The sequence below is a fragment of the Struthio camelus genome, chromosome 5 (assembly GCF_040807025.1).
Source record: "Struthio camelus isolate bStrCam1 chromosome 5, bStrCam1.hap1, whole genome shotgun sequence".
NCBI lineage: Eukaryota > Metazoa > Chordata > Aves > Struthioniformes > Struthionidae > Struthio > Struthio camelus.
Genome location: NC_090946.1, coordinates 72237750 through 72344013, shown reverse-complemented (window position 1 = coordinate 72344013; position 106264 = coordinate 72237750). Strand labels below are relative to the sequence as shown.

Here is a 106264-nt window from a genome sequence, read left to right as displayed (position 1 = left end):
AACTGTGTGCATTGAGAAACTGGAGATATTGGGAAATAAACACTTAAGTGAAGAGCTGCCTGTGACAACATGTACTGTGAAATAATGTCGCAGGGCTGCCCTCTGAGAGCTCTGGCTTCGCGTTGCTGCGGCTCGTGCTCTGCTGTATGACCCAGTTGCTACAGAAGAGGAATTGATGGCAGGGAATGGTCTACAGTGAGGAAGAGCCTGAAAAAGACTCTGCCCCTTCTCTTAAGATGTTGGAAGAGGAGAGGAGATGCACTATCTGGGCTCTATGGGTTGATATGAACGTTGAAAGTCTGGCCTCAGGTCAGACAGGTCGGCGACATAGCCCTGTGCTGGCAACTACCCACAGACCACTGCAACCTCATACACTGGTAAGAACTGGGTTTTGGACCACTTTACGTGGGAAACAGCTTGGCTGCCCACCTTTCTCCTTTTAATCAAGCAAGAACTGCCAAGGATGGGTCATATCCAGATTCCTGTGCTGGACCCAGCCCTGGGATCCTAATGTACATCCTCGCCTACTGAGTCTGAGCAGTGTCCTGGCAGACAAAATCGAACCAGGATCCCACAGAGCAATTGTCTTTGGCCTGAAAATCCTAGTACTGGGCCCCCAGGGTAGCCTCAATTTAACTCCTCGGTAGCCGGGACACAAAGGCAAAGGAGCACAGGCACTGGCAAGGGCAGCTTAGACATGTGTCTCTCACTTAGAAAGCATATGGGGGGGGGGGGAGCTTAGGTCTAGGAAAAATAGAAAACAGAAGAGAAAAAAAGTAGTTCCCTTGCTCAGCATCCTCCTCACATGCATTACATCAGGATTGGGTCAATGAAATCAGATCACTTCAGCCTTTTCTCTTCTGGACTTTGCTCCAGTTTTGCTCAGTATCCTGGTTCTGGAGATGGCCTAGTTAGAGACCTTGTCACTCTAAAAGGCGGATTTTAGTACCTTTTCCTGAAACTCAGCCCACTCTGGGATTTTCCACACCTCAGCTGTCGAGGAGGATTGCTGGCAGGCCTTTTTGTCTGTGATGGCATCAAGGCTGAGCAGGGCTGCATTCTAGCTCCTTCTTGGTTTAACACCTAGTTTCCTCTGCTATCTGCCCCAGAAACGAGGGGAAAAGAGGCTGTGCACCTTTTAGACTCAGCAGGAAATTGTACAACAACATGCAAGTGCAGACAACTCACTACACTAAGATCTGAAGAACTGGTTTGGGAGCTCTGGTTTGCTGATGACCGCGTCCTCTTTGTGTGCACGCTGAAGATTTCTAAATCAGCACAAACCATTCATCAGCGCATCAGAGAGATGGCTTTGGTGCCTCTACGCTGCACAAAGAGCGTCTTTGCCGTTGCAGCTGTCTGTGCCGCGACCCTTCTCCATTGCAACAGAAGCAAGGGTGTCGGGCATAGCTAGAAGATGCCTGTGCTTAGCTCTCCCCTCCAGCCTGGGACTGGCATCAGTATCAGGTACTCAAGCTTAGGTAGTCATGTCCAGGAGTGTGGATGCCGCCTCTCCTGCCCTGCCTTAGCTGGGCAGAAGACGTGGCTTTGGGGATCTCAGCCCCACCAAAGCACTTGCAAAGAAGTAGATACCGCTCCAAACGCGTATGTGAATTTGATCAGATTTTGTTAAAAAGGTTTGAAGCGTAGGAAAAATACTCAGCTCATGACAGAGATGGACTAGCGCCTCCAACTTGTTACTTAATAAATAAATGGAGGCTTACAATATTCTGAGGGAATCCACTTTAAAAGTAAATCAAGAGTCTTCCACGTCTCAGGCTATAGGGCTTCCTCAGATTGAAGTTTGCCTATAGGTGGATTGCTCCAGTGCTCCGGATGAGCAGACACATACAATTGAGAGCTGCTAAGCAAGAGCAAGAAGTTCTTATTTTCTGTTTCCTGGGACACAGTCCTTGCTCTAATAAACTGCAGCGGTTGAGCAGTGCTAGCAGGTGAAAGTAGAGCCCAGCACAGGGTCCTGCGCAAGCAGCAGGGGAGAGGTTGGGGAATCAGACTCTCAGAAGGGCAGAAGCTGGCCTCAGTCTTTCTCATCTTCTGCAGTGCTCCACCCACAGGGTTACTAGATCACCAGTGAATGTAGCAATACAAAACCAATGTCTTTGCAGTTAGCCAGTATTGCATGAGAGGTCACTGCCAGTATGATCCCCACGTTCCCCAAGCAGCACGCCTGTGTGCACGGTCAGTAAAGAAAGGGCAAGTTATAGCAGCAGTGAGCGTGTAACAGGTGTAAATCAGCATTTCAATACACTGTCATGCCAATCCTTTACTTGACAGTGGCCAAAAATTAAATCCAGGTTTCCCCCCCTCCCCCCCCCCCCCTTTACCAAAGTTTCTATGCCTGGTTCAATCCTAATTTAGGACTTGTTTGCATCCCTCCCATCCTTCCCAATTCAGCTGCTAAATCAAAGAAATTCTTGTTTTTGCAGGCTGAATAGTGAATGTTACCACTTCCAAGACACACACAGCAACGTGGGAAAAGGTATCATTCAAATGACAAAAGATGACAAGGATGAAACTCTTCTTTATTCTTACATGTTGCCATAGGACAACAGGGCAGGGTAGCGCAGAGTTCACAGTAATTTGGCGAGAGATGGTGGCTGTGTGTATTAATCGGTTTAATAAACAATGCATCTCCCCCTAACCCTTGCTTCTCATCTCTGCGGTTTTTTTTCCTTCGATGAATGTTTTTGTTGCTATGTTTGCTTTTACTGCTTTCCAAAGGTGTTCCCACATTTCCATGTTTCTTCACAGCAGCAGAAGTATCCAGATGTAAAATCAGACAGAAAAGAATCTGTCTTGCATTAAGCAACACTCTCACCCTGGCACATGTTACCAAGCTGATGTCAGCAATAAGAAGAAAATTGGACGTCAGTCTTCAGTATTTTACTTCCTGGGATATTTTGCCTTAAATATTTTTTAAGTTACCTGAGTCATGAGGTACCTTAGCTCTCTCTAGTGCACTGCTGAGCTCAACAGTGTTATCCAGATTCACCCCAAATGCAGGTCTAACCCGAAACACAACCTTTTAAGGACAGCTGCCTCTTGATCGGTGGATCTGGTCCCTGCTGTGAACTGTCATGGTTTTTAGCCTGGTTTCCTAGAAAAACAGGCGTTACGTAAGCCTCCACTGTGTGCGAGCACACGTGCTCACGTCAGTTTGATCTGTCCTTCCTATAACTTTTGAACCTGCAAGCTAACGTCAACCAGATTTGTCAGAAGGATGGGAGATGATAAAGTTCCTGCAAGTATCCTAAAAACAGATAGCTAAGTGGGGGACTAGGCCTTTATATGCAGCCCTTGTAAGCTGTAGCTTCAGCCCAAGAGCCACTAGGACCAACGAATACAGAATACGAGGCAGCACGGGAGGCGTCACGGTCGAGCCTGGGACACGTACATGGGAACCGGGCACCTCATGCTGCGGCGCTCGCTGAACCCCTCTCCCACCACACCTTGCAAATACTGCTTTTAATCCCTCATCTAAGCAGAATCAAATAGCCACGGAGGAGAAAAATAGAAGCTTCTTCCTATATCAGCACAACCAGTACAATTTTTCCCTCCTACTTATGGAGGTCGCACTTAAGAAGAGCTGGCTGCCTTCATTCGCCTAAAGAGCCACCACAGGCCAGTCTCGCCCTTGTCTCATTAGCACATGCAGCTCATGCCGTGTCACCTTGCGGCACTTCGCTGTGCACACTGCTCACCGCTGTGCAGGCCCCACGTGCGTTACAAAGTATACCCGAGTACATAGGCTTTCTGGTGAGGCATTTGCCTCCACACTGAGAAGTCTGGAAAGCATCTCAAAACACAAATGATCTAGAAGAGATTACTTACTTTCCTCCTTGCACAGGGACCACTTGAAATCTAACAGCTCATTACCATCTTGCAGATACTTGAACTAAACTGTCCTCCAGGTCCAGATAACCACTGCAGCAACTTGGCATGGAGTGGATCCCTTTCGTGTGCAACTGCTCTGTAACACAGACTTGCACTGAGATATTTAAGGGGGCCCAGGAGCACTTTTCCCCAACTAGGAGCATACTTACGCGTCCAGTCCAGAGAGGTTCACAGAGCTCTGACACCACAGGGAACCTCAAAAACAGGCCGCCACTTGAATCTAGCTTAAGCTAGCAGAAGCATTCAGCCAGAAGTGTTCAGCCAACGCTAATCTCTCCTGAGGATGAGAAGCCAGCAAGAAGCTTCAGATGCCAGGGCAGGTTCATAAAAGGGTCGGTTAGATAAAATAATTAAAATACATATATGTATATGTTTGACGAAACAGATTTTCCCGAGTGGCTGTTCCCAAGTGTCTAGCAGAAGTGTGAGGAGGAACAGAACTTTATGAGAGCAAAGTTCTGCTTTCTGCTCCCATTGCACATCTAGACCGAACTGCACAAAGCCTCTCTGCTCCCACTGCATGTCTGAACGAACATGCAAAGCGTCAGGCTCTGCCCACGTTGCTCGCTGATGCTGTGACCCCCATACAAGTCATATGTTTATGAAATTGCCTTGCTAGGGACACAAATAACTACAAAAGGGCTCAGCAACTTGTGATATCTATGACCACAGAAAGGAAGAGGAAGAGTCACATGGTTATTTTACAGAAAGGACATAAAGAAGTCTGAGATCAGCTAAAATAAACCTAGATTTCCACTCACTGAATCCAGACATCACAGTGCTTAAATATTAGTACTGGACACTACTAATCCTCCAATTTCAAACTGCGATTACAATTAAAGTAAAAGCTGCAACAAGATATCTAATTTGGAAAAATCCCCAACAAATAAGGAAGTTTCATTTCTTGCCTACTCAAAGCACAAGTGACCAGATCTGTTTAAAGATCAAAACAGACTGCAGGCATGGAAAACGCTAGGCATAAAAGTTCAGAGAGTTACTTAATACAGTGAAATATAAATGGCAAGTGATCCCAGATTATTTTAGAAAAGCCTAGCTACAACCTACAGTCCTGATTAGAACGATTACTAAAGGATGAACAGCAAAATAGCTTCATGAATTAAAAAGTCAGACATTAATTTAAATCTTAAAGACTACCTTTGCCCTTCTCAGCAGAAAAACATGCTGCCTGACACGGCAGTTTTCTAGGAAAGGAGGCAGAACTGTGTTTAAAAAGAAAAGTGGAAAAGGGTTTTGCAGCCCCACAGGCTTCCCATCACAAAGCTAAAGACCATTTAAGAACATCTTAACTCTGAAGAAAAAAAAAAAAAAAGAAATACAACTGAAAGTTAAATGTAATATTAGGGTATTTTTCAACCAGAAAAATATACAACCTTAAGTATATCTTGTGCTGAATTTTTTCACTATTGCTTTTCACAGTAAGTCAAAGTTGATTGGCAGCATGAGAACAGAATTCATGACCACCTGTGTGAAACTGCTGTAAGACGTGAACCAAATGATTCTTGGAGGTTTCCGCCCCCCCCCCCCCCCCTAAAATATTTGAGATTAACACAGAGCCAGCGTGTTGCTTCTGCATTTGAGAGCCATCATGTGGCCGTTATGGACATTACAGCTTTCCTTTTTTCAGCCGGCACTGCCTGGGAGCAGGGAACAGCCACCAACTACTTCTCGCTGCGGAGGGCCGAGCTCCAGCTCCAGCTCCAGCTCCAGCTCCGCAGGATGTGCTGTGCACAGCCAGCTCCTGCTCGTTTGGGCTCCACTGACATCGAACAACTCAAACAGATACGTTCAAGCATCCGCAGCTTTCCAAGAAGTCACCTATGCAGCCAGTGTTCCCCCTTCCCCCATCAACACGGAAATGTTTGTAAAAGGATTTCATTTAATGCCTTTTGGCCACATTAGCCAGAGGGAAACAATTCTACGCTTAAAGAATTGCGCTGTTCGTAGCTGGTTCCAATGCTCACGGTGAGCTGAGTTCTTAGTAAGAAACACTTCTAACCAAACAATACTTTGCCTTGAGATAGGCAAATGATTGAAAACAGCGTGACTGTATCACCAATAGCATTTTACTTGCTGATTTTGCATCCCCATAGCTTTAAGCAGAATAATTTTAAATGTTGAAATATTTGACTATCTAAATTCATTCATGTAATACACTCAGTATGATCAGGAACTACAAGCAGACATAAAACATATGATTGCTTTGTTTTTATGCTCTGAATTCTGTAACATAAGGATATTAGCAAGTGATAATATATGGGTATTGGTGCAATGACTGAGAACTGCAGTATTTCCATGCCTTGAAATTCAATGCCGTGGTTCCCACAGCAACCACGGTCGCTCTGCGTGAACTGTACGTTTGACAGAACACACAGCTCTAAATGCTCAACATACATGCAAAAAAAAAAAAAAAGACAAAAGCAGATTTTTTCCTGCAATAAGTATCTTCCCTACTAAATCACATCTACTACAAGGTGTTAACGACACTTCTAGGTGAACATGAACTCACAACATCTGGCAATTACTACCCTGAAAATGGCTTCTGTACACAAATACTGACAGCATTCATATTCTTAGCATTGACCCATCTTGTGTTTTCAGTTACTGCTGGAATGAAGAGCCCACGTTTCTCACGAGAGCTTAAAACATTCTCAAAACTGGAACAAGGCTAGCAAAAAATAATGAAGAGTCATTCAAATCCTTTTGCTTCAAATACTTCTGAAAAGAAACGGCACTCTACTGAGCGAAGAGATCGCCTTCTCACCTTTTTGCTTATTTTTAACTAGCCCTTTTGCTTGGAGGCGATAGCTGGCAGTACATTAAGAAAAGACCAACAGAAGTAGGCACACTGTAACTATTCAGTTATCAGCAAGAGTTTGTTAGCTTTTTCTGTTCTTCTAAGTTTATTGTCACAAGCTAGGAGCGCATGCACAGAGGATGCTGATTACGGTTATGTTCTGTTTCTTATACTTTCCCTTTCTAAACACCTACTACTACTGCTAATGCAGGACACAGGTGGATTTTTGGTCTGATTAAGTAAAACTTAAAAACAAGTTTACTACAACCACTAGGTTGAGTTTTTAAGCCAAAAAGTAAGCATCTCCCTGTTGCTTAGTGTTTAGCCTTTGAAGCAAGGGAGCCTTCAAAGGAAGGAACTGTGGTGAAACTGCTAAAAGTCAGTTTACTACTACTCAAGGGAAAAATTCTACTCAAGCGTGGAATTTTTCCAACCATGCACTATCATAATTTTAGATGAGGGTTTAACTGGCAGCGTTGGTGATTTCTAGTAACATAAAGCCTCTCTTTACAGGAAATCTCCAAAGCTTTTCCATGAAGACTAACAAAATGAGATTACATTCATAGTTGGAAGTATAGGAAATGGCAAGTTTGCATCTTTTAAATTAAATGTTAATTTTCAGTGATATCAGCTTTCCAACAGTGCATTTTTTCTAATTCATATTGCAATTTTTATATTAGCACAACCCCCCTCCCCCCCCCCAAGAGGAGAAAATACCATCTTTTGTCAAGTTTCTCCAAATATTTAATTTTGTAGGTTACTAAGAAGTAACATCACCATGGACAGCTGATTCATGCGCTACGTTGTGAGAAACACGCAGCCACTGTTGAAATACACAGAGATTACTGTATTGGTTCATAGCATGCCTCCATATCCAGGCTTTACCAGGGACTTTATGAACTGAAACCTCTAAGACTAATCAGGACTTAATTGAAAACCTCATATGCATCGCTGTTCTAGACCAGGGCTTGCACTGTAACACAAGAGAAAAAGATGAACTTTGCCAAAATCGGTACTAACATCTTTGAATTCACAAAGATTGGTGTAGACGCTCTACTGTGAATGACAAGAGTATGAAACAACAGGGGTACTAGCTGTTCCTGTAACCTACCTGTCCCCACTTCTTCACAACATGGCCTAGGACTTTAGACCTTGCCTCAGGTCTAACCCCATGGGAGGTAAAATCGACTGAAGCACTTTAAAAGTCTAGTACGGGTAATGTTTGTATGAGAAAAGCTTATCTGAACTTACTTGCTCCTTCTTGGTGGTCAGATTTTTTTTTTTTGGGGGGGGGAGGGGGGCAAATCTTTAAAAACTTTGATTTAAAGCAGTCATCACACAATCCCCTCAAAACTCCGCAAGACATTTTTCTCTGCCAGACCTGGCAACAGAGATATATGTCTTCAAAACTGAATGACGTGGTTTTTAGCAACGCAAAACTTTAGTCAGGAGCCCATTACATCCCCTCCACCCCTCAAAAACCCCAACACTTAACATTCAGACCATGCACTCCAGGAGCCCAGTCACGCCGTTACAAAGAAATGCTCCTTGGCTGTTAGACATGAATCTCAAGAAATCCCTAGGCCTGCTGCTACATTCTCAGTGCACACTGGCCTCTGGTTATTTTTAAAACCTGTCTCTTAAGTAGACAGGAACAGCAGTAGTTCTGTAAAATCATACTAGCAGTAAACCTGCTAAGCCCCCAAAGATCCCCAAAGAATATGAACAAATAAAAAAGCCTGCACTCTTGAAGGAAGTCATTCTTTGGTCTGGGGATGTGAAGGAAGTAGTTTCCTTCCAGGGAATTCCTAGAGGCTTGAACAATTACTGTGTATTATTATAAAGAAACACGGGTATATTCTCACAACTTGAGAGTTTTACACGGCATTTGGGAAGGAAGCTGTTGAAAATCTGTTTCTGATTGTAATAAGTCATTTTTTTTTTTAATACCTCAAATACAGATTTACTCTAAAAGAACCTTTTGAAAACACTTTAAGAAAAATACTTAAGTACAAACTTTAAATATTCAAAGTAGGATACTGGTGCTTTTTTTAAAAACAATTACATACTTAACAGGTGAAGTAAGAATAGAGTTATTTCAGAAAACATTTAATATGAAACCTTTTGGAACTTCCATTGAATACAGATTTACACCATTTTATCAGAACACTTTTTCAGTTCAGACAATGAAGTGCACTGCTGGGTGAAAAAAATACATTTGGAGGAGTGCTTAAGATGTAGGAGGTGAAAAGATAGGTGACTATTCACCTGAGAAGTACAATGACTGCCCTGAAATGTCTTATTGCTATTACAAAACGGAGTTTTCATGGAAAAAAAAAAACCATACTGAGCAGCACGGGCACGGGCAGAGCGCTTGAAAGCCAACCGAACCCCAGCAGCACCCGGAGTTCTAAAGCCATGGCATGGTACAGAATGTACAGAGAATAAAATGCAAATTCAGGAACATCTACTACATTTAACAGCTATGATCACCCTTTAACTAGCATAATCAATATCAATGCTTAGGGAAAGAGGGGGGAGTCTGCTGCCTTCACAGACTACAGATCACAAAAACTAACTTGCAAAATATTAAGGATTTTGCATCTGCACCTCGGGTCAAACCTGAGCTGTGTACTATGAACAACTATTAGCTCACTGCAAAATTAAAATGCAAATTTAGGCTCCAGTTTAAAGCACATGTTCAGTACATGCTTAAGGGCTTCACTGAAATACAACCATAAAACACCGATTAATACAAAAAGTCAAGTAGATAATGCAGATATTGTCTACAGAAGTCCTTGATGAAATAAACTCAGTATCAGTAAGAAACAGTGCATGAAGAAACCTCTTGATTCTAGTTTGCAGGATCAAATCCAGCTCAGCACAGTGATGGTTAAAAAGGAGGGAGCATCTGACAGTAGCTTGGTGTCCTACAGAAAGCTAGTTGGCCATCAGGAAGTTCATCAAGGGCAGCTTTCCACACTGTATGCTAAGAGCCACAATGCACTCCCTCCTCCGCAGGATCTAAAGACGCAACTGGCATAAAGCCATCAAAAGCAATATATCCAAAGCCAAGTGGAAGCATGCTGGAAGAGAGCTGCAAGGACCGTTTTAATTGCTACTGCCCACAGTTGCAGTTTAGCAAGTCGGATGTTATACCAGAAGTGATCAGTAGCCAATTAAATTCCCACTTTTGGGTTTCAACAGTGCACACACTCAGAATTCAAAGGGAAGTGCTGCCACACTCGCAGCAATACTTCGGAACAGCACCACCTGAGACGGCGGGTCACATCACAGTATGGTCATTATTTGAGAGTCCTTTTGTCCTTTTGTATCATTTTGACCTAACGCAGAGAACTTGGTCTGACAGAAAAAGTCCCTGGTCAGCATGCAGCAAATCCTACTAGACTGCATTAATCTGGAGAGGAATGGTGGAGAAACACAGAAGTGTTCTTAAATGCAATCAATACTCGATACTATCAACATAAGCCAAAAGGACAAGATACAATCTTAGTAGTTTAGCAGAAGCAAAAGAACGGAAGCATCTACCCAAATTTTAATGCACAAATCAACTACATTTTAAAAATGTGATTCAGACAAATAATAAATAGGTGGGCAAAATATAATGCAAGACTTACTCAGTAAAAGTGAATTTTTAATAATCTCATGAGATCTACTTAGAAAACAGGACTAATAATGTTCACAACCGTAAGTCCAAACCCTTCACACACTTTTTTCTTAACACAGCAGTGAACTGTAAACCTGCATTTACTGGTTATCTCTTCAGTTATCTTAAATATTAACTCAAGTGTTTCCTCCTTGGCCGTTTCAATTTTTAGCACCAAAATTAGCCCAAAAAGAGGTACTGGTACAGCTCAATGTTGTAAATGAATTGTTTACATATAATACTTTATATATTATACACACATACTGTACATTCACACGCCCACACAAACAGGAGGCATATTTAAATGAATATATTCTGTGTTTCAATTTGTTGTCAAAGACTTAGGAGCAATGGAAATAAAGCAGAAGGGGTAATATTTTACACAGTAGGCAACTTTAATGCTGTAGTGCACTTATAAAAAAAAGTCCAACTCTCCCTCCCAGCTCAGCAGCTTTTTTTTTTTTTTTTTTAATATCACTATTCAGAAGGATGCAGAAGTTATTGCCTAAATGTTATTCTATACATTTCCATCGGAATTCTCAAAAACACTTGAAATTGCTAACTAATTTACAACTTAACTATTTTTCTTGTTACAGCTTTAACTCATTGGCAATTTTGGAAGCAATGTTTTTAAAAGCTATGGATGTTCCCGATATCCGCTTAAAGCGGACGCCGTTCAGGGACAGTCTTGGCAGTTTACACACCTCCATCTCCCACTGTACAAGGTTTTCCGCGTGCCCATCTCCATGGACACAGAAAAGCAAGAAACGCTCTCTTTGTTCATAGTCACAATTATTGGCATCCAGGACCTTCCTTATTTCCCTCATCATGTCATTGGGATCCATGGAGCTGGTGGTTTTCATGCTCCAGGTAAAGCGCAGCGAACGAGGCTTGGCTTCCTTGTTTTCGTCTTTCTGATCCACAGCTACATTGCGGCTGAAAGAGAGTAATTTATTAGTCAGCAGGGCAAGCCAGATCCTCCAGGTTTCACGTTAGTGAAGCCAACTAACGTTTAAGGCGCACTACTTGTACTATGGCAGCATCTAGAGGCTCCGGCTGCAAGCAATGCCCCGTTCTCCTAGGTGCTGCACGGGCACGCGGTAAAGATAAAGCAGAAGCTTTTGGGGCTGAAACAAAGGTAAAGTATGAGGGGCAGAACGACTGGAAGCCACTGGAGGGAGGAGCTTGAGAGAAACTACCTTGCCGAGGTCAAAAATAGGCAGTAATAGAAGAACCTATCACCTATGATTCAACTCAAAACCAAGTTCTGCTCAAAGCCCTGTTCTGGGGCCAGGTGGACTGGGGCCCTGCAGGTAAAACAATGACGTATTTTGCTGTTACGAGTTACACAGCTAAGTGCCCTCAAGGCCAAAATGCAGAGCTGATGGTCACTATTAGATATCTCAGCAACATCATTAGCCAAAAATCTGACCATATTAAATTAAGCTCCTCTTAAAAACATTTGGCAATGAATTTCTGGTTACACGATGCTTTTCTTCTACCACCATTAAGCAAGCAAACACAGAAAAGTTGCACAAAAAGTGATAGCAAGGTTAGAAAGCTAAATAAATCCATCTCAGACAACCTATTGCATAATTCGACATGCTATTAAAGAAGACTTTCAGTAACTGCAAGAGTCATAGGATTATGCTCTCAACTCCAGCTATGCAGCTTGCCAGAAGTTAAAAATATCTGCAAGCAAAATAAACCGTATTCTGTTTTAACTTTAAGGTTTTAGTTGAATAAACCTGTAAGAATCGGCAGGTGGGGGGGCAACTATTTTATTTGGGCAAGCTTTTTCTACTTGAAAACACTTGGCAGAATCAGTACCAATTCGAAAATTTCTGGTTCTTTGGTATGCAGATTTTTGAAGACGACTAACACAAAAAATACTGTTTAACTATCTGGGATTTTGGAGATGAGAAATATAATATCTTAACATCCCTCGCAGTTATCCCACAGATTTGCAGTTTCTCTAGGGACCGCTTGCCTGCAGAGCCACAAGACAACGGCAAATTACAATTACTAAAAATGTGAAAAACACACACAAGGGAAAAGGTAACAGGAAAGATGAAAGTTTAGAACCAAGTCAGTCAATACTTTAATAGCTGTTTTGCAGACAGAAATGCTTCTTTGTTTAGTTTCAAAGCTTTAAAGGAAACAAAAGCTGCCGCCTGAAGCCACTCTGCCACATAATCACGGGGAGAAAGGTTCAAACTCACCTACATAACATTTTAAACAAAAATTTTACCCTCACCTTGAGCCCTCATATCTCCCGTTCCTCTCATATTCAGTCGGGAGCCTCATTGAAAAGAATGCAGAAGCAAAAAGAAGTGGGAAAGAGAAGACAAATCTTACACTACAATATAAAATATCTGAATCGTTGCTAAAAGCCATTGCAATCATACCAAAGTTGTGTTAGAACACAAAGACGTAACGAACCTTCTAGATTAGAACAAAATTAGCATATAGCAACTTGCCAAGGCAAATGAGTCTGTAAACCACAGATTTTTGAAAGACCAACAGCTAATTTTTTTATTTTGTATGTTTATCTCTATTAACGCATTAAGTTGAATTTGTAAAAGAAGCGAATGTTAAATTAAAATTACAAAATGCAATAAATACTTCCTATTTGTATTTAGGCTAATTGTATTAAAAAGTTTTATCTGGAAATAAGAAGGATATGTGAAAAAATTATTATGAGCAGATCTAGTCATCCTGTGTGTGTTCGTGCATGTCAAAACTGAAGTATCAAATGTTTAAATGACGACCAAACCACTTAAAACAAAACAATAAGATGCATAAACATTTTAACAAAAGTTTAGAGGCAAACTCAAGATTTCTCAAGCTGAGGTGACTCCATCCTATTAATTCCCACACTGATGCATCTTTCACATCCAAGAGTAAGCTTAAGTTTTATAGCTTTCCGCGCAGTCTTAAAGCTATGTTGCCGATTGCTATCGTATTTTAAGAGTCCCAGAATCTGGCAGAATTAAGGGGAAAATCATCTCCCTCTACCTTCCCGCTATTGTAGTATCATGACCCTACACCTCAGTAGGAATTCTGCTTGTAGAGAAGTCAGCTTTCCAAGACTTAGCTGTCAGACTACCAGAAGCTAGTACATGGTTTCACTGAATAAAATTAAATATACCAAAGTAATTTGGTCGACAGCTATCTAATGATAAGAATGTACGACAATACGTTTACTTCTTGGTGCATGGTGGAAGCTGCATGAAGCCCTGTGCTGTGTTACATGACTTAATTTCCTCATTATCTTCCTTTTGCGGGGTTGTGGTGAGGAAATATGCATATAAGATCAATTTTAAGAGACTTTATTCTATGTTTGTACAGTCATTGTCACAACGGAACTGATATTTTAAGAATACTGTAAGGAGCACAGTGAAAATACTCATACAGAATATGGAATCTGGTTCTTGTTCAAGCTTCACACTACTATTGTAAATACAAATAAAATTAAGAAAATGCTAAGACACTCAGCTACAAACAATTTATTACAACAACATCCAATCAAAATTATTTTTTATTAGGTACTGCACCACATACAGTAAGATAGGATTGCTGCTAGGAAAAGTTTCCCAATGACTAAAGAAAAGTTGTAACAACAAATTGGATTAAGGAAAATAATAAGAAAACAACTGACAAATCCCTAACTAATTCTAGCACTTCAAAGTGTGTTTTTAATAGCAGTCATTTTCATCATAGCACGTTTTTACATACAAATGTTAAAATTCACCTTTCCTAAAACAAAACCAAACCAAACCTCTGCCAGTTTGGGACAATTCCAACTCTTTCCTTCAGTAACACAGGAAAGCAACTGACTTGAAGACTGCAACCCTCCTTGTCTCCTAGAGTAGTTTACCTCAACTAACTTTAACACTGGTTTTAGAAATCTGAGATAAGAGTTTAAAATGCAAATAGCACTGATTGTTTTAGTAGGCAGAGGAAGACCAGGTGCTACTCCACTGTACTGTGCATCAGAGAAGATGGAAAAAGACTTATGAGGTCTGAGTATACAATCCATGAACTTGTTCCTCAAGGACAACTTTGAAAGCGTGAATTACTGGTGGGAGGGGAGAGAACCGTTACTTGAAGCAACTGAGCAAATCCACACCTTTCCAAAGAATCCATCCAAACGACCCATGAAAGGCTTACTTTGGCTAAATTTCTACATCATTAGTAAACTGTTCAACTATTTAGAAAATGGTAGTCTAAATCTGAGAAGGCTCATTATTTACAAAATATCTGCCACCTTGATGTAATAAATACTATTTCATGCCAGCCCATCTGAAAATCCTTACTTTATTGGGTTTTTCCATGAATCAGTCAGCGTTCCATTCATCTTAACGTTGAAAACCATGCTCAGTGACACACACCTTCAAATACGAAGCATCCAACCAAGATTTGAAGAGCTGAGCCAGTCTCTCTATGTACTCCTTTCTTTATGAACCAAATTGTTAGGGTTATGTTCTACAAAACAGCACGCGCATTTTGAGAACATTAACTTATCGTACCGCCAGCATTGTTCTGGTAGGTCTGCAAGTCAGATACAGCCCTTAGGCCTCCTAAATGCTAACACAGTCTTCGCTTCTGCAGGAACTACAAATTATTGGTTTATGTTCCAAATTTTCTGCTTTCTCTTGTATATTTCAATAAGTTAAATGGACAAAGACACTCCATCCTGAGAATGGAATAAATATATAGAAAAGATATGTTCTCACCTGTTATGCAATGTCTATCCAATAGCTCCTTTGTTTTTTGCTACATGATTTGTGAATGGCTCTCGAAAAATATAAGCAATGTTTCTATACATCTGTCCTGAGTTACTCTGGGTTTTCTGTTCTTTACATCTTTATACACTCGGTGTTAAAAAAACTCCAGTTAAATACAAAAAAAAGAAAATTGTCCAAAGAGGTATTCCAGGGCTGGAATAAAAACAGGAAAAAGGGGCTGGCAAGACACTACAATAAGATTTATTGAAATGGAGAAAAGGTGATGCAATGAGATCTAGAATATCAAAAGTGATTTTCGCTAACCACAACATGAAGGAAATTAGTCTTCCACAATATGCAGGTTGGCAAAGACGGCGCAAGGTACAAGAGACAGATCTTATACCTCTGGGCACTGGGCACAGTATTAGGACTAGGTTGTTTGAAAAGGAGTGGCTAATCATCTTTTTTTGCTTAGCTCCCCAGAATGAACTTGCAGCACTATATATTCTCACTATTGGGTTATAGCAGTTCTTTCAGGATCAAAGTAAATTTAAGATCCATAGTGAACAAAGTGGAAAGAAGTTGTCAGAAAAACAACATTTTCTATTTAATTTTGTGCCTACACGCAAGATCAGCTGTGGCAAGATACCATGCAAGCCTGAAGCGGAATTCAAAAGGTACGATCCGGTCCTGTGTAGTTAGCATAAGACTGTGCAAATCCCTCCATTCAAAAGGCGTGTTCTTAAGTTATTTGCTGTTAAGTCTCAAAGCTGAACAATAACCTTTTAGTTTAACATGGTACCCTTATCAGCATTTTCCATCTTGCTTCAGAGCAGCAGAATAACTATCTTATACGCATCCAGTTCTGGAAGTTGCAGATCACACAGACCGCATGCCTGTGTTTTAAAGCAAACGCAACTACAGAGGGGCAAAAGCTCTCTCTCACAAAGCGGTATGCACCTCATAGGTGCAATGTTACAGCTACTGATGCATGATGGGTTAAAGTTTGCTTTTGCTCAGTGCCAAATGTATACTGCGTCGAAAATTTTCTTTCCTTAACTATCAGTTCATGCACGCTTATTTCCCAAGTAAGCTGTGGCAACGCCAGCCAACCGCCCCAAAACGCGTGTTCTAAAGATATTCAAGTTTGGAAGCATCTTGCGTATTACAGTGGAGGGGAATTTACTCATTTAATAATGAGAAGCACCTTTGGAGTCTGGGTTTTCAGAACAAGCCCACATTTAAGCAGCTGTTTATGTATCTCAGGTCTCCCTAATTGAAGCATTGCCTTGAAATTATCTGACAAAGTTCACACTACAGTCATATGCACAGCCTTGTGCTTTGAAAGGTAAACTAGATGTCTGTGTTTTTGGTCCTGTCTCCTCATTTTTGATCAGTAGTTGAAAACTGAAAATACCGTCCTTTAGAAAGCTCCAAGATATGATACAATTTAAAAGAATATTACAAGATACTGTGGGAAAATTCACCTGTGGATCAAAACTGTATAACAACCTTTTACAAGTAATCATGGATTAACAAGGTAAATGGCAGTCTGATTCACTCCTAAATAGTAAGACTAAATTCAATCTTTTGGGCTTGAAATGTAAATCGACTTTTGATTGTTTTCCCTCACGTTAGTATATTTGCATTAAAGCTATACTTTTTTTGTAATTGAAGTGCTCTGTTTGCACTTCAGCTGCAATTCACTTCAGCAAATACTTCGTTTTTAACATAAATACGCTGCCATTTGACCTCCATTCAATCATCCAAATCCAAACAAGCTGTTAGATACACAAACGACATCAGTTTACTTTCTACTGTACCAACTACAGACAGTACTTCAAAATGGTTGCTATAAAATGTCATAAAACAGAAGAGAAAGAACGTAAATATAGCACCACTTACCTTTATTTGCTTGTAACCTTATGTTTTGTTTATATTTTCATCATTATCAAACACCTCATTCTTCAAACAAAAGCATGCTAAGTGTATTAGTACAAAGAACAGAATTACTTTGGTACTACCAATTCTATCAAAGAAAGAAGAAATCACAAGGCATGCTTAGCATCTTGTTATACAGGTGCCACATATTCTTAAGTATAATCATTAGTGAATGGATTTATTTCTATGCTTTCCTTTCGCAAAAGGAAATATTTAGTTGTCAGCAGAAAGTTTAGTTTTTAGAAAACCAAGGCTAGTAAGCCAAATCTGTTGTTAATTGCAGGAGCCACTTTTTTTTAAATATAAATAAATCCTACCTTTTGATAAACCTGAATGACATGTTTCTAAAAGAAATTAAGCCAAAATAATAATTAACAAAAAATTTTGTACAAAATGATTTGAAAAATCCATTAATAGTGAAACATGCAAAAAGATCTCATTTCAAATGCACAAAGAAATGACACTTCAATACATTGTGAGATAAGGCAGATGATTTAAGTCTGAAGAGCCAAATTCTTTCTTTAAACTTCACTGTTTCCTTTCTTCTGGGAAATGAGCCACCAGTAGTTATTATGAACTAAAATACTTACTGGTTTCAAAACACTTTAAAACCCATAACGTGTAAGGTCACCTAACATGATGTTTGGATTTTTATGTATTTCAAATAGAAAGCAAAAATCAGCAACTCTACTATTAGACCTTGAATATCTTCAGAGTTAGGTTACTTCCTTTGTAACATTAGTTTAGTCATGTTGTGCCAAAAACTGCCTTAAATAAGTAACTAACTTAGTGGTAAAAGCTGTAACAACCAGAACATGGTTAATAACCAAAACAATGCTGCTCTCCCCTATAAAGAAAACTAGAAAAAACTAGCAGGCTTTCAATTTGGTCCCCCTGCCCACCAAAAAAAAACAAAAAACAAAAAACAGAAAACCCGAAACATAACAGCATGCCCCTGTGATGGGACTGCCTGCCTTCTAGGAGTTTATATGGCATCTAGCGTAACAAAACCCCGGTCCTGAGAGGTACTCCAAATGTCACCTTAGCCATCTGTAACAGTGCTATTTTGTTACAATTGAGTGTAATAAAGTCCAGATTGAATTTAAATTACTGTCAAAGGTATTGTGGAAAATTTTAAAGCAAGCCACACTGCACTGCAGAAGTTGAAACTCGGAGCTAATGACAGAAGTTTGACTGCTGTCTGAACAGCCGACTGACAAACCGAATGCTAAACTGCATGTTCCAGCAGCACAAATAAAGAGCTTGCACGCTCATAACAGGAGTGTCCACATTTGGAATGTTAGATGGAAAATTAAGTAAGGGTATTATAAACAAGGGCACAGAAAGAAAGATGAGCCAGAAGGATGTGTCCGATTAAGATTTTTCGCTTAACGAAAAGCAGATGCCTTAATTATTCAAAAAAAAATTCAATTTCATCTGTTCTCTCTTAAAAGGAAAACAAATTTGGAACTCGGTATAGCACCATCTTTCCCAGAGAAGTGTTTAGCCGACAGCTGAGCAGGGTAAAGCATTTACCAAAGGCAAGAGTGCCATGTTTCAATTTTTCACAGAAAAAACCTCTACATTTTTAAGGAAATTCATTCCTTATATTGAAATCAGCCAGTTGCAAAAAACTGGAGTTTGGCTTAACATTATTTTGTAAAAAGAGGAGACTATAAAGAGGATGCTGAGAGAGAGAGTGCGAGCATATATGTATAGTCATAGAAAGGACAGGAAGAAAGTGGCTCGATCCTCATATGATACAAGCCCAAAACAAACGCAGGCAGGCAAAGACCATAGTGATGTATTCCAAAAAATTTCTCATGACGACAAGGGTGCAAAAGTGTAGAGATTATCGTAAGCCACAGAAAGTTAAAAGAAGTCCTCACTTCTACAAACAAGAGTTGCTATCGGTGTCATCTGATGTATGTGGTATATGACTGCACAGGTTTTAAATATACAGGGAAAACATGCTTTTTCAACTTTAGGGTCTGTAGGAACTGATTTAAATCATACATGGCTTTGAAATTTGGGGTCCCATCAGTATTTGAAAAAAAAAAAATTAAAAAACCCCCACATCAATACAGGTATAAGTTCCTGCTTCAGGTAGGCTTTGGCTAGGCCACACTTCATACCAAAAGCATGACCCATGGATGAACTTGGTATCAAAACAGGAATAAGTTTTTCAAGGCTTGAGCAGACTGCTGCCTAGACTGAAACTGCAATGCTGCCATCACTTTAAGACAACCTATGCTAGCACTCCTGCCAAAAGAAACGGTTGTTTCCTGCTCCTACCCTTTCATCCTGTGATATTTTTATCCGTGTGCTGCCTGGGAGAGCAGAGGAGAGAGGAAGTATTTTAGAAACATCAATAGCCCAAGTGACTGTGGAACCGCAGCCTGAGCTAAACACTGCACTAAACATCAAGACTGGGATCCCAGTTTCTGCATCCTCCAAACAGGCAGCAGTGCCTTCTACTGAGAGGCCATGCAGTCAAGAGCCCACAGCTCCATTTGAACGAAACGGATATATTTTAACTGCAGCATTTGGACCCTATGCACGAGGATTATGATCTTAGAAGAATCAGCCCAGAACCAAGCTGCTCTCGCAGTTTTTAATCCCATTTGACTCAACTGCTAAAGACAAATGGCTTTCTCTAACGAAAAAGAACCACCAAAAAAAAAAAAATCACAAACCAAAGCATTAAGATGTAGAAATGGTTAAAACAGAGCAGTGAACGTGGACAAAACCTGAGCAATTACAGATTTCCACTACCCGACAAAAAGAAAATGCTGTGCTACAGTAGAACATTACCATTTCAGGAGGCTTACCTTCTGGTTAGTTTTGAAGTTAGTTTACTAAACAGATTAGTGGAACCCCTGGTCCGAGTCTGCGACAGCGGCGTTGCTTCATGGGACAGGCTGGGGGAGGCAGGTGGTCCATTGTAGGTGGCGGTACGTCGCTCCCTGAGCTGCCCGTGGAAAGTGCTCCGACTAGCAGTTCCTCTGGGGAAACGAATACGATCAGGTGTGGTTGCACTGCTAATGCTGTGCGTTGAAGCAACAGGAGTTCTTTGATCGGGAATAGTGCTAGAGCAGAAAACAAAGAACAACGCTAGAACTTCTTTACAGACGCACTAAAGCTCTGCAGGAAACACAAAACACTAAGTTCTACAATAAAGCATAAGCAGACACCTTTATATAGGCCAGAGTAGGAAACATTAACGTTATTACAGCACCATACGGGATCAAAATTCCTAAGAGGTTAGGATTAAAAGGCGGCCTAAACAGAAACCTACACAGGCAGAAAAATACAATGTGCATATCCTGGAAAAGACCAGATAAACTAGGCATACACACGTGTCACTGAGAAGCCTGATACAAGAAGGGATGAGCAAAGTTTCCTTCCAGGAAAGAGAAGCAACAGGTAACTTCAACAACCCTCCCTCCCCACTCCATGCATCCTTAAAAACCTTGCTAATTTGAAAATATCCTACATACAACTCTTTACAAGCAAACCACTTCAAGTAGCGAAGTCCTTTGGGATATACAGATTACAGTCTCCCACACCCTTTGACAATAGGGAATGTCCAATACTCCTAACCCTAAAAAAAAATTAGCGTTCATTATTGCAGGATTACGTCACAAGACAGCCTGACACGCCACAAGACATGTAAACAAGACTAAAAATGAGGAAACACACCCCTTGTGGGCAATATATACTAGAACAATCTAGGACTAAAATTCCACGGCACAAAGTTAAGAAGCAGTGGGTATAAGTTAGTTTCACAACGATTTCAGGTTCTTACATAGGCCTGAAGTTATCTGCGCCATTGTCTATTGGAGGCAACATCATCTTCGTGTGCACAGAGGCTGACATGGACATCGACTTCTGATGTCGCAGCCGAACACTGGAGAAGGATGTAGTACAAACTGAAGCGGGGCTAGCTGCGTAAGCGAACATTTCTGTCAGGCTGTGAGGGGGGTTTGGGTTCAGGCAGAGGCAGAAAGAAGAGCATGATGGACCAACAACAAACTACTGCAGAGAAAAAAGCAAACTTTTCCTTCTGTTAACCGATTTGTCAAAGAGAACATGAACTCTAACAGCTCTCTTCTACGTCAACAGCAGTAACTACCCTGTGCTGCCCTCAAAAAGTATCCTTATTACAGCACTTGCCATCTATGAAGTGATGATTCTCTTACTGTAACATCAGTTAGTGGTGATACCCTTCCCTGACTGGGCAAACGTACAAGCAACTCAGAACTGAACTCAGTGGTCTGTGCCAAAGCACTAATTTAAAGCGCTGATGCAATTTGTATTGGTCTTAACATAAAAAACAAACAAACCCAAAACACCAAGTGCACTTTCCAAAAGACGGATGACAGCTCCGTTACTGCAGTGAAGTAATCTGCTTCCTGCCAGAAACTATCAACATTAAAAGAAATCAATATAAGTTGGAAAAGTGTTTAAATCTTGATCTACCTCTACTAACTCAGGGACTTTACAGGCACAACAGAACCCAAAGATGGCATAAACTTAAGAGAAGGAGAGGAAAAAAAAAAAAAGAAAGAAAAAAGACAGAGAGAGAGAGAGACCCAAAACACAGCCCCCACCCCCAAATGCTAATATTAATCAACCTAAATGCTACAAAGGCTGAGGAAAGTAAGTAGATGTAGAAGGCAATGAATAATGCTTGGTGATCTTTGAAGGAAAAGATGTGAGTGTTGAAGAGTACCCTATACTTTCTTATACTACATTCAGGCTTTGCAGTAAGGTCTCCAGCATGGCCTTTAGCAGAACGGCTAGCAGGCTGCCAGCTGTATAACATGCTTAAAATAGGAGCACAAAATCTTTTTTTATTTCTGAGGATCGAAATACTCTTTGCAACCTTCACATTATCTGGTAATGACAGGAATGGGGGAAAACGGAAGCCACAAGATGTGTCCAGTCCTTAGGGCTTCAGCACCATACATCCATACTTTTAAAACAAACATAAGGTGTATGTCAGTAGTAATTCAAAAATATTGTTCAAGGTTAGGCAGTCAGCAATTGGCAATGACAGCATCACGACATCACATGTTCGTTTCCAAGTTACTCTATGGCTACACGTACTGAAATTCAAGCCTTTTTCTCATTCAGGAAAGTCAGACCTCAAAAAGAGAATGCCAGTCCAGCTGCAAGTATCAGCTGACCAGTTTCTTGGACAATTTCTCAATATCCTGGTATAATGTAAAAGCTGGATTGTACTGCACACTTTGTTTTAGCAGTGATTATAGGTGGCATTCTGCTAGATTCACCAGCGTTGACAAGAGGAACGCATGACTCAGATCAAGCATTTTCTGCTTTAAGCTTTCAGAACCTGCAACAATTAGATTTTGTTAACTATTTTAGCAGCAAGTTTTGATGGCTGAGCTATGAGGTGTTTTCTATTAGTCCTTTGAAAACTAAGAAATTGGAAGGAAACGAAAACTCAAATTCAACTCAAGGTAACACCTCAAAAGTGATCCCCAAATAACTAGTCACTTACCACTCAAGTACTTTACGGCTTTAGCTAACAATGCGTTAGACCAAAGTTTTATGCAGCCTTATACCACCAGGTGCCTCTAGTCATCTGCCTCCAAAGTCGTGATGACTAAAAGGTATCAATAAGGTACCAGAGCACATACTGAACCACTTAACTTTTTTCCTCTGAAGCTTAGCTAGAAATCAGCTTCCTTAGATTACTAGCCTGGGAACACAGACATAGTAAGCTAAAGTTCATCAATTAGTCCTGAGGCTTACTAAAATCTGAGGCAGTTGTAAATCATTTATGTTACAAATGATTTAAAGCAATTGCCTATCATTATGAAGAGCGTTTCACAAGTCCTCAAGCGCATTAATTAACGCTAAGACTTTGGAGGAAAGCCAGAGTCATCTCCAGCACAATGCCTGTGCCAGCTGCACAACGTGTGAAAGTAGCTGTAAAATCCCCCCGCTTCTATCATTCTGGCATGGGGTCTCCAATATTGCTTTCTTAAGCACGAAGTCCACTGACTGACTATTCACTCCATTCTTAAAAGTTTCCATACCTTCAGAAATGCTGCCTTCTCAGAATTAAGTGTGGAAGATGAAACATCATCCTGTTTTTGTTTGGTTTTATCACTTTGTTTACAGAAAGAATAAAAACTTAAAATATGCACACGCTGGCTTTTAGGCAAGCCTCCTAACTTTTCAGTGGCTCACAGTCAGTATCTAACTGACTACAATAAATCTAAAATCCAATCTGTAGCAAATCCTTTAAAGTAATTTCCCCTGCCTTTAACATTTGCCACAAATAGACACTGAAAATTACAGAAAGCATTTTTAACAAAATGTCAGATTTATACAAAGCTCGTGTTCTACATCAGAGCTCGCTTCACAAAAGAAAAACCATTACAGGTTCCTAAAGTTACTTTCTGCCAAGTTGAGAATACAGTAGTATTCGAGGAATTACAAAAATACACTTGGGGAAAAAAAAAAGCCAAGAAAATCCACAGAATTTATCTTAAGAGTCAGTCCTGTCAATAGTCATGTTTAGTTGGCCTGCATTAAAGGTCTGCGTTTCAGGGGGTCAGTCAAGCTTTTGCCCAGTTACAGCAACAAAGAATATTCAGATTTGGCTCTGTTAACAATAATTCTGAAACTGTACCAAAATGAACACGCTGTTTAGCATGAAACTGAATTATTTCTGAAAATGACAAGTCTCCCACTGTAAAATAAACCATTAATAACGCAGTCTCATTCCCTTACCCTGTTTTAACCCCCTATTGAGGGTAAAGAAAGAAGCAAGCAAAAAATAAGTGATAACAGCTACAGTGATCTTTTGCTGACTGCAGAATATAATAGTCAGACATTTCAAAGGCCAAATAGGGCTAAAGTTTGCAGGACAAGCAAATGACTTTTTGGTACCATATTTCTTGAGGAGGGGGGTCGGGCACATGGAGTGGGAGGAGAACAAAAAAGGGACTACATAAGACAAGTCAACAATGTTGACAATAAAAGGTAAATTACATAAGAATAACCAATTACTGAAATAAAGTATGATTAGTACAGTTTGAGTACTACACAACGTCAAGTTTAAGCTTAAAAAGAATATATGATGAACTGGAAAGATGGTAGTTTGCCGAGAAAGTCAAGGTTGGGAGAAAAAAAAAAAAACTCCGAAGACAACTCCTCAGCAGCATGAGGTTACTCCTGAATTAAGAGGATACCTGAATCTCAAGCATTCCTAGTAAGTAATAACTTATACAAAACTTAACATAGAAATTGTGGACAACATATTGCAAAGATGTTAAAGGTGAAACAAAAAGTTATTAACAAACCAAGAAATCAGGTAATTTAATGTGATGAAAACTATTTTGGACAAAAAGATTCCAAGTGAGAAAAACATTAACCTATCAAATCAAAGAAACAGTGGTGAACTTTAATCAAAACAAACTTGGTAACATTAACAGGGACTAATCAATGAAGGCTGAGATAGACACGCTAACAGACAGTACCAAAGAGCTCTGCTGCACTTCACAAGACAGTTGACTGCAGGCCCAGCTGGCCAGCTAGACTTTTGGCACTCTTCAAACTTACACTTGACTGTTTCCTTAATCACTTTCAGTTTGTAGAAAGCTAGGAGGAAGAGACAGGGTCAAAATCATGTCCTTTACCCTAGGCTCCAAGGGTCAAAACAAGGGACATACAGATCTTTCTCTTCAACATTACAACTTCATTTCTCTTCCTTATACGCTTCAGAAAGGGTCGGGGAGAGGGAATTCAGTTGGGGAACTGGGGGGTTGGGGGAAGTAAATCCAAAATGAACATGAGCTAGAAGAAGAAAGTATCTTCTTCCTATCTTTTACTGTAAATTCTAAAATCGGGATGAGGTGTGGAAAAACTGGGAAGAATAGAGAAGGTACGTGTTACTCCAAGTTTAAGTATTTTTATTGCAAGTAGCAGGTATCCAGGCTTTCTCCTGACAATAATCAACAACTTTGTTACCAGTTTTTGACCGGCAACTAAAGAAAATCTACAAATAATTTTTGAGACTAGTAAAAGCCTGTGAAGAACAGTAACGGGCGCCTTGGCCAGAACTTCTAACTCTTCAGCCAGTCAGGACATTTGATGGTATTCTTTGCAAGTGTCACTCTATGGCTATATGTTTACCAATGTATTTATTTTCTACAGCTCTCTTCCATCCTTAGTCCACAGGAAAGGACAGCATTAGTGCCATGGCTACAGCGCCCACATATGAATTAGATGACTCCGTTCCCACTGCATGCTCCAGTCAGTCTTCCAGTAAAGTGAGAGGAAACCCACAGTCTCTTTTAATCCATTTTCCCCTCAGAATATGGAGATATCAATGCTTCCTTTCCCAGGACAACTTCTGTAAATACTGGGAAGCAGTGAGACTACCAGGATATCAGTACTGAACATTATCAGCACAAGATAATGGCCTATCACCATTTCATCAATTTTCTCTGAACATAAAACATCCCCACCTCCCAGAAAACCTGAATTTCTGAGATGTTGTAGAAAAAACGTATTCCAAATAATCACAGTAGCAAGCACAATTTAGACTAAAATATAAAGACAGACTGGCCAAAGAGAGCTGGACTTTGTAGTTTGACATGAAAAAAGCTTGCGTTCTTTGGCCAGAGAAGTCAGCCACTGATTAAGCTGTAAGCTGCACAAATACGAAATAGGTTTAACCAAACATAAGGATCTTCCTTTTAGATTTTAAGTATAAAGACTATGCGAATTAAGCATGTAAAACAAATCAACATACAGGTGTTCAAGAACTGAAGATCTGTACTCACCTTTCATTAAGATTTACATTAGAATATTACTTTTTTAAAATTAGATATTACAACTTTTTGGAAACGTGAAGACAAGCGATGTAAAACATAGGAAGACATGTCATATACCTGTTCTCCTTGCCATTTTGTATCACTGAATGCCTATCAGCAGTGGTTCTTTCGCTACAAACGTATGTGTTGCGCCGTGTCATTGCTCCTGGGGCAGTATTATTCTACAATTAAAAAATATAAGCATGTTATTCCCCACAAAAAAGGCTTTACCGGGGCAAAGTCTACAGAGAGGTGAAGACTGTCTTACTTCAGGCTAGCTCTACATAGTTATAGCTTACATTAAGTTATATAGTTAATATACAAACACCTTCCAGTATTCTAAAGAATAATGTAACCAGTAAAATTACTTCCAAAAAGTTGTTGTTTGCATATTTCATGTCGTTTGCTCAAAAAATTAGGCTAGCTTAAACTTTTTAATTACTGACGTTCTGAATTATGAATTCTCAACACGTATATAATTCATCTAGGTCTAGACAGCCTTATTTCTTTATAGCCTGTTTTTGAAATACTTTATCACTTGCAGATTGTAGAATTTTCCTTTAAGTTAAAATCATACCCTGAAACAAGGCAGGAAAAGCAAACACTTTAAGAAACAAATGTGGTAAAATTCATCAGGGAGGTAAACATGGACTTTAATATTAAAGCACTATAAAAGACTAGACAAGTTTTGAAAAACGGGGAAGAATGAGTCAAATTAAAGAGACAAACTGCAAAAATTTTAATAAGACAATGTTTTAAATAAATACATAAGTATAATACATTGAGGGCAAGAGAACCAGGAGAACTTAAGCTACAGACCTTACTTTAACTTTAGAGGGGAGAAAAGAAATAGAATTACTTTGCCTCTGTCTTTACAGAGAAAGAGGGTGGAGATATGCCCAAGTTGGCGGTCAATTTTCCAGGAACGACTGAGAAGCTGGGTAATTCACAGATAACAGAATTATAAAATGTTAGATGCAATGATGGTAGGAAAAGCATGGTGGTCGAGATAAACATGCACCCCCAGGTTGTAGAGGAAGTAAAAGCCGACAAGCCTTATATTTTTTCCCCATCCCAAGAACATAACACAATAAACTGCATAACTGGAAAGTGGGCTACTCGCTTAAATTTTCTTTAAAGAAAAGGATCACGGGGCGAAGCAGGAAGCACAGTAGGCTGTTAACTTTAAACATCACTGCTGGGGAAAATTTTGGAGGCTAGCTTAAGGGAACGATCGGTCAGCACCTGGATAAGCACATGTTGAATAAGGATGGCCACTAAGAGTTCAGGCAGGGGACTTCATGCTCAACTAACCTTTTGGAGTTCTTTGAAGAATTACTGCTATGACAGACAAGGGAAATTCAGCGGATTTTTAAAAGAGCATTAGGAAAAGGTTTCACATAAACTGGTCACAGCAGAGCATCATGGGAAGAAGGATTTAAAAAAAAGATACCAAGGAAAAACTAGTTCAAGCACAAAACGAGAGTAGCCAAACCTTTTTTGTTTCTGAACCTGAAATAAAACTGTTAAGTGGAGTATCCTCAGTAACCAGGAAAAGCCCCTCCGGTGCCTTTTTTTTTTTTTTTTTTTAAAAACACATACAGCTCTTGCTGCCCTAAGGCAAAATATTGGCTATGAACTATTAAGAGCAAGTCTCAAGCAGCACAATCTCTGAGCTGCAGATTCAATATCTGAAGCCACGCTGTCTGTCTAAAGTCCTTTTATACACCTTTACACATGTATACAAATACAAATGAAAAAGTCAACTGTGCAATCTCCTGGCATTTTAAAAAATTACAAAAAGTATTTTAGATTAGCAGAGCTATTAATTAAATTATAAAACATATGCAGCTGTCCCAACGGTTGCCAAGAATTCTTCACTGGCGATTCCTTAGGGAATTGAGATGTGCCGAGCATCAGCAGAAGTCCTCCTTTACTACTGGTCCTTCCCTTGTACTTTACTCCTTACGCTTCCCTCCTCTTCCAAGCTTTATTTATTTTAAAATATTGTCTCTTACTTTCCTCTGACACTTGCGATTGTGTAACCACCCTCCTCCTCTTTATTAAACTTGCTAGCAACAAAGGCCGTGCACCTGAACACCGAGTTTTGTTTGCGCTCACAACACAGCCCACGCCGTGCAAACCACTCGTGGAACCCTTGCAAAGCAATGGTGCGTTAGCTAGCGCGTATTACTGTTTGCGTATCTTTTTGTTCTGTGCTCCTGAACAGTGAAGAGGAAGATTATTACTGAGTTAAGCACTCTGACTACCAGACAACTTTGTTGTAGGAAATATGGACAATAACAGATGGCTTCCTCCTCTCCACCTGCCCCCTTAAAACGTTAAATATTTTTTCCTTGAGAAGACAGTCTACAGTACTTTTCAATGCTACGTTCTGTAATGTTGCACATCGGGAAAGGCAAGATAGAAATGATTCCCCATTCTGGACCAAACTTTACAGGCAGTGCATTTTTAGATTCCTGAGTGGACATTCTTTCTTTTGTTATTCACATCCGAAACCATAGGACTCTAAGCACGCACTTTCCTAGCTCTTTCTTTTTTCAAGAATCCAAAGATAGAAGGATTAGCATACATTTTTTTTGTTTGGCCCAGATTTCAGAGGTTACAAGAGGATATCTAAGCGTTTCAAGCTTTCACACTGCTGCTTTAGCAATAATACACTCTCTAAATCCCACGGTTTCAGGGCCTTTACGCTTTCAGTGTACGCACACCCTCTTACGATTGATCTAGGAGGCTTTCCAGCTAAAACATTTTTGTTCACCCAGTCCACAGACTATCAGTCTTTGGACATGACTAAACTGCACAGGTGCACAGCACAGGAAGCCCAACACTGGTGTGCACAGCATCACACAGCACAGTAATTCCCTGACGGAATGACAAGACAGAAGTGAGCTGCACGAGTTTATCCCTGTGCCATCAGCTGCCTTCCTCCTTTTCAGAGAGTGCTGACACTGCACACGCACAGGTTGAGACTTCTGAGCAAGTGTGTACGTCCAATTGCAGCACAGAGGATGAATTTGTCGTGCAGAGCCCTCCTCTGCCGAGAGCAAATCTCGTGCCCGCTGTTCAGACAGGCTACTTTTGCACTAGAAGACACCATCAAGGCAAGGACTGACGAACACCTTTCAAAGAATCAGCTCCTGTTTTATAATAATGAACTAACACATTTAGTTAAGAGTGCTGATATGGCTTTTGGTCCTAAATGACTTTCCAAGCATACGATCTATTCTCTCCTTCCAGTTTTCCGAAAGCTATAACTAAAGGCTCTGGGGTAGCCTTATTACAAACATTAAAAACAATCCCAAGCCACGAGTAGTAAACAAGGAGTTATCAGTTACCGTTAATGATGCATCCTCTGCAGTCGGTTTTCATTATTAATTTGGCATTTGCCTACCTGAAGCTTTTTGACATACATTTGTTCAGCCTGCAGAACTATTTAGCTTGCAAGATTTTAAAACCTCTGTCAGCTTTTTAAGTACAACTTGCAGTCCCTAACTCCAACACTAGATTTAGCTATCTGCCCTACAAGTACAATTCTTATCCTTAAATGTGTACTAGTTAACTTTATCACAGAAGAGCAGCACACAATTGGCTAAATATCCTAACAATTCAAAAGCAAACATGAGTCTCCAGTGAAGATCAGAGTTACTACCTTCGCTGTATCTGTCAAAGTAGTAATTACTTTTAAGCTTCGTATTTTTCTGTCTCTTCAGTGATTTTCTCTTAGTATTGTTGATTTTAGGACTGAAATGCTCAGGGAGAACGCAAAAATCTCTCCACCTCAAGCATTTTTGAACTTCAGGACGATATAGTAACTCCAACATCCTTTTCTCCTTCTAGACATACATCAGTGCTATAAGAAACAAGACTTTCTAATCAAGTCCAGGAATTCTGGCTGAAGTCAGCGCTCCCCTCCACCCCCAGCAGCCAGCAAGCTAAAGACTAGCTTCTAGCAGGAAAAAAAAAAAAAACAAGTCTATGCAATCTGACATGAAGAGCTATAATTACAAAGACTATTTTAAATACTCATTATTCGAGCGACATCACAAGTCTGTTTCTGATTACATTTTGACCATCTTGTACCACTACTTGTAAAAGATCAGAATTGCACCCTGAATCAGAAGAGATGAGGGACTGAAGTAGCGCAGCAGATCAAAATACGAAATACCAAAGATCCTAACTGCAGAATACAGTCCAACTATGACGCAAAATTCCTGAAAAAGGCATTACATAATATGGAGTAAAGTCTAGTATAGGACAAAATTGATTCGACTATCCTACCATTTTGGGACTTGATAGCTAAGAACTACCATGCAAGAAAAAACAAAACATGAACAGTTCAGGACTGATGAAAAACAAGACAGGAAAGGGCAAAGGAACAGGAAATAAGAAAAGAATCCTCTAACAAAAAAAAAAAAAAAACAACCAAACATGAACTGCTGCTCACACCTAGGAATAACAGCTATGAAAGGCATGCCTTTTCAAGGAACCCCTTTGACTGAAATCCTCCAGCTAAGTCCCTCATGTCCCCCAAGCCTCCACTGCAAGCTGAATAAAGGACTGGAAAATTATTTCTTCTCAAAAGAAGGAAATCCTTCAGTCCAAAATCTCAATGTTTAAGAAGTTAAAAGTTCCAAAACTCAACAGTTATAACGAAAACAGATTTCCAATTTTGCCTCAGAGGGAGAGGCCACAGAGTATACAAGTTAGAGCTAGACTTAATATAATGATTTTCTTTTTTTCAGTACATTGCCTGCGGCTTAACTCTATAAATCTACTGGTTATGGATCTCAAAGCTGTTTTTTCTTCTTTTTTTTCGTGGGAAAGCCCACAACAACAAAAGCCAGCCACTGTGTTTTTAAGAACATGTTGAACTATACCTTTGAACAATTTTTAGAGCTACATCTGTTTGATAATCATAACGTACATAATGATTTGGAATAGCCTGTTTGACTTTTACAGCTGTGTTAAACAACATTTAGGACAAAGATGAAGTTTCTCCTTAAACATATGCAACTGTAAAATAGGATAATACAAATGAGAATTTCATTCTTTTGTACAAAAGGCCTCAGAAGAGCAGCTGGGATGTCAAAGATAACGTACAACGCCTACTAAATTTCAGGAGGTGGCTTTTGAGTCGAGTTTCATTTGTTGATTTTTTTTAATGCATTTTTATACCCAAATAATGTCTGTTCACTAACAGCAACTACTGCCGTTATGATACCTACTAACTACATCATGAATTGTAACAGACAACTTGAGTGGTTGACTAAAAACAGGGGAAAAAAAAGTAACAGTGTGAGATACCTCCTCTTGATGAGCAAATGGAAAAGTAAAACCAAAACCACTGATAAGTCACAGCTTTAGCATCTCCCCCACCCTCCCCCCACAAAACGTCTCACGGTTTTAATAAATAAGCATTTCTACTTACACTAGGAACAGCTGAACTTTTCTTACGTTCGGGAATATCAGCCTTATTTGGATTGCTGGCATTTCCAAGCATTGGGCTAGCTGGTGCAATTCCTCTTCCTGCAACAGCACTACTACTAGATTTTCTTGACTGAATTCCTTCTTCTTTGAGGTCACTGTCTGTAGTACTAGTCTGGCTTCTTTTGGGATATGCCACTACTGGGGGGATAGATGGTCCAGCTTAAAAAAACAAAAACAAAAACAAAAAACACCACACAAATGAAAAAACAGAAAAGATTTTTCTTCCCAAAAGTCCTGTTGCTACATTTGTCTGTAATGGAAATGTATTCACATGTATGAGAGTTAAAACAATGAACGCTAGAGATCAGAGTTGCAAAAGGTGATTCTTCAGATCTATCAAAATATGCATATATCAGAGAACAGCAAAAACATTGTGAAAAGCAAAAACTTTCCAAATGTTTGCTGCTTCATGCTTGCCCTTCTTTAAAGGAACAGAGGAAAAAAACCCAAAGCAAGCATTCTGAAACTCAGGTCAACTCTATTAAGGCTTCTGTTTATATCATGATCCACGCTAAGGACAGGAGGACGATAACAATGAAGACAATTATTTGAATTTGTTACATGACAATGCTTAACTTCAATGAAAATATTAGAAATTTAATAGAATTTTTTGCTGTTTGAGTACTTGCACTGGTTTGGCTTGGCATGAAAATCCGGAAGAGTCATCTTAAGAAGAACAAACAAGGAACTGACTTTGAGATCAGGGAATCCTTCCTAAGCATAAAGTTGGCACAAACTGTTCAAGCCAATTTCTGATAAAAATAGGCTCTCGAGACACATACCTGGAGATGCAACCCTGGACTGCTAGCAGCACTAACGGCCTGCAGATCGTGTTCTCACTTAGCCCAGAAGCCCAGAAACGGCTTCAGCTTGTGCCACAGATCTCCCCAGGTATGCCAGGAATCAGCGGGAGGAAGAGAAAACTCTTCTGGCACACCTGAGCGTCTGGCAGCAGTTCTGACAGCCCACGAGACTTTCATTTGCATTAAAAGATGCTTCAAAAAGCTTGTGTGGATGTTATGGCCTTGTTTTTGTATGTTGCAATTAAGCTTCCTCAGAAGAGGAAAGTTACTATTTTCAATAATAACAGTTACTAATTTCAATTAAAAAAAACACCATCAAAATAGCTATACATATAAGAAAGCATCAAAGAGCACAATAACCATAATCCTAGGAGACTTCTAGAGGAAAGCAACCTCTGAATGCAGTATGGTTATTTACAAGTAGACCTAATGGAGACTCCTTTTGTGAGGCAAGGTCTAGGGAGGAAGATTTTTAAGGTGTTCAGAAAGCTCTAAGCAACTGTCTCACATATTCATTAAGGAGGAAAGTTCTAAGCTTGTCTGAGTCACTGGTTTTTAGAAAGTTAATTTTGCAGGACAATCAAATGACAATACTCTCAGGAAACAAAAAATATTGGCAAATTATCATTTCTCCAAGTTTTAGACACAAGCTGTCCGACTAGTGTCAAAAGAAAACAAAAGCTGAACAGACATACCAGGAATATGGGGGAGGAGCGCTGTGCTTCTCATGAAAAAGGGAGCTGCAAGACTCTGTTCAATTTGTGTAACAAGATTTTCCTAGACTGTCAGAAATGCAAGGAAAGACACGAGGCAGAACCAGTGAATTAAGTTGGTGTATTCAGCATTCCTCTAAAAGGTATTTTTAAAGGTTTCTTAGGAAAGCTGATTTAAAAAACAAATTGAGTTATTCAGTAAATTATTTAATCAGCACGCATGAACCACTGTCATCATCTGCCTTACCTTGACAGACAGAGAAACAGAACACAGCTGGCAGTCACTACATACTGCAACACTGAAAATGAGAATTGCTCACCGTGATCGCTGTACCGCCGTTGTTTCTGGCTAGAAGATATGCTTCTCTGAACTTTGTGATGAGGAGATTGTCCAGTGCTATTATTAAGATCACTACTTGGCCTAACTTTCGCAAGTGAAAGATTGCTGCTGGAGCTTGAATCACTTGCATCCAACTGCAATACAAATGAGAATATTACAACAAGGAGTTCAGAAAAAAATAAATTAAACATCCATCACATGTAACTGGGAGGCGGTGGGAAAAATCGCCCTGGCATGTAGGAAGTTTTGTGACAGCAAGGAAGCTGGCTTAGAGGCCCAGGCATCAGTGTCTCACAGCATCAGGCATGACTTTTCTTAGATTCTTGTGCAACTGTCTTAGAGGAAGCTGAGAAGAATCTGCGGGTTCTTAAAAGATCAGACAGAGAAAAATCCATCTCCTTCCTTTCAATACTCCTCAGAGTTTTCTAAGATCTTAACGGAAAGAGAGGATACATTCCGAGAAGTCACCGCACCAACTCCCCAAGCAGAGGAATCAGGAGCAGTTTACTAATGCCAAGCCCTCTCAGCACCATACAAAAAAGTAATTGACAAAACATGAACATTTTTAGGTTGATCAGTCCTACGCTTAGGTTCTTTTAAAAAATTTACTGCAGGCACATTCACCCTCAAACTCCTAGACTACGTAAGACAGTAAATGGCCTACAAAATCCTTATAACGAATAACTGCTGGCCAAGCACAGCAACTCTTGGCAGCCTAAAGACAAGTGTTTACTGATGATAACTTAAACGAGGGCGAGAACACACACAGCATCCTTTGGATATGTGGACAGTTCAGCTGGCACTGCTGGTAAAAATAACTTGATTTTGAGTGTACTGGACATGTGTGCAGGAATTGAATTCCTATGGTTATTGCATTAATTTTTGCTTCTAATTTCGCTGAAGGACACTTTTTGATTGCTTCGTTTCTTTGCACTTGTAGAGTGACGCTTACCTCTGACGATTTCCGTCCTAGCAGTAAGTATGTAGCTGTGATTTCATCATACTTCATTTTACTAAGGGATTCTTGAATTTCTTCTTGAGAATATCCCATTCCTACCATAATATCTACAAATGAACAAACACTCTGTAAGTAACTTAAGTACTCTGATGTTCATGCCAGTTAAGTGTTAAATTCCAAAGCAAGAACTGAACATATAAAGAATGAAGAAAAAAATTAAGCGTGAGAACATAAGCCTAATGCAACACCAACATCAAAAAGACTAGTTACGCTTTCCAAACGGTAAAACTTTCGCAGCAAGTATGTACTGGGAAGAGGGAAAGAATAGCGCAAACAATATCATATTCTGAGAAATACTGGTTTACCTATTCTTTTCTGGTCCGAGATGTCTAGTTCTGGTTCAACAAAAGGTTTAAGTTCATCCTCCTCATGCCCTGCGTTGATCCACCTGTCCTTCATAATTTGCTGTAAAGAAGGGTTTCTTGTTAGTAAAAAATACTTACTAGCAAAGGGGAGAAGCTACTGAAAGGAGGACTTCCCCTCTCTATCAGACACTAATGCCTTTTTTCATTTTTCTTTTCTGGAACAGTCCCCCAGCACCAACTCAGTTTTGTTTTGCTCCGGTGAGAAAGACTATACATGTCAAGCCAGATTACTTCCTCATCAGCTGTATTCTAGCATGCAGCTGAAAAGTGAAAGCCCATAACAAAGACCAAGAGCAATGCTACAACTTTGACATGTCTAGTCGAGAGAGGTCCTGGCTAGATTATGGTAGCCTTTCCTGTACATTCCTGCCTTCAGCTACAAGAACCATGAAAGGTTCTCCCTAACAAGGGAGTAAATATAAAGCATCAAACACTAGCATATAAAAGTAAAGGGACAACAGACAAAGACATTAGATTAAACTGTATGAATAATAATAATAAAAGTTTCCAGCTCTTCTCCAATATTGACTGATGGCACACACTCCACAAGACTTTCTGAAGTATTTAAAGATACAGTTTCACAAGGAGCTTTAGCTGATCTGACTCTACTGTTCCTGAAAAGGGTGGTCCTGACTTATGTCACAAGCTGGCCACAGCAAGTCTTTTTGGTAAGACAAATTTTCAGTCAGGTCAGGGTCCTGATTAACTCCCCATTAAGCCGCGTAGTCATAAACTGACGCTAAAGTTGCCCTGGGGCATGCAGCTTGGGGAAGATAGCATCATCCTTTCCAGCAAAGACAGTTTCACACAATTTTTAAGCCGGCTGTGAAGTAGTACTTATGAGAGAGGGCTACTTGGTCACACTTCCTGATCCAAAAAGAAATTTAGGGAATTTTATTTTGATTACACTGAGTATCTTGCTGCGGAAAAACAGAGTACACTTAGCAAGCGCTCAAACTGCTGCAAGTGATAACAGCATACCCCCACGTGGCCATATTTCTAAATATCATATTCCATAACCACTGAATATTATTAGCTGTGTGACAGAAGTGACCCTATAACACTGCACATCATCACCAAATCTCTCTTTCTCCTTACTAGAGCCAACATGTTATTACTGCTCCAACAACTTGCGCTAAAAAGTAGCGTGTTAGTGGCAGGTAGGAATGTGTTATTTTTGATCTCCTCCACGACAGTACAAAAAGCAAGCAAAAGGCAATCACATCATAACCTAGTAATCAGTATGTTTGGATCACCTTTGTTAAGTCCTGGTGGATTGTCCATTAATGCAGGAATCCACACACTAACTAGCAGGAAAAAGCTACATGGAGTATGCAGTGCAGTAAGAAAATCTCACATTCATTTGGAAGTAACTGTGGAGTCATCCTTGCAAATAAACCTTAAAAAAAGTCATACTCTTTATTTAGTCCCTCCAGAACCCACTCTCAACAGAGTATGCACAACAGCATGACAATAATAAATTATTAATCAGTTCAAAAACGTTTGCAAAATATAATGTCTAACTCAATGAGATCACATGTTTGTTGTTTACCTCTAGAGTGCCTCTTTTTGTTGGGTTTAGCACCAGAAAACGTTTGAGGAGGTTTTCACAGTCTGTGGACATGTAGAAAGGAATCCTGTATTTTCCCCTTAGTACTCTCTCTCTAAGTTCCTGTTAAAACAACAACAAAACAACAAGAACAACAAAAAACAACCGACCATAAGTTGTAAGCAGCAAATAACTCAACTAAACCGTTAGCTAAACATGCCCTCTGAAGGACAACGTGTCCTACACAAACTCACCTTTAAGTTCTGTCCGTCAAAAGGAAGAGATCCACTCACAAGGGTATAAAGAATAACACCTAAACTCCAAACATCTACTTCAGGTCCATCATATTTCTTTCCTTGAAAGAGCTCTGGAGCAGCATAGGGTGGGCTGCCACAGAAGGTGTCCAGTTTATTTCCAACTGTAAATTCATTGCTAAAACCAAAGTCTGCTATTTTAATGTTCATATCTGCATCTAGCAATAGATTTTCAGCCTGGAGGAGAGAAAGAACGCTTTGTACAATCAACTTAAAATACTCGCTTGACAAAAACAAACAAACAAAAACAACAACAACAAAAAACCCTGTTGCCCATTTTTATTCATTCTTAAAAGGTAGAAAGTTAAAGTGTCTGTTAACACCTCCTTCCTTGCAAGGTTTTTAATGACACTTCAGTTTATCATTCATATATCCTCAATTTTAAAATCTCTGTGCAACGACTTACAGTACGGTAGCTGTCATGCTAACTGACGGCTGTGCTTTTAGCATCTATCCGTCAGTGCAGGATGCATCCTGCACTTACTGCGACTGACATTCTTAGATCTATTAAGATAAAAATAAGAATGCTCACAGTACCCATACTTTTGCACAGTATCCTTGCAGAAGTTGGGTAATATACAGAACTTTTAAACGCTTTTCAGGTTGTTCTCTTTTTTTAAATTACAAAGCTAGGCTATGTACAACATGCTATGTGGCAACACTATTAATAAAAAAGGCACACTTTAAAGAAAGGATATACCAATTCACACCAAGCTACAAAGTCGTCATGCTTCACTTTCATCATCACAACAGACAGTGCATTAATTCTGCACAAGACTAAAATCTGTCACACCGCTACCGAACTGCAACTTTTTAAAAAGTCTGAGAGCAGTTAACACCGATCTGAGTCAGAGCTGAATCTGGCCAGAAGGCGAGAGGCTCTATCTTCCACCAGCCACTAAGCTACTACATTGAGAAGTCTTATGAACACTTTTCCTTTTATTTCTGTATTTTAAACACTCCTCAAAACTTGCTATAACCCAAACAAAAAATTCTGAGAAAGCCCAACATACACTACCTAATGCAGGCACAATAAAGATCACACCCAGAGGTACAGAAACTTGATTCTTCCTAAGCAGTTTTTTCTACTCACCTTGAGATCTCTATGAACAATATGCTTTTGATGGCAATACTGCACTGCAGATACTATCTGGATAAAAAAAAGCCCAATTATATAAGTGACATCTCAAAGAAACAGACTTTTAATCAGTAAGTTCCAAATTTATTACTAGAATTGACATGTACTTATGCATTCAGACCGATATAACCAACTATTACAGTGACCAGCATATTTGGGGCAAAGCTGCTAAACAAATAGTTACATAGGTGTTTGTTATTCAGTCTATTGGGTTTCTGCTACACTTGTATGAGGATTTTGTTTTTTCCTGTGTGGCTAATTATAGACCAGGGGAAGCAATGACTTTCAGAAAGGTTACTGAAGTATTTCCATTCCAGTACTGTAGGCAGCTATAAAAGCCTTCTCTCTAGGCCGAGTTTTCCAATCTCTATGCAAAGGTGATTTTTCATGCCAGAACATGGGAAGAAAAGTCTAAGAAATGGTTCAACTACTGGAGAAAGTACTGGGAAACAGCTTATTTTTCAAAACTTCAATTGTACAGTCAGAAGCAACTGTGCATGTGGTAGAGGTCTACTGTTTACCTGCACACACTTCTATTTTGTATGCTGTACCAATATAGCAAGCTTAAAAGAAAGTCTGTGCCTCTCAAATGTAATAGAATGATTTCTTCCATCATCACTTTTAAATATCTGAAGTTTCCCCTGCTTTCTATAGCAAACTATACAAACTATTTACACAGGTCTCCTAGTACATCGCTGTACAAATACAGAGTTGTAAGCACGCAGCAATGTAAGCATTTGCGCATGTAAAATTTGGCAAAGTCATGCTCTATTTGACAGACTTTGTGAATAGGTAACCGCTCATTGTAATGCGTACATGGTCAGAATTGAGGCAGTAGATGTTATGACTTCTTAAAATAAGTGGAATTGCATATAAAATATTTTACTATACAAAGTAGACTAAAATAAACGTATTTGCAAGTTTTGTCCCACAATTTAGAAAGATTTTGAATATGGAGAGACGAGACATCGTTACTGTTAAAAGAAGTCATCATCAGACTGCCCATTCTGAATAAGAATCCTTCTCTACAAGAGAAAAGCAACGGTTCTCTTTCTCAGTGCTTAGAATAGGTGCGAGTAAGGTTTTTGGTAGGTCAAGGAACTGACCTACTCGTCATTTTGCATTTGAAACCTAAGCAATCGATGCTGCTTTGACTGCTCTGCCCCTGTATTATTGAATTGCGCACAGGTGCAAAATCCTACCTTAGAAATTAAGCATGCTATGAAAAGTTGTTTCAATTCCCTACATTTTTATTCTACCTTCTCTTACTCCTTTCTGTACTGGCTCCCTCCTCTTCTTCACTCTTTCAGACTGAGTTCTGCTCTTTTTTTTTTTTTTTTTTTTTTTTTGGAAACAGCTGCTGATGCTGTCACAGTCTCCTTCCATGCCTTCACTTGTACCATCCTTTTAGTTTTCCTTCCATTCCTCTCTGCTTCCATTATTTTAACATCAGTCAAGGTCACTTTCCCAGGTGCTTCCAAGGCTGCCAGCATGCCAAACACCTCATGCTTTACTCAGGAATGCAGAGACACAGAGCTATTCTGTTTGTTTCTACACTGCTTCTGCTCTCAGATAGTCAAAGTCTACTGGATTATCAACGAGTAGTTTTCTTTGGAGACGCTTTTAAACTAGTCTGCATTGCAACAGGATAGCGCAGAGACTGCTGAAGTGAGGCATCAACTCTAAATGGAAGGGAAACAATACAATACGTGTAAGAGATTTATAACTGAAGAACAACAATCAAAACTGAGTAAGATAGAGCACACTGCATGCTTAATCGGGTTGGGTCCCTTCTCTTCCACCTTCCATCACTGTTTCCACTGACAGCCCCCTCACCCCTCAAACTACTTGGAAGAGAGAGAATTGCTGACGCACGGCAGGTAGGGAGAACAGGGGAAGAAACAGAACAGGCTCGTTTTTCTAGAGGCAAAAATAGGCGACTATTGGAATAGATTTCTTAGGAGGGATTTCAATATCTGCATAATTTTAGGTTTTTAAACAACAAGTTAAGAGATATTCAAACCATTCTTCATTAAGATTAGCTTATGAATAAAAGTGACAAGAGGATAAATGACCTCTCAAGGTCCCTTCCACACGGTTAAGAGTATTTCATTTCTTAATCGGTATATACTACAGTATGATGTATTGTCAGGATCTATCCTAACATCTACTAGTACTAGAAACTCCATTAACAGCTTCTCCACCCTCTTAGGGAAGAGGCGAGAAGACTAAAGGCAGCTAGGTCTAACTGGCGGTAGTAAAGGAAAAGAGGGAAGTAATATATATTAATTCCCAATTTTATTTCTTGGAAGAATCCCCTTCTCCCTCTGAGATTTGATTTCCTAATTTTCCATTAATTCTCATCCAGACAGGTAGATTTCTTTGTCGAATAGGGATTGTTAGACTGGTTCAGAAACCTGTAGCAGGGAAAGAATTAGGTGACAGTAAAAACGCAGAACATTCTGGGTTTAAAATTCCTCACATACAACTGCACAAAAGGAGCTTCAAATGGAGAACTGCAGAGAATAGCTATACTTTTAGTGTTTATACCCTTTCATGCGCTCCTTGTCAAGCATGACCGGAATAACTTGATCACTGCCTTTTCTAATTTTTTTTTCCTGATAAAAATCCTAAGTATGTGTAACAAAATGGACAAAAAAAAAGCAGCAAGGAGGGGAAACTTATCAATTTCTGCTCTTTGCTCACTAGAGAGAGAAAAGCTGAAACGCCTCCTCAGATAAAACACAAGTATTGGATGCAGAAATCACATCTACTGAAAGAAGAAACAGGATCTGAAAATAAGAGATAAAACAACCTATTGTAAGAACCAAGCTCAGTATCATGGCACAACTGTTTCTCCAGTTTAAAGAGGGTCACCATCTGTTAAGCCAGTTAAGATACTTAAGACATAAAAGGGATTTTTTTTTTTTTTTTAAATTCACTATCTAACACAAGAACAGCTGCACTGCATCAGATAAAAGGTCTACACAGAGCATTCTCCCTCCAACAATGGCCGAAAGCTATGTGAAGTTATTCTGGGACTACAGTAAGGTAAAATGAATAGTCTTATGACCCGTAAACCCAGTAAGGTCTAGTTTCCTTTGACGTTGTCCCACAGTCTGAGTCCCAGTGTTCAAGAAACGGTTAAATTCTGATCAAAGTTTTTTGATCTCTCTCCTGTGCGCGTGCTTTCTTCTCTAATAAAGCTTAAGCTCACATGCTTAAGTTCCTCTCACTGGAGTATTAGTAGGGTTCTCTTTTTTTCCCTCAGGCATTCATCCTCCTGAAGCTTTCATGAACCTTGCATCAGGATCCTCTGAGAGATCAAGATCCTCTAAAAATAGTTGAACTTGGTAACTATTAAGTCAGCTATTCAGGGATAAGAGATCATAGCTGCCTACTCCAGGCTTCTGAAAGGAAAAAAAGCCTTATAAAAACCAACTTTTATACTTTCAGAAAGAGAAATACATATTTCTGTATGCTTCAGCGCATTGAAGTGATGCCATCTGGGTATCTTTACTGACAGCATGTAGTTTACTGAAATACAAAAATCAGGCATGGAATCTGCACTACATATAATCAACTCTTAATGGGTGAAATTTCCACCTTAGCAGGTAACTCTACCTTTTAAAAAAATCTGAAGGAAAAGAATTAAGAAAAAAAAATAAAAAGAAAAAAAGAAGTTACATATGTTTATGTAACATTATCCAAGTTAGCCCATAAAACTAAGCACTAAGTGTATTTGTAAAACACGATGGGCCTGTTTGCGTAAGTTTTCTTTTAAAAGGAAGTCAAATAGCTGGATAAAAGACCTACACCTGACAATTGCTGAAAAAGTGCGATTTCAGTGGAATTACTGCAAGATCTATTTCCACAATTCCTGATAAAAGAGAGTCAGTACAAAGAGTGGAGAACCATACCAGTACTAATTTTCAACAGTCACATATGAATAAGAACAGAAAAATCTTTAAGTCATGTTACTCTGAAGTTCTTCATGAGATATTACAAATGCAAGATAACACCTTGGAATTTAGAAAAGACAGCTGAGATGGAAACGTCTGTTCCAAAACCCAAGAGAATTGATCATGTCTAATCCAGCACACAGAATAGAAGCACAAACAAGAAATTTTTTAATCACAAGGGAAAGTTCTCTACCTGCAGGGACACGAAAGGGAGGGAAGCAGTTTTAAAAAGCGTAGAAGATTTTTATTAAACAGGAAGACAAACTTTCCTTACTATCAACCTTTATATTACTCAAGTAATCACATATCACATCAGCTGAGGATATAAAGTCTGCAGTTGCTTTTTTGGTTTGGGGGGTGGTGGTGTTTGTTGTTTTTTATTTATTGCAAAAGACTAAAGAGGATAAATTCAAGATTTACGGAGAGGAGAGGTTTCCATACAAATGCTTTTGTTGCCTTCTTGTATTTGGTTGAATACCTTTTCATTTTTCTCTTTACTGTCACTGCTACTCTTGAACTTATTGATTATATTGTTTTTGTATGGCTCCTATGATATAAGACACGGGGGGAAAACAGTTGTTATACAGTCATAGACTATCCTAAAGTCAGATTAGGAAAGTACAAAAGCTTTCTCTATACAGCATTTTGTGAAAAGATTACTTGATTTTTGGATGTTTTATTCACAATGTCAAATTAATTCTACTTTTGTATGACTATGCTTAGAAAATGAAGTTACCAGAGCCTGCTCTCCCACATCCTGCGTCAGTGAAACTGAATGTCACATCATTGACACAGTTTACCAGTTTGAAACCTCCACATACAGTTCAAGATATTATTCTTGCCCCCTTCATTATTTTAAAGTATCATTAAACAGGAGCATAATTTTGATATTTATTACTTTTCACAGTATTAACTAGATGACCCGACTGACCAGAGATAGGGAAATAACATCAACATTTATGACTTTTTTCTGCACAAGAGCTGAAAACAAAATTGAATACATCACACAAAGCATTCAGATCTGCAAATGAAACGCCAGAAGCTACAAGAGCATAGAGGCTTGGATTTTAACTGGTTATAGAAAAGTATGTTCAGTGCTGCTTTATTGCAGACTGGAAATGCTTTTTACAGATCAGTCAAATTCCCACATCTTTGCAAAGCTAGTTTATCCACCCAAGAAAATCATAAACTAACAAGCCTGGAAATTATTCTTCCATGACTTTTTAGAACGACTGTTAAATTATATTTTTTCCATGTAAAGGAAGGGATGTGTGTTACACAGGCCACCTTCATTTTGAAACTGACCTAGCTTGTAGCTCGTTTGTTACATTTGAACAACCTCCAAAAGGTTACAGACCAACTGGACTAAGGACATATGAAATCAACACAGAGGAAATGAATCTTGGAATGCAATACACATCCACATGAAGCAGTTGCTGTGTTTTGGCACTCTTGAGCACACTGGCACATGGCATGAAGAAAACCAGAATGAACACTACTAACCCCTTCAAAGTAGTACTTAAACCCAAGATTCTTCTGAGTGTTACAACAAACGCACAACATGTTGAACATTGCTAAAAATCAAACAAAAGATTCTGCTCATTTTTGTAATAAAACGGGGAAAAACCTGATGAATAGGAATGTTACACGTACCTGTCTAAATTTAGCTCTAGCTTCCTTTTCCTTCATTCTTCCATGGGCAACCAGATAGTCAAACACCTCCCCTACAATTAAATAATGAGATACATTAATGCCAATTTTAGAATCTAGAGTTTCTTTTCTAGTAGTTACCCACAACAATTTCACTAGAATGATTATACTCAAACTGAAGCTTACAATCACAATTGTAAAGACAAGACAACAAGATACAATCGCAATGAATGCCAACAGCAATTTACTATACCATAATCTCCTATACAAGGAAACATTAAGAATTAATGAAAGACTGCATATAGACAAAAACATTTTTCTAATGAAGATGACCCGCACCCCCTTCACAGGCCTTCTCAAAAGAGAGCCTCACATGAAAACAAGAAATGACATACGTAAATACTGCGGTACCAGTATTACAGTTTTTCTATGTTTGTGTACAGAAGTGTTCTAACGAAAGTAGAAATCTTAGTTTTATCCCAGGCTTAAAAGAGGTACTCAGAATAAAGTCCACGCAAACAAACACAGAAGGATACAATGAGGCAATCCATCACACCAGCACCAGATCTGTAAGATACATGGAGAAGCACTCCTGAACAGGCCCAGTGTTGCATGGCTGTGGGCATCTAAAGGAGACTATCAAAGCACTACTAAAAATTTGTATTTTTTTTTTTTTAAAAATCAATCCAATCATTTTGTAGCATGTCGATACAGATTATAACATTCAAGCTTTACATTTAGCCAACTGGCCCACAAAACATCAAGTTGCTTGTGAGAGCACAGAGGTTTCCTTTAGTAAAAATGAGTAGTTAGATAAATAAGAGAATTCCTGCAAACACACATTGATATGCAATTTTAAAAACTCCTCACCAATATGCAAAATTGATAAAACATTTAGAAGTGGATCAAATATCTAAATACTCTCTACTGACCAAAACATCTCCTGTTTTGCATACTGGCACCTCACAAGGAAAGAGCTGGGTAACTTCACCTTTTTTTTTTTTTTTGGGACAAGAAGCAACTCTAACTAAAAATTTTTTAAAAAAGTAAATAAAATCTTACAGCAGGAAAAAAAAATCTGAGCCATCTGAGAGAGCGTCAAGATTTTCTACAGAAAACCTTAGATCACTCTCTAGTACGTTATTTAACACACGACTCATCTCAGCTGTACTTTACAGTGTTTTCCTCAGAAAACTCGAAGAAACAAACCTAAACACTTCTTTATAATTCAGGGAAACGGACACCAGAGAAAGAGTTATCCACTATTTTACAAAATCTTTCAGCTTTAGGGATACAGCTTTTCCTCATCTTCCAGCCACAGAATTCATGCAGACCATATGTGACCAGCAACTTGATAAAGAGGAAAGATGAGAAACTGAGCCCTACCACTTCAGATTATTAGCCTGTCCTGCCTTGCACTACACCATAAATGTATCCAGTACTGCCCACAGCCTCTTAGGTCGATACATATTTCTCCATTATTTCAGTTAAGATTCTTGTTATTTTAGAAAGCTGCAGGTCCTTCTATCTCGTGGAAGCCAATCACTAGATGGCAATAGGACTTCACTTTTAAGTCTAGCACCATCAAAAAGAGCACAGAGATGCCTCTGTGAATGCGAGCAAGCGTTAGAGGAATATTTTTACCATCTTTGAGTTTAGACAAAGCTTTGCTGAGCTCTTAGGGAGCTGTTAGAAGACAACGTAGGCAGGCAGAAAATCATTACTTGATTTATGATAATTAGGCAAACTTCACATAATGTAACATCAAGGTCAAATTCAATGCTGAAACTTTTTTCTCTGAAATTTCTGCACCTCCCTCCCAAACCTGAAGAAAAGCCTTAAATATTTGAGATTCCTAGCAGCTGATTCTAAAGGGTCACATTGAAAAAACTGTGGGCTATTAGGTTTTAGCAAGCAAGGAGTAATTTAAGCCCTTACACCTTGAGTGTAGCTCTGGTGAAAGAGCATGACATTGCATGATATAGATTTTTTTGCTCAACAATCAGGAATAAACGTTTAAGTTCCTCTACAACTTCCCTCCCAGAACAGACAAACGACAAAACCCAAAAACTCTGATAGTAGAAAGCCTGTAATTAAGAAAGGTCAAATGTCATCAACATCTGAAAACCAAAAGTACTGGTGCTTTAGTAAGCAGCAGCTAAAAAAACATGGCAAATGTTGCATCTGACTCTGTTTTCAGCCAGTATCTTGTGAGAATGAAAATACTAGAGGTAGAATACTGAATACAATAAACTTTAGAAGTTAACACTTGTTGTAGACAGGAGCAATCTGGGGCTGAATACAGATTCTGATTAAATTCCAATTGCGGAAAACAGAGCAACTGTTTTTAAGTTGCAACAAGTTCAGAGTGCAGTTTTACAGGTTATAATACGTAGCCTTAAAAAGTCCCAGAGAATATAAAACATTTTGTCTAAAACGTTACCCTACCATGACATTAATGTTTGCTTAATAAAAGAAAGCAAAAACTTCAAAGAAAACAAGTGCTTTCTATTACTTAGCAACTGGTTTACATTTGTAGTCACAGCAGAGAGGTACTTACCCCCACTTGCATATTCCATTATTAAATAGAGAGTTTTTTCAGTTTCAATGACTTCAAATAGTTTCACTAGAAAAGAAAGCCGTTTATTAATCAGTTAGCTAGTTACAGAAGTATTGCTTTAAGCTAACTCCAAAGGGGATTCTTTCAGAATTGCTGCCTGACAATACCAGAGTACTTCTCTGAAGAAGCTTTTTCTTATAGTCCAATTTGGAAAACGCTGTATCACATGCGGTCAACTCGCAAGGAACAGTATTTTGTCATGAAACAATACTCTGCTTCAGTTTCATGGCAAAAGTAACTAAATTAGCCACGACTTCCACCACCCTGAGCATCAGCAACAGCCACTTTAACACACTGCAGTGACATACATGGTGACAAGTTATCTGTCTGTTCACAGTCCTGTAACAATAGCACATCAGCTAAATCGCTCAATTTTTAACAAAGTCTTGACCACTGCTTGTTTTTGGCATATACTTATTTTTAATGAAAACATAAGTCAGGAGAAAAGCGAACATTACACTCAGAAAGAGCAACATCAGCACCGACAAAGCTATCTAAATAACTGTTCTGTGCAAACCGCCCCCCTCCCCCCAAACCCCCACAACTCTGATAAAATACTTCTTACTGCTTTACAGTAAGTTAATCTCTGGTGCAAAATCTTCTATTAAACTTATACTAGAACAATTTTAACAGAGAAAAAGCTAAATTTCCAACTCTGGAGAAACGCATGTGAAAGAAACAAGGTACCTATATTTGGATGATTTAAGATCTTCATTATTCTCACTTCTCTAAAGAGCTGAAATGAACATAAAACATGAAATGAGTTAATAAAAGTAATAGGTAACAGGCATTCTTCCTAACGCCTGATTATTTCGATTTACTTATTTAATTTTAAACACAACAGGCAAACGTACTATTAGCATTTCAGTGAAGTCCATGAAATAAGCATATTGGAAGGAGGAGTTAAGAGCCTGCTTCTTTTAATCCCTGAACCCCTCCCAAACCCAGAAAAAAAACCCACACAAAGCACTCCAGAGAGCTCAGGAGACCAGTGAAATCTGTCGTTCTCAGGCTTTTGGGCCAAAAGTCCATTAAAAACCTACAGAGCTTCTTCCTGGCCCCTACATATCATATCATGCTCTTTTTTTAAAAAAAAAAAAAAGAAAACAAAAAACTTCTTTATAGAAAATAGTTTTCAAAGCTTTATGAACCCCCTATAGAGCACAGTTTGAAGACCACTTTGCTATATTATTGGCATGAATTCAGCACTCTTCAGTATGTTATTAAAGCCCAATCTTCTAGCACACCAGGGAATTACTATGCAATATCACAGGAATTTGCAGGGGAAAAATCAGCTGCTTACAATACAGAAATGTGTTATTCAACTAGACCAACAACAAGCAAATTTTAAGCATACATGGGGAGGCCAGGCTTCTTCTTGACCCTTCAAAAGCGTCACTCTACAATGACTGAGGCACAGTAACATACAGTCTGGGATTTGCCGCTATGGTTTCAGTATCTCTCGTTGCCAGACATCCAACCTCTAAGACTGCTGATCCAGGATAACACACTAATGTATTTGCCAAAATTAATGGGGCAAAACACAAATGGTGTTTTCCTGACCAAACAAACCCTAGTAGGCAGAAGAAATGCTTGACATTAGACCATTACTTTAAGGGTAGGATGTCATAACACAATTAAGCTGATCTAACTGCTGTAGAAAGGGATCATCCTGCTTCCACCCTTTTCACCATCTACCTTCCTATGTGACAGGTTTCTACTACTTCCCTTTATGCAAGCGTTGGTGCTCACCTGGACCAACTCACAAGGAATGAATTTAACAGAAAGCTTTACCAAAACCAGAACTCCTCAAAACAAAAACAGTCCACCCAGAAGTTTTCTGCTGGTGCAGCTCCCTTACCTACCACACAGGGTAGGCCTCCTACAGCTGCACTGTAATATGGCAAATGCATCTAACAAACCACTAATGAAAACAAAGTCTATTACTGATCAGCTGTTAACTATTTTCACCTTCGCAAATTCTCTTCTCCAAAAGGCGATTTCGTAAAACGTAAGCTAAATCTGTAAAATGCCCCTGCATTGTTACTGCAATATAAAACTTAGCTTTAAACAAAACCGGTTAATAGTGAAAGAAACAAAAGAAGTCCTGTTTGCTTCTCTCCAAAAAGACCCAAGATAAAAAAAAAATTATCACGACAACCATGAAGTACAAATACTATTGAATTTCTATTATCTTATCTTCCTACAGCCACTCTTGAAAGGCTTAGCAGATGGGGGAAAAAAAACAAAGGTATCTTTTCAGGCAGTATGCTACATGGTAGACGTGTGCGTGCACACACACATATAACGCATACACACACACACACATAAATATATGTTTTCCCTCTGCAGTCCCCCCGTTGAGGCAGCCCAAGACTCGAGATGGTTGACTTTCTCAAGTCTTGATTATTTTCTGAAAGCATGCCTCAAAAAGGAGGAGCAATCAAGTGGTTTTATTATAAATCTAACACTAACTTCTACAGGAACACCAGTAAAGTAACAGCTCATTCTGGACTTAACGCAGAGACTGAAGCAGAAAGAAAGTATGCAACTCCCCAGGAATGCAGACAAGAGAAAAAAAGGATTTTGCAAAGTAAGAGATAACAGCATTGTTACTAACAGTAAGAAAGCAAAAAATGCTCCTGTAAGATTCCCCTCCGGTCAGATTTCACATAAACGTAGTCATATTTGATATCTGCACTTTATCTCTAATGACTCAAAAATCAGTAGGTGCAGTTACTCAATAAAAAGATACAAAATTAAAAAAAAAAAAACATAGAAAACAAACACAAAACCACCCCCAGGGCCAACAAAATAAACTCTTTCTGCCTTTGTGTCTTTTAAATAAAACAAACTGCAGAATAATCACAATCTGAAGACCAGTTCTAGCTATTTTCTCTTCCTTTCCAATGTCTCTGTAAGGCTAACACTTGGGGTGCAATCTTCTTTAAACTGCCCAAGAGGCTTCCTTCCCTTTGCAATGACTACAGGCACACTACCTGGATGTAGAGTAAAAGGAAACTGGTTCCCCAATGCTTTTAATCATTTTATAATCGTTATCCAGGTCTATGGCTGACACTTTGCTAGATGACGAGCTGCTTAAACACAGCCTGAATAACAAAGCCTGTTGGGTCAGACTCGTACCAAGTACAATTCCACTATCGCATGATGAAGAACTTGGCTGTTATTCAGCTACTAGCCGATTCATCATCACCTCACCCACCTACAAAGGTGGTTTCACAAGTTTTAGTATGGGAATATAAGTATCAAGGCTCATAGTCATAACTGGAAAAAGGTATCACCAAACAAGAAGAATCAGCCAAAGGCAATGCAGAATAAGACAATAAGAACTAGGCTAAAATTTGCCTAGTTAAATCTAAATTTAAGTATACTCATTAACCTAATCTTTTTACAAAGAAGGCTTTCTCCGCTGGAGCTGGCTACTTCCTTTATTGCACACAGCATGGTTTGGTAGTATAACGTAACTAAACTCATACCATACTTCGGGCTGGTTAAACATCGAATTTGCCCACAGGACCACTACTCTACATTGCTAACCCTATTGAAGTACGTCAATAAACGGCTCCTACCTCAGCCCTTTGTTGAAGCGGGCGACTAGAAACAAGTATTTTTCAAAAAAAGTACTTATATTTAGAGAAAATTCAAAATATAAGTACTTCATAATAAGATACAAACACCAAACACTTTATAATAATAATGTTAGTTATTTAAACCAACTAAGGGAGCACAATCTGAAGGCATTTGCATGTTGTGTTTGGCATTTTGACACAGAGAACAACTTTAACAGCAACATTTACAAATGCTTGACATTGTATTACATTCTCTTTCTGAAAGTGCCTTATTCCTCTAGCAGAAAGTATACTTAAAAAAAGGTTTTCCACATTTCATTCCCCAAAACCACTATGTGCGTCAACTTTTGATAAGTGAAGTGCTTCCTATTTCCACACTTTCTTCAATGAACTGTAGTGTGCACTTCAGAGAGTCAGGTATCATGCGGAAAACAAACGAAAAACCCCATCCCTGCATCTGAGGTCCTTCGACATAGGGCACCGAAGACGGGGCAGCAAGACATAACATCAAGGTTCTCAATTGAGAAGTTGAAAATTATTTTTCTTGACTGTAAGAATTTACTTGTCTTAATAAGACCATAAGGGCAGATTATTAAAACTGTACTTACCAGTTTAGATTTCTAATACAAAGATTAAAAACTACTCCTGACTGGTTGAACAGCTCAGTTTCAGTCAACAGGAGCTCTACAAGTAGTTCTCAGCAAAGACAAACATCCTAAGTCTACAAAATAAATGGCTTTCAGCTTTGCTGTTGTCCGGTCCTTTGACTGTAAGCCATGTTAGATATATGGAAAGAGTTACATTTAATTAACACTGGTAGCGGACAAACAGAACAAAAAGAGAATTAGCCACGGAAGCACAGACACATGCCACGTAATAACCCTGTACCAATTTTACCTGAGCTCCACCGCACCAACATACTCCTTACAAGGACGAGGGGCTGGGAGAAGGAACCTGAAGCTAACTCTCTTTGTACACGTTGACAGACAAAATAGAAGGGTTCCGGCATTAGATAATGCAAGAGTTTTTAATCACAAGTGTTTATAAAAACATAGAAGATGGTAAACATTCGCTAAAGAGCAAGTCAGTACACTAGCCAGAGGCAGAGCTCTAACATATCCTGGCCCCCATCCCCCCAAAGGCAGAAAGATTTTCACAAGATACTGTCCTAAGCCAGCTCAAGCTTTAGCTGTGTATTAGGCTTCTCCTGATAACTTGTCACTGGATATGCCCTATATATAATTGGAGCCTCAGTCAGGAAGCCTTTACACAATACAAGAACAAATTTGCCACAAACAGATCGTGAGTCAAAAACACAGACAAAATACATTACGATCAGGAATGTCTGTGCATTTTAAATTCTCATCCTTTCCTGGCATCTTTTAAAATACTGATTGACCAAGGGTGAGAAAGCACGCAGTACATATTATGTGGTTTAAGGACTCTAAAGCCTTACAAAACAAGGTGCCCAAACAAGTGGCAAAAACATCTGCACATAACAATCAAAATATTTGGCTGAGGAGCCAAGTTCTAAAAAAAGAAAATGAGAAGTGATTTAGCGCTATTACAGAGCCTTGGTAAAAATCTTGCACATAATGGAATTACTTAATCAAAAGGAAATAAAAACACAAACACACTTTTTTTGGTCTAGGAGGAAGTGAACTACCGTAGCATCAACACTTGCTTCCAGCGAGATTGATATTCGCTGGGGCTGGGTACACAAGTACATTTTTGGAGAATAATGAATATGACTAACAGCACCACCATGGGAAAAAAGCTCCAAGAATTCTCTTTTCTTTTAAAGCAGGGAAGTACCGATTACAGTTTCCTCTCCACTAAGCAAAAGCAGTAGAGTACTAATTAGGTCCTAAAACCACAGTTAAAGAGTAGCTGCGTGGGGCTACCACAGACTTCCTAAGCAGCAGACAAGAACCCTTGTTCCTGTGAAGCACTGCACTGCTGAATATTTAGCTGTCAAACCTGCAGCCACCAGCAGCTTACTGCAGCGCCAAACTGACTGCTACTGCTTTAGAACAGAAGGCAGGTCCTTCACAAGGTTAATTTCTTCTGGCAGTAGAAGTGTTAGAGTGGAAGATGCAAGACAAAGGATCAAACTCAGCAGATTAAGTCAATCACCATTCTTTTCACCACCTAAGGTGGAATATGATACGCAGCAACAGCACAGCTGAGACATTATATACCAGTCCCTCTTCTCTGTACCGCCCTTCCCTCCCCACCATACCTCAAATATTTTATCACTCCCTCCAAAAGCGCACGGTCAGCAGCACTTCCATCTTCATTTCCCCTCAATCTACAAATGAGTAGCTTGCTTCAAATACACCGAGAGAATGACACTGCTGACACTACCGGGGGAAAAAGTTTGCGGAATAGGTTTCAAAAAGCCTTGATGAAGCAAAAACTGGTTAAGTACTGCATTGTGTATTAAAGTCTGCCTTTATTCCGTTTACCACAACAAGCAGGCGCTTAAAATTAAGTGACTTTCCATTTCCAAACTGAGAACACTAACGTTACCTCTTCCCAGACCACCTTCTGTGTTCATATGCCAAACGACCTTACAGAAGTGAACAAATTAGCAATTTCACTCCCCAACTTTGATCTGAGTTTTACCCCACTATTTTGTACTAAGCCTCCAGACTCCCATTTAAGAAGGAAAAAAGTCACGGATGCTCAGAAGTGCCTAGCAGTGGACCAATTTACAAATCACATTTTAAAATGTAATTGTATAAATTTTGAATAAAAATGAAGTGACAACTGAGACACACGTGAGCGGAAACCGAACAGGCTGGAAACCAGGAACCAAAGAGTCAGCAAGCACACTTCTGACTAGTGGTTTTGCCAACTGCCCTCCTGTAACTCATAAAAGGTTTGCTTTGTGCCTATCAGCTCAAGCTAGCATTAAGGCACAATCTCCACGTAACACCACCTGAAAAAGTAACATTTTATGTTTTTCCCTGAAAACACTACCCCTCTCTACTTTTCCTCTGACCATTTTTATTCCGATCCACGGTCCCTCCCCTTCTTACCAGACTTTTGTTTCTCTTCAAAATGCTCCAAGCAGTTAGCACAATTTATTAGGTGTTGATTTGCACACAGATGCCAAATCAATTAACTTTATCTAACTTACTATATTGCCTAATTTGCATTTTAGTTCCTCTCTGTTTTCCCAGATATTACCAAAAAGATTAAGTTGAAAAAACTTGTGAGAAAACTGGAAATACTATCTCCTTTTACATAGCCTGAAGAGTCGCTAGGAAGTACTGAAGTTGCTACCTACTTGGAAGACTCAGAGTCTTTCTTCTATAGGTTATTCTTTGTCTCTTAATCCAGTCAGACAATGTAAGAACTTGTGTATTTTTCCAAATTCCTTTGCAGCTTTAATTTTGATAAGAACGCATAGTTCTGTGATCTTTTTAGTATTTGCATAAAATCCAAATGTGTGTATTATTCAATTTACTCTGGTTATGCAATTTAATTTTGTTTGCAGGTAAGTTCTGGGTATTCTCTCGAACAGAAACATCGCATAGAGTTTTTGCATACTTTGATTTAAAAAAAAAAAAAAAAGTAAATGAAAAGCCTTTGACTGCAGCACTTAAAAGAACGGACGGAGTTAGAAAAGCCCTAGGTAAAAGTGACATTTAAATGTACTTCCTGCAGGCACTCCACAGCAGACTAGCTTGCTTGATGAAAGAGTATCACTACTTGCTAAACTAGATAAGGCTATACAGCACACAAACAGCACACAAAACAACTGAGGCTAGAGGGAAAAAACAGAATAGCCACGCTCAAATTCCTTCCCCAAAATTGCAGCACCTTTTCTGCTGGAAACTATGTGAAAGGCATAGATAAATGTTTAGCCTTCAGTCCAGAGGCAGTATTTTCAGGGTCCATTTCAGAGGACAGAACAAGCTTTGTATTTGTAAATTTAACAAAACGACCAGCATGAGAGAGACATGGGGGCATGACACCAAACCACAAACATCCTCTCTACGGAGTTAAACTGTGCTTTAGAGACAAAGGAAGCCAGATGACATCTTACTCTGTTTACTTCTCGGGATATTTCATTAACTTAAATAAAAGGAGCTAGCAACACTTTTCTCAGTTTACACCTCTGTACAAACTCATCTATAAAACCATATATGCACCTTGAACAACTGCAGGGCTGTCAAAAAAGTGTCTGTTGCAAATCCAGTTATGAAATAGTCAAACGTGCGCAAGGTATGTAATGCTTCAGATTCTCCAGCACAGGCACTCAGGGTTAATAGAAGGAGACGGTGAAAGAAACAAGTTACAAAACAGTGGAAAGATTAAATGCAAGAACCTACCTTTTGTAGACTAGTTGGATTCAGCTGTGTTTTGTCAATTATTTTTATGGCAACCTAGAGGAAGAATTAACAATCAATATTTTCAGTATGAACAACTGTAGCCATGTTACAAGATGCACAGGCCTAGTAACAGAAATGGAAAACATGAAAATGACCAAAAAAAGTTTCTTCAGAAAATTATGTACTGGTACTCTGTTTTAATCTGCAAGCATTTGGAATTAATGCTTCAAGGACAATTTAGTTCCACCGCAACACACTAAACAAGAGAGTGGAAAAAACCCTAGTATTTTAAGGTTACTAAGAGAGAAGCTCACTTAGTCTTTTGCTTGACGTAAGACCATAACATATATTTTATATATGCATTATATACTACATTATATTATACTACACCATGTTATATTACAGTGGATAAAGCAATATATTAAAATGGAACTTATAATACTAGATAGCAACATGATAGAGAGCAGTGTGCCTACAGATTATATTTACAGAGTATAATTACACTGCAGAATATGCAACTGTGAACCGTGCATAGTAACTGTGAGCGTCAATTTGTGAAGATGATTTTAAAAGCATAAATTTCATAGTAGACTGAAAGTAATGCCACACAAATTTTGCAAGAACTAAGTTCACCTTTGGAAATTCACTGCATATTTGAATCAATTTGTTCCCTACTAGATGTGAAAAGAAATATCACTTTTGCGTTAACAAAGACCGATGGACTGTATTGCAACCATTTGGAAAAGCGCATTCCTTCACTGGTTTTCATCTTCTCAGTAAATACTGCATAGAAATGCCAAAGAACAAAATAAAAATTTCACAAAATAATCAAAAGAGAAACTCAGTACCAATTAGAACTTGAAGGTTTAAGACAATGAACGGGCAGCAGCAATGAACCCCAATGCAATGCAATTTCAATACAAAATGAATTAGAACAGGAAGTGGGAATCTTCCTAGGATTACATGCCAATTGGTATTTTTCCTTCCTAAATTAGAGGCTAAACATACCAGGAGAAACTCAGCAGGAGCCAAGGAGACGGTGCCTCTCAAAGAAGCAGGATGCTGCAACTCAGCTGATTATAATATCTTACTGGCACAAGGCAGGGGCTCTCAATTTTCCTTGAACTTTTGGCTCAAATAGTAGAGACTGCTCCTTCCTATGCCACAGCTCCCTTTTCCCTGCATCACTTGGTGCCATCTCTGCCTTCTCATTGAACTTGGGGTTGGAAACATATGGAATGAAGAATACATTACAACAAAGCAAACTTATTCCCCTCCATTCAAGTGCAGAAACACACGGAGGGATGGAACATCATGACGGAGAGAGTCAGAGGAGAACACAGCGTTCAACGTTTGGGTACATCCGGGAATTATATAACAGATATGGGGTCTCCTGAAACTGAAATTCAAGATTTATTTTGAGCTGCTCAAGATGCAACATATGGTGAGACGGCACTGAGAGGCTGTCTAAGAATATTTTTGTTTGGGAATATTTTCTTCTAATGCATGCTATTAAAATTAAAGATCACTGCATTTCCCGAGGCAAAATTCCACTACAAAACCTTGAGAAATCACTTCAAAAATAGAACATTAAGCAATAGGTATTTTTATATTCGCAGCTGTGTACGAAACCAAGAGAGATTTTATCTCTACCTTTCTGCCTGTTGTTACCTGGGTGGGAACAGTTCAAAGTTATTTACTTTCTGCAACCTCTTAAAACCAGACTGCATGTAGAATGACCACTGCCTTTTTGAGCAGAGGATAACGTTATTTTAAAATTATGTGGTGTCTCAAGACTAACTATGCCACAGAACACAGCTGTTTGCTTTAAGCATATTCTACTCAGAGAACAAGTTACATTCGTGTTGTGAGCCACACTAATTTTGATGAGCTTTGAAAGACTTCTGAAAGACGTTAAAAAGCTGCTTCAGTCCATGAAGTCTTAAGGCATTGGGTTCCTGCAAAACAGTGCCTCTGTGCACTGGCGCCAGATGAAAAGAGAGGTGTCTGACATTGGCAAACAATTTCAGCCCTGGAGATACAGCAACGGTACACACCTCAGTGTTCTGAAAGGTAGATCTGCATGATTGTTCAGTGCACTAAATATAACCTTAAAGACAGGATGAATTTAGAGATTTCCTATCTGCATGAACACTGAAAGTACAACATGTTAATGCTGACTTTGAGAAACTGAAGTGATGAGAACAGGGAACAAATTCAGGCCCCGTGATAAGGTCTCCAAATTACAAGCAACAGGAGCCTGCCCCCAAGAATATTCCTGACAAGCTTGAGAAAGAAAATCCTCTGTTTTACTAAGCATAGTTAATGAAGCATCAAATTGCCTTCTAAAGCAGAGATTCTGCTCTCTGTACACAAAGCAAATCTGGAAAAATGTCAAGTATGGAGTGCTGTGGCCAACACTGAAAGAATGCAAGTCCACCTACATCATTACTCTGCAACATCAGTCATGATATTCTATGTGAGAATATTAGTAGAATTAAAATTAGCTTTGCTTCCACCATTCACAGTAACAACACTTGAGACATTCCTCCTACATAGCTGGAACGCAGGAGTTATTAAAGCACTCAGAAAAAAAGTTGAGACACTGTGAGCAACCTGGCCAAATTGCTACCACTCAGATTATTATTTTCTCCCTCTTAGATTTGACTTCTTTTTCAATTGGGGGTGGGGGGGGGGGGAGAAGGAGAATAGATTTCTTCGAGTCAGATTTGGATCCTGCAAGAATTCTGAGCAAATTCTGTCTTAGCAGGAAACTTGAACTTCCTGGATATTGACTGAACACGCGCCTCTAACAAACAGAAGGGTCCATATAATTTTGGCTGTGATTCCAACCAGCTTAAAAACAGTAAAAGGTAGTTTTATCTTTTAGATTAATTTTGACAAGTATGGAAAATTTGTCAGAGAAAATAACCTTTGAAAAGTTACAACAGAAAACGCAAGACATCAAAGAATTAACAAAAGTCAAAGAATTAACAAGAGCAGATTTACAATGAAGATCCTTGATTTCAAAAGGGTAAATGGACTACAAAAAAAATAGTCTACTAGAAAGAGGAGCTCAGAGGAGGGTTATTTCCAAATGCCAGATTTAGTGTGGTGAAGCTAACCCTCGAAACCTTTGCAGCGAACAGAAAGCCACGCACTCCTCGGCCAGAACACCCCAGTCAGGCTTGTTTTCTGATCCTCCCCGATGGACTGCACATTTCTCCCTTTCTGTAACTCGAGGGTAGACTCTCATTATGCATCTTTGCAGGTACGTGCTAAAGACGGAAGCATAAAGCAGTCCTGGAACCCACTCCAGCTGGAAACATGAGACCTATATCTCAAGCAACAGGAAAATTTGGAGGGAAGGGCTTCAGATGTAGGAACTACCCCAGAAGAACGCTTAAAACAAACATACCCTCCTCCCACCCCTGCAAAAAACAACAGAAAAGTATGGATCTGCTGCATGATTAAGAAGCTAATCAGCACAGAGACATTAAGAGAGAATTGCCATAAAGTGAAACTGAACTAGACCTTTCCAAAAGACATTAAGAATAGCCACACAGGTAACAAGGACAAGAAGATAAGCGAGGTCAAAATTCAACAAGAATATGGTAGAAATGAAAGTTAATTTAAGCACGACACCCAAAACTAAGTATTTTATTTTAGGTTTCCATATATAGGTTGGAAAAAAAAGGAGCAAAAAACAGGATCACCAGCAGGAATGAGTATGCAAAACCAAAAATTTTAAGGTGAAAGAAATTCAGAGAGATGAACGTACTCTGAGGCAAGACTGAGAAAATTAACCTAGACTTCTTAAGAGTGGTGTATTTAAAAAAAAAAAAAAAAGTAGCAGAGCTTTCTAACATCTAGCACGTGAAAACGGCAGCACAGGAATATAAATTATCAGATTTCACACTTAATTTTTTTTTTAAAGGGGGGAGGGGAAGTGAAGAAGGCATTTGAAAGCCTTCTAGCAGACCCAACTACCACAAAATTCTTTAGCTCAAGATTTGCAGGGAAAAATTAGAGAAATGGAGAGAATGGATAAAATGCAACATATTTTCCTGCAGTTAACTGTGTCCATTCTCTGAATAAAGATCGGAACACAGCAGATACAACTATCCTGACTATAGTAAAGCCCCATCTGTGAGGACACATGGAAACTATTGAACTCAGTAAGTTGAAACGTAGGTTGAGATTTTTTTCATTTAAGAAAACTGGGTAAAGAGATTTCAGGCTGGAAATAAACAAGTAATAAGCTTCTCAAGAATTAGACTTCGGACCAATTTGGTTAATATCTGTATCAGTGACCTGGGCGCAGGAAGTCAAACCATACTGGTAAGTCTGTTGAAAGAGTTAAGAAGCATTACCAAGTACAATAGAAAATCGATATAAACAACCTTGCAGACTACAGTTAGCAAAGAAAGTGAGATTCAGCACTACAAAGTACAAGGTACAGCTACTGATCACAGTGAAAAAACTCAAAGTGACTACCATGAAAGAGGTAGATACAATTTTAAGATGGATCAGATAAGTACTTCTGTAAGGGTAAGGATAAATTAAGGACACTGGAAATGGTTATCCAGCATATTGTGAACATTTCTGGTCATACACATCTAAAATGTGTAATTATCATCAATGCAGTATAGTTCACCTAAGCAGGAAGAGAAAACTTTACACATCCCTCTTACACAGGGGAAACAAGTTTAAAATACCTTGAGCTAGTTTTACAGGAATATACTTAAGCGTTCCCTTCAAAGGGATGCCTCTCATTCCAGGTTACCAGGAACAATGTCTAGATCCTGGAAAGTATTTATGCTCTGACTTGATTACATGAGATCTATTCCATGAGAGTTACAGAAAGTTAACATCCAAATCTTTACGAATCTGGCCAAGGATTTTACACTTTCACATTATTTGCTGAAGTTTCAATCAAAAGTACTGAATTCAAGGTTAACACACAGTTATGTGCATTAAAGAAAAAAGAGAACAAAACTGTGCTTCAATTTTTGCAAAGCAAAGCGTGACAAAAGCCCCAAATAGGCCACATGACACTTATCTTCACCACCCAGGCCTATAATAGCAGCAATTAAGTACTAACCAAGTACTTGCGTTTCCTGTGTTAGATATCAGTAAAGAAGAAGGGGACTTAAGTGGAAAGCAAATGAATAGAAGCTTTGTCTAGAAATCAGCACTAATTTTAATATCATGAGATAACTGATCACCAAAACTAGAAGAAAAAAAAAAAACACCCTCCCAATAATTCTGCCAAAACGATGATCCTTCAGTTGCTTCCAGTGCTCCTGATTCCATATTAACTCAAAAAGAAATTCACCTAAAACTCTGCGGCCACTTAGCTTTCCTTAAAAGTCCTGGCTGATGTCAACAAGCCTTTATTTCATTAGAAAAGTTGAGCAAGCACTTGGGCTACAAGTTGTTTCTCCATCTTGCAGTATGTAGAATTGCTCTTAGTAAGAACGGCAACAAGAAACACCTTTTGTACCAAGCAAAGAGGAATACAGCTGACAAATCAGAACCCTCATCAGATGGAAGTTATTAATTACATTGCAGTGGCATGCAGAAGCTAATTATGGAGCTCTGTTAGACACTATGAACAGATACAAGAGATGGCTTGTCTACACCACACTTTACAGAGCAAGAGAGACACAATCCAGGGCCGGGCAAACTGGAATGTCCCAAGGCAGTCCAGCACTGCCGATACTAGCAGGCCATTCTGGGATGATACCTCTGACTCACCCAAGCACAATATTTCCTTCACAGAGCTGAGCAGAGCACCACAGTCAAGAAAGTATATTCATTTCCATTCCTGCTTGCACCTGCTGTGCGGCCCTGAACTGTGCAGCATAGATGTGCTAAGAATCAGTCTTTCCAGAGAGCCTATTTAATTGCTATACATTTTGCCCTTTTTGGGGAACGAAGAATCTAGGATGGAATTCTAGTAGCAAACTTGAACACAGTTCATTTGAATAGAGACTTGACAAAAATACAAAATTGAGAGATGATTGAAAACTGCTTTGCGATCACTGATAAAAAGAGAACCCAGTTTTCTATTTTTTCCCACAACAGTGGCAATGCTCTCTAGTTAAAAAAAAAAAAAAAAACAAAAAACCTTAATATTCAGACTTTGAGGATACTAGTCTAAGAGAACATTCAGACGTACTGCAATTCTCTGCTGTTTACATCTCTACCACTTTACCTCTCTGCCAGTAAGGATGTGTCTTGCCAGTTTCACTTTTGCAAAATTTCCCTTTCCAATGGTTTTAAGAAGTCTATAATTTCCAATATGTGGCTGTTCATCTGCGCAGGAAGCTATAGAATTCCTGCAACGAGCTCCAGAGCGCCCAGTTCGAGAGGAAACTTCCTGGCGTCCATCTCCATGGGATGTGTGCTACAACAAAAACATACACAGATAAGATTGAGAAATGAAGACAAAACACACAAGTATACAACATTCAAAAACATTAGCAACTCCTCTGAAGAAACCTTCAAAGGATCCAATTCAAACTGCAGGGTCTCATTGAACTTTACTCTAACACAGACTCTAAAGAGGTTCTCGGATCACAACACGATATCTATTTCATGACCTATAACCTAGTAAAGACCAAGTAGAACTATAGCTGAATCACAAGAATAATTAAGCATTTTCCCTAACTTACATGAACTGCAAAATTAGTGTTATGGGATATGGAGGTGTTTGACGTTATTTCCTGGTTGCACTACTTTACCTAACTGGAGCGGGAAAGACTTTTGAAAGGAGACGTAAACAAAGATTTTCCAAAAGTAGAGACAGTAAAACATTCATCCTTATACAGTTTAATATTACTGATAAAATAATAAAGAAGTTCCTCTTAGAGAGGATTTCCCTCTTGCACTGAGCCTCTGATCCTAAATAACTTATTGTCTGAAAATGCCCAAGCTGTTCTAGAGAACAAGGCAAGAAAGCTTACTGATCCCGATCATATAGAAACCTCAGATACTAATTGGCTGACCACCTGTTAGTGAGATCCGAGATTCATGCTGGATCTGTTAAATTCCTTTTGTTTAATTTCTCTGAATATATATTAATTGTATAAATGAATGGGTACATATTACAGCTACATCATTCTTTATTTATTCATTAGATCATACGGTTAAGATAACAGTAAAACACTTTTTCATTTACTGATAGAGTGCTTGTTTCTGAAAGAGTAGGTCTCCCTCATCTCCCTCAGCTCTCAACTCATGCCTGAGGTCAATACACCAACTTCACTAATTAAAGTATTAGCTAGAAATGCTCAGTAATCAGCTGGAGCAAACGTATGGTTACATAGAAGATTATAGGCTAAATTTACTGACATCCCAGAGTTCCAGGATCTTGTTGTCTGCCTAAAGACATGCAGAGTAGACTTAAGAGAGAAAGCAGAACATATTCCCGTTTAACTCTTCCCCCTTCTTAAAACACTAAATTTTCCAACTATCCTTGCTGATTCTTTGTACTGTTGATTGTATACATCTCTGAAGCAATTATATTCATCTAGAAGTATTTGCCTCAATTAAATCTTTGCTTAACCCAAACGTCAACGAACCCTGTTTCCACTTCAATCTCTTCCTAAACTTAACTAGGTACTTGCTTAGAGAGAACTTCAAAGTTCCTCTGAATATCCCAATAGCTTTCTCTTATTCCATGAGGTCTGTTTCATACATGGTAGTAAAATATTATCTGTTTGTCCTGCACTCCCTCTGTTCCTTCCATCACTTAACTTTCCATGCTCCTTGTTCCAGCCACAAATGGCCTCCTATTCAGCTATCTATCCCTCCAACTCCTTTTTGTGCTAGCTGTAGCTCTTCTACTCCTATTGCTGAAGTCCAGCACGGACAGCCAAAAATCTGGCACAGAGTATAACTCAGTCTGAAAATCATGGCAACATAGGGATGCGAGATCATAACTAAACAGCTAACCATCATGGTGCAGGCACAAATGAACACATACGTGCTGTCTGACATTTGGCAAATGCTGTACTCTACTTAATAACCTGATGTAACCTTGTTGCCATATGCTCTGATATCTTAAGTTTTTTGTTTTGTTAATCTGAGTCCAACATCTACGATCAAACCATTTTTAAAAAGACACTCATTTCATTTAAGAAACACTAGTGACAGGAAGTCTATCATAACTCTTGGAAAGTTGTTTCAATAGTTACCATTTAAAAAAGTCCCTGCAAAAATGTGGTGCGCATGTAACGTTTTAGCATCAGCTGTGCTTTAGCATCTTGCTATTGCCTGGTTACCACTACCGGCTGCAATGTTACCAGATTTCTATTTCCCAGGTAGGTACTTAATTACTATGATCACATTACCCCTTCACCTTAATAAACTATATACACACACACACATAATATATATAAAAAAATAAAACTATACATACACACTATATATAGTGTATTCATATAGTTAACACTATACATACAAAAACTGTACTCTCCCTCTGTAGTGTCTATATAGTTTTATATATATGCACATATATATATGCACACACACACACACATATATATATATATATATATATATATATATATATATATATATATATATATATAAAACTATAACTCCCTACCCTAAGCCGGCTGCTCTAAGAATGATTACAAACTAGAAAACGTTTCGTGTAGTTCTCTTTAGAACCCCCTCCAATTCTTCCAACATCTTTTTGTGGTATTTGTGCTAGAGCTGGACATGCCATCCCAACAGCAGTTGCGGTAAGACCAAACATAGATTACATCTTCTATTCAGCACTCCACTCATTACACACGGATAGAACTAACCTTCTTGGCAGAAGACCGTTTATATTTGATCATCCAACACCAATTCCAACTCTGTTCTAAGAATTATTGCTTTCCCCTCCCTTAACACACACAGTGACTTTCATCCTTGTGCCTTAGATGAATGATCTCACTTACGGCTGTAGTGAAATACAGTTTCCTTACAGGCAGCTTATTATGTATGCTGGATGATTGGCCCTCCCTGCCCTAGGCAATACTCCAGGGATCTTTATCCTACATGAACAGTTTCAGGGGCAACGTTAAACATTTATTCCGAACCACTAATAAACGGCACAGGAACAAGAAGTACATCCATAACAAGATTCACTAGAAACGTAAAGAGCTTGATAACTATTCCTTGTTCACTATATCTCAAGAACTATCACAATTGGATCAACATTTCTCAATCAAGCATTCTCAAAGAACGGACTGACAAGACCAATTTTCCCCCCAAAAGCCCAACTGAAGGACCTATACCCTTGACTGTATCCTGAAGAAACTGAAATCTTGAATCACTATTTTGCGTGCCATTAATGCCAGGCTGACACTAATTTTCAGGTCATCTTATTTACCCCTGCATGCACTGGCACAGCAGCGCAAATCCTCTATACTTCCCTAAACTTTGACTTTTAACAAAACTTGTCACACAACGCAGAGAACTCCCCTGTCTGCATTTTTGGTACACTCAAGTGTCAAGTTATTCAGACCAGCTAGAAACAGCAGCAACTGCTGATGCTAGACGTTGACATTACTGTCCCCAGTAATCAGGGACTGGGGATGTCCTGCACAGGGCCACAAGGATATTTCTTGCGTAGGTCAGAGGAAGGCTCACTTTTGGTTCAAGTGCGGTATCCCAGGAACACAACTGTACTACTTACATGGCACCACACTGAGCTGATCATCTACCTTGGAAACGGAAGTACAGCAGAACTGCTTTGAAGACAGCACTTCCAGATCTGGGCATGTGGTACAGACACACAAGCTGGCTTTAGCAAGAGCCTTTCTGTCCCCAAAGCAGAGTTTATTAGCTCAGGCTCCACAGCATAAGGATTCACTAAGTATGTTGGTTTCTGAACCAGCCAGCTGGCTCTGGAAACAGAGTATCTACATTTGTGCTGCCTTGTGCTTGAACTGATAAGTTGTGTTAGACCGGAGTTAGCTTTTACTGAGGCAATTCAGATGCGGACATCGGGTACAAATTGCTCCTAGACCAGAAAATCTGGGTACGTGTTATTCAGAACTGACCTTATTCATATTCTACTCTATATAAACAATACTAGGAAAAAAAGGAGCTTTTTTTGTATTAACAAGTTACATTAATTGGGGTGTTTTGCTACATAGAATGGATCTGGAGAGTTCCCCCATCCTTACTTCTATCGAGGAATGCCTTCTTGTGTCCTATCCTTTTTTTATACTTTCTATCTTTACACTTAAAGAGAGGAATTAAAGGTTGTGAATTTATTAGTACTTAGCGTTGATAAGTTTAACACAAACTCCTTGCATGGAGGTTTTCATTTCCACTCTAACCCAGACTTTCTTTTAAAGAGTTTGACCTTTTTGAGTTGCAGTGTTTGAAATCAAGCAGTATATCCCCCCCCAAGCAGTTCAGTTATCTCCAACTGACTTGCTCATTGCTGTGTTCAGCTCTGTATAAATCAGCTCATTTGTAAGCACATCTAATTTGGACTTTATTTCACTTCACATAATAAGTAGATCTATCAGCAATTCCTTCTACTGTCCAATACAGAATTCTTATGTTGAGCAGAACACAAACTTTCCAAAAACTGCAGAGAACCACTTCCTAGCTTCAGCATGGTTGTTTTTTTGCTCATGGAAATGAAGGAAGAAAAGGTCTTGAGAGCGTACAGTACCAAAAGCCATAAAATCAAAAACAAGTAAAACAAAGCATTTCTCCCACCCAAGTCATTTTTCAAGAAGCCATGGGGAGTAGATGGGAAGAAAAACTAAATGTTGAAGGCAAAAAGGACAAATATAGATGGCCCATAAAGAGTTCCAGTCAGGCAGTGGCTTGTGTAGCACTCGGCTGAACCTCACTGCTTCCCAGGGTAATTTCCTCAGCAGCTACTTTGATGCAACAAAACCATCCAACAGATTAACAATTCCTGTCTCACCAAGAAGAAACATTAATAGGATCCTCCGCTCCCTATATTGAGATGCAAATCATTTGTCTTTTCCTAAATAAATCTCCAATTTAGCAGATTTTGCCTTTTCATCCTCCAAAACGTTGTTCAACTTCAGGCTTTTTTCCCGGGTCCACATTCATGTGGCTAAAGCCTTCAACAATAAAAGGTTTTTGCCTTAAAAACGTAACATTTAAAACAAGCATGTGCTGCTTATTTGTAATCAGTCTTCATACACTGTGATAGGTGAGATGTATCTAATGGAAACGCATTCTCTGTAAAACACTTTTGTGACACTCACCACGGGCCTGAGTGATTCCCAAAATACCTCTTTACACCACAGTCAAGTCAAGAAAGACTATCATACTGTAGAGAGAGAAGTGAAGCAAGGCGACTGCAATACTTTACGTGGCCTGAGGCTAGCCAGAGTCACTACCTTATTTCAAAAAAGGTCTCCTAAATTCCACCCATGACAAGACAGCACCTTCTTCCAAATCTTGGCATGCATCAGGTTCCATTTCAAAGTCTTAGCTTTAAAGGCTTTTTTTTGCACGTGGTAGAAGCGACCTCCAAACAGAACGATCCATTTTCAAGCCAATAAGACAACTTTACTCAACCGCCTGCCAAAAACTCCACCTCCCTACCCCCCACCAAACCCCACTGTTATTACTCAACCCAGAAAAACCTGGAAATGGAGTAGAACACCTTCAGATGTGAGAGTCCTTACTGCAAGGGAGGGATTGAGCCCAAGACCAACTACATTTGGAGCACAATGCAAAACCCACCTTTTCGCAAAAGCCTTCCCCCAATGATGAGCCGACATCCTTTCATAGCCAGATAATGATTAGCATGAAGAGAAAGAAAAGAAAAAAGTAAAAAGCAAATGAAGTATGAAGGTGCTGACAACCGATATCTCTGATAAATGTTAGCATTATCCAATATCTGTACGATTAGAGATATCTTAGCGTTCAGAGATTTAAAAATACACGGACAGAGAGGATGACTAGCGTCAAAGTTCTTACAATACTTAAAAGGTGCCAACAGCTGAAATAACCTGAAAGAGACAGAATCTGAAATTTATTCAAAGCGCTGAAAAATATTAAGAAATTAGCATGGCCAAGACCAGAAAAAAATCCATGTTTACGCATGTTAAGTCGTAAGCTTGCTTTCTAGAACAGGGACGACAAACAGTATTAATTTTTTTTTTGGAAGCATCTATGTTGTACAATAGTGAAAATAACCTTCTGATCAAACACATGAACTATTAAAATTTCACCTCTCATATCTCTAGGACCGTCTACTACCTTAGCTGGTTACCCCATCCTTGGACGAAATATTACAAAGTGATATTACACAGCCTCTTGGAAAGCTGTCTGACCAGTAAGAATTATGATAGTTTCATTAGATTTAGCATTTTTAATTTTAACGAGAAAAATTTGTGTTTTCAAGTCCATCCCTGATAATGCTAATAAGCTAAACATTCGGAGGCATAATGAACATTTGAAAAACTAAGTAAATTTTTTCATTACCCTAATATGGGGACACAAAATAGAAACACATAGTAATTTCCCTCCCCCATGATTTCATAGCACTCACATATAGAAAAACATATCAGGAATTTGACATAGATTTTTAATACACCAAAATATTTAAAACTAAACATTTTAAAAATGATTAACTTTACTGCAGTCCTTCCTAACAATGTGCTGTATTTTGTTCGCATTTATCATTAACATCTTTAAGAAAATACAAACTGCCGAGTACTACTCAGTGTAAGAGAAAAAAGCTTAGCCCTAAGAATATTCTCAGAGGTAGTGTCTTACTGCACAGACAGGTCCACAAAAAAAAAAAAGGCACAGACCAAGCCAGTAGAGCATCCTGCAGCTGCTTATGAAGGAATTCTAGTGGAAAGTCAAAACACAGACTTAAATCTTCAGTGACCACTGAAGGGTTTCAAAACAAACATTTAACCACAATTGTCCATATGCAAGATACTGTTCAGGGAGTCTCTAAATTAGCAATTATTATAAAACAGGAAAACATCAGGGAGAATTTTCTTTGCTTGTCCTCGTTTTTATCTCCATTCTACTACTGGCCACTGCATGAAGCAGTGCAAGACACTGAGCAAGACAGATTTTGTTAGGCCTAGTATGACTGTGCTTACGATTGAATAACCAATTCTTCGGTCTGGACGCATACAATTCAAATTAGTTTTTAAACTAGCTTGCCAGATAACCAGTCTTAAGGACAAACAGTGATCCTTCCATCTCACGAAATTCTAAATGCCGTCTTATGAAGGAAAATCGTCTCTGATGTGGCATTAAAGTTGTCAGTCCATGAAAGCAGATGTATTGACTTAAGTTTTGTGCAGCCCTACCATTATGGTTGCCATGATCAAGTGGGACAGCTGGGATGGTTATAATGCAGTAAAAGAAATAAACTGACCTCTATAAATACATTATAGCCAGGTAAGGGGAGAAAAAGACTTATCTGGATTTGGATGTTTCCATTCTCAACAGGTGAAGAATTCACTGTGCAATTCTTGACCTATTATTCTACCTGTTCATTTAACTGGTATGACGCTTCATGAAAATGACTGGCTAGTTTAATTAGGCCATATTTGCCAAACAACCAGTTTAAAAAAAGAGAGTACAATCTTCTGTACACACAGGCTATAACTCTTGAAACACATTCCCAATTCTCCCTACCCCCAGCAGGCAGAGGGAGGGAGGGGGGAAAAAAAAAAGCAAAAAAAAAAAAAAAAAGCAACAGTCAGGACAAACCAGCTTCAAATCAAAACACTCAATTCAAGTCACTACATTGTGCAGCCTGATGGAGGCTGACAGTACAAACTGACACACAAGAGATTTCCACTCTACACAAGGGGAATATTACTAACAAAAGGGTTGCATTTAACACCTACACGCTCACACAGACTGCCTATGCGAAGAGCAAGAGACAAAGCTCGGCACCACTACCCTGTGAAGGGGAGGGGGAAAGCTCCCACAGTTGAGCACTAACAGCCTTCAGCAAAGGAAAGGTGCTCCCCTTGACAGACGGTGCAGACCTTGCTTTAAACATATAAGCACTAATGTCTGTGTTGATGTATCTGATGTAGTTCAGCTCATATTCTATCCAGCAGCATACGAAAGAGATGCAATTTGTAATTCCATGATTAGCACCGAACACCACAACAGTGAAGAAATTCTGCTTACATAATCAAGAAGATAAGTCTGGTACTGTTTAGAAAAGCCTTTTAAAAGGTCTTTGGCTACTTTGCATATCAAGATCTGACATTTATCATATCTTTCAAGCCAAAGTTTCTTTACTGCTGATTAAAATTGATATTTATTGACATTAGCCTGGGGAATAACAGCTGAAGAGCCAACCATATTCTATTCTTCATCAACAATACTGCCTACTAAGTTGTTTCCAGAATCATCATTGTTAGTAATTACATGCTAAACAAAAAAAAACTCTCGCAGTTGGTTTTCAAAGAGCACATTGAGCTTGCAGATAGAAAACCTTTTACAGGCTTTAACCCTGCAGGAACAAATCTGATTTGAAAGTTAATTTTTGTATATATGTACACACACACACACATACATTCACATACACAAACAGCTCAACAAGCTGCTCCTCTATGGGCCAAAAATTCTTGTTAGGGTTTCATCCATCCCTGAGTGTTACCACAGGTGTACTTCGTACCTTTCAGGTTTAAGTGTATTCAGAGCGTAAGCATCTATTCACCTTACACATTCTAAGATTTTTAGGGGCAGACGTTCTCCAAACTAAGCAGGGCCAACATAATATGCCATGAGCCTAAAAAGGTGACCTCCATTTCTGAGCTGGCTGACTTGCACAAGGTAGCATTATCTGACCGAAGGGAGGAGGAAGTTGCAGACACACGCTACTTATACACCATATGAAATGGAGATCTAGAGAGACAAATGTCTCCACTCTTAGAATTTCTTATGCTTGAGTCACCTGAGATGTTTAGTCAACAGGAATCATCTGCTTACATCAACGTGACAGCGTCTTTCAGCCAGAATTAAGATAGAGAATCCAGCCGGTAACGACATTTAGTGAACTGGTAAGAAAGCCTTGGAAGGCGGCTATGGAAGTTTAGTGTACTAAAAACTGTATTTCCAGTTGTCTTGTTTTCTTCCAAGAATTTGTGTAGCTAGGTTTAATTTTGCAGATTGCTACTTTGAAGTAAATTGCGTACAATTTAAGTCACATTCAGTGGCGATAAGAAAACACAAACAGAAACACCTGACTTAACAACTTCTGCCTTATGATACTGTAGCTTAGTTTTTCTGTGTTACTGAAAGCACGTAAAGAGAAAGAAGAGGGTTAGTTACCAGAAGCACAAGAACACAAGAAAGGTGCGTAACTGCAGTTATATACCTCTGCTTTTGGTTGTGGCACAACATAAGTTATCCTAGCCTTACAGTGCTGCACGATGACTGGCTTTAACCGAGCTATGACAAAGTAGCGAGAAGTGTTTCTAGCCTTTTCCCACCAGAACTGGGCATTCCCATCCTCTCCTTTTTGTCAGTATTAACAGCTACACAGAACGAGGAGGAATTAGTTTTAGCCAGATCATAGAGCAGATCAGACTCATAGTACAATTACACAATAATTAGTGTTCACAAAAATGATAGGTGGGAAGAGGCAGCCAGGATTGATTCCTGCATCAGTTCACGCTGACAGCAAAACTGAATGTTTAAATGATACAATATAGGTTGTTTAGGGCTGAAGAGTGAAACGTCTCACTTCAAAAAGTGAAAAAAACACTAACACTCAGTGAGTCACAATACTATACAACAGAGGTTATTTTTCTGAGTACAAGCCACACAGTACTGTACCTATTGGGTATCCCAGGCATTACGAAATGCACAAAAAGAATTTTCCTGCTCTGCAAAAATTGTATTAAAAATGCATCCCAGACGAATTCCTGAAACATATTTTATTTCTAGTTCTTTTGTCCCCTTCACCTAATCTAATTCAAAACAACATGTGTATAATGGGTGAAAAAACGTGAGAGAACCTAGACGTCCCTGCAGAAGAACAGAACTCTTGGCCACAGGCACACTTCTTCCCATCCCACCCTTTAAAAAAAATTGATTTCACACTATGGAAGAAAGCATTCTGATTACACATCTATTTGTAATAGGAGAAGTGTGCTAAATAATATATAGACTAATGTGAGCTTGCATATTGTCTGCAAATGCTTTAATGCATTTCAGATCTAATCAGTAATAAATCAAGAGCTACCACCTACACCTTCACAGTATCTTGAAAATAAATTTTTGGGTCTAACCCTAAACTTACTAACCCTTTTTAAATATAGAAAAGGAAATGAGACAGTTTTGCTGCACAGAATCCTTTTGTACAGGCTTGAACAAGCACAATTGCCATCACGTTGGCATTTTTCAATAGCAAATTTTTCACATTAGCCACAGTCACGGCGATAAGAGTATATTTTAGTTTCGCTTTTCCTCAAATTACTTGTATTTTGAATTCAGATTGGTCTGCAACACAAAACACATTCAAAACAGTTACCTTAGTCTTTTTTTTTCCCCAGAAACACAGCTGTGCAATGAAGATTGAGGTTTAGATTAAACTGTTCACTCAGAAATGTTTCTTTCTCTTGCTATTTCATGCTCTTAAAAAAAAAAAAATCTTTACCACCTTTATTTCCTTGTTTCTATCCACAATTCCCTATCACCTTGTCATTCCTTGGGAAATTTTTTTCTGAATATATTTGTCCTGCTCTCCAGAATCTGTTCTTTCTGCTGCTGTTTCTTTGTCACTGGCTGTCTTCCATGCTGCCATATGCACATTCCTCTGTGCCTCCTTATATCTTGTTTTCCACCACCTATTTTCCTTTTCCGCTGTGTTTCCACACTCTTTCCTCCTCCAGGGAGTTTGTCTCTTCCTCCCCATCACTAATAAAACAGGTATACTAGTGTCGTCTACTGAGTCTACCTTCTCTCTCCGTTTTGGGGAAGGAGGTCTCTTCTGCCTCGGTTGCTTCTTCTCCCATACGCAGGACATAAAATACTGCAGAAAATAGAAAAGATCTGACCCTCTCCTTCACTCCTGTCCCCTAAGCAGCTGACAGCCACTGCTGTAAAAGGCACTGCCAGCAAGGAGCTACTCTACCTTTGTGGTGAGGAGCAAATTTGCAGGCAAATGGTCAGTTCCCAACTGTCCGAGTAGGAAGTTCCTGTGATCACAGATCATCTGGGATGCCTTTCCTCTCAAAAACATGACCTGTTGCCACAGATTCTTCAATCTCGAACTTTAAAGGTTTGATAGCTGTGAGTAGCTTTTGGGGAAAGTCACTGTGAATGTATTTCCACTTTAGTAATATATGCATTGAAGTGTCTCAATAAGAAGTGGTATGCGCTACCTTAAAAAAAAAAAAAAAAGGCAAGCAAGCACTGACAATTAGGCCTCCTCTATTCCACAAGAATTACCAACTGCTGAACGTGGTTACCTGCAAGCATAGACAATGATAATTTCTGTTCACCATCATTCTGGAGGCTAACTCCATTTTCAAAAATGCAAGTATAGGCAGGATAAACTATGATCAGCACACTTAAACCAGATTCAGCACCAGCCAAGCCTTTGTCAGCAGTGGTAATCTTCCAAATAGAGAAAAGACGATAAGGGGGGCCATGGCCCAAAGGCTGTCTGACTGCTTGGCACTTCTAAAGCATCTTCCCACCTGAACTTCAAAGAGTCCCATGAATATTAACTAATTAAACCTCACTGAAGTGAAAGAGAATCAAGGGCTCAATTCACCTGCCAATATACATCAGGCTTTAGGGTGGAAAAACAGTTAGTTGAAGTAGCAAAAATGCTATATTTTGTAGCAAAAAATAGAACCAGAGGGTAATTTTGCATGCATTTACAGGTGCGGGCGTAATTCAGACAAACTAAATATCAGATTAAAATTTAATTTTCGTAATGTTTAACAGCATGCATTTAGGTGCCTTTCTTAACAGCTGACGGTCAGAATAGCAGAGAAAGCCTCTTTGAGGAATGTAGTACTGTATTGTTTCAATGGATTTGACAGGGAGGGATTAATCTGAGTAACCACCCATACCACTACCTACAGGTATTTCTGTGGTCACCAGCCCCAATTACAGCGTTTAAGAGATCTGCCTTAATCAAAACCTAAGGCAATTCATCTGCAAGCAAGACAACCCCTGTACGTTAAGTCACAAAGATCACTAAAGAGAAGTGTTAGTCCAATATTCTGAAGTGAGAATGAGGTGACTTAAGTGGAAGACATGTAAAATCTAACTTCAAGTGCTAGAACACACAGCTTGTGAATAATTTATTTCCTCAAGCACTTACCAAGTCTTTCCACCATTAAGTTATCTACAGTGGAGTTTGAATTAATTATGTTAGGAACCTGATATGAACAGTTTTCTAAAGTGATTTACTGGGCGGCCTTGATACACGTGAGTGGAGCTTGAAAACCTCAGTCAGGTTTGCTCACAGACTAGAGTAATTATCTGAATAAACTTTGTCAAGTACTTTGTAGAGTACCCGACAACTTCACCTCTCCCCATGGCATAGAAAGGGCCACACAATATTTTAATTATTTTCTCCCACAAGGCAGGAAGCTCATTGAGATTTTACAACCAAATATGCTTAGTTGGCTTTTTGCTTAATATAGCCCTTAGCCTGCAGGTTGCATCAAGTGCTAAAACAAATACAGATCACAGAAGTTAGAAGTGCCTATTATGCCAATAAAATCCAAATCCCTGGTAATGCAGCAATTGTTCCATGCAGCATGTTTTCTAATGCTTTGTCTGGTCTTGTTTTAAACAATGGGGCTACCATCACTTTTCTTGTGCTGAACAATCCAGCGGTTTTTCCTGATCTTTAACCAAAGCTTCCACTTTTCATGCCAATCCAGAAGATAAGCACCCTCCAAAAAAAAATCCTCTTCTATCAAGCTTGACATCTGACTTATAAAGAACATCAGGTAGCCTTTGTAAGGAGGTAAATACAAAGTTTACTAATCAACTCCTTTTAGACCTATCCTGGGTGACACCTCCCTTCTGCACAGCTGCTTACATTTTGCCCAGAGGATAAACAGAATAATGGTCAGACGGGAGAACACAGTGGGATCAAGTAATTTTTAACTTACAAGAATTATAGTTCCTATCTGCAGAAAGGGACTCTCCCACTGAGCTTCGTTTTTGGCTATCTGCTCATGTGGCAGTACTCTGTTTTTTTTTTTTTTTTTTTCCCTCCCCTTTAGCACGCGACCTGTATGATTGTTAATACAGCGTTTGACTTAAGCTTGTGAATGAAATGGCATGTTTTAAACAAGGCATTTATATCGCTAAGCCCTGTCTGCCGAAGGGAAACAAGAAATGAAATGAAAGCAGGAACAGGCTCTCTAGCCGAGAAGGTAATTTCGGAAAGAGGACCTTTTAACGCCATCCGAACAGGTGACCGGCAGAACAGCGTCATTATCGGGTAGAACCATGAAAATTAAAACACGGAAAAGGCCCTATTATCTAGGTCACCGAGCCCACCCCTACCACAGCGGAGTTACTGCCTGCAGTCTGCTGACTAGCAGCTTCTCCGGCCGCTGCCGGCCGGCGGCCAGGCCGTCTGTGAGGGGGCCACAGCATCGCATGGGGCCTCCTGGTCTCCGCCGCCGCCCGCGGAGCCTTCCTGTGCCCTGTCACCACCCCCTCCCAAAACCGCGCGACCCAGAGACACCTGAGGGAAAGGCCGCAGCGGGCACTGCCCGGGCAGGGATGCGGCGGAGCGGGCCGCCACAGTTCAACCCCCCCTCCGCCTCCTCCTCCTCCCTCCCCGGGCCGGGAGACCCCCGCGGCGGCCTGGGGCGGGGGTCGGTCCTCTCTACACCCCCCCCCCCCACTTCCCGGCCCCGGGGGAGGCTCCCTCCCCTCCCTTCCCCCCCCTCCCCCGCCGCGGGACTTACATTTTCCGTGTCGCGCTCGTTCACCGTGGGCAATGGAGTCCGAGTGGACATTTTACTTCAGGCGGGCGGCAGCGCGGCGCGGCTCGCCACAGCCCCACACACACACACACGCGCGCGCACGCACAAAAGCCCCGGCGCGGCCGCGGCCCCCCCGCGAGGACGGGCTGCGCTGCTGCTCCGCGATGGTGGTCGCAGAGCGCCACCATGAAGGACGGGGGCGGCGGGGGGCGGCGTCGCCTCGCTGTCCCCCCCCCTCCTCCTCCTCCTCCGCGGCACCCCACGCCCCGGCTAGATCCCCCCGCGGGAAAGCAGCGGCGTCTGCCCCTGGGCGCCCGCCGGGCTCATCCTAGGGCCGCAGCAGGGCGGGCGGAGGGCTCAGCGCCGGGCGGCGGCGGGCGGCCGGGCTCCGCATCGAGCGCGGCGGCGGAGCGCGGGGCAGCCGGGCAGGGCGGCGGCGGCGGCCCCTCTGCTCCGCCGCCGCCGGGGCACGGCGGCTACAGCGCACTCAGGCCGGCCCGCCCGCCGCGGGGGCTCGCCTCTCCTCGCCCCTGCAGCCCCGCTTCACCGGGCCTCCGCTCGCATCCTGCTCCGCCTCTCTCCCGCCGCAGCCCGCCCGCCCCAGGCTCCGAGAAGGCCGGCGTGCCCCGGGCCGCAGGCCGGGCTGCGGGGGGGAGGGAGGTGGGTGGGTGACTGACTGGGTGGGTGCCCGCCCGCCTGCGCTACGCTCGCCTTCCTGCCCCCCCACCCCGCCCCGCTGCCGCTCCCGGACCAGCCAAGATGGCCGCCCGGCTTCCTCCGCGCCGAGCCCCAGCTCCGACATGAACCGGAAGGGCCCGCCCCGCCGCCTCCCCCCCGCCCCAGCGCCGCCGGGGGGCCGGCGCCGGCGGCCCTGCAGCCCTCTAGCCCGGGGCCGGGCCGTTGGTGCCCGCACTTGGCCCGGTGCTGCGGCCGCAGCGTCCGCCGCCCCCTCCCGCCCGGGGCCTCGGGCCGCCGCCGCGGGGCGGGGGGGCCCGGAGCGCCGCCGGGGGCAGGGCGGGGATCGTGGAAACCCGCTGAAAGTGCTGGAAACCGCTGCTCTGTAGGCAGGATGCGGAGACGGATCCGGCTGCCCGCTCGCGGGAGCGTTGAAATCCGCGTGAACTTGGTCGCTGCTTGGCCAGTGTTGGGAGCGAGCGGCGCCCGTGGCCGCCGGCAAGACTCGGGCCTTAACAGCCTCGCTCTGCCAAAAGTTGTGTTGGTCCTGGCTAGCCCAAAGGGGGACGAGGGGGGCTCACCGAGCCCCTCGCAGAGCTAAGCGGAGCGCCGTCGGGCTGCGGCTCCGAGGGTTTTACTGCCCGCCTCGCGCCTGGCTCGTTGGCTGCAGGAGGGCGAAAGTCGGTGCAGTCGGAGCGCAGCCTTCGTGCGCCCTGGGGCCGGCGGTTACTTAGCGCGCGCGGCCGTTTTCGAGTGTGCGAGGCCTTGATGCGCTCACGAGCAGAACTAATGAGGAATTAAAGACTACAAAGAAAAGTAACTTGCACATACTCAATGTACAGATGGTTTAGAGACAAACGTCCGTTTCTGGGAGTTTTGGTGGTGGTTTTTTTGGGGGCCGGGGCGGGGGGGGGGAAGAAAATGTGAGCCTCCGTAGAACAAATGCTAGTTTTGGTGAGATTTGTAGCAACTTGGCATCTCTGGAGATCTGGCACCACAGCGATAACATTTCGCCTTTCTAAAGCGTAGCTTATCTGACAAACTTTGTCTCTTACAAATATTTACTAGCTTAGCCTTGAAATCCATCCTGTTGTGTAGGTAATAGTTTCCTTGCTTTTAGAGACACAGGCAAGGAGAAGTAGCCTTTGAACACTGCCCGATAAATGAGTTGCTTGTCTGTTCCTTCATCATCAGGGCTACAAAATTCTCCGTGACACCTGACCCGCAGAAGGAGAAAACCCAACGGACCTGCAGAGAGAGAGAGACATCTTCCCGCCTTGCTCTCAAGTTAAGCTGACTCCTTGCCCTGTATCAACTACAGGGATTTGGGGCTTGAGGAACGCTTCTCTCTTGTGCAGGCAGTCGTGTTTGCCTACGTCTCCACGCATCCGTGTGCATGTGTGCTCAGATTCTGGGTGTCCCTGGTGCAGCCGCTCTCCTTCAGCAGCAGGCAAGGACCCTTTGCACTGAGAACGGGGTGGGAGTTGCCTCTCTCTGGTTTGCCAAGGTCGGTCACGAAGCCTGAAGGAAAGCCAGGAAAAGTATCCAGATCTGACTCTCTGCTTTTGCTGCTTCTTCGCCTTTTTTTCTTTTCAGTTGCCAGTAGAATATGTTCTTTACAGTACGTTTATGAAAAATGATAATTGACTTATGACAGAGTCAGGAAAAGGGTAAAAATAGACTTGGAGGTTTACTTGGGTTGTTAACCTGACTAACGCTCTCCTCCTGCGTTTGTGCGACTCCAGCTAACATCCGAATACTGAACTGCAAGTGCTTAAGGCTGGCAGCAGTTTTCAGCAGCACGCCAAGTTCAGTAGCGTTGCTGCGAGTGTGAGTTTACTTGTCCTGAGTGCCGGCAGAATTGAGGTCTGTGTCTGTGCTGAGACACCAAGTGGTACTAAAATAAGCTCGGCGTAATGTTATTAATCTATACTAATATCACCCTTCCACTCAGATAAAATTTAAACTATGCAATTATAGATAGTTAGGTGAAAGTCCTAGACCTGTTGATGCAATAGGCGTTCTGCTGTTTACTTCAATAAAGCCCACATTTAACATTCACAGCCCAAATAAAAAGGGGCAGGGGGGAAAGAGGAAGGGGGAGTAGTGGGAAAGGAATCTTTGTTTCTCTCAGGATTTTACTTCTGATTGGCAAAGTGATTTTGAAGAAAGAACTTGAGACCCCAAAGATAACGGCTGATTTTGCTGCTCTATTGCCAATAAACAGCAGCATTGATTAGTGTTGTTTTTTTCCACATAGCAGGAGCTTGCACAAGGAATGACAAATTGCATAGTAGCTACTTTCTTTTATGTCTCATTGTTGCTGTATGGTCTGTTTCTCATGTTTAAGCAGACGAGTTGATTTCAAAGTGTATTCACTTTCTTTGTAAAAATGCTGCCATAGTCAAAAAAAGATTGCGTGACTTTCCTATTTCGTTGCTCTCTATAAATATTCTCCGTGTTATCAGGCACTGCTCAAGTTGAGTTCACAAATCAGAAGGTGATTTTTCCTATCTAAAGGCTCTGAAAACTCAGAGATCTCAGCCAAATTCTGGTTTCTGCTTCTTGTGTTATCACTAGCGATAGTGACAGAGATTTTGTAGGTGGGACTTAGATGACAACGTTTGTATGCCCTCTAGAATAGGCTGCAGCTTACGTTTTGAGCTAACTGTTCTATAATGCTAACAGTTATAAAAACTTTTTATTAGTAAAATTGGAGAATATGACTCAAAGACACACAGGAAACAGATATGCTAGTTAAGGTGCCGTTTTTATGTCACTTTCTTGGCTATCGCTGCGCACTGAAAACAAAAGAATGCAATACAAAACAACACTGTTATCGTGAAGAATTTAGATTTTTTTTTCCTTTGGAAAATGTCACGTCTATTCACTGTAACACTACACTGAACGTACACAGTCGACCATAAATTTAACAGCATTTGTGATCAGAGCAAAAATGGTGGAATTGAGTACAATGTGTGGGAGACATAAGGAATATTTTTTGATTTATTCAAAAGCGTGTTTTTTTGAGTTTTCATTCTGCAAGAAAGGTTGCAAATGCAGAACTGACTGAGGTATTTATATTCCCCTTACCTCACTTTAAAGGCTGGGCGCATCAGCTGGTAGAGGCAAGTAGAGAATCACCTAATGTAATTGTTATAGCTGCCTCATTGTCCACTGGAGCTATGACAGTATACACCAGCTGGGAGTCTGCCCACATATTAAATCCTTTTGATGCATACAAAAATATCGGTTTTGATTGATAATTGTTAACCCCAATAGGACTTCATTTTTTCTTCAAGCCTTTACAAAGCATGTTTTTAAAAGCCACAAGGTTATAACAAATATTTGTTCTTGTTCTGCACGAGTTGTGTTCTGCTACCAGGATATTCTGACACCTTGCTTTTTTTCTTAGAAATTCTAAGATAATCCCATGCGGTAGAAGATCTCCAGGGCTATTCTGTCACCAGTGTTACCTTTAAAATTAAAATCATTATTTGTATTTGTTTTTTAAATTTTAACTTTCACAGAATACGCAGTCTTAACAGTATTTTATAATAGGAAGGAGAAATGTGTGATTTCGAAAATGGTGCATGACAATGCAATTGGTAAAGGAGTACTGATTACTGTCTGCAACCTGAATCAATAGTTTGTGCTTAATTATAATTAGGAAAAGCATTCAGGCCCAATGTAACACGCTGCAAGGCCAGGGTGAAACGGGTTTTTGATGGCAGAGGAAACAACACTGGAAAGAAAAAAGATCTTCTTCTTCAGCTCCATATCCAGTGTTTTCACCCAAGCAGCGACAAGATTCAAAAGGCAGGCTAAGGTCTTGTGTGCGTTGGCTTCTCTCCTTGGTCCATGCGCGCCCAGCGTCCAAACTCCCCTTTCGGTGCAAGGGAAGACCCAGTCCTTGGGGGCAGCAGAATGGCCATGGCAGTGCAACCGCGGTTGTTCTGCCCTCCTCAGGTCGGGGAGGGTTAGTCGCTTGGCTAGGAATATGGAGAGAATAGGAGCAAACAGGTGGTGGTTCCTGGATTATATGTCTCGCTTGTAAGGCCACGCGCAGTACGCCGTGCCTGCAGACCACGTGGCATGGTGCGTGGAGGGCGAACTTTCATGCTGGGCTCACTGTCATGTGCACAAACTGCATTGTTTCCCTGGGAATTTGAGGCAAATGGGACATAGACTTTGGGACAGAATCACACTGCTCAGGATGGAGCCAGGTGTGAGTAATCGTTCTTATGGGTTGGGCACGAGGTCAGCGTTGAGTAAATGTAAAATGTCTCCTTAGCTTTCCATAAACCTGACCCCTTGTGGGTTGTAAAGGAAACACAAAAGGACAAGTAGCCAGTCTGGCGCGCTGCTAGCTCTGAATTTGACTTAGTAAGTTTAAAACTACAGTAGGTGTTATAAAACAAGCCTCTTCCTACTGCATGACCCCAACAGGGCTGTATCTTAAACATAAATTCTTTCAGATGCTTTGCCATCTGAGTCAGGCATGTTACTGTTCCTCCTACACTGTTTCCTGTGTGGTTAATACTGAATCAAAGCCTCCATTCACAATGATAGGAAAAGAATAGATGACTCTAGTGCATGTGATGTTTTCAAGTGCAAATTAATAGTTGGTGTGCCTGAGCATTAGTAGGAAGTAATTGTTTTGTAGCAATGAGATAAGTTCCAGGCTTTTTGGGCACAGGTTATCTAGAACTGGTGTTGCCCACGCGTGTTCGAAAAGGAACATCTACAATTGTAGATGGGCTAATGCAAGGCACACAGCTGAGTTGAAATTCCCAGGGCCCACAATGAGCCCCAAGTGCTGGGTTTTGCCTGAAGAAACTTGACAAAAAGTGGTAAGAAAGAGCCTCCTCCTCAGTCTGCAAGCCAGGAGCACCTAGCATCCAACCAGCAGATCGTGCCTGTAATAGCTCTTTGCCGCTTTGCACATTTGAAGGAATTAATGGTCAGGGGAGCCTCTCAGCTGGCATCCCTGTTGATTATACCCTTCGCTGCTGCTGTCTATTAAGAATTCTGTGTTCCCCAAGGACCTCTAAGTGTGTCTACGCAGATGGTTAATTGTACACCCAAGGCTACTTTTAAGTCTAGACTGTTTCTACGGGAGTGTGCGTGGAGGTACAAATTTGTCTGAGCTCTGGTGCTCCCTGCAAGAACCCCAGATGCAGGCCCAAGCTCTTGCTTGTGCGATCTGCGCAGATTCGGCAGAACCAAGCCCTAAGGTCCCTGGGAGCAGATTTCCCTGAATTCACTTGCGTTTGATTTAGATCGTATCTTTCAGGAAAAAAACATTCCTCTTGATTTAAAAACTGCTAGTGACAAAGAATCCACTAGCAATCTGGTATGATTAATCTCACCATTAGAAACATTTACTTCTAATCTGAATATACCTAATATCAGCTTCCAGCTATGGGATCTTTCCATACCTTTGCCTACTGGTGATCAGACTTTTACTCCCAAGCGGGACTCAGCTCACGCCATAGCCATCTCTTTAAGAGACTGAAAAGATTTAAATCCCGGGGTCTGTCATCCTATCCAAATCTCTAAGCATTATTTTGCGTATTTTTTCTGATTCCTTTCCACTTTGTTAATCAGTTTGTGCTGTGGATAGCAGAAATGAACATGATTATCCAGGTGTAGTAATGCAAAACCCAAATACAGACATGATATAACTTATTTTGCTGATGCCACAAGGAACCCTTTTAGCCCTTTCAGCTAGGGTAACACTCTGGAAACTTACATTCAGCTGCCCTTGTTTGCATGCTCTTTTCAATGTCTCTGACCTGTCTCCTCCAGGCACAGAGAGTCTCCCATCCTGAAAATGTGCGTTATTATTTGTACAACTGTGATTTCAGCTTTGGTCATATTAAAACATGTATTGTTCACCCGAACCCAATTTTGCAAACAATTTTGCTCCACGCCAGTGACACATCTTTTAATTTCCACCTCTACTCTCCATCTTGGTGTTATCTGCAACCTTATCAGTAATCAGTTTTATCCCTTTAGGGTCCTTGAATAAAAATATCAAATGGTACAGATCAAGAACCAACTGTGGTGCGTTACAGGACCATACTGTATTTCTCTGCAGATAAAAAATGGTTGATAAGAAGTTGTCACCTTGAAAAAGCACACAAGGCACCCGGCTCTCTGCCTTTCCCTCCTGCTGCAGGTTGCCGTGCCTGTGGTATGGAGGGCAATGAGAGGGTGCGCGTCCGGGCCTTGGTCATGCTAGGGCTGAGAGGAAGATGCAAGTCTCTCTGTATCCCTCAGCTACCTCTCCTGTAGACCAATGTCCTCCAGCAGAGGACAACTGCAGACAGTAATGCCTTAACCCAGGTGTATCTAGCTGCGGGGAACTAAAAAATGGGATCTTGCCTAGCTGTCTATGCCAGCCGCCTGCTACAACTAACTCAGGTGGTAAAGGATCAAATGGCCTAAATATCTGTGGTTCAGCATCTCCACCCAAAGCTGGGAGGCTCAGTTTAAAGCATGACTGAAGGTGGGTTTGTGCTCTTATGCCAATCTTGTGAATGGGCATGGGTCAGCCTCGCCACAATGTTAGCATGTGAGAATCTTTTGCCCTTCTCCTGCCGAACATCTCTGGCAGGCATGCAGGGAGCTGCGGCCAGTGCCCCGTGGTGCCCTGCCTGAGCGAGGGAGCAGTCTGCCTGGGTGCTGGTGCTCCCAGCACCCTTCCGGGAACACCTCGGCTCGGCGGTTTTCCCCATTTGCAGTGATTGTTTTAAGGACCATTAGTTAGACAGCCATTTTGTATGTTGCATTGGGTTCATATTGTTCTGGTTTTGTAATTGTGTTCTGCTGCAACAACCGAAAGGCCTTAAAAAAGTCTGTGTTTCACATCAACTTTGTTACCTTTATCACTCAGTCCTGCAGTTTCCTCAGTGAAAGATAACAAGTCAATCTGAAAGGGTCTCTTCCCAATCAAACGCCTGTTGATTGGCATTAATTATATTTCCCTCCCTTAATTCTTTGTTAATCTAGATCCATGTGAGTCATTCCGTTATACTGCTGGAGCTCATGTCAGAGAGAGAGGCCTATAAATACTTAGATCTTTCTATCCACCTTTTTCACAACCTTATACAACGTTTGCTTTCCTCTGGAATTTCCCCTCTGTCCAGAAAGTAACTGGCAATCACGCACGGCCTTCGCACTGCCGTTAGGCCTCAGCGAATGCGATCTTGAGAGTCACAGTGCCGAAGGTGGACGCATTGTATGTTCTTCTGAAGCAAGGGTCTTTTAGAAGAACAAATTGACTCTGTGATTATAAACAACATTTGCAAAAGCATGGGAAGAAAGATTTAATTTGCCTCTTTACCTTGAGTTTCTTTATCACAATATAGTACTATGACTGCAAAGGGTCTTTTTTAAATATGTGCATGATGAAAAGAGAGGTCTTCTAGAAGACCGACTACAGGGGTGCATAGCACGGACGGATTTTGTGTATACTCCCCATCAGGGTACTTCATAGCACCTTTGCTTTTCTTGTTCTAAGCCACCTTTTGCCTTCTTTCCTGTTCCCATGATGACAGTAACAGAGGAAATGAAGAAACAATTCTGTTGTTACTACAGATTCTGAAACTAATTGTGTAGTAACATCATCACATTTTTTTTGATTGTTTCAGAACATCAAGGGCATGACAAGTATTGTACATAACATATCTGGGCTTGTTTCATAGGAAAAGATGAGAAGCTGATTTGGAAATATCTGAGAGAAGGTCAGCAGCTTCAAATCAAATTAGAAAAATATCAAAATAATGTGGTTGCCACAATCCTGATCAGAATTCATATCACACAAGAATATAAAAAAAAAATTTTGGAGAGAGAGAGGATGTTTTATTACCTAAGCACAATGCTGTTTTCAGGCTGCATAGAAGGAAAGAACAAAATGCATTAGAACGAACTTTTTAATATTATCAAAATAAAAATCAGCAATTGAAAATTAGGACTATCATCGTTTCAAGCAGACATGAATAATAAGTTCAAGTTCTGTATTCATTTGCGTCTGTATTTCTCTGAATAGACATCTGAAGTTGCTGGTGGAAGGCCAGATTCTTCCTTATCACCACCGCCGGGAGACTGGCAACAGTTCCCCGAGGTATAAAGCAGGGCATGGTGCTGCCCTAGCAGGAGTGACGTGCTTGGAGCTCGGAGTTTGGAGGAACGGGACATCTGCCCAAAATAGTCCGGGCACAGGCTCCCATTATTCCTCGCCGAGAACACCGCTCACCACTTGGCTAGCTTTTTTTTCACCGATGACAACATTTTGGGATTAGGTCTGTGATCTTATGAATCACATTAGCTTTATATGACTTGCTCAAAGTGCTCAGCGCTATATAAACCCAGGAGATAAATAACGTCTTTTGGCAGGGCGGTCCGCACACATTACAGGTATTCCTCTGGGTGAGAGTTCAGCCTGGGGCCCAGAGCGTAGAGGAGTTTTCTCATTCTCTATATATCGCGGCCTTTCTCTCGGTAATTCTTATATCGATTTTCCTTTGGTGTGTTATATAGCATCACATGATTTACGGGCAAACACCTTACTACCAATATATTACATTAATTAACATTCATTGCTTTTCTTCCCTTCCCTTTTGCCCTTCCCTTTTTAGCCTGCAACCTCTGCTGGCACTTGTTTGACCAAAGTCTCCTTTTCACCATTCATAAAAATACCTGTCTGTTAGGAGTGGCCGCAGCCACAAGCTGCCAGGGGCAGGGAGAGCGGGGAAAGGCCCGGGGAAGCTGCAGCAAACGAAGGAAAACCATGTTTGCCCATGAGTGCTGCTTAAAGAGGGGCTAGCGCACCCCTCCCCTGTCCTCAGCTAATTCCCACTTTGCCACCCAGCTTCTCCTTCCCCTGGCTCTTTGCTGCTCTGGCATTGGAGCAATAGGTCTTGCTGGCAGGATTTACCCTTACAAATACAGGCTCCCTTAGAGCCAATAAATATTTCCCGTCATTGCCTAAGATTGCCAACAGTAACATTTCCTTACCCGTTTATAGGAGATGCTGAATATAGCATCGGTACTATTAAAACCTTTAATGTTTCTGCCAGTAAGGTTTTCTGCCTATAAAAGTTTTCATATTTTCTGCTGGTTCTGTTTTTACTTTTTTTGTGGCTACTGAAGCTTGAGCTGCCAGAACTTTGAAGAGTTAGCCTTAAACGGTTTTTTTTAAACTTTCTCAGTAATTCTGGATTTTCAAACTGAATTTGAAAAGCACAATAGTATTGGAGAGAAATTTGGGGGTGTGACTTTTAATGCTTTAGAAACCTTTGACATTAACCCCTTTTTTCAGTAGCAAGATGAAAAAAGGAAGAGAAGAGAACCGAAGCACCCATAAAAGAGCCAACAATAATTTTTAATATAAACCTTTTGTTAAAACTTCTGAACAACGGAAGGATTTCTTCCTCTGGAAGCCAGCAGAACAGCAAATGTTTGTTCCTATTTTTCAAACAATTCTTGAGGAGAAAGCAGTTTTGTCCAACCTCGCTAAGAAAGGAGACGGGGATGGTGCATTTTCCTCCCGTAAGCAGTCCTTGCAACACAGCGTGAACAGGAGGACAGCTTCACAGAGGGACGGGGGTAAGGCAGGCTCCGAGGTGCTTGCCAGGAGTGGGAAGAGGAAGGGAAGGAGCACGCGAGACAAAGGAAGATCTGACAGACTGGAAAAACACACGGATCTGAGAGAGGGAAAGAGCTCGCGACTGGAAAAACACCCCATCGCTAACCCTGGGAGATTTTTCCTTTTGAGCAGATTCACTCCTCTTCTAAGATGTTCCTTCGCTGAGAGAGGCCACTGTATGGGCCCTAAATTGGACATGATCTTTGACTGATTAACTTGGAGTTCCTGTTTTATGGTAGTGACTGGCTTCAGCTAATTTTGCAGTTGGTTATTATGGGGATGAGCCTGTAGGACACCCTTAAAGTGGAGGGAGATCGTTCTGCGTCCTTGTAGGAGGTACAAGACCTGCTAGGGCGCTTGTCCCAGGGCATATTGCTGAAGGACTGAGGCATCAGCTGGAGACTCCTAAGACCAAGCCGGAGTTCACCTGGGGCTGAAGTCCTGCTGCAGGGGACTTCCGAAGGGGCCGGGCTGACAGTCCTAGCTAAGGACAGCTGGTTGCTGCTTTTCAGAAGAAGTGACATTAAAACTTTAAAACGCTTGTTGCAAGGCCATGCAAATGTGCTGTTTTCCTAAGGCTGTTTGCTGTGTGTTTGCCACGCATTGCCGTGTCCTGCAGCCTCTCGGTGGCGTTACGCCCTCCCGTCGCAGGGTCTCTCTCAGAGCTGCTCTGGGGAAACCCAGTGCAAACTGGGAGGGGACTTCAGAAATGCACTCTGGCCTCTGCGGATAATAGCGCAGGGCAGATATAATCAATGCAACTCAGAAATGCTGACAAATGATATGTAAGAACCTATATACATATGTCTATATCTGCGTGTGTGCACGCATAGAAGAGGGAACCTTCTTCTTGCTGCCTGCACGACAGACCCTCCCAGTATCTGTGCGCGTGGCACATGCTCCCCTCGGGAACCCATGGAGGCTGCGATGTGTAGGATTTATCATGTTCTCTAGCTCCTAGGGAAAAAGACTAGTACTGTTTTCTAAAGTGCTGCATTGTTTCTGGTCTCAGCTATATTGCTTTTAATATTTTATGTATGTGACTATGATGTACTGCAATGAAAATACCCTTGTATCTTTTCCTAGTAAGCGTATCTATCAAAACAAGGAATGATGTCAAATGACAGAGAGGAGCTCTGGGTTTGGAAGGCACAGGAAAATGCGTAAAAGATGAAGTCCTATTTATGTTTCCTGCACACGCAAAAAAAGCCCTCAACAACCCACCTACATTAAAGAAACGCTATTCGAGTTACAAAGTAAATCAGCCGGTATGTGGCCTCTGTGCTGGTGCGTTAGGATCCGGGCTCTAATTACAGGCTCACACGCCGGCTCTCCAAAGGCCCCCGCCTCACTCGGCGCGCAGGATGGACCGGCTCCGCGGGCGGCTCGGCGCGCGGAGGAGAGGACTCCCGTGTCGTTTTCCGCAGGGCTCCGAGGCCGAGGAGCGTAGGGGAGGTCTCCCTGCTGATGGGGCGCGTGCCGCCCCCGGGGACCGCAGCCTGCTCTCGTGCCCGGCCTCGGAGGTGGCTGCAGTGCAAGCGGCTTCACCAGCTCCTGTGAAGTGCCCACGCCAGGCTCTCCGGGGACCTGCTCTGACCCTGCAGAGCCGATTTGCAGGCGCGCTCTGCACGCCCTCGCAGCCGCTGCTGCTGAAGTCAAGGGGAGGTTTGCTTTTTACCTACAGAAAGCTGTATGGTAATATGCTTCACGATACTTCCAAGCATCCAAAACGGGGGAAGCAGGGCTAACTTTTGACCTGAATCTTGCCACATTTTAGTTCCCCAGCTGTGGGGTGGGGAAGCAGGGCAGCTGCCCGCTGCCTCTGAGCATTGTAGCAAAGCTCGGCTCAACAGTGGCTGTAAAACCCTTGGGCAGTGCCAGGGCAGGGAACTTTGTGCAATCCAATAAACGCAGCACAGAGCCAACGCGCCGACCGACAAGGAGAAGGGCAAGTCTCAGAGCTGTTCCCCAGGACGTGCCAATGCAGTGCACAGCTGTGCTGTGCAGTTAGCTGAATTAGCGCTGGTACCTAGACCAGGAGCAATATAAAGGCATTAGCTCAATGGAGTGGGCTAATTTACCCTCAGCTCAGCAGTTAGACTGCTTTAGGGCTCATACAGGGCTACTTCAGGGATCTCTCCAAGCAGGATTTTCGCTTAGCAGTGGTTCTGCAAGTGGGAGCCATCCGTTTTGTGTGCAGAGATGAGCTTGGGTGGGGAGCCTTGAGGAAATAACGAAATGAAGAACATGCAGAGGCAGCCCTCATTTTGCATGTCCTAATTCTGGAGTGGCTGACTTTGTAGCCTCAGCTTTTTAGATGTCGCTTGCATGTGTGCTCACATCTGCTGGGGCATTGCTGGGAAGCAAACCCAACCGGCCAGTCATCCCCTGATGTGATGGCGACCAGGCCACCAGCAGAGGCAGGGCATTGAGGCCCACCAGGCAGGTTTTCTGACGGGAGCTAATGAAGCATTTGTCAGCAGGAGAAGGTTGCCATCCTCTGTGTCGACTAACACGAGACACAGGACCGGAAGGGTTCAGCTGGTGACAGAGGAGACACGCAGGCAGGAATATTCTGTTCATGTGAGCTACTCGCAAGACGTGTTTTCTGCCAAGAGAGACTCCTCGTGCCTCCTTCTACCCTATGTCCTCTGAGATCCAGCTCTTCCTTTTCCCCCCGCTCCTTTTCCTAGCTCCTTGTCCATCGCACCCCAGCCTCAGAGCACCCCTCTGCCCCTTCCCCTGGAGACCTATGTCTCTTCTCTTCATCGCTTTGTCCCAGAGCTTTCCCAAAAGGTTGAGGACAAAACAATGTGTTATTCCCCAACCTCGCGGTTAAAAGAGCTGAACTGTCTTCACTGAGATTTCCTAGCGTGGTTGGGCCTGGGGCAGCCAGCCAGCATGTCCAAGGACAGCCTGCATGGTTCGAGCCTGCAAAACCTAAGCGACTGAAATAGGTTTCACAAGGAGAAATGCCGGGTAGTGCTCAGAGCAAGCAGCACTGCTTTCCAGTCCATGGAGACATCCCGTGGCCGTGCAGCCCGCGAGGGTGGCTGGGGAAGTCAGGGCGCGTTCATTCAGATTTAACTCATGATGGCCATGATGTTGTAGCCATTATAACACAACTTTTGGTTCATTCCGTGTTATGAAGCTGAAAAAAATAATTAGCTGCTTCTCATGAGCATCTCTCGACATCACCTGTGTTGGGCTTAATGGTGAGCCACTCCTGGGAACTGGATCTGTAATTAGGTACGGATGCTTCTCCTGAAGCTGATTTCTTCTAATTTCCACCCGTCGCATTTCTGGCTCTGAAATACTGTCCAGTTGCCCACTTTTCTGAGGAATTTGAATGTTGGCATAGTCTTACAGGGTTTTAAGCATTTAGGAATTTAATAATAGGTCATATTAATCCATCTTTTTGGTGAGCATTTACTCTTCAGAAAGATGGAAGGTGTTATTTTTTTAAAAATAAAACATTGCATATGCTGCATGTGGGAAGTGGTGATTTCTGGCTATGGACTGAAGGGGTAAAACTGTATAATTTTTAACTGTCTCATCAATAATGAGCCTGATGCCCGCGTTACTGTGATTTTACACTAGTCTAAAAGTGGAGTCATGAAGCCAAGAGTCAGCCCCGATACGTTACCGCTCTGTTGCAAAGCAACTAAATATTGGGAACCAGATCCTTGCCTGACGTAAACAAGAATAGTTTCATTAACTTCATTTCTCAGTTCAGCTAATGAGCCAGGCTGTGAATCCTTTGCATGATTCAAACCGAGCACTTTTGCACCAGAAGGTAGGCTGGGGTAGGTGTGGAGTCCTGGACAGAAATCAAGGACTGGCAAGACGTCAGGAAAATATCTGCTCATCTTTACTGCCTTCAGTGCCGACTTGTCCCAACTGATGATCTGGCTCAGAAGTCACAAGGCAGCACCCAAACCTGAGGAGTGCTGTTGAATGCTTCCGATTTCTTTGAGAGGCACCAGCACGAGGCAGGATGGCTTATTCCCTTAGTGAAGAGTAGATGTTTCCTGCTGACTTGCCAATGCTTAGTCGTCATCTCAAATACCCGCATCTACAGCAGCGCAGCTACTTGGGCAACTGAAATGTTCAGGCTCAATTCACGGCACAAGCATTGAAACATAGAATATTTGCGGGGTGAAAAACCAAACAAAACCACAGCCGCTCGAAACGCCGAGATGCGGCAGCCCAGATGTGGCTTGCGTCCCTCCAGTGGTGGTAAACGTGAGATCAGGAGTGAAGGTCTTGACTGGGATTGCCTGGGCCCGGGGGGCCCCCGACGTGCTCGGCTGGGGATGCTGCCCGAGGAGCGATGGCAGGACGCGGCAGACAGCGCCCGGCCGCAAGGAGCCGGCATACGCCCCCTCCCAGCACAGACACGTGCGCACCGTGCTTGCAGCCGCTCGTGTTTTCCCCAGGTGTTCATCCAGCCTTGGCTGCTCCGGCTGCTCCATTCCCACCTCGCTGCCCATCGCGTCCCTGCTCCGAGCACGGCAGACCCCAGGCTCCTTGCTGTAACCCGGTGGGCTGCGTTGGCCAGGTCCGCACCCTTCGTCCCCGCCGAGCGCTGGGCACAGGAACTGCTGTGCAGGACAGGGGCCGGGATCCCAGCATCCCTGCAGGGCTGCCCCCTCCTTTCCCCCTTGCTCTTCAGCCTGGGACTTACCCTTCCCTCTTTTCCCCTCCTCATAATTCCCACACCCCACTCGGGAGCTAATTCTCCTGGCCCTCTCCTCTGCTGGACACGTAGTCCCACGTCCTCTTCCCGACGTTTCTCCTCCAGCTCCCTTTCCAGCCAGCATGTGCAGGGAGAGTCTGTTTCCTTTCTCCGAATAAACTGGGCGATGAAACGATATTCCCGCGAAATGGGAGCGAGCTCTGCTCGGCCGCGGCTGGCTCGGAGAGCGCGTGAAGTCCTCCGGCAAGGGAGGCTGCACGTTCACGCTGCCCCGGCTCCCCGGCCGCAGCAGGAGCCCAGCGCGGGGAAACAGCTGCCAGCGCTGCCGGCGCCTGGGGCAGTCCCTTGCCTACCTGCCTGCGCTCCCCTTGCAGCATTTAGCATCGCCCCAAAGGTTCCCCTGAGCCCTCCTTCAGCACTGACGGTCTCTTGGGGATGGGATTCCTTGGAGGACACCTGGGGTGGGGGTGACAGGCTGCACGCAAGGGGAAACAACAACAACAACAACAAAGATTTAATCCACCAGCTTCGCGGAAACAAGGTCCAAGCCCTTTCCTCTCCCTGCGCCCCACAAGAGCTGTATCTCAGCAGTTTGGGCTCAGATCATTCTCCAGCTAGATCATAACGCAAGCCATGAGGCCCAGTATGTTTTCACGCGGTCCCAGCAAGCCTGGGGACTTCAGAGCGTTTAGGAGAGCCAAGTCTTAAACAACGAGAGCTCCTCAGCCTCCGCCGCGGTGAGCCGGGGACTCCTCAAAGGCCTGATTCTCCTTTTGTGCTGGAGAGACTCCCCGGTAACTGCACTAACTACGGCAGATTTAGTCCTGACGTTTCCCTGGGCAGATGAGAGAAAACTCAGGCTCCTATGCTGCAGGAACACACTTCCCCCGACTGAGGGGGAAAAAAATCCCCTTTTCCTGCCCTCCTCTCAACAAGACCTTTAATTGCAAGCCCTGGAAAATAGGAAAACCATGGGTTAAGACGTCAACCACAGTTTTTCTCATCCGATAGGTCTGTGCTGTTTTCCTCTGGCGTTCCCGCAGCATTTCCACTGATCCGGAACAATCGCTGTTCACGGGCTCCTTCCCTCTGGGATGGGACAGTCGTGAGCCTGCCCTGCGCCGGGCTTGCGCTTGACCCCGGGGACGGGCGAGATCGCAGGCCCCGGGGCTGAGCCTCCCTGCCCCGATGAGAAAGCCCGTCCCTGCGATCCTGCTGCATACTTGCTCCGTGAGGTTACACAACGGCTGTGGGGAGCTGCGTGTTACGACAAGGTGGGTGAGTCACAAAAGGTAAGAGAGTCTTATATAACCCATGCATAAATTTTTGGAGTCGGTTTCAGCTGAAAGGGCTGTCAGCATACCGGCGTCCTGACAAAAGCATCAGCCTGGGAGGAGCAGGGCAGCAGAAAGCAAATGCTGCTTCTCTTCCCCCACCCCAGCTTAAATGCGATCCCTCTGCCAGGACCGTACCAGACCCAGAAGGCCCTGTGCGACCGTGAGGGCTCGCTCCCACGCACCTGAGGAAACCCTTCCCAAGACAGAGACTGCAGTGCAGTGTTTTGGGTGCAAAACCTTCATAAGCAGACAGAATTTACCTCCCACCCCCGCACCCTTGACTCCTGACCGGGGCTCTGCCCTTCTCCTCCACCAGCTGAGCTGTCCTGGGCAAGCCCACTTTTCCCCTTGCTCTTGTTCCCATGCTGCTACTCTGAACCTTGCCTATGATTTCTGCCACCTTGTCGGCACAAGCGAATGGGGATGTCAAGCTACGCCACAGGGACTGCATGGCTGACGTAAGGCTGACAACACACATCTGAAAGACGGTATATTGGAGCCACATAAAAATCACAGCCGTACCTGTCTGGGAAAAAGTGCTTTGCTTGGCTAGTGCTCGACACTGAAAACCGGTGAAAAAGAAGGTGGCATGACCCCAGCTGCCAGACTGGGAGCTTGGCACACTCGAATGGGATCTAAAGTGCTTAGTTTTAAAGAGCGTAGGTGAGCATCAGAACGGCTTCCAGTCAATGGGGTGAATTGCCGATTGCTTTAACAAAACCAAACTCATCTCTAAAATGCGTGGTCTAATTCCTACATCAGGCTCCCAGTGTCATGGTGGAATCGATGGGCAAGCTTTCACCAGCAGACCCTAATTTCTGAAAGCCAAAATGTTTAGTGGTTCGGGTTCAGCTAAACTGTCATCAGGCCGCTCTCCTGGCTCCAGGATGGACTTTCTGCCTAAATTTCTCTGGGGCCAGAGAAATGCAACTGGTTGTGACATTCCCCTGGGCTGCAGGAGACCTGAGCCAAGCTCCTGCTGTGTCCAGCCCAGAGCAGGGACTCGAACCCGCGCTTGCCAGCTCCCACGAGCGACCTCATGGGGAACCTGCTGGCTAATGAGATGCAAGATGTTTTGCTTGCTGTTGCTGGAACGGTTATAGGTTTCCACGAGTAGGCATGTTATCATCTGCCTGGTGATTATGCCTCTCCAAGGAGCAGGCAGCTGGGGTCCAAGTCCTGCTCCAGCCCATGCCGAGTTATTTCTGTGGAGAGAAACAGGTCACCTGGGAGGAGGTGATGGGGACAAGAGCAGGACAGCTTATATGAGAGAGAGTGGCAGATCAGGGGATCTCTCATTATAAATCGGAAAATTTCTGTATCTTGGCTCCATCCCAGCCCAGAGGGGGACCACTGTTTGCCATCGCTATATTATGTGCTCCCCCAGCTGGCCAAGGCTTTCTGCAAAGCAGCAGGGCGCAGCTGTCATGGGGGCAACGATCTCTGCACGGGATTAACGTGCCAGCAGCCAGCCACCATAACACGTGGGGCTCGGAAATCCAGGAGCTCAGCAGAGCCTGAGCCGGGCTCCGGTGACTGGCATCTCCCGTGAGCTCCAGCACAGGGCTGACACCTCTCCAGGGAGGGCAGGAGCAGGCTGCGCTCGCCTCACAGGAGTTTTCCCCGCCTGGGTTGCGGCGGCAGGTTGCAGGAGTCAGGGGTCACATAAGCGAGGGGACAGATTTCCTACCCTGCTTCCTCTGCACATAGTCTGGTAAAACAGAGCGCGTGACCTAGGCTGATAAGCAGCAAGCTGTGCGGTAATAGCAGCTCTTTGGAACGACGGCAGCGGGAAGAGCTCTGAATTAACCTGCAGAAAGAGCCGCCTTCCTTCACTCTCCTGCCTGTAGGATGTTTCCTGCAAGTAATGACTTAATCATGACATCCTGGGATAATTAGAGGGTATGAAGCTAAGACTCAGCTTCAGCTCCTGGGAATCTCTCTCCCTCCTTCCAAGGGACACCGTTTCTAGTTCTGATGAGCTCAGGTGCTGTCCTAATTAATGGTGTATCCTGTTAAGAGGTGATTCCACACAGTGAATGCTGATGTCTGGCTTGATTCAAGCAGCAGCATCACAGCATTTGTCCAGCTCTTCCCTAGAGCTCTGCCAGCACGCCAAGGTGATAGATTTGACCTTGGGAGAAGAGATGGTCCTCCTCCAACAGAGGGGCAGAGTCTGCACCGGGTGAGAAGCTGAGCAGCCAGGGGATGCCATTGTCCTCTCCTGGTCCTGTCTTCCCCCACCGCTCACTCCAGGAGCTGGATTGCATCTTGACACAGGTGTAATTTCTGAAGGAGCTGGAGCCCATGTACTGGTCCAGGGGATGGGGCAGTGGCAGCAAGCTCTGCCCACCTGTGCCCGGTGACATCCCGCAGCGCAGAAGCACTTGGTCGTGGTGCTGCCCCAGGCTGGGCTGGCAGCTGCCCGCAGTGGGTTCAGCCTGTGAGAGACCTTAGTGCAGGGCCCAAATGCTGCTCCCCCTTTTCCGAACAGCCTAGCGAGGCAGCCCAATGGCTGAGAAAAACAAACTGGGGCCCCCGTTCATCTCTCAGTGCCTGCAAGAACATCACTTTTGCATCTTTTTCTAAAACACGTGGCAACCTGTGGTTCTGCTTCTCCACAGCCCTGAACCTCAGGATGGTGGGAACTCTGGTGGACGGCGGCTGGACGCCGCTGTGGAGCTCCAGACCCCAATTGCACAGCCCAGCAGGGAGGGCAGGGAGCGTCAGGCTGAACGGGTTGGTTTTCCAGCCTGGGGCAGCTGTTTCTTGTCCTGCTCTGTTAGTCCTGGGTAAAATGAAAAATAAATCTCCAAGCCAGCTGAATCGCTACTGGGTGCAAAGAGAGTGAGATCTGAACCAGATCTGCTCTGTTGCCTTTGGGGAAGTTAACGGCAGGTAAGATTTTCTGAGAAACAGGAACCAACGAGGCACTGGGACCTGCTGACCTTCGATGGGCAGGGAGCTGCTCCGGTTCCCCTGCAGACAGCCATGCCCCTGAGCGCTTCCTGGAGCCGGCCGCAGGCGGACTGCATCCTGCTCTGCAGCCTAGCCACAGCCTTGGTGTTAAACCACGGGTGCTCAGTCCCAGTGGTCAGCATTTTCATCGCTCTTCCTACCTCCTGTGTTGGTGACTCCTGAACTTCCTGCTGACCCCTCTCTGCCTGAGTGCCCGCAGCAGACCCTCTGACCCATGCACACCTGGGCTCTCTGGGCTCTTAGACCCACAAGATCAGTGGTTACAGAGAGTTTTCCAGGGGCCGTCACCTTCCCCACTGCTGTTGCCACTAAAAGACTCGTTGGCCAGAGAGGACGCAAAGGCTTGCATATGCTTCAGTATGTGTATCGTTTTTAATGCCTTTATTTTTAGCTTGTTTTTGTGGCCAGAAGAGGATTCCACAGGAAATCCTGCAGCCGCGGAATCGCGAAAAGCTCGGGTCCCCGGTTGTGTTACATACGTTAACAGAGACGTGAGCTATACTTTCTTTTTAAAAAAGCAGCTATAAATACTTCCTCCAGCTGCACCAATATCCCCTCATCCCTCTTCCCTCCATGACACCTGTTGGCACTCGTGTACCAAATTAAGAGTAGCTGCTTCGCGGGGAAGGGAAGCCCTGACTTTGGAGGCATTTGGTCTTGTCGCAGCAGCACCTGGCCTGCCCATTTAGGGAGGCCACTGGGGCTGTCAATATTGGCACAACCCAAGAGGACTGCTTCCACTGCTGGGCTCCCTCCGCCCAGCCACGGCGCGGGGAAGCAGCTCCCTAGCTGTGACGGGGAACGGACCCAGGAACCGGCCGCGTGTGCCCGAGTGAAAGCTACTGTCGCGGCGCTGTGGGCTACAGGCTGCGCTGGCTGCAGCCCAGAAGCACCTTGCTATCTTAGCCTTAGTGAAAGGACAAATCCCTGGGCAGGAAGTCCCACCATTGTGAGGAAGTGGCTGGTTCTCAGCGTTTCTTCCTTCCCGAGCTCAGCGAGGGGCCACCCTGTGAAGCTGCGGTGCCTGGACCTGGCATGTGCGTGCGGGTTTTGTTTTGCAGCTGTGGGGTGCACCACCAAGAGCATCACTTCCCTCCAGCTGTGGAAGCAGCTGGTTCCTTTGCAGGACCCCTCCGGGGGGGGTGGGGGTGGGGGGGTCCTCCAGGCTCGCTGCGATGAGAAATGGCTGGGAATCGGCCTGCACTTGCGAAAACGGAGATGCCCAGTCTACGCAGCTTGGATTCACAGCATCCGAAAGTGCGGGGCAGACGTTTGTATCCTCTCAGTGTTATGAAGAGGGACTTCTTCCACACAAGAGAGGGCTCTCCTGCCTGGCTTTGAGCAGTATGGGGGGGAAGATGCTGTGTGGGATGCCAAGCCCAAGCTCCTGCACCTGGGCCCCGTGCAGCCCAATCTTCCCCTTCCGGCACTGCGGACCCCTCCTGGCAGCCCCTGGGGAAGTCCTCCATTTACTTTGCAGAAGCACGTTGTGGGAGAGGGTCTGCAGTGCCCTGCGCTCCTGCCCCACGGCAATGTGACGCTTGTGATCGCGTCCCTTCCCATGGCCATGTGGCCTGCAGGGCACCTTTCGGCTGTTCCCTGGGGAGCGATTTTTAAGCAGTGCCAAGAATGGGGAGGCAACCCCTTGAGAAGGAAATAGTTTTACCCTTTCTTTGCCGATGGTGACGCAGGCCTACAGGTGTTAAGACTGTTGTTGTCTGCCTCTGTTCAATGTCTGCAGGTCAGACCTCATCTGCCCAGACATTTAAAAAGTCTCTGCAGGTAACTAGAGAAGAGTAGGATAAAGTCCTTCATGCTTAGGCCAGCATCAGCTCTCATCTTAGAGGCTTTAACCTCTCTCTCGGGCTCCGATACATACATCCTCTGTCACATCACTTGCACCTATGCAAAGTACTACTGCAAAGCTTATTTTCCTGGCTTGTTGCTTGGACAGGTTTTCTTTGCATCCCTTCTTTGCTTTTTTTTTTTTTTTTTTTTTTTTCTCATTGCATCAAGGAAAAAGTTATTCATCCTTATCTGGAAGGCCCTTTACAGCCCTTTTGCATCACACCTGCAGTGTCAACCAGACACTGGCCTCTGCTTTGCTATTTGCTGTGTTTCCCAGCTATTTATCTTCTTCCTTTCTCCTACACATATTTCTACCATCCAGAAAGGTTTTGCAAAGCCCTCTCCTTATCTTTGTTTCAAACCTTCTGTAAAAACCTTCTCTAAAACCTTAAGCTGTGGAAAAAACAAATAGCGATATTCTCCAAAGTCCCACCCACTGCCGAAGCTTTGACCCTCCAGAGGATCTGAACTGTCGCCTGACCCCATGTGCTCCCCACAGACACAGGCCATTTCATTTTTTCCTTCCCTACCATAGTTCTGCCGGCTACATGGCACGCTGTGGCAGTGTTTAATTTGATTTACAACCTGCCCGGCAGCACACTCGTCTCCACCTGCCCTAGATCCTTGCCGGAGCTGATGCATGCAGCTGACGCAAGAGCCCAGCCACGATGGACCCTGGCTGCAGATGGGGCTGCTCTGCCTTTTCCAGCACCTTTTAACTATTAACTCAGGTCCTTGGCCAATAGTGGGCTGTAACCTCGTGCTGCTGTGGCTGGAGTCTCCTGAGAAGGAAACTCTGCTGAAAGGGATGAGCTGCCCATGCTAAAATGACGATAAATAGGTCCTATCTCCCCCGTGTTTTCTGGGGTAGCTTTTGCTGGTTTACTGAGCTCAGCTGGCTCATGCAAGGGTCAGATGGACACCCACCCAATTATTTAGGGGGAGCTGGGTTAGGTTACCGGTGTCAAGGAGAACGATTAACTTTTTTTTTTTTTTTTCAAGCCGGCCAGAAACTCCCTGAACCTCACCCTAAACCCAGCCAGCGTTCCCCCTGCAATCCCCCCTGAAGGCTGGCACCGCCAGATCCTGCCACCCTGCCATCAGCCTCTCTGCCCAGCTACTGAGCCTCCAGCCCAGCCTGTCTGCATCCAGAACCAGGAGCTTTCCGCTCTGCTTCCTCGAGCAGGTTTCTGCAAAACGACCCAGGGCTGTGCTCGGCAAGATGGGTCGCCCGCAGGGCTGGTCGCTGGGCTGCGAGAAGTGTGGCCAGCTGCCAAGTCCAGCTCCCTGGGCTCTCATTCCTGGAGGAGGAATGAGCCGGAGGTGAAGTGAGAGGAGCCCAAGTTGCTCTGCAGCTGTGTTCAGGTAGTTGCCAAGACACCAAGGCTCCAGGGAGAAGGCGTTTTCCAGAAATGTGAACTTACCTCCGTGTTTACCCCCAGCACGTGGTCCAGGACTTGGCAGGTCCGAGATGCAGCGGCAGTGGCCAGTGAGGCAGGTTGGAGCCGGTGTCTAACTTATCCTAGATATAGAGTGCAAAGTTGCCCAAGCTCATCTAGAGCTGGGGGCAATTCCTGCTTTCACAGGAGAATAGTTGCGAAACTGAAGGATCAGCCAGATCCCCCCCACAAATAGTCACTCGAGAAGCCAGGAGTGCTGAAAAAAGCACGATGCTGTTATTAAAGAAGAGGAAAGGACTGTTTTTCAGAGCTGGATTCGGTGGTTCCTGAATCAGAAAAACTGACTCGGAGTCGTTTCGTGGCATTGAGGCTGCAGTGGAGGCAGCTGCATGAGACACCCTTTCACCATCCCTGCTGGGTGGCCTGGACACAACCCCCACAGGACTGCAAGGCTCGGGTTATTTTTCTTTGGAGCTAACCAAGAAGGTCCCCAGCCCTCTCCCCCTCCTCCATTAAATCCATTTTGCTGTGAAACTGGAAACCTTGATCCTTGATTAACGACCTGCTTAGGGGAGACAAATCACTGGAGTCTTTCTGCTTGCCCAGGAGACTGCCCCTGCTCCGAGGTGAACATACGCTTCAACGTCGTTCTGCAGAAGAAAGAAAGAGCTGAGCTGTCTTCAAGGGAAACTGCAGATTCCCGGGGGGGGGGGGGGGGGGGGCAAAAAAGCAGTTTCTGTTGGAAGCCATTTTTTCTTAAGAACTTCAGTCTGCATCTTTTATTAATAATACAACACCCTGGATGTGTCAAAAAATATGAAAATACATCTCCTAGTGGGGAGCTCCAGTCTCACAGATGCAGCCAGTACGGCTGGGCTGTCATTTGCTTCTTGGAATTTCATTTTCTAATCAACACGTCTGTGAAATCACTGTATTTTCAAAGTCTGGCTTCCGCAGCTGCTGCGATCAAAGCGGGGGGAGGTGGCGGAGAGTGGGAAGGGGGAAATGTGCCATCTCCATCAGCAGCCTCCCCCAGCGAGAAAGGGAGGAGAAAGACGGTGGAGCGCAGCACAGCAAAAATACCCGCCCAGCAAAGCCTAGACAAAGGGTGGTTTAATGTGGGTTTAATGTTTCAGAGCGGCACAAGAGAGCAGGGGTCCGGAGCCCCAGCTCTGATCAGGTTCCACCTTTGGGGGGAAAAGAAATCCAGCTCTTAAAAATGTACTGCCTCCCCCCCCCCCGCCCCGAGATTTCCTGCGTCGAGCTGGCGCCTTGGGGCAGAGGAGGGTGTCACGCCGGAGAGCGGTGGGCAGGGGGGAGACGGTGGGGGCTGCGGGCACGGCCCCGCTCTGCCCCGGCCCGGGACCCCGCTCCCCCCGCCAGGGACGCCGGGCAGCGCTGCCTTCGCGTGCGGCCCCTCTTCTGCCCCTGCCAGACAGCCCTTGCGCGGTGACAAGACACCAAGACGACAAGTCGCTCGGCTTTTTGACTTTGAGGTCCCACTAGCTTCCATTTTACTTTTCTTTTTTAACATATAAATAAGAATTTCTCGGACAGCAGGACAAAACCTTTAGCGGATAAATTTCCGGTAAGCATCCGTGGCGGCGAGAAAGAAGGACTCATCTTAAAGTCTCTAGCTCAGCCTCTCTTCCCAACCCAGCAAGGGCCGGCTCCGAAAACCCCGGCCCGGGGCCGGCAGCTCCCGACGCGCACGGCAGAGGGGAGCCGGGCTTTTAGGGCTCGCGCGCGCCCTGGGCAGCAGAAACAAGAGCTGGCGAGCCCTGCTGGAGCTCACGCCACAGCGGGAAAGGTAGGAGGGAAAACCTGCAGAGAGCGAGAGAGAGGTACGCGGCGGCTCGAGAAACACGGGGTCGGGCGCAGCCGTGGCGTCGCCCTGCTGGCACGAAGAGGGGCTCGCGCCCGCCCCTCCGGCTCTGCTCAACCACGTGGGGAACCAGCCAGGGGCAAGATGCTCCCTCGGGAAAGCACCTGCTACGCGGTAGAGCTACCGCGCTTTGCGAGGCTGCAGAGAGCCCACGCGGCCCACGGCGCGCCCTGCAGCCGCGGGCCGTGGCACCCGGCCCCGCCGTTAGTCTGGGCTGTCCCGGGACCTGCCGGCCGGGAGCCCCCGCCGGGCCGGCCGGCATCGCGCCGCCTCTGCCTCCCGCAGAGCCACGCGGCCCCTCAAGCGGTGTATTTCCGCTTTAACACATAATATAATACATTAATATAACACATTAATATAATACATTAATATATGTATTATATATTAATTGTATTATATAATTATATATTATATACATCAATTAGCTCTATAGAGCGCGCCCCCGGCTGCCCGCGGCCCAGGGCAGCTCAGCGTCGCCGGGAAGCGCGGCTCTCGCTCCCTGCCTGCGGCAGAGAAGAAAACCCACCGGAGAAACTCAGGGCAAAACGCCCTTTTGCCTGATACGTGGTCGCACAGGTATCAAGCGGCAGGATCCCAAATGGGCTACAGCTTTCCTGACTCAGATTCAGACGATGGGGTTTTGCTTCCCTTGACACCTGCAAGGCCATAAATTGGCTAGCGTTAACAGTTTGGCAGTCCCCCAAGAGCCCTTCAGGTCACGCTCCTACCTGAAGAGGGGAAAAAGACGGGCGGGGAAAAAACCCAACCCTTCAAACCCCCCCTTAAAACCCTGAGCAGCAACCTGCACGCGGCTCCCACCACACCCCCGCGTTGCAGAGCAGCCGCTTCGTTCACACACGAGCTAAGGGGGCAAATGGGAGCCACGCGCCCGCCTGCTGTGGGGCCGCGGGTGGCCCCTCGCCGCCGGTGGGACCCCGCTGCAGGAGCGGGAGGCGCGCAGACGACGCGGGCCGTGGCCGGGCTCCGGGCCGGCCGAAAGCCCTCGCCTGCGCGGGGCCGGGGAGCGGGGGGATCCGGGCGCCCGGGCGTTGCAGCAGCTTTCCCATGCGTTTCCCGCCAGCTCCCGGCCGGGCCGGTCTCCACGCGCCCCTGGGCCGGGCCAGCGGGCGGCGAAGCTCAGCCCTTCGTTTCCCAGCTCTCCGGCGGCCGAGCTGACGCAGGGGCAGCCGGAGCAGGCTCCGGGCTCCCGCCACCCGCTCCGCGCTTGCTGCCCCCTCGCAGGCCAAATCCCGTTCACCTCCCGCGGCAGGTCACACCCGCGTAAATTCAGGCGATTATCCGCCCGTCTCCAAAGAGCAGGTGTTTGGTCTCGAGTCCTCCTCCGTGCCAGGCTCCACGAGTTTCACCGTGGCCCAGGATGCTGCCAGCGCTGGGAGGGGGAGCCCAAGCCCCTGCAAGCGCCCTTGGGTCGGGGGCAGCCCCAGTGCGCAGCCCGCCTGGCCCGGCAGGTTTGCAAAGGTTTGCGTGGCGGGTCGAATCCGCCCTCCTCCCGGCCGAGCCGCCAGAGAAGCGTCCGGCCCCTGTTGGCCAGGAGCCACGTCACACCGGCTGGCGTAGGAAGCGCTCCCCGGCTGCGGCCTGCCATCTCCGCCTGCGCGGCTTCTACTGCTCTCGTCGCCGTGCCCTTCGTTTCGAGGCTGCGTTGCACGGGACTCGATCACAGAAAAGTAAAATATCTCTGCTTGCAGGAGAGGAGGGGAAAAAAACCCAGCCCAGGCTGCTCAGATTCGTCCCCGTGGAGTAGCTGGGCAGGAGCCTGACTACGTTGCCAGGCCGTTAGTCCGTTTGCTCTTCAGCTTCCGGCAGCCCGTGCGCGTCCCTCACGTTAACCCAGCTCTTTGCGGGCGTTTAATTGCAGCTACCTGCTATGAGCGCAGACGAAAGGTGCCCATTCGACAGCAGGTCGCGGAGCGCGATTTTGTGAATCACCAGGAGGGGAGAAAGGCACGCTTCCTCGCTGGCGTGACCACCTGCCGGGCTCCCCCGCCGCCCGCCGGGCTGGCTGCACCGCAGCTCCTCGGTGCGGGGCGGCCGCCTGCGGGGCTCCTCCTGCAGGGAAGGGGAGTCTCCTCGCCGGTAGCGCTGACTGGGGCGCATCGCTTTCCCCTGTTGGGTAAAGAGTCAAACGCCTTCCTTGCTGAGCTTGTGTTTTTGCCCATCACTGCATGAGAGAGACCTACCACATTTGAGCAGCAAGTTCTGATCTTGATTTTTTTTTTTCCCTTTTCTCCTCTGCTTCATTGTGTCATTTGAAAAGCCCTTCACCTTGCTCCTTTTTGAACATCAGACACAGGAGAGCGCTTGCTGCGCGCGCTAATGAGACAGCCACGGAAACGCCACGTCCTGCTCCGGAGGGGAAACGTTGAATATGTGAGAGCAGCAAGGCACGAGCCCGGCAGAGCCGGTGCGGTTCTCCTCCAGGGTGACCTCGCGCCGCTGGGCGAGTGGCCGCTCCTTCCGTAAGTGGACGCGAAGGAGCATCTTGTCCGCTTGTGCAGGATCCCCGCTTACCCACGACGTTCAGACAAGTGCAGTTTGATGAGGCTGCTTGCTGGCGAGACGTGTTACCTGGGAACAGCTTCAGCAGCTGGGGCCTCTGCAGTGCAGCGCTCGTGCCTTTTTGTGCCGAGAGTCTGTAACTGCTCTTGCAAACAGAAGTCCTGCCAACGGTAGGCAGACTGTACAGGTCCTGAAGATATCTTCCAATGTCAAGGCCCTAATTTTGCCCTCACAGCATCTGAACAAAGATTACACGACCCAGGAATTTAAGATCATCCAGTCTGGTTTCCTGTGCAACGCAGGCTGGAGACTATTAGCAAGCAATTCCTTCCTGGGTTGAACACACAGTACTCAAAGCTCCAGGTACCTCCTAGAGCAAAATACTTCCGGATTTAGAGAGTTTATGTGGTGGAGAGGCAGCTGTATCTCTGTCCTGAGAGAAATAACTCTCCTGACAGTTGTTTCAGGAGCGGATTATTTCCACCACCCTAATTTCCATCCTTTGTCCTGCCTTGACAGATTAAACAGCTCTCTGCTCCCGGGAGCCTTCTTCCCATAGAGAGATTTTGTAGATTACGATCCCATCAGCTTCCAAAGGCAGAAGGTGGCAATGAGATCAGTGTGCTACATCTCCACCCCCTGAGGCTTCACATTTTTCTTTAGATCCTGCTGCAGATCTGACCCCTCTTTCCCTGGGAGGTTTCTGGCAGGCGCGCAGCTGAGGCCGCCGCAGCTCGCCGCACCCCAGCGCTGCCTGCAGCGCCCGGCTGCGCTGAGGCCGGGGCGAGCGGAGCTGCAGCGCGACCCGCGGCCGGGGAGCCGAGCCTCTTCCGCAGCCCGGCGGAGAGCCGAGCTTTTTACCCGTAGTCCCTCGATGGGCTCTGGGGGACGCTAGATACTCATGAATGGGGGGGATTTTTATTATTATTATTATTATTATTATTATTTTTAAGCGCTGCGGGGCCGCTCGTGCTGCGGCTCGGGCGCCCCCCGCCGCGCAGCCCCTGCCCGGGGAAGCCGCCGCCGCGGCTCGGGCGCCCCCTGGCGGCCGCGCAGGGGCAGCCCCAGCGGCGCGGTGCGGCGCGGTGCGGCGCGGGCGGGCGGGCTGCGGGCAGCCCCCCTTGCAGGCGGCGGCGGCGGCGGCGGCCTGGGGCGGGCCGCCCCTGGCGCCCCCCTGCAGCCCAGGCCGTGCCCCTTGGGTAGCGTCCTGCCAGCTGCGGCCCTGGCATAGGAGGAGCGGTGTGGGTTTTCAAGACAAAGTGCTAAACGGTGTGTGCTGTGCGCTCTCCTGCCTTAGCTGTCGCAGGGTGCGGTTTGAAGGCATAAGGTCTGCCGGAAAAAGGCTGGAGGGCTGCTTGCGTGCAGGGAACCAAATTTACCAGGGGCCGAGTCCATACTGTCAGCTCGGTGCCACCTCTGGAGCGAGTTATCCAGACAACCAGGTCAGATTATTCTGCCTAGGTTTCCTTTGGAGGGGCTGGTGCGGAGTTTGTGCATGGGATGGCTGGCTGGAGAACCAGGCCCTGGAAAGGGGATCAAGCCCGATGGTCAGTGCAGGTGCATCCCTGCTCTCCGTCTCGTTGGAGACAGTAGCACTCGGCCAAGCACAGGCTCGCTCCTCAGAGCAGGAATTTCAGGATCTGCATCCTTTCTCCTTCAGCTACTTGCAGGCTCAAAGCTGCTGCTGTGGCAGACTGTACATGTCACCTGTGAGATGAAGTAGCAAAACACCTGGCAGTGGTCATGGAGCCTATATTCAGGCCACAGACGGCATCGGTGCTAGGTATGAGTCAAAAAATCTTTTGTTTGCTTTCCACCATCCACCTATCTGCTTGGTCTTCTCTCCACAATGCTTCAGAGAGGATGTGTCAATGCTGGCTCACATGTGTTCATGCCTCTGAGCAAACATCTTTAGTCCCAAATGAGATACCCAGCCAGTTTCTTCTGCATTAGAGGCTGAGATATGTTAATGGGAAATGGGTCTCTGTATTTGCCAAGAGACAGAATTTAGGGGGAAAAAGCAGCTCACAGAAAATTCTCAGTACTAATGGCTTCTCTGTGCCATTCAGGGATACCCAGATACCTCCACACAGCATGGACCTTCTCCGTAATGCGAAATCTCTAACAACAACTACAGACATCTCAGTTACAGAGACCAAAATCCCCTGCCAGTGACTAGCTCTGGACCAGTACAGAGAGACATCTGATCAGACTTTGTCCCTTTTTGCCACAGAGGGAGAGCAAGTCCCATGAAATAGAAAATGGTGGAGTAGTGCACAAGGAGACATTCATTCCCTCTAGTGGTAAGCACCACACTCCTCTGAGATGAGTAGCTCCTCACAGATTACAAAGTCAGGCCCCAAACAGAAGCCAGCCTGTTCAATCCAAGGCTGAAAAGGAGTGTTTATTCGTGAGGAAGGGAAGGGCAGACAAAGGCGAATGTCATCCCCAATTAGCCTCCCAGCGTGTTACGTGTAGGGCAGATTGTGTCATGAGGGCAGCCACTCCTTTCCCATCCAGCTCACACCTGCAGGTTTTCCTGCAGAACAGGTTTTCTGATGTTAATGATACCACTACTTCTTTCTGTCTTCCTTTCCCACTCCCCAACACTGAGAAGAAAAAAAAAAGTAGGCTTTTTAAAAATAAATTGAACTCTGTTTCTTTGCCTTCTGGTTTGTGGGCCGCCATTTGGGCTGCACGCAGATAACATTTGCAAGCTCACTCGGCACCCAGATGGACTGGAAGTTCTGCTTAAGACCAAAGCCAGGAAACTCTGCTAAACACTTCACTCCAGGAGGAAGAATCATCCCCCTTCCGAAAAGGAGTAGAGAAGGCAACAATATCATAAGAAACTACCTAAAAAAAGAAATTGCAATAGTTCATACTTTGCGTTCATGAGACACTGCAGCTCCCCAGTGCACATCACCAAACACCTCCAGAACAGCCTCTCATGGCAGGCAGGCACCTTCTCACACACATTTCCTTCCACAAGGAACACTCAGTTCCCCCTCAGTGATTCAGCTAAAACCACCCCCTTGCCCAGGCCTAGCATTACAAAACAGGGAGTCTTTACCGGTTGTGTCTCACTCCTCCACCATATACTACAACCGCCTTCACATTGTAGCTTTGCTCTCACCAACCTGGACGAGGGCACATAACCAGCCTTGCCCTTGGCGCCCAAGCCCAGCCTTCCCTAGCGCTTTGCTTCCAACTGGCACGTTCCTGCTCCTCCTCAAGGGACCTGTCTTAGGCAAGCGTTTTACCTGGTGACTCGAACTTCGCCATGGAGAGCTGAAAGCAGCTCCAGGTGTCCATAGGCTTTGCTCATAGAAGTGATGACATTTGCCAAGAACGGTTACTGGGGAAGGGTTCACTTTTAGTAGCTCAGGAGGCCTCTGTAGTTTTCATAAGCTCCTCTTTCTTTTTTCTTCATGTCATTTGTTTTGCCTCAGTCTAAGGAGCTGCTCCTCTGCTCTGGCATCAGGATCTGCCACGGGCTGACCTGGCGAACTCATTACCCTCCCTCCTCCCTTCACCTTTAATCAGCATGAGGAACGCACAGAGAATCAGCTTAAATGTTCTGCTTAACAGCTTCTGCTTAAATGTTGTTTCTTTTTACTGTATTCCTTCCTGTTTCTGGACTCTGCAAGCGTTCCTGGAAAGCGTGCATTCTCTGAAGGAAAGAATGAATGAAAGCTTTGGCTACTCCATCTGGCTGCAATATGAAGGTGTTGTTCTTTTGTCACCTCTGCTCGGTAAGATCCAGCCTGCTTTCTTCACAGAAAGGTTTCCCTTCTCTTTCTCTGTACTGCTCCATCTAAGTGGGAGCTTCCTGCTTCTGGAAGTGGTGCATTCCTCACACCAGCTCAAGTGGATACACTTTCAGCTGGATTCTGAACTCACGGAGACCAAGCTGATATCACTCATTTTGTTTAAACTGATTCTTCTGATTTTGGTAAGAGTCTACTGAGAGTCAGTGACTTTCCGTAACATTGCAGCTTCTGCGTTCTGGAACTTGCGTAAGAATCTTTCATCAGAATAAATGGAAAACAAAAAAGCTATCCATCCTGTTAGTGGAGAACACATGGAAAATGTGAATTCTGGGATTAAACATCAGGTGATGAATAAGAATCTGAAAGAGGTCATTTAAGAGATTAAAGATTAAAATCCCATGACTTTCCCACATGTAGCAGTATTTCCCTGTGATCGCAAGTGTGCTCCTGCTTCCCGTTCCACTCTTGAGTGTGCTTGCCCACTGAGTGTAACCACTCCAAGGCACACAGCCCTTCAAGCTGGGACCACCAAACTCATCCGGCTACAGAACATGAATACAGGCAGGCTGAAATAGAAGTGAAACTGGAGACAGAAGCCTTTAAATCCAGGTTCCACAGCATCAGAGATCAAGTAAAAAAGCCTTAGTCTCTTTTTTTAATCTTTTCCTACGTCAACCATTCTGTTCACAATTTGAACACCTTTAACTTTGAATTCTTACATGATTCTTACATGAACAGTTCTGTGCCAATGCAGGAATGGGATTCTCCTGGGGTGATATACTTGTTTCCTCACATGTTTCTTTTAAAGATGCCAGATGTCTACTTTAATTACACAAATACAAATCCAGACTAACTCCATTGACGTCAGTGCTGTGAGCTGGGTTTTATTAGTACCAGCTAGGTACAAAAAATGAGTAAATATAAAGTCAAAATTCAGAGAGGATAATATGACACCCCCATAAGCATCCCCATTGACGATTTCCTGGTGCTGATATTTTCTTAATTTGCAATGTGCTGTTGAAGTGCCTAGGAGTCCAGGCACAAACCAGAACTGTCCTTTGTGCCACCTCTTCCCCTTTTGTGAAAGAAAATGCAGTGTATAAAATGCATCTAACAATGAGATAAGATTAGAAATGGGGAAAAACAGCATTCCCTAGATCCAACCTCAGAAAATCTGCCAGGAAGCTGAAAGCACCAACAGGCTCTGCAGCCTCTTCCCCCACCTTGTAGGGGTTTAGCTGAACAGCTGTGTTCAAGGCCAGCTCTGATAAGGTGCAGCTGAATAACCTTGGGTCAGACTGCTGCGAAAGGAGCAGTGTGAGAAAGAGCTGTGAGAAACCTCATCTGGGGCCTCCCTGCCTTGGCTCGGGAGCTGCGTTTGAGTTGGGACCCTTGTGTCCCTATGCCTGCACCCAGCCACACACCTAGCTGATCCTGGCCTTGCCTTGCTGACCTGGCTTCACCTTAGACCTGCCTCGTCATTACAGACTCGTGCGGTGATCTCTGGGCCGTTGAGTAAACCTGGCCCTGTTACCAGCCCTGCTCTCCTTGTTTGTCATTGTGCCCCTTGGAGGTGAGGCCACTGCTCCTGCCTGCCTTCTTGTTGCCCTCCGCTCCCAGCTCGCTCTGCATGTGGGGCAGCCCACTGCCACTGCTCCTGACAAACTCTACGCAGGGCTATATGGAGATC

General features: G+C 43.3%; 1 protein-coding gene across 24 annotated transcripts; it reads right to left on the bottom strand.

Moving 5' to 3' along the window:
- Positions 1-8823: 8823 nt before the first annotated feature.
- Positions 8824-74171, bottom strand: MARK3 (microtubule affinity regulating kinase 3). 24 transcript variants are annotated; one of them, XM_068947161.1, is made up of 20 exons: positions 73786-74171; positions 65585-65623; positions 60060-60251; positions 53840-53893; positions 46594-46642; positions 45847-45912; positions 43290-43360; positions 37630-37686; positions 36477-36713; positions 36226-36345; positions 34614-34713; positions 34243-34355; positions 33271-33424; positions 31376-31593; positions 26002-26105; positions 20877-21041; positions 19900-20157; positions 17386-17412; positions 12655-12699; positions 8824-11333 (listed from the first exon to the last, which is right to left on the bottom strand). In XM_068947161.1, exons 1-20 carry the CDS (start codon positions 73834-73836, stop codon positions 10988-10990), a joined length of 2466 nt encoding a protein of 821 aa, XP_068803262.1. In that variant the 5' UTR covers positions 73837-74171; the 3' UTR covers positions 8824-10987. The 24 variants fall into 24 exon arrangements, with proteins under 24 accessions (XP_068803262.1, XP_009673816.1, XP_068803261.1 ...); XM_009675521.2 differs by lacking the exons at positions 65585-65623; positions 73786-74171 and adding exons at positions 70794-70868; positions 70971-73099; XM_068947160.1 differs by lacking the exons at positions 65585-65623; positions 73786-74171 and adding exons at positions 70794-70868; positions 70971-73099 and having other exon boundaries at positions 19900-20073.
- Between the last annotated feature and the right edge of the window lie 32093 nt (positions 74172-106264).

What these genes read in the sequence shown, in the direction of transcription:
- MARK3 (XM_009675521.2), bottom strand. Translation starts at nt 71,078, where the DNA reads ATGTTTTTGAGAGGAAAGGCATCCCAGATGATCTGTGATCACAGGAAC. An exon ending in CTCGGACCAGAAAAGAATAG is followed by an intron (nt 34,356 to 34,613) that starts GTAAACCAGTAT and finishes GTTCATTTGTAG; the next exon opens with ATATTATGGTAGGAATGGGA. An exon ending in CAAAATGGCAAGGAGAACAG is followed by an intron (nt 21,042 to 26,001) that starts GTATATGACATG and finishes CCCCCCTCACAG; the next exon opens with CCTGACAGAAATGTTCGCTT.